We start from the raw sequence: 144179 nt of genomic DNA, 5'->3' as shown, positions 1-144179 counted from the left end.
GCCCACCTCGGACCAACTTGAGGCGACATACGTAAATTACTGATAATAGACCTTATAAGGTCGTCCATAGTCATTTGGAAGCATTCCGACTCCGTTTGGGACAATTGCATACAAAAGTTCACTTTAGAGACAAGTTATAAGAAAAGTGATTCAATCTTACTGAAGGAATTGGAGCGGATTTCCATCTCGAATTCCGAGGAACGGAGTCATATTTAAGGCTCGCGGCCGAGCCTATTACGTTTAGAACATGCCTAAGAATGAAGGGGTAGGCTTTACATACCTCAGTTGCACCTTATGCTCGCTTAGCTTCAATCCCAATTTCGTCCAGAATCTACAAATGGTCATGTTTACCAATTGTCAAATTCAAGCCTTTAAGATTCCAAATTTCATTGCATACTTGCCTACCGAAATTTCGGCAGCATTTCCCCTATATATATAACATCCCCGAGACTTAGCTCGGCTTAATATATCAACACAACACCCAACAACAACATCAATAACAACAGCAAGTATTACAAAATATGCAATACGGCATTACTAGCCATCTTTCCGACATAGTACAATATCTTTCATTCCGACCTTACACTTCCAAACCAATCTTACCATTTTCATATTCATCACTTAACAAGGTCATTACAACATACTTCGGAGGCATATCATACCATTTTCACAAAATATTCATAAGGTATACACAATATACAAGTTTCCTACCAAGGGCATAATTCACCCACAACTTCCAATCTTTTAGCAAACATGTTCATGACATATTCATATCTTCCAACTTCATCAATGACAATCATAATTTGCCTCTTACTACCTTCATTTCCATATTTACATAAGTTACGATAAACTTGCATGTTTTCCTACAACAACTTAACAACCATATTTCCATAACAACAAGAACCATTATTCTTTTATTCACTTCACCATAACACACTTAACATACTAACGGAATTTAATTCACATTCCATCCTACACATAGCACCACACGACCATACATTATAATTTCCAACTTTCACTAATTCATTCAACTTTCACTTCCAATACAATTTCTACTATAACTACAACTAGATTCCAACATGAATTCAAGTCATCATAGACATGCAATATATACATACATACGGCCAACATGCATACAATCCCAACACACAAAATTTTCATGCTTTTCATTCATTTCCACTTACTACATCATACATACACCTCCCATAACATAACAAAAGCATAAAATTCTTACCTTTCCTTCAAGTTCTTCACTTTCCACCAAGTCACTTTCTTGCCATGATACTTATATCACTTTGTAGAGAACCTTGCACTTAGTAATAATCCCACAAGAAATGGATTTTTAAACCAAAGATTAAGCCCCAAGAATTTTTCTTTCTTTTCTTTCTTTTCTTTCTCTCTAGCCGAATTGCTTTTTTTCTTTTGCTCTTATTTTGTTCTTGCTTTCTCTTGAAGATTCTATGGATAAAGATGACCATATATAATATCACATGGAAATTAATTAATTTCATGGATTTGGGCCATAAGTGGCCGGTTGGGCCTCCCTTTGTTGGGCCTTTTTTTTTTTAGTCCAATTGGTGGCTAAATGTTATAATTCATGAAGCAAGTTTCTAAAATTCCAATTTTGCCCTTGGCCTCCTTTCGTAATTCCACACCAACGTATTCATAGCCAACACATTCATACCAAGTAAGGTCCAAATATGGCCTTATTCCTTACAAGCCAAGTTATCTCGAATTTTTCGAATATGCAAAAATACCGGATGTAACACCTTTATTGGTAGAGGGTTTACAGGTGCAAGTCCCTCTTTTACCTACTGCTTTTGTACATCATTCTTCTGCTGTAAAATATCACCCTGAATAGCCCCCAAACCAACTGCTGGGCTCACCTTCTCTAAAACAAGAATCCTCTTCTCAAGCCATCGATCCGAGAATGAATCTAGCGATGAGACTCCTTCCATAACTGGTTCTAAGGGTCTTAGGCCTTCTTGATATGCTTCTCCACAAACCCTTGCAACTCGCTCATCAAACTGACAAACGTTTGATCTGCTCTATCGGCTCTCACATAAGTATTATGAAAGTTCTAGGCAGTGAAAAAAATCATAGAACCTTCGGGAAGAACTGTGGGTGCAGAAGGAATAGGGACAGCAAGGGTGGTTGTGGTGGTGGATAGACTGGAGGATGAGGCCGGAACCTCATAAGTAGAATGTGCTGCTGGATCTGCATCACCTCAAATATCGTGCGAAGTCTCGGGCATGCCCCCTGCTGAGCATGTGTCTCTGAAAGAGGTTGTGCCACCATTGCTGGCTGCACATCAGTAAGCTCTAGAGCATGAAGGTCCCCCTCTTTTCTCTTACACAAATCGTACACACTTTTGGCCTGGAGCCGATGATCTCAGTGGGGGGAATTTTGAATTCCCTCCTATAGTCACAACCCAGTAGTGAGACATGGGTATTCCAATGATTACTCCTTCATCAAAGATCGATTGAAGAATTCTTCAGCAATCAGTTTGCCAACATCAATAAGGTATTTAGACATGATGGAAGCTACTAAAATGGCCCTATCAACCGTCTACTGATTATCAGACTGAGTGGGGTAAAGCCTGTGGATAAGGATGCTCCACCAGAATTTCCCTTCAACCGAAAAATCCACCTTTTTTTATCAAAACTGAGGTGTTGGTACTCCAGGCGGGGGACCCCTTAGAAATAACCGATGCGACCCATGGTAACTCTGGAAACTAATCTTTCATGTTTCCACTCAACCTATACGCAAGCTCATTAGTGTTTGGTGGTGGCACATAATCAATTTCGAAATAGAAGCGGTTGATTGTCTAGCTTGAGATATCAACTTTTACAGCCCGAACAGTAACCTCTATCAGCGGCTCCGGTTTTTTCTTTTTGATCTGGACTGGCTTGTAGGTATTCTTAATCTGAGCAACATATGAGGCATAGAACTCCCGTACCAGAGATAGGATATAGTCTCCAGGAGGATGGGTAAGGAACTCCCATTGATAGTACTCGATTAGGGAGAGTGTTGACACCTAATTTTTGACCTCCCATAATTTATTTTAATCACTCAGGGTCCTTGGATGATAAATAAAATGAGTGATGCACCTTAAGGGGTTTAAATGATTGTCATGTAAATTGTTCAAGTTGATGTTTTACTATTTTAAATTGGTAAAAAGATTTTTTATGACATCACAAATTATTTAGAAATTAATTGGTACCTTTTATGACATTTATGAGATACTTATTAGATTTAATCAAATAAAAAAGGGTATTTTGTTTAAAAATAATAATCATTTATTTAATTATGTAAATTGTCCAAAATAAAAATTAGCAAATACTTTATTCCCTTCAATTCAAGGAGTTTGAGTAATTAATTAACCATTTCACCCCTTAATCTTTAATTTTGTATAATTGCATAATTTGTCAAAATTATTTATAATTGTCTATAAATGTTCTTGTTACACCTCAAAAATTTCGCGTTGTGTGCGTTGTGAGTAAACTAACGTAAGCTCGAAGAGGTCATGGAACCCTTATAAGGTTAATGAATACTCTTAAAAAGTGTTAAAGAAGTGTCTAAAGGTTTCGGGATCAAGCAAATCGAAGAAAATAAGTTTGTCGAAAATTTGGGGAAATTTGGCAAATTTTTGGATGGAAATTTGGAAAAATTACTTCAGAGAGGTATATCTTCGGGTATATCAGGATTTTTGAGGTGTTTCAAGAGCCTAAAATTAAGTTCGTCGAGTTAAGTTTCCAACGCAATAAACCGTTCATCGATACGACATTGGAGTAGGGAGTTATGGGCATTTTAAAATAGACTGCCAGAAGCCCGCGAACCTACGCGGAACTTCTAGAAACCTCTTAAAAAGTCCACTAATTTTGGCCCACCAGCCCAACCCGAAATGGACTACTATATATGCCCATTTAAGTCATCTAAATCACCTAATTTCTCACCATTTCTCATCTCCACTGTTACACCCCGTACTTCTGGAGAAACATTCATTAAATTTTAACGCAAGTATGTTGAGTTATGGCTAAGTAAAACAACTTTGGGATATAAGGAGCGGAGTATTATTGCGTGTATTCTAGGTGTAAAAGATGCACATAAGGAATATCAGGAGGTCCTATAAGGAAATGAGTTGAAGAAGTTGAGTTAGTATGACTTTGGAAAACGATCAGTGCTACTTTGAACGACAAAGTATGAACCAACTTGGGGAGAGAATATATTCTAGCCTATGAAGAGTTTGGAAGTGAAACCAAAACCTAAATTGAAGTTCCTGATGTCTAGTTTCCAACGCAGCAAACCGCGCGTCGATCCGACATTGGAATCAAACGTTATGAGCATTTTAAGACAGACTACCAGAGCAGGGAAATAACCCTGCGTGAATGCACCTGGTGGTAGCACGAACGCGGAGAGGGGGCACTGAACGACTCTGCGCGAACGCTCAGAGCAATTTTTAAGTCCGTGACAACCGACTTCAACCCACTATATAAGGACCAAAATCCCCATGTTTCTTCTAAATAATTTCCCAAAAGCTCAGCAAACATAGAGAGACATATATGAGCCATATAATTAAGGGATTTGAGTAATTCCAAGTGTCGGAGTACTAATGAAGGCTCGGGTAACGTATAGTTGTGATTATAGTATCGTTTGTGGTCGATTTTAGCTTGGATTCAAAGTAGATATTGTTGTTCTAGTAAGAACAAGGTATGGATCTCTCATTATTGATATTGATTTAGGTTTATTTACAAAGATAAAGTTATTAAATCATCGTGTAGTTGATTTGTTGGATGACAAATTGGGTAAACATCGTTGTTACGACCCGTTTAGTCGTTATAGTGTTTTAACCCATTTATCCTTGTTGACCCTTTCCTCGAGTCCCTTTAGTACATCTTATGACTTAGTCAAGCCCTTAGCTTGGGTCCCAAAGTGTTCAGGGATGCTTTGAGTCTTGAGTGAAGGCTTAATTTCATAAGTGTTGAGGTTGACTTGGTCAACACCGAGTTAAAATAATCTATTTTGGGAATTACGAGGTCACGGTTGCGTCCGTAGCGTGGTTTATAATCAAAACACATATATGGTTTGTGTTCGGGAGGTTTCGAATGAGTTTCGGGGGCCAAAACGAAGTTTTGATCAAATTAGAGAAAGGGGCACCCGCTATTGCGGAGGGCAGCGGGTGCACTGGGCAGAATCGCTTTTTAAGTTGTTTTTGTTTTTCAAGTTTTCCCTTCATAAACCCAAAAACACTTCCTTAGAATGTGAGAGGTTATTTTCCTAGGGCTAGGGTGAAGTTCCTCCTTAAAGGTAAGTGCAAACTCTTATGTGGTTCATTATTTTTCCTTCCTCAAATCCCATGACAAGCTTAAGCTCCTTTAATGGTGGGTGCTAGATTAGAACCCAAGAATTGATGAAACCTTCAATAGTTAGAGGGTTGGGGAGAGAGCAATGGAAAATCATTCACAAGCACTTTGAGGTAAGATTCTAAGCTATTGTTCATTATTTATTTGTCGATTATCATCATCTCATAGTCATCCTGCACACTAATTGTGAAGAACTAATGGGTTAGGAAGCCTAGGGCTAAAAATAGAAAAGATGGATTTGAATATCTTGAGATGAATAGAATTCCATGAAATTAAGATTGAATGTTAACTAGATGATGGGTAACATAATTATGCACTAAGTTTCCCGTTTTACCCTCATGAACCCGGTTTCACATTGTAGGGGTATGTTAGGTATCTTTCTAAAAGTATAGCAATATGGGTATCGTTGGATTCGTTTAGATCGTAGAGTACTACTTTGACTATATTGTATCGGAATTTTTAATAAAATTACAGTTTTGCCCTTGTGGCTTAGGTTTGGCTATTTTTGGTCCATTTTTGGGTTTTGGTAAAACTATGGCAATATGGATATACTTAGATTTGTATTCTGACATAGAATTCATATTTGATAGACGTTAATCATTTGAGGTTCTCTAAAGAGGAAGGCAAGGCTAAGGTTTGGCCATTCGAGACTGTTGCTCGGCATTCCAGGTAGGTTATAGCTTACTTTAGTTAGATTTCGATTAGCGAAACGTATGTATTATGTAGAATTGATGGTGGTTGGATATTAGCTAGGTTGGTATGACTTCTAATTGTGTGGGCTCGTCGCCATTACTTTATGTACTGAAATATGAGGTGTAGTTGTATTCATATTGTAGTGATTCGGGATGGATTTTTATTAGGTTGACTGTTGTTGATGGTGGCTTGTTGCCCTGTTATTGTGATTGGACTTATTGCCTAAATTGTTGTGTTGTACTCAGTTCTCTCTTATTGTGACATATATTATCGGAGAAAGGAAGGATAATGAGTTTAGGCTTGAATTGTGATATATAAACTTATGACAGTACATAGATTTTTTTTAAGCAAAACCAATCATCCTGATGCTGTTAGATTTTATTAAAAATAAACAAAGATATTTACAGAACAAAATGAAAGAAAGATGAAAAAAGCTATACTACTCTATCCTAGGAAATGAAAGTAAAGTCTAAGCCTTGTTTGAACAGCCAAGTGTAACAATGAAGAAGCTGCAAACAAGAACACTCCTTCTTTGGATTGATGCCATTATCAGTCACCTCAAGCTCTCACCAGGTGCTATGGTATCTAATCTCACTGAAAATCTTTCAAGAAGAAGTGTGGTATGAAGCTCCTCATGGTTGCTATCCTTTGCTGTCGAATATCCCTGATCAATCTTACACATGAGGCTATGTTGAATGTTTGTAGCTGGATTAGGTAACTAAGGAAATCCTGTTAGTGGGATGGACATTTCTGTTAATACCACATACTAACAAGGATAACCTTAGTCATCCAACCGGGACTACAACAATTAGATGAAGCTGTTATCATGAACCTTTATTTCCTTGTGAAACTGAATCTTGTGTCATCACTTGTTGGCATGTATACAAAAATCAGATGCATATGATCAATTTGGTTCTCTATTTCTGTAGATCTTGCTTCTGAAATTAGGCATCATCATCTTATCACTATTGAGAATCTTCTTTGCACCTGTTGGCAACTCAGCAAAATGAATGAAAATGAACTGTACCTGCAAAATCAAAAACCAGGTTAGTTAAAAAAATCAGCAAGTGCATTGCTTTCCCTAAGGATATGAGCAAACTGCACTTGTCCCTTGTTCCTCAAAAAGTTGATCTTACTAACTTCCATACTGATCTTCCATGGAATTTCCCATATTCATTGAATAATGTTTATCATGGACAGAGAATCTGATTCAATCATTACAGGCACCAGATCATTTTTAATACAGAACTCAATTTCATCCAATATAGCTACAGATTATGCTGTGATGTTAGTTGTATCAGCTATTCTTCTTGCCCCAGCATATATCAGGTTTCCAACCTCATCTCTAATGCAGAAAGCAGCTGAAATCAAACCTGGATTACCCCTAAAGGCCCCATCTGTATTGCCCTTGAACCAGCCAGCATCAGGAAACTTCCATTGCACCATCTTATATCCCATTCTAGGCCTGTAATCCTCCAAATATTTCACCAAGTGAGGCCAATCATGTGGAATACTTCTCAGCCAAGGATATAATGTCTTCACCAGTTGTTGTAGATTATAATTGATCCCGTTTATCACCTTTATTTTATTCATCTTACCCCATACATGATAGTATTTCTTCTCTTCCATAATTGCTAGCATATGAATGCTGGTGTAGCCTGCATAACTGACTTGAGTTTTGTAGGACCTTGCATATACCACCATTGCACTATTGTCTGATGAATCTGAATCCTTGGAACAATTATCCCCACAGCAGCATTGTAATATTGCCAAATTTCTGCTGCAAATTCACCTGTTAGGAATAGATGCTGAACTGTCTCCTGATGAAAGTTCAGACAGCATCTACATCTAGATACAATGCTGATATTCATTCTCTTTAGTACATCATCCACTGGTATTTTGAACTTCCACAATCTCCAAAGGAAGAATGATATTTTGAATGGAACTCCTTTGAACCACAATTTTGAAAAGTGAGCTGATGTTTGAGCCTTTTTCCTGAGAAAATTCCAAGCACTCCCTACAGTGAAATCTCCTATAGTACTAGCCATCCACCAGGCTTTATCTTTCTCATCTGAATGCTCCACTATACTCAACTCTTCTAGGATATGATCACACACATTACTTGGCAGTTTGTTATGCAATTTCTGTACATCCTAGCCTTCTGCATTCATAAAGTGTGATACTTCTTCAATGCTGGTGTCAATCTGAAAATCTGGTGGTATTACCTATTTGAGTGAACAAAGTTTAGTCCAATTATGTTCCCATACATCACATGCTCCATTTCTAGGTTCCCACCATATTTGTTGATCCACCCGATCCCTTGCTACTATCACTCTTTTCCATACTTGTGATCCACCTTTCCACTGCACTTCTGTAGGCTTCCTCTTCTTGCAATATTTATTCCACATGAAGGCTGACCATAATGTATTTGATGTTCTAAATCTCCACCATAATTTGGCAAAAAAGGCCTTAGACACATCATCTAGAGATCTGAATCCTAATCCGCCTTCTTCTTTTGGTAAACAAACCTTGTCCCAAGAGGACCAATGCCTGCTTTTACCTTCTTCCTTAGTACTCCATTAAAACCTTGCAATGATTTTATGAAGCTCATTAATGGTATATTTTGTGGGAACAACAGCTGACAGCATGTATATTGGAATGCTATGAAGCACACTATTGATAAGAACTGCTTTTCCACCAAAATAGAGCAATTTTACTTTCCAATTTTGCAGCTTGTTTTTCACCTTCTTGATAAGGTTATTATTGTCACACCCTAACCTCGCTAGGGTGTGATGGGCACCCGACCCTTACTTAGGGCCGAGCGAACCCGCTGACTCTTACTACACACATATTCGCTTGGGATTCTTAAGTCAAACAAAAATGAAATACATAATAAGGGCTTTCAGAAATATTCTTTTCGTCGTTCTCAAGTCAAGTAAAATTTGTAATCATATGGAATTTGTAACAATATGCATAATGGTACGTCGTCTTATAGAATCGATTACAAGACTGACTTTCTATACCCACGACTCTGTCTGCAAAGTCTCTAACATCAATCAGGAATCATAACATATATACACTCGGCAACACTCCGGAAGGAAATGGAGCTCGCCAATCCCGCTGGAACATCTTCTATCAATGTCTTCTACTCATCTGTGTGTACCTCCGTGGCATGAAACGCAGCCCCCGAAGAAAAGGGGTCAGTACGGAATATGTACTGAGTATGTAAAACATGAAATACAGTAAAGAGGACCATAACAAAAAAACGGAGATTTACCAGAAACAAGTATGACTTTTAAAAACGTCAATGCACTTGCCTTTTGAAATGAAAATCATGCATGTCCTCATTATATATCATATATACATATAACGTGCCCCGGCCCTCTAGTAAGGGACGCGGTGACTAAAATCATGTATGTCAATATCATGTATCATATATGCATGTAACGTGCCGCGGCGCTCTAGTGAGGGACGCGGTGAATAGAGTCATCATATGCCATCCTGGCCGCCACCCCGTCATCATATCATCATATCATATCATATATATATATATATATATATATATATATATATAACGTGCCCCGGCCCTCTAGTGAGGGACGCGGTGAACAATGCAGTGGAGTACGCACGAGAACATGCCTTGGCTCGGGACGCAGTGAAGGACATATTGAGGCATGCACGAGCAGAGTAGTGAGAAACTATATGCATATAAAACAATTTTTAAGACTCGATCGGTAAGTACACAAATCGACACTTGCGGATCATAAACACGTTTCGACTCAATCCGAGTTAGTATGAGAAAGTTATGGACGTTGTCCCTTACAAAACCTCTTTGAACGTTTCAGAAGCTATCTTTGGAAAATCAAAGCAATAGTCACACCAAATACCTTTCGAATATCACTATGGATCAAATCAAGATAGAACTTTTGGAACCATACACACGTATCAAGACATAGCAAAACAGTTTTCGGAAGCCAAGAACATTAGCCATCCTAGTGGCTCTAAGAATAGGTTTTTCTTTGAAATCATACATATACATTGTCTGTTTGTTTCACAAGGATCATGCCAAAAGAAAGAAAGGGTAAGCCTTATATACCAGTTCCACCTCCTATTGGCTATGCTTATGTGTCCGAGCTCGTAAGTCTACATTTAAGATGATTCACACTAATGTTAGCCTTTTCATCGTACATTTGTACCATACTTCAAATTATACTATTTTATATTCTGCCAAAAATCGGGCAGCACCTCCCCTGTTTATGTGCCTAGCCCGAATTCTCAATTCAGCAACCAACAACAACAACACAATACCAACATCAATCATAATGTTTCCAACTCCAAAATGTCTCATAAAACAGCCCACACGCGGTTTTCCAACTTTCATAACTAATTAACTCAGTATACAATCATTTAATCACGCTTTCTTCGTAAATAATCTTATATTAACACAAGTAGAAAGAGATTCATACCTTTCTCCCTTTAATATTGTTGTATATTCACTTTTTCACCTTAGTTTTATGCCACAACGCACCGCCATATGATTCTGCACCAATAACTATACGCTACTCGGACTGGAATTTGGAAATTATACCTGGTTTTAGGCTAAAAAGTTGGCTTGGGTGTTGGGGAGGCTCTCCAGATTTTTGGGAGTATTTAGGGGTGTTTTGATCTGAAAATAAGGGGTTAAGCCCCTATATATAACGTTTTAGAAGCTGCCAGAACCGACTGGAAAAGTGTTCAGCGCGTTCGCGTTGCCTTCTGGCGCGTTCGCGCTGGCCCTTTTTTTCTGCCTGGACCTTCGTTCAGTAAAACAGTCATAACTATTGATCCCGATATCTTGTGAGGGCCCACGACCTATGGTTGGAAATATCTTTCAATTATCTACAACTTTTATTTGGGAGTTTTCCCAAATTCCAAACTTATAATTCCGTTTTTCCCCTCGAAGTCAGATCATCCGAAAATGTTTCCTTAAATCTCCCTTTTGGAGGGCTTATGCCCATTTTTGGCTTAAGAGTCCTTCTTAGGACTTGCTCAACTTTCCATATACTATTCATATGTCTCATCATATGTCCTTTATGAAGCTCTGGTATGTGGGCCCCACTTAGCTTGCCACAGCAAGGGCTTTTCGTCAAATAACATATGAACTAATTTACACCATATGGTCTCCAAATGTCATATATATATATGTTATTATTACCTTCTTATAACACCACCTTCATTCCGAACTTGATTTTCAATTTTTTGTGCAGCGTGTTCGCGCCACGTGGGGGCGCGTTCGCGTTGTATTGGCCCTTTGGCCTTCTGCGCGTTCACGCAGACACTTTCCTGGCTTGCCCATCCAACTTGTAATGTCCGTATCTCCTTATCCCGATGTCCGATTGAGCAGCCGCTTGTTCCGTTGGAAACTAGACTTCCCGAACTTCACTTTAAGATTTTGTTTTACTTCAAAACCCTCAATATACTAGAACATATCATTTCCTCCATTTAGACCAAAAAGTTTCGTATCAGACCTTGCCTAACTTTCTTTCAAAGCCTCGGAAGCTTAACCTCCTTAATCCTAGCATAACCTTACTCTTCCTTTGGCCCATACTAAGTCGTCTAAAGTTTTGGTAACGCGAAATTTTTCCGGGGTGTAACATCCTTCCCCCCTTAGGAACATTCGTCCTCGAATGTTCAAACTAGTCTTGTAGTCTGTCCATAATCCTATTCTCGGGTATATCCCGTTATCAGATCATTCTTCCTTTCATGCGGTTGTACCATAATAAGCATGTTTGTTACTTCAATATCTTGTTAACATTTGCCCCCCTTCATCGGAATATCGCTCAATTCTTTTATTCCTCACAAATTATTTTTAGTCCGATCATAAAAATACCCTTCAATCACTCTATCCCTTTGCTGACTAACCCCTGGATGTCATTGAACTCGTTTCTATAGAAATTCTCGCTTCGGACTACATCTATTTGTCATATCTGAGTGCGTTTAGAATCTTTGCGCTCTATTCACTTGCTTTGTCCTTATGAGTCTTATCTTACGGTGCCTTCAAGACAAATCCACACTTCAATCTTCAATCCTTACTTTCAATTTTTAGCTTAATACGTTCCTTTCATCGATTCCCTTAATGTCCATACTGAAATGTATAACGATAACGGCTGTATCATTTCCGTATAAATTTCACTTTTGTTTTAGGGCCTATACTTGTCACATCTCGGAATTCATCGTTTCAATCTCTTCACTTACGCTTTCCTTACTTGCTTCCCCCCTTTTAGGTTCTCACTTATATCATTCATAAATCCATTGCCTGACCTCCAATCTTGAATTCATGCACCCCTCGTACGTCATAATCTTTTATTCTTATGTTGTACTCAACATTGATTTCAACGACAATCATAATCATATCTTTACTTGTGATTGATGATATCCTTACTTTATTGCCTTATTGTCATGTGGGGAACTCGCAACTCATAGCCACATGTTTCCTCCCAGCTTATTCCTTTAGGTACTTTATCTGTCCTTTCTTAGTATAGGGTATCCATAGGAGACGCATCCCCCTTTTCCCATAATACGACTACTCCTTAAGCTTGTGTACTTCACATATTTCCTTTTCTTTCTATACCCATACTTACTCCATTTTATAATTAATCCTTTATTCTTCGCACAAGGGATCTTATTCTTAACTCCGTACTGCTTTGTCCTTCAAAATATACTACTTCTATACAATCCATTCTTCGCTCCCCACACTCATCCTACTCATTCCCTCTCATCCTTATTATGTTGATCCTTTCCCTAACAAGGTCTCATAAACTTTCCTATCTACTGCTTCATGGCTCGCTTATTGGTTTCACACTTGCATCCACTCTCTATTCATATGGGACATGTCACCTCTTTAGTCATCTCCTCGCTATACTTTATTTACCTTGCATTATACTTCTTGCTACGTTCTCACCACATCCCACTCATAATCAATTCTATAAAGTACCACCTTTTTGCTCTCATTTGTAACAGTGCCTATAAGATAGAATAAACCTTATAGAGTAAGCATACTTAACCTGTAATTCTTTCTGACTGACCCTATTACACTTACCACATAAGTTGTCATACCCAGTTATTCACATCTGTCTCTACTTTTTTTTGATACCTTCCTAATATACCGATAGGTTTCGAACTCTGGCCCCTAGCTAATAAATTTCCCTTCTGGAGCTTGAGAGCATCATAATTATTTTCAAGTTCAATATGTTCTTCCCCCCTTATTAAGGAGGTCCTAATACATAAATAGCCTCCAAACGTCCATCGTCTTCGGCAATTATCTACCGACCTTCACTATCTTCTTAAGGCCGGGGTTCCGTCATCGTATGTTCTGCCTTATTTATCCTCTTGCTAGTTACAGTCTTGTATCCATTCAGAATACTTATATGGGTTAGATCCAATTTCGATGCCTTCAATATACCACTACGCCGGTTGCTGGGGTACTCATACCCGTTGATACCATCACATATGGGATATCATACGCATTTATATATATATATATATATATATATATATATATATATATATATATATATATATATATATATATATAATTACTACCATCTCGCTTACAAAATATTTCCCAAGTACTATTCAAACTCACCCTAATTCTAGAGCTATATGCATCTTCTTTTTCTTCACCGGTCTAGTATGCCTCGTCCTACGCGACCTCTTCGGGTTTCCAACCACTCCGCATACTCTAACTTCCTTTAGGTTACTCTAGCTTCTCATTTGTCTCTTATGTCTGAATTTATAGAACTTTTTGTACACTTCCCAGGGGGTCACCCATCCTAATATTTCTCTCACCCTAGCAAGCTTAACCTCGAAACTTTGATGAAATCTGGTGCGTTAATGATAGTATAATCGTATCCACCTCACCGCATGGCCTTCATCACATAATCTAAGGCAAGTTGAAATCTTAACAATTTCCAAAACATTCTCGTAACGTGGTTCCCTCCGAATTAGAAAGGGTCTTTTAAATTAGAAAGGGGTCTTTTACTCTTCTGACCATGCAATTACTAGTTTAGCCTTTTCAATCCTCAATATTCACCTTTCATCAGTATGTATGACTAGTTTCAGTCCTAGACTTCCAGATTCTCGATGGTAGCGAACACACCTTCGACGCCGTTACTTGTAAATACTCGGTTATCAGCCTCTTTGGATTTCCGCTCGCCACTCTTATATAATAATGTACAGCAGAACTTGTTTGTCGACTTTCCCTGAATCCCCCAATAGACCTTGTGCCTACTAAGCCTCGAATGTAACCCATTTTAATCATTCAGACCACTAATCGTCTTTCTCACAGTCATTCTTCATGCATCCCACTTATTGTCTATTTACGATATTTCCTTTCCACGCTTCCTCCTGTTAGGTGTACCTAACTATATGACCTGATTTTAAAAAAAAAATCTGGCAGAGTCTCCCTTTCAATTCTTACTATCCAAAAGATGCATGCAGCAAATACCAACAGTGCCTCACAGGGCATATATACGGATACGACATATTCTAGCCACCCAGGGCCCCTAATTTCCGGTAAAAGAACAAAAATATCAAGACTTACCTCTGTGACTTCCCATATCATCGCTCACTTTCTCCCGTCGATACGGTGCTTCTGCCGGGATCAAAGGTTAGTACAAGGAATCTCCTTTCCTATGACTTGGCTCTATCGCACGGTCTAAGACAGAAAGAAGGTCAACAATCCATAAATGCCCTGCAGCCTCCTGTTTATAAATGTGGCCGGCTTCACATCCATAAACAGGACTCTACTGGACACGACTTTGCAGACAACCTCTAGGACGAACTGCTCTGATACCACTTTGTCACACCCTAACCTCGCTAGGGTGTGATGGGCACCCGACCCTTACTTAGGGCTGAGCGAACCCGCTGACTCTTACTACACACATATTCTCTAGGGATTCTTAAGTCAAACAAAAATGAAATACATAATAAGGGCATTCAGAAACATTCTTTTCGTCGTTCTCAAGTCAAGTAAAATCTGTAATCATATAGAATTTGTAACAATATGCATAATGGTACGTCAGCTTACAGAACTGATTAGAAGACTGACTTTCTATACCCACGACTCTGTCTGCAAAGTCTCTAACATCAATCAGGAATCATAACACATACACTCTGACTCGGCAACACTCCGGAAGGAAATGGAGCTCGCCAATTCCGCTGGAACATCTTCTATCAATGTCTTCTACTCATCTGTGTGTACCTGCGTGGCATGAAACGCAGCCCCCGAAGAAAAGGGGTCAGTACGGAATATGTACTAAGTATGTAAAGCATGAAATACAGTAAAGAGGACCATAACAAAAAAACGGAGATTTACCAGAAACAAGTATGACTTTTAAAAACGTCAATGCACTTGCCTTTTGAAATGAAAATCATGCATGTCCTCATTATATATCATATATACATATAACGTGCCCCGGCCCTCTAGTAAGGGACGCGGTGACTAAAATCATGTATGTCAATATCATGTATCATATATGCATGTAACGTGCCCCGGCCCTCTAGTGAGGGACTCGGTGAATAGAGTCATCATATGCCATCCTGGCCGCCACCCCGTCATCATATCATCATATCATATCATATATATATATATATATATATATATAACGTGCCCCGGCCCTCTAGTGAGGGACGCGGTGAACAATGCAATGGAGTACGCACGAGAACATGCCCTAGCCCGGGACGCAGTGAAGGACATATTGAGGCATGCACGAGCAGAGTAGTGAGAAACTATATGCATATAAAACAATTTTTAAGACTCGATCGGTAAGTACACAAATAGACACTTGCGGATCATAAACACGTTTCGACTCAATCCGAGTTAGTATGAGAAAGTTATGGACGTTGTCCCTTACAAAACCTCTTTGAACGTTTCAGAAGCTATCTTTGGAAAATCAAAGCAATAGTCACACCAAATACCTTTCGAATATCACTATGGATCAAATCAACATAGAACCTTTGGAACCATACACACGTATCAAGACATAGCAAAACAGTTTTCGGAAGCCAAGAACATTATCCATCCTAGTGGCTCTAAGAATAGGAGTTTCTTTGAAATCATACATATACATTGTCTGTTTGTTTCACAAGGAGCATGCCAAAAGAAAGAAAGGGTAAGCCTTACACCTGGTTTGGAAATTATACCTAGTTTTGGGCTAAAAAGTTGGCTTGGGTGTTGGGGAGGCTCTCCAAATTTTTGGGAGTAATTAGGGGTGTTTTGATCTGAAAATAAGGGGTTAAGCCCCTTTATATAACGTTTTAGAAGCTGCCAGAACCGACTGGAAATGTGTTCAGCGCGTTCGCGCTGGCCCTTTTTTTCTGCCTGGACCTTCGTTCAGTAAAACGGTCATAACTATTGATCCCGATATCGTGTGAGGGCCCACGACCTATGGTTGGAAAGCTCTTTCAATTATCTACAACTTTTATATCTGGGAGTTTTCCCAAATTCCAAACTTATAATTTCGTCTTTTCCCCTCGAAGTCAGATCATCCGAAAATGTTTCCTTAAATCGCCCTTTTGGAGGGCTTATGCCCATTTTTTCCTTAAATGGTTTGATGATTATGTGGGGTATGAGAAAATATATTATGAAGGCATTTGAATCAGTAATGTGAAAAATTACCCCATAATGTTGGTAAAGAAGCCATGCCGGAAAGTCAGTAAAGGAAGACTATAAAGAGAACCCTCCCGAAGTAGTATGACGCCCCATAAGGTCAATTTAACATTCGAGGACGAATGTTTTTAAAGGGGGGGAGGATGTTACATCCGACGTTTTTGCTTATTCGAAAATTCAAGATAAATTGACTTGTAATGAATAAGGCCACAATTGGACATTTCTTGGTGTGAATGTGTCGGGTTATAAATACGTTGGTGTGGAATTACGGAAGGAGGCCAAGGGCAAAATTGGAATTTTGGAAACTTGCTTCATGAATTACAAAATAAAGCCAATTGGACTCAAAAAAAAAAATAAGAAAGTGAGGCCCAAATTTAAGGTCCCAACCGGCCACACCATTGATCCAAGACCATGGATTAATTAAATTCCATGTGACCTTATATAATCATCCTAATCTATAGAACATTCAAGAATAAACAAGAAAACCCAAGAACAAGAAAAGAAAGAAGCCAATTCGGCTAGAGAGAAAAATAAAGAAAGAAAAAAGAAAAAAAATCTTGGAGCTTCAATCTTGATTCAAGAATTCTAATTTTGTTGCAATCTTGCCAAGTGCAAGATTCTCTACAACTTGGTATAATTATCTTGCCAAGAGGACAACTTTAGTGGCAAGTGAAGAACTTGAAGGAAAGGTAAGAATTTTGTGCTTTTGTTATGTTGTGAGAGGTGTATGTATGATGTAGTGAGTGTAAATGAATGAAAAGCATGAAAATTTTGTGTGTTGGAATTGGATGTGTGTTGGCCGAATATATGCATACTTATTACATAATTATGGTGACTTGAATTCATGTTGAAATCTAGTTGTGATTAAGGTAGGACTTGTATTAGAAATGAAAGTTGAATGAATTAGGGAAAGTTGGAAAAAAATAGTATGTGGCCGTGAGATGCAAGGAGTGAAATGGAAGTGAATTAAATTTTGTTAGTATGTTAATTGTGTTAATTGAGAAATGAATGAAGGAGTAATGGTTTTTGTTGTTATGGAAGAATGGTTATTAAGTTGTTGAAGGAAATTATTTAACTTTGTTATGGTTTATGTAAAAATGGAAATGAAAGTATCAAGAGGTAAATTATGATTATTGTTGACGAATTTGGAAGATGGAAATGTATAATTAACTTGTATGTTGAAAGTTAGGAAAAATTGGACAAGTAGTGGCTTAATGGAAAGTTGGTATGTTTTGCATATCTTGTGTATATTGTGTGGAAATGGTATGATATGCCTCCGACGTATGTTGTAATGATTTTGATGGATGATGAATATGAGAATAATAAGTTTAGGTTGGAAATGTAAGGTTGAAACGCAAAATGTTTCGTTATGTCGAAAGGATGGCTAGTGATGCCATATCGTATGTTTAATGCATATTGTTGTTATTGATGCTATTTCTGGGTTGTTGTGATGATGAATTGGGCCGAGCTAAGTCTCGGGGATGTCTTATATACAGAGGAAATGCTGCCGAAATTCGGTAGGCAAGTCTGTGTTAAGTTGAATTATTGAAAAGTTTGAAACTAACAAATGGTAAACTTGACCATTTCTAGATTTTGGACGAAATTGAAGTCGACGCCAAGCGAGCGTAAGGCGCAATCGAGGTATGTGAAGCATTTCCCTTTGTTCCTAGGCATGTTCTGTATGTGATAGGCTCGGCCGCGAGCCTTAAGTACGACTCCGTTCCCCGGAATTGGAGACGGAAAACCGCTCCAATTCCTTCAATTCAATTGAAGCTATTTTCTTACAAATTGCCTTTAAAGTGAGTTTTTGTACAAAACTTCCCTAAACGGAGTCGGAACACTTCCAAATGATTATGGATGACCTCATAAGGTCTATTAGCGATAATTTACATATGTTGCCTCGAGTTGGTCCGAGGCGGGCCCGCAAGGCCCGATATCTTCTGTAATACTTTAAATACTTTCGTTTTGTCCGATTTTCTCAGAAACCATCTGAACTATTGTTTTGATTATGATACAACTATTTTTATGAAATTCTTACAAAATGATTTCTGAACATCTGAGAATCTGATTCTGATAATAATCTGTCGTGCCTTCCCAAGTAGGATATAGGCGCGTACTATGCATACTATCCGGATACTCTGATTTTGACTCGCCGTTTGGCACCCTTCAGTTTGATTGAGTCTGTATGTTGAGTCTGTATGTAAGTAGTTTCTCATTTATCGGTTCGTGTCTGTCTCAATGCATTCCTTCACTGCGTCCCGGGCCAGGTTCTGTTATCGTGCATATTTCTCTGCATTGTTCACCGCGTCCCTCGGCGTGCGGGCCGGGATCTGTATGTCTGTATGATATTATGATCTGTGTATGGGGATGGCGGCCAGGATGGCATATGATCTGATCTGATTCTGTCTGTCCACCGCGTCCCGTACTAAGAGGGCCGGGTTCTGTTACCGCGCCCCCAGACAGGGCCGGGATCTGTATGAATGTATGCGTGTGCCATCTGTATTTATTTAAGCACATGCCTCTGTATGATTCTGTATGACTCTGTACTACTCTGCATGCATAATTCTGTCCGACATACTTCTGTCTGTCCGACTGAATTACGACTATGTCTGTATGTCCGTATGGATTCTGATTCTGTATGTCCGTAGGGATTCTGATTCTGTATGTCCGTATGGATTTTTATTCGGTATGCCCGTATGGACTCCGATTCTGTACGTCTGTATGGATACTGATTCTGCTCGTCTGTCCGTATTATGATTCTGTCTGTCTGTCCGAACCATGATTCTGTTTATCTATATGAACCACGACTCTGTATGTCTGTCTGGATCATGACTCTGTCCGTCCGTCTGATTTATGGGTCTGTCCGTTATATTTCTGTGACTCCGGTTCGGACTATGTTTATATCTGCTATGTTTCTGCTTTACATACTCGGTACATTTTTCGTACTGACCCCCGCTCTTCGGGGGCTGCGCTACATGCCCGCAGGTACAGACGCACCAGGTGATACGCCGCCAGCGTAGGTTTCTGACTCTGCTGTTTGAAGAGCTCCTTCGATCCGGAGCATATACTTTTGGTATATATCTTCTGTTCTTCCGTATGTTCTGTATGTATGGAAATTCTGGGTACGGCGGGGCCCTGTCCCGTCATATGATTCTGTATGTCTGTAGAGGCCTGTAGATAGATGTGTGGGTTACGGGTTTCGTCGGTATGTTAGCCTTATCGACTTATATGTAAATGTCTGTATGTATATATATGTATGTTTGCGCGCGTGCCGTATTTGTATCGAGCTACTTCTGTAACTTCTGTTAAAAAAAAAAAAATCCGTATGATTCAAAAGTCGGTCGGGTAGGTATGTACGGGTACCCAGTTAGGGTACCAGTCGCGGCCCACGGGGTTGGGTCGTGACACTTTCCATATACTATTCATATGTCTCATCATATGTCCTTTATGAAGCTCCGGTATGTGGGCCCCACTTAGCTTGCCGCAGCAAGGGCTTTTCGTCAAATAGCATATGAACTAATTTACACCATATGGTCTCCAAATGTCATATATATATGTTATTATTACCTTCTTATAACACCACCTTCATTCCGAACTTGATTTTCAATTTTTTGTGCAGCGCGTTCGCGCCACGTGGGGGCGTGTTGTATTGGCCCTTTGGCCTTCTGCGCGTTCGCGCCACTCCCTGGCGCGTTTGCGCAGACACTTTCCTGGCTTGCCCATCCAACTTTTAATGTCCGTATCTCCTTATCCCGATGTCCGATTGAGCAACCGCTTGTTCCGTTGGAAACTAGACTTCCCGAACTTCACTTTAAGCTTTTGTTTTACTTCAAAACCCTCAATATACTAGAACATATCATTTCCTCCATTTAGACCAAAATTTTCGTATCAGACCTTGCCTAACTTTCTTTCAAAGCCTCGGAAGCTTAACCTCCTTAATCCTAGCATAACCTTACTCTTCCTTTGGCCCATACTAAGTCGTCTACAGTTTTGGTAACGCGAAATTTTTCCGGGGTGTAGCAATTGTAATAGACCTTTTTCCTCCTTGAATGAAATATAGGGCATCCCAAATATTTTAATGGAAATTGATCCCTTTTAAAGCCTGTAATCTGCTCCACCTGCTGAGACCGTGAACCAGAAATCTTGTGATGCATATAAAAGGCACTCTTGCCTTTATTTATCAGCTGACCTGAAATTGCCTCATAATCCTGCAATATCTTCATAATCCTCTTCAATGACTCCCCTTCTCCAGATGCAAATATTATAGTATCATCTGCATAAGCCAGATGATTGATATTTTGACTCCATTTAGGCATGCCATAGCCCACATACTAAGCATTGTCAAATTCTGCATTTAGAGCTCTTGATAACACCTCTGCTGATAAGATGAACAGTGCAGGTAAAAATGGATCACCTTGTTTGACACCCCTGGTAGAATGGAAAAATCCTTTGGCCTGACCATTGAAAAGGATGGAATACCAGTTATTTGCAATCAACCTCCAAATCATGTCAATGAATTGACTAGAAAATCCCATTCTGCTGAGTACCTTTATCAAATATGACCAAGATACTCTATCATAGGCTTTTGCCATGTCCAATTTGATCACTACATTTGCTGGTTTGCCCCTTTTTCTGATGTCTGTCACTATTTCTTGTGCCAATAGCACATTCTCAATAATGCTTCTCCCTTGTACAAAACCTGCTTGATTAATAGATATCAACTGAGGTAGCACAACTTCCAATCTATCATGAACCACTCTTGACATCACTTTGTTGATAAAATTACTAAAACTTATAGGCCTTAAGTCTGAGTAACCTTTAACCAACTCCTTCTTTGGTAGTAGAACGAGATTTGTGTGAGTAACTGACTTTGGAAGAGTATGACCCTGAAAGAAATCCACCACCATCTTGTATACATCCAAGCTAATAATGTCCCAACATGTCTGATAGAAAATTCCAGGAAAACCATCAGGTCCACTAGCACTTGATCCACTATGGTTGAAAACAGCTTTTTTGACTTCATCAACACTAGGCATTTTACACAACAGATCATTTCTATTTCGATCAAACAGAACAGGAATGAGTGACAACAAATTTTCATCTCCAATTAACTCTTCTTGTGAAAATTGTTGAGAGTAAAAGTGCACAACCTCATCTGCCGTTTGGTCATCATCCTCAATCCATGAACCATATGAATTTTGAATTCTTTTGATCTGCAGTTTCTTTCTTCTTCCCTTTACTAGATTATGAAAAAATCTAGTATTTTTGTCTCCTTCTACAAACCAATCCAGGCCTGATTTTTGTCTCCATTACTCTTCTTCATAATGCAAATATCTCTTAGTCTCATCTTGAGCTTTCTGCAAAACCATTCAATTTACTTGGCTTGGATTTTCTTCAAACAACTGTTCCTTTAATCTCACTATTTCCTCCCTTATGATCAGTTGCTTGAATATATCACCAAACACTTCCCTGGTCCATTTGGATAACACTCCTTTCAGCTTTTTCATATTGCTTTTGAAGTTTATGAAAGGATCATCCTGCTCCCAGGTGGACCAATTCAGCTTGACTGTATCCAGGAAAGATGTATGTTCTATCCAAAATGATAGAAATATAAAAGGTCTGACCTGATTCTGATGCTTATCACCATAGGTACATAGAAGTGGAGCATGATCTGATCCAGTTCTTGCAAGATGTTCCACTTCAATATTTCCAAAGTTGTCCAGAAGCAGTGAATTCACCAACATCCTATCCAATCTCTCAAAAATACATGCTTCATCTGCTCTTCCATTCCACCAAGTGAAAGGACTACCCTTAAAGTTTACCTCTTCAAGATCACAGGAGTTTATGCAAAAAGAAAAGTCTTCTATATCCTGAGGTTGAATAGGATTACCCCTATCTTTTCTTCATCATTCAAAACCACATTGAAGTCTCCTCCTATTAACCAGGAACAAGATAAGGTATTGGAAAGGTGATAGATATCCTCCCACAACTCTATCCTTTCAAAAGCACTACATTTAGCATATACTAAAGTAGTAATAAGATGCTGATTCAAATCTGGTAAAAGCAGCTTCAAAGTAATCTGCTGAGGGGAATCCATCAGAACTTCTACATCTATATTATCAGCCACAAAGTACCAGATTTTACCATTACAAATGGCATTAGCTAAGAACATGCCAAACCTCCTCCTATAATGGTTTATTGTCCTGATATGTTGAAATGGTTCCATGAGAGCAGTCAAAAAGAATTTGTGATGTCTGTTTAACATTTGTAACCTATGAAAGGCTTTTTGTGTCTTTACTGACCTAATGTTCCAATTGAATGACATTAACATCATTTAACATTAGATTTAGTAGCATTCCTCTTTGGTACCACCCTGAATGGAATTTGCTTGTCAATAGCATTCTTCTTGCCTTTCTTCTGACCCTTATTGTTAAACTTGCTATTAGGAGATATATCAGCCTGTTTAAGAATGTTTTCCTTAGTTTGCTTAATATTCTCCTCCTTGTCTTCTTTATGGAGTTCTCTGACATCCTCCTCTACTTCCAAGACATCTATATTATGAGAGATCAGGTCATGTAGTTCTTTGACTGGGGAAGACTTTCTACAAAATGTCACCTGTTGATGCTTAGTATGTGAAATCACCATTTCCTTTTCTAAGGAAGAATGCTCTGGTGGATCTGCATCTTGCTCCACATACATCTACTTCTTCATCTTGTCACTTGTGGTATCTACTACTACTGCTTCTATTGATTGCACATTTTCCTTCTCTTTGCACAGGATTATGAATTATCACTAAGGGAGAACCCTCTGTAGCCTCTTTTACTCCATATAATCCTGTATCATCAACAGCCACATGTTCATCCTGATCTGGATGAACATCTTGTTTTTGCACCTCCTCTCTGTCTGGAATCTCTACTTGCCTCAAACTTGTTCCCTTTTATACTGTATTGGTGCCACCATGATATGATTCTTCCACACTGTCATTTTTACTAGAGTCTCCATCAGTATTACCTTGTTCTCCATCTTCTTGTTGCCTTTCTCCTGTATTCAATTCCTTTTCCTCCACCTTATTAGCCCATGAGCTATGAATTTCTTTTTACTGAGTAATGCCTGGCATAACTTCCTGATCAATTTGCTGGCCTTGTGTGGAAACTTGAGTAGTGTTATCCACATTTTTTTGTTCCATATCTGCATTATTCAGCCTAGTCTCCACCTGATTAATTTGACCATCCTTGTTTCCATTTGCATTAGAATTCTCCCCCTCAGTTGTGGATGTACTTGTACTTGGTATCTCACCTTCCTCCACATTTTTTAAAACATCAAATTTGTTTTGCACCATCACTTGTACTTCTGAATCAGCATTATTCTTCGCATCAGCATTCTCAACTTTGCTTTCATTCACCTTATCAGAAGTGTTAGTTTTTGGGACAAACTTCACCGTATGATAATTTATGCCATGATACCATCTACGTGCCTCATGCTTGCCTTTATCCTGAACAGTTTGTGCCTCTTGATTTCTTGTATCGTTCACCCCTTTATCTGAGCATGTAACCTCAACATCTGCTGTTTTCTTCAATTCAGGATGAATGATTCTACACTCATCTCTAGAATGGCCTTGAATCTTACATTCAGTACAATATTTTGGTAAGAAATCATATTGAATTTTGACTTTCATCTTCCTGATGTCCTTTGTATCCTCATCCTCTATTTCCAACATCAGAAGCTGAAGTAATTCAGCAAGAAGATCAACTTGGACCTTGACTCTAGCACAACTAGGTCGAGTCTTGTTTATGGTTGCCAAGTCCAACTGTAAAGGCTTTCCAACAGCAGAAGCCATAGTAAACAAAGATTCTTTGACGAAGAAAGTAGGTAATAAGTTTGGAAAAGAAATCCACGCCATTGCCTGAGATGTTTCTTCATCCACTTTGAACTTAGAATCATAAATAAGGGGCCTCATCTGATAAGTAAAACCATCTTTAGCATTCAAATAATATGCTCCTTTGGACGTAAGATTGATAAAATATTCCATCAGTGAGCATCTGATCAATACATGTCTTGGCCTAAATAAACCAACCTTACAGTCACCTTTTAAACCATAGTGCGATGGTATAATGTTGCGTAGTTCTTCCAACTCAGGCCATCTATGAGCAAATTTGCCTATTACTGCATGTTGAAGGTCTTCCAATATCTCCATTCTTTTGATTTCAGCCTCGGTCCACTTCACCATTGGAATACCATCAATATACGTTATATTCTTCCTAGGTATAGGCTCACATTGCTACTTTATTGCTGTACAGACTTCCTCTCTACCCAATAATGTATTGGCAAAGCTTTTTGAAGAAGTAGGGTATTTAGAAGGGTTTATGTTAGGGTTTGAAGAATTAGGGTTTGGATGAGATGAAGATGAAGGGGTTAGGTTGGATTGAGGTAGAGGTGGAAATATGATTGAGGAGGTTAGAGAGAGCGGCTGATCAGCCACCGACGACGGCTGACCAGTGGCCGGAATGGCCATGTTACGGCTAAGTTAGGGTTTGTAGAATTAGGGTTTGCATCATGACAGTTGTTATATCCCATATTTTTATACATTGGGACGTTTTAAACTAAACGCGACAAGTTAAAGACAAGACTATTTTAAGATACGAAGTAGAGACTTTAACTTCCGGTTTCGTTTCAAGTCACAAGATACCTACAAATTTCGGTTGGCATAGAAGCATTAATGGAAAATTGGGATTAAATTAACCATGATTAGATTATTAAGTGGGATTAAAAAAAACCAAATCAGTCCATTAAATAAGCCATAGTGGCCGTGTAAGTTATAGTGGAATGGTCAAAGATAATTGACCCAAATATTGAATGGGACACTTGTCAAACCCATGCAACTCATATATATGTAAGAATTCTAATTCATTATCAACTAAACAAGTCATTTGCATCTTTACAAAGTAGAAAAAAATAAGAGATAGAGAGACAGGCTCTCGGCTACAAGTTGGCCGAGAATAACCTTCTCCAAATTGATCCAAAAATCGGTTTCTTAAGCAATTCAACTCCCTTGAAGGTGTGTATTAACGTGTAGCATTCATTGGAATAGCAAGAACAAGTGTTAAAATTCAAGAAGTGAAAGTGAAAGCTAGCCGATTGAAGTGTTTAGTTACAAGGTAAGAATTGATCCCTTCTTATGTGTTTTGTGGTGAATTGAATGTATATGGTTGTGCAAGTTGGTATCTGACTGTTTTTCTTGAAGTTGAAGTGAGCCGTGCACATTGACTTATGTGAAATGATGCTTAATCACCTTGTACATGTATTGGGAATGAATTGAATGTGTTGTAGTATGGATAAATGGATGAAAATCATAAAGTTGTTGTAGTTGTGTTGAAGCCGTGTAGGGGGCTGGTTTGGAGGAAGTAGTGGACTGTTTTGTGTCATGTTTTAATTGTTGTTGTTATGGACATTGTGGTGTATCGTATGCATTATGAATATATGAGTTGAGGTGTAAAAGAAATGAATTATGTTGAAGTAGGAAAACAGTCCCAAACCGTGGACTATTTTAATGATAGGAGTGGATTAGTGCGTTTTGAATGTTGATTGTTGTTATGAACGTATAGTGAAAGTGAAGCTTAATGATTCAAGTTGAAATTGAAATGGTTTGTGGGCTGTTGTAAGAATAAATATGATGCTAAAACAGTTCCAATAATCGTATAAGTAATGTTGTAAACGTGTTGTTGTCGTTGTAGTTGAAGTTGGAAAACTGCGAATTGAAAATGGTAATGTTGTGCGTTCTGTTTGGCCGTGAATAGGGGACTATTTTGAATGATGTACAGACTGTCCAAAGTTCCCTTAAGTAATGTTTAACCAAGTTCGGATTGATACTTGAAAGTATGATTAGCAATATTAGTTTGTAGTACTAGTTGGTTTGAATACGAACGAAACGTCGTCTAAATGTTAGAATGGGATTGTTAACGTTAAAATACATATTGAATTCCCTCGTAGACTAATCGTAGCTCTTGATATCTTGATATAGGATAAGTACCATTGGGAAGCAAGTACAAGTTATAATACGACTAAACGCTAAAGGTATGTAAAGCCTATTCCTTCTTTTTCTTGGCATGTCCTAGACGTAAGTAAGAAATGATATGAACCTTGAGGTAAATTCTACTCTCTAGTTCCAAGCATAACTTATGATTCTATTCATTCCTTAATGTTATTGTCACGAGCCTACTATATGATTGACCAATAAATGATGTATAGAAGTTCCTACTCTGAAAGAATTGCATAATTAGAGGCATACTTGGCTTTCAAAAGCTACACCATGTTAAATTGATACATGTACATGAAATCTAAAACGTTCTTTGTTATATTTTGTAGTGAATTTAGAAAGAACTTAATATGATCATTATCCTGATACTTGAGAGCTGATTAGTTTACTTATTTATTGAGTCTCAAAAGATGATTTGTATGTATGTGGTTGCTTATTACTCTGCTCGTGCTTACCGTTACATCCTTCACTGAGTCCCGGGCCAGGACACGTTTTCTTGCGCATATTTATTACCTTATTCACCGAGTCCCTCACTAGAGGGCCGGTACACGTTATATATATATGATGATATGATGACATGATGATATGGGGATGGCGGCCAGGAGGGCATATGTTCATTATTCACTGAGTCCCTCACTAAAGGGCCGGGACACGTATATGTACATGTTTATGATGCCATGATTTTAATTACCGAGCCCATCACTAGAGGGCCGGGACACGTTATATATGTTATATACAGAATGATTATTCAGCTTTGATTACAAAACTCTATATTGATATTGATATGAGAACGATACAGATGAATTATGTTCAAAGGTAAGTTTTATGAATTTCTGTTTGTTGCATTAGATCCTACACTCCTTGTCTCAGTATGAGTCTATTACTATATTTCATGCTTTACATGCTCAGTACATATTTCGTACTGACCCCCTTTCTTCGGGGGGCTGCGTTCATGCCCGCAGGTACAGACGCTCGTTTCGGAGATCCGCCAGCCTAGGATATCTATTCAGCTACTTTGGAGTGCTCCTTTGTTCCGTAGCCTAGCTTGTGGTATAACTCCCTTTTGTTGTATATGTATGTGTTTATTCGGGGTACGGCTGGGCCCTGTCCCGTCATATGATACTGTCATTACTCTTAGAGGTCTGTGGACATTTGTGTGGGTCTGTATATAGTTGTTGTTGCGTTGTATGAACACCATTTAAGTTTGGGGCGTACCCATTCGTAATGGCAGCCTTGTCGGCTTGCATATATATATATGTTTGGGATGTTGCGTGTAGTGGCAGCCTTGTCGGCTTGCGTAGATATATATATGTTGTTGTTGAAGATCGTAACTCCTCAGGAGACAGGTGCCTACGACATACAGAATTGTGACAGCTTTAAATTAACGTCCTGCCTTTTTATACAAATAAGTTCATAATATGCTGGTTATAAAAGATTATAGTTTATAGGGGATATGAGTGTCCAACTTGGGCACTAGTTACGGCCTACGGGGATGGGTCGTGACAACAGTACATTGATGAAAACTTGATGTATGATTTATTGTTGATGATAATATATAGAAAAGTGTAGCATCTTAGTGATACAAGGTTTAGTTGTGAGGCATACTCATTATCTGTGGAAGTAAAGAGGGACATAGACTCTTATGTTGGTGTGACGGTTTGTATGATTCATTTCATGGTTGAGTTGATCCAAGTCTTAATATGACTTGTAGCTTTGTGACTTGTACCTTCACTATTGCTTTATTTGTTTCCATTGATTTACCATGTTTACAGTAGTTTATGCATTCATACACTCATACATGATGGAAATGGTTCGGAAGAGTTATGGCATGATGCCTTGTGTTTGATATTGACATTACCAATTGTTCATAGTCCATACATACTAATGAACTGGAATACGCTGAGACATACATTGTGATATGAAATTTGTGAAGAAGTTAATATAATCTTCTTGTTCAACATGTGATACTATTTCATACATGGTACTTGATGATTTGAGCATGGATAATAAGAGGGCAGGAAATACCGTTACGTACAGATATATGAAAAGGCACATATGTGACCTAGATTATGGCTCGTGGTCTGAGGTTCGTTCCGAAAATGAGGGATATATTGATATGGTCTGCGACCGAGGTTCTTTCCCGGGTGGAGGATTTGTGACTCGAGTCCGAGGAGTGGATCTGGAACGAGTGGTACACGGACACCATGGGTCCCCTGCAGGTCATGACTACTGAGTTATGACATAAGTAACATGTGTGTACAGTGTGTATTTGGCCAGGGCATTGCATTGCACATCATCATATTTTGCATTGCACATAATTACATTTTATTCTGCATTATTATATGGCTCGTTGTTTCTGATTTTTGTATGTTTGGAAAAATGGCTGTTGTGGTATTGATATGATCATTGACTGAGTTAAATTATGGATAAGTGACTCTACCTAGGGAAGGATCTTGGACTTGTGATTATCAGGTGAGATTATTGAAACTTGACAGACTTATGGGTTAGAAGCTTTATATTAGGTTGTGACTCTATTGTAGGATATTCTGTGACTTGGATTTGAGTATTAAGTGTCTACCTGTTTATCTTGTTGATTTTATGCTTATATACGTGAACTAATCTTAGTCGGCCTGTGATGCTTACCGGTACATAGTGTTTGTACTGATACTACCTTGTTGCACCCTTTTTAAGTGCCGATTGTGTTCTAGATATTTCATCCAGACTACATCTCTAGCTTGAAGCTAGTTTTCTCGATCAGATCCGAGGGTGAGCTTCAATCCATGCCATGCCACCTGAAGATCTCTTTGTCCATATGTCTATTTTTATTCCAAGCATTCTCTGTTATTATATTTGAGATATACTTCATTCTTTAGACATTGCTAGTTAGAGTCCTTGTACGATGACTTTAAGATTTTGGAGGTGTAATAGTTAAGACTTCCACACTTATATTATCTATTAATTATAAATTTATTTATTTATTTATTCATTCATATGATCATTGATTGCTTAGTATAAAGGATTAAAGACGTTAAAATTGGCTAATGATTAATGGGTTAATGGGTAAGGGTTCGCCTACTCATCATAATAAGGTAGGTGCCCGCATGATCGGTAATTAGGATCGTGACAGTTGGTATCAGATCCTAAGTTCATGAATCTCATTGTACAAGGACGTGTGTAGTAGAGTCTTGCGGATCGATACGAAGAGCTCTGTGCTTATCTGTGAGAGGCTATGGGACATTTAGGAAACTTCCACTTCTTTAATTCTTTCATGCTACTTCATTCAAATATGTATCCAGACAATTCCAATTGGTATCTGTACTTCCTTACCTTATTCTTCCACGAATGGTTGAAACCTCTAAACTCTTATATAAGCGGTTTGTATTATGGCATGGCCTGGTATGGTACTAAATGTGTCTTCCTGATTCGGACGCATGATCCAAGTTTAGTTTCCAGTTATGACTTGAAATTTGGTTGTATTGAGTCCACTTGGGGGGGGGGGGGGGGGGGGACGTAGGAAATTAGACCTCTGTTGGGGATTCCGCGGCCACGGGTGAGTCTGTATGGTGTTTTTACATTAATATGCATGTTTTGTTTTTGTGTGTGAGGCCTCGGATGAAATGTAGGGTGATAGAGTGGAAAGCTGGGGAAATATTCGGGCTTACTGCCCAAATAGGACCGCTGTGGCGGGGTTTCTACGGCTACGGCTGTACCGCTACGACGGTACTGCTACGGCGTAGCGGTACCACTACAGCGGTGAGCCCCTCGCCACCAGCGGTAAGCCATGGTCCATGTGTCCGCCGTGGCGGGCCATGTCCCGCTATGGAGGTATCGTTATAGCGGAATATGGGCCGCCACAGCGATGGTCGGGAATCCTTTGATCCTCTATAGCGGGCACTTGGCCGCTATAGCGAGACCGCTGCAGCGGTGGTTTGACCGCCGCAGCGGTCGACGAAAAACAGTAAGCAGTGTTTTTTTTTACTTGAATTTGTTTCTTCTGGGGGTGAGTTCCTTTGCCTTATCTTATGATGATATATACTCTTAGGCTTGAATTAATGATGCAAATGTATGGGGACTAGTTGGAGAAGATGAGTTTCTACCTTAGCATTGAGAATTGAATAATAGGCTTTAAATATTAGTTTAATTGGTGAGTCTTGCCTATAGTAAGATGGGATTTCATGAAATAGTTAATCATAAGCTTGAATCTCTAATCTAGACTAAGATTGATTAAGGATATAAAGGGGGATTAGTTCGAAATAAAAGCTAATAATTTGAGAGTTACGTTGAGGTTGTACAATGTGAAGTTGCCTCGAGGGTTATCTATGAATTGGTAAGTTCTAGTATGTCATAGGCTATAGGGGACATTGGTTGGATAATAGAAATGAAGACTTTGGTGGAGATTGTGTTACTTATGGCTGGTGAGAGATGATATTATTTATTGTATTATATCTTTGTAATTACCTATATGGTTATTGAGCTTACTTATATGTTTGTTTGTTGTTGTTGTTGAGTTGCACGACATCTTGCTAAGATAAGGCTTATTTCCACGGTCTCTAAGTTAAATTCCGTCGTATTAAAGTAATTATGATCTTAGTTAAATTAGTTGTCTAATTTGGAAAAGGGTTAAGTATGAACTTAGTGAAGCAGGTGTATTAGTCCTGGTTTGTTGAGATAGATATGAGGAATAAGTAATAAAATGATGGTAGTTGAGATTTGTCTAAGAGTTGATGTATTGTTGTTACTTCTTGATAAATAGTAAATTTTTCATAATGTGAGAAATATAGGGATATTAAACAGTTTTTGTCACACCCTAATTCCGCTAGGGTGTGATGGGCACCCGACCCTTACCTAGGGCCGAGCGAACCCTCAGACTCTTGCTGCACATAAAATCATGTCAAACTTTTCAAATCAAATGAGATGAAATACATCGTAAATTTTTTTTTTCCAGAAATATTCTTTCACGTAGCTTCCAAGCATAACGAATCAATAATCATGCAAAATTCAGTACATAACACAGACCGACATTTTGGCTGACGGAGCCGCTTACAGACTGACAACCAATACCCACGACGCTGTCTGCAAAGTCTCTAACGTAATCCAGAAAGCATAACATACCAACTCTGACTCGGCAGCACTCCGGGAACAAATGGAGCTTGCCATCTGCACTGGAACATCTTCTATACTGTCTTCAACTCACCTGGGAGTACCTGCGCGGCATGAAACGCAACCCCCCGAAAAGAGGGGGTCAGTATGAAATATGTACTGAGTATGTAAAGCATACAACACAGAAAGCAAAGTCACAACTGAAATACGATATATAGAAAGCGAGCACAATAGCCAGCATACTAAGGAGTCGTATCCGGCGTACAACAGGCAAAAGAAGTTCCGGAGAAATCAACACGGCAATCGGGATGACAAAATGTTTGCTTTCTTTTGGAAAACATCTTTGTTTCACACACATAGAAGAATCAACGCACAATTTCCGCGGCCATAAGTCCAGCGGTCACAATCACACATACCGCGGTCAAGTATCCAGCGGTTTTCTATCACAAGTTCGACATACCGCGGTCAAGGGTCGAGCGGTCTATGTCGGCATAATCACAAGTGCGGCAGACGCGGTCAAGGGTCCAGCAGTCAATGTCGGGCACGCCGCGGTCGAGGGTCCAGCGGCCAATATCACATATGCGCATATTCACATAACCGGCCCGGGACTCGGTAACACAGAAGATAACTAGACAAAATGCCAAATTATCACTTTCCAAACATAATCACACATGCCAGGATCATGCATCACACAGGACTCAGGTATACCAAAATCGTATATCGGAAAATAAAAAAAATAAGTAGTTTGTCCAGAATCTCAGGGTAAGATTTTTAAAAACGCTTTAGATGTCAAAAATATTTTATAATGCTCATGAAGGTGGTCATAAAACCTATCATATAGTGAACAGCATAATAACCAGGAGTTACCTGCGAACTCCGGACAAGAGTACATTGGCTAAAGCCGTACATCACATGTCAGGGTTTCGGTCCCCACAATTGGGTCAATAATCATTAAACTCCGTCTCGGGATAGATAAAATATCTCCCGTTTAGTAGTCGGAACAATAACCATGAGTTCCCTTGACTTACCGTACGGGAATAAGACAAACAGAACAATAAGAGAGGCATCGGGGATAGCGGGCCCACCTCGGGCCAAGTCGAGGTGGCGGACGAGAATCACGCCCATTAGACTCTACGGAGTCATCCAAGAAAGTTTTAGAACGATCGGGTTACATTTGCAAACGTTTTGGAAGTCCAACCACTTTTCTAGTAAAATGCACCTTTTATAATTCAATTCTATTGAATGAATAGTAACGAAAACTAATCTCGGGTTACGATGAGCAGGATGGTCCCCGAGGCCGAAATCTCAACCTAGTAGACCTAGGGCATGCCAAAGAAGGAAAGGATAAGCTTTACATACCTTTCGCGCTACTCACGCTTGTCCAAACTCAATCTCCGTTTCGCCCAAAACCTACAAATGGTCATTTTTACCAATTGTTAACTATAAGGCTTTTGGTATTCAATCTTTAACTCATCACTTGTCTACAAACATTTGGGCAGCATTTCCCCTATAAACTCGTCTATCCGAATTTCCAATTGCTCTCCTGTTGACACAAAAATACCAACAATAACATATGGACACAACCATATCTTCAATTCTTTTATTTCAACAAGAACAACAACATATCAAAACAGCCCCCAACTGTAACATAACGATGCCCGAAATTCTAACGAACACTTGCAATACACCAAGCAGCCCATATGCACTTCTTATACCTTATTTCATGCAATATTTTCAGAAAATTTAAGGGAAATACAACAGCAGCCACTCGACACCACATCATCTACTCATGTGCAATAAAACCACATTATTATCTCTATAATCCTTACAACAACCCACAACAATTTAACTCCAACTCTAACCATTAAATTCCTTCACTCTCCTCACATATCCATGATTACAACAACCAAAATATTAATTCAAATCAGTCCATCAATTTCAATTAAAACATCCCCTCACCCATAAATTTCAACAAAACAACAAAGAGTTTATAATGTTGTTTTCTCCGTTCTAATTCGTTAAAACTCTAAATAAACACTTTAATAACATAAAAGGAATTTTATAAATACCTTATCAGAAGCTCCACCACGAAAATTTCATCCCCCAAGACCAATATTTATCTCAAATTGAAGGCAACGCAACGTACAACGTTTTTCTCTTCATGAGCTTCGGGATTCGGAGCTCGGATTTTGATCAAAATGACTTCCTTAGCCTAGGATCTCTCTCTCTATATATATAATGTTTTTGGAGGATATTAGCTGAAAATGATCAGCCCTCAAGTGAATTTGCCATATATATTAACGTTAATGGGCCTCATGGGCCGAAACATTAGTGTTTGGGTCGGGTCCAAATTGCATCGTCCATATTTCCTTATCCAAATATCATTTTGACGAGCGGTTTGTTGCGTTGGAAACTAGACTCGATGAAATTCATTTTAGGCTTTTGAAACACCTTAAAACTTTTCATATACCAGGAGATATGCCCCCAACAATATGGGCTAAAAATCTGGTCCGAGATTTTACTGAAGTTGTTCCGATTCATTTTGTTTAGATTCGTTTATCTTCTAATCCTCTTCCAACTCTCATGTAACCTCTTATACATACATATACATACCCATATACATACATAACAATCCATACACGTCTCGAAGGGTCCGGAGAATCACCATAACCTTAAACGTAACTGGAGAACTTACGAAGCTTCGACGAAACTCCAATCGCAAAAATATATTCATATCTTTTATCCATCTTCTATATCATTACTAATAATCTCAAATACTTTAAAAGGGCACTCACATTACCTCATATACGCTCATAACGCGATTTCAAATCCTTTAGGTTACGATGTCACCTCGGGATACTTAAGGCAACCATATATATAACGATATTCTTACTAACTCGATTAACTTTCCTTGAACTTTCTTAACTCATTCTTTCTTGTCTTAATTAAAATAGCACAGACTCTTACGGGGTGTAACAATTTTGATAGGACGAGATGTTATGAAAAGTGTGCTAATGAATTAGTCTCGAGGAAAAAGGGTAACTTAGTTGGTGGAATGGATAGGGCTGTTGGATTTCATGTGGTCCTTTTGTAGTATTAAGTAAGTGATAGAAATAGAGAGGTTCGGGTAAGTCCGTGATAAACTGTTATTTGGCTTGAATGGTTGATAGGTAAAATGTTTACATAGTTAGTACTAAACAGAGCGTGTCAAGATATGAAATCTTTGTTTACTGATCTAAGAATGATTTGCTGATCGCATTGGTGATTATAAGGGTCTAGAGAGGTTGTATTCATTAGAGGAATAAGTTGGGATTAATATGATCAATTTCGATATATTAGATGACGCACATGTGTTATAGCAATTCCTGTGGTAGGTTCGAGTACATAAATATGGAAATTGGGTCTTTGAGCTAAAGTTAGAAATAAGCGTTGACTGATAAAATGAATGGATAGTGGTTAGGGCGGACTTGGTGCCGTGGAGGCTTCCATGTGGTTATAATGCATGTCCTTGGGCTATCGTCAACCTTCATACTCCCCTTCTTCGTTCGAGGACGAACGATGGTTAAATTGGTGTTGGTCCCAAAGAGTTCGGGGATGTTTTGAGTCTCGAGTGAAGGCTTAATTTCATAGGTGTTGGGGTTGATTTGGTCAACACCGAGTTAAAATAATCTCTTTTGGGAATTCCGAGGTCACGGTTGCATCCGTAGCGTGGTTTCCAATCAAAATGCATATACGGTTTGTGTTCGGGAGGTTCCGGATGAGCTTCGGGGGATAAAACGATGTTTTGAACAAATCAGAAAAAGGGGCACTCGTTATAGCGGATGGGACACCTGCTATAGCGGGTGGACTGGGCAGAATCCGTTTTTAAGTTTTTTTTTTTTAATGGTTTTTCCTCATAAACCCAAAAACACTTCCTTAGAATGTGATAGGCTATTTTCCTAGGGCTAGGGTGAAGTTCCTCCTTAAAGGTAAGTGCAAACTCTTATGTCGTTCATTATTTTTCCTTCCTCAAATCCCAGGACAAGCTTAAGCTCCTTTAATGGTGGGTGCTAGATTAGAACCCAAGAATTGATGAAACCTTCAATAGTTGGAGGGTTGGGGAGAGAGCAATGGAAAATCATTCACAAGCACTTTGGAGTAAGATTCTAAGCTATTGTTCAATATTTATTTGTCGATTATCATCATCTCATAGTCATCCTGCACACTAATTGTGAAGAACTAATGGGTTAAGAACCCTAGGGCTAAAAATAGAAAAGATGGATTTGAATATCTTATGATGAATAGAATTCGATGAAATTAAGATTGAAGGTTAACTAGATGATGGATAATATAATTGTGCACTAAGTTTCCCGTTTTACCCCCATGAACCCGATTTCACATTGTAGGGGTATTTTGGGTATTTTTCTAAAAGTAAAGCAACATGGGTATCGTTGGACTCGTTTAGACTCGTAGAGTACTATTTTTACTATATTGTATCTAAATTTTTAATAAAATTACAGTTTTGCCCTTATGGCTTAGGTTTGGTTATTTTGGGTCTATTTTTAGGTTTTGGTAAAACTATAGCAATATGGATATCCTTAGATTCATATTCTGACATAGAATTCATATTTGATAGACGTTATTCATTTGAGGTTCTCTAAAGAGGAAGGCAAGGCTAAGGTTTGGCCATTCGAGACTGTTGCTCGGCATTCCAGGTAGGTTATGGCTTACTTTAGTTAGACTTCGATTAGTGAAACGTATGTATTTTGTAGAATTTACAGTGGTCGGATATTAGCTAGGTTGGTATGACTTCTGATCATGTGGGCTCGTCGCCATTACGTTATGTATTGAAATATGAGGTATAGTTGTATTCATATTGTGGTGATTCGGGATGAATTTCTATTAGGTTGATTGTTGTTGATGGTGGCTTGTTGCCTGTTATTCTGATTGGATTTATTGCCTAAATTGTCGTGTTGTTCTCATTTCTCTCTTATTGTGACATATATTATCAGAGAAAGGAAAGATAATGAGTTTAGGCTTAAATTGTGATATAAACTTATGACAGTACGTAGATGGAAACTAGCTTGAAGCTAGTTTGCTCGATCAGATCCGAGGGTGAGCTTCTGTCCATGCCATGCCACTTGAAGATCTCTCTTTCGTGATGTCTATTTTTATTCCAGACATTCTCTGTTATTATATTTGAGATATACTTCATTCTTTAGACATTGCTAGTTAGAGTCCTTGTACGATGACTTTCAGATTTTGGGAGTGTAATAGTTAAGAGTTCCACACTTATATTATTTATTATCTATTAATGATGAATTGTTTTATTTATTTATTCATTCACATGATTGTTGATTGCTTAGTATAAAGGATTAAAGACATTAAAATTGTCTAATGATTAATGGGTTAATGGGTAAGGGTTCGCCTACTTGTGACAATAAGCTAGGTGCCCGCATGATCGGTTATTAGGGTAGTGAAAATCGTGTGGGATGTTTATGGAATATTTTGTTATTGATTATGATGTTGTTAATGTTAGCGTTGTGGTTGTTGTGGTTTGTTGTTGATATCAGGCTCGGGATATAAGCAGAGGAGATGCTGCCCGAATTTCGACAGATTCTAAGAGGATTTTAATTTTAAGGCTTAAGACAAGCATATGACGATAAGCCTAACAATATTTTGAATGGTTTTATATGTAGATTGCAAGACCGAAAGTAGGTTGGAAAGTCAAGAAGTGAACTTCCAGGTATGTTAAGGCTAGTCCCTTTCTTTCTAAAGGCATGATTCTTTTCTTATGAACCCATACATGTTTTCCATAATACCGTTATTCTCAAAAAGCTAGAAGTTCAAGATTCTCAAAGTTCTTATGACAATTGTTCATTCTTTTCTTCGCATGATTCCATATAAGGTAAGAGCGTAATAATCTTGCGACCAGAAAGTGTCTAAGTAGAGCTTGACATATTGTTGTATGATTTTGCAGTGTTTTGTTATTCTTTATGAGGGACTATATCCCTTTCTTATGTCCTTGAGTTTATAGAGAGACAGAAGAGACATGTTTATTATTTTGCACATACATGATAAACATATATTTTATTTAGCCAGGCCACTTGGTCAGTGAGAATTTTATTTAGCCTGGCCATTTGGTTAGTGAGACAGAATGCCTGACCGACGGGTCAGTGAGATAGAATTGATTGGCCGACGGGTCAGTGAGGCTTTTATTTTGCCTGGACACTTGGTCAGTGAGACATATGATATCACGGTATTGCATTTCATTTGATACAGATCAAAGGGACATTCTGAGAACTCTTTGGCCTCCAGATTGTATTATTTTCAGTTCAGTTTCAGTTATCGTTTGCCTTACATACTCGGTACATTATTTCGTACTGATGTCCTTTTTGTTGGGGGTGCTGCGTTCATATCCGCAGGTTCAGGTAGCCAGACAGGTGATCCAGCTCAGTAGGTTTTGCACTCAGCTGCAGACAGTAAGCTCCACTTGGCTCGGAGCTGCAGTCCCTTTTTGGTATGCTATTTTGACATGTATATATAGGTATGGCGGGGTCTTGTCCTGTACTTTCTACAGTTCGTGTTCCATAGAGGTCTGTAGACAGTTGTATGTAGTGGGGAAGTTATGTAGCCTGGTCGGCTCTCATTTTTGTTGTACAACATACATAGCAGCCTCGTTGTCTTGCTCAGTTGTGTGTATATATTTTGGGTGTGTGGGTGCCCAATTCAGACGAGATAGTTAGCATTTATATATATATATATATATTACGGCCTTGCCGGATTTTTGGTATTGTTTGTGTGTTGGTAGGCTGTGTGTAGGTAGGTCTTATCAGATTTTTAGATTTAGAGTGGTTCGCTCGAGCCTAGTTTGGCACCGAGTGCCGGTCACGCCGCTTCAGATTTGGGGCATGACAAACTTGGTATCAGAGCCGTTTTATCCTAGGGCTGTCTGCAGACCGTGTCCAGTAGGGTCTTGTTTATTGGTGTGAAGCGTGCCACACTTATAAACAGGAGGCTGCAGGGCATTTAGGATGGTTTCCCTTCTTTGTATTCTAGACCGTGCCATAGAGCTGAGTCATAGGGTGTAAATCTTCAACCCTGATTTATGTTGTTTTACTGTTTGATGATGACTCCTTCAGAAAGGACTACGGGTGATTCGAAGATTGCAATGATGACCGGGGAAATGAAAAGGAGTAATAATAAAGAAAAATTTAGAGTGAAATATGTCGTTAGACGATGGGTTAAAATCGTGAATATGTCAATAGCAATATGTTGTGGTAATAAGGCAAAGGTATGATTAATCAGGATGGGCATATGTGGGGAATATAGTTCGATGAAGAGACTATATAGATAGAATTACAAATGATAGGTATCAAGAGGAATTCGTACGATCCGAATAACCTGTAAATAAGAGGAGATAGTACAGTATGAGGAGATGAGTGATAACGCCAGGAACATTTATTGTGGTAACATTACTTATACACCCTTGGGATGGTATTGATCTATCACCTGCGATTTTGTTAAGATAATTTCTGAATTACCTCCGATAAGACCTAAAAAGAAGAGAAGTTGATGGGATTTTTGGTTGGGCGATAGCGAATGACTATTTTATACTGTGAGTTGTTACAACCTTAGAAGTGTTTTATCAAGGAGATATCAATATGAACAGATGGGAGCTTTAACTTTCCCCTCGAGATAACATGTGGAAAGGATACGTATGTGTTTAAATATAACCATTGAGTATAAATATGTCAACGATTTACGAGTAGAAAAAGATAAAGCAGGAATTTGGAAACAAAGAGTATCAGTTATAAAGAATGATGATGCTTAATGTCAAAAGGGGATATGATATGGAATGCAAGATTCGCCAAGGATGGTTATTGTTTTGAATGTCTAAAAAAGAATATGAGTGGTAAGAAAAGATAAAAGAACGATGTACGATACTCAATGAGCTAGATATTGAAAAGGGCCTTCTTATTGCATAGATTATATTAGCAAAGATGTTATACAAAGGTATAAGGATGTAGGAATCATGAGATGATTTGTAGGAATATGTAAGACGAAGGCAGGGCTAAGGTACGGAAATTTCCTCTAGGAACTTTATTATCACACAATTATTGAGTTAGTAGTACAAGGCTGAATAACTATTGAAATGAGTGAGAAATACTCGAAATAATTATCTTTATGATGGGAAATGAAGAGGTTGAGGTTGCAAATTGGTATAAGATACACCTCTCTTGATAAGGTAAATTTTTAGTCTGAAAAAGACCTGCCAGAAGGTCGAACATGTATGTAATAAAGAAGAGGAGGAACGTTAGCAATTAGGGCGAATTTTTGAGAAAAGAATCTTGTGCTAGATACCATTACAAGGGCGAAATGGGAAAGCGAGTGAGAGGAGAGAGCTGATTTTTAGAAGTAAGATAAGAAAAAATCTGAAGATCCCTTAGATGAATGATTAGGCCACCCAGGGTCAATACGTCTATGGTAGTATGTAACCCTTCATATGTGTATGCAACTGACCATATAGACTCAAAAGATAAACAATTATAGTTAAGATTATTCGCGAAAATTATTGTGAGTAAGTACTTGCGAGACAAAGGAGAGTTAAATGGGATGTCAAATATGGAAAATTGGGTTACCACCTTACGGGGGGAAGAAAACATGACAAGTATGGAATTAGAAGTATACCTTCTTGGAAGATGGAAAGATAACAACAAAGGAATAGGGAATCTCCTCAAAGGGGCATTATGCTATGAGGCTGATAATGTGTCGAGGGATTTCTGACTCATAAGGCACATCCGAAAGGACAAATAAGAAGCTATATTGACACTGTTATATCCCGCATTTTTGTACAATCGGATAATTCAAGGTGATTGCGGGAAGATGACAAGCCAGGCCTTATTTGTATTGTTAAGCATATAAGTTGTTTATGAAGATTTTGAAGTGGGAATATTAAGAAAGGTCAAGGGTATAAAGGGAAAGGTCGTAATATGACTCGTGGAAATATGGAGGAAGACGAAGGGGAAATTTGGAAATTTGAAAAATAGCTTTCATGAATTATAAGAACTAGCCAAGAAATAATTGGGCTTGAAAACAAAAAAAAAAAAAGTGGGTTTAGGTGTTGGGCCAAGGGAGGCCGTCCAACACACTTGGGCCAAGCCCATGTGGAATTAAAATCCATGGGATTAAAAGAAGACCAAGTCTTCTACTTGTCCACATAACTCTCTAGAATTTTCAAGAAATTGAAGGAAAAGAAAAGAAGGAGATAAACTCCAAGGGCCATTCGGCCAAGCTTCCACAAGAAAGAACCTTGGGAAATTCTCATCCAAAGATTATCCTCTTCTAGCCAAACAATCCCTTGAAGGGCCCTTAGCAAGGTGGAGTATTCATTGGAGCAAGAAAAACATATATTCATAAGTTGGAAATTCAAGCAAGTTGGAGAATAAAAGAAGGAGGTAAGAATTCATTCTCTTTACATGATATGGATATTTTTGCATGTTGTTGTATGCAAAAATGAGTGAAATTCATGAGATATATGGAAGTGGGGGTGGTGGTCGTGTATGTGTATATGTGTGTGTAGAAATCATGTGCTAATTATTTTATTTAGTGTTTGGTTGTTATTGTTGTGAATGTTATGTTAATAATGGAAGTTGAATGATTTTGGAGGGATTGTAGTTGTGTGTGCTTGATGTTGGCCGTGTAGTTGTAGTGTGATGTGGAGGAAAATGAGTTAATTTTATTTAGTATAGTGGTTGTTGTTGTGTGGATTCCATATCGCTAATAAAGGTTTAATAATCTTAGTGAAATGGTAGAAGTTGGAGACTTGTGGTTGAAGTTATGTAAATTGAGTATTATGTTCTTACATGTATGGAAGACAATGATATTAGTATGGTGTTGTTGGAATATATGTTGTAAGGTTGTTATTGTTTTTATTGGAGTTGGAAGGTTTTGAAGGAAGTAGCATATTGATTGAGTGGTTATAATGTATCTTGGATTGAATATTGAAATTGTTAGTATGGTTGTTGACATTATGTTGATAGTTTGGCCGGGTCGAATTCCCGGATTGTTGTTGATTGAAAATTGGCTAAGTTGAACTTTTGGGAATGGTGTATTTACAGGGGAAGTGCTGCCGAAATTTCGGTAGCCAAGTATTATCTTAAGATTCCAATTCTAAATGCTCTAACCAAAGTTTGGTAAATATGAACAATTTGTAGATTGTGGCGGATTTGCTACTTGAATTTGGAATAGCATAAGGAGCGGAAAGAGGTATGTAAGGTTTTACTCTTTCTTTCTTGGCATGTCTTAGCCATACTAGGTTGGATATGAACCTCGGGGACAACTCTATTCCCCGGAATCCGCACCTAAAGTTTCCCCTTTTTCATTCAGTAGGATTGAACTAGAAATTGTGTGAAATGTTGGAAAAACTTCCTAAACATCTAGAACTTGCATAAATAGTTCCCGACTACCCTAAAACCCTCACAAGTGACGTCATGAAATGTAATGCACGTAAACTTGGTACGCCGCCTCATTTGACCCGAGGTGGGCCCATTGTTCCCGGATTTTCCTTATTGTTCCGTTCGACTTATTTTGAAGCAAAATCCAAAGGAAACTTTTGATCCTTGTTCCGATTATCAAACGATAAGTACTGTACCATTCTAATGGAAATATGTCTATGATGACCATGATAACGATGATGCTAAGGAAGAGAATACGTCTATGATAAGTATGACAAGAATGATTCCATAACTAAGAGTCTTAAGCTTAGGATTCAGTATGAGTATGAAAGTGTCCAACTAGTTCTTGATCTTTAATTCTATTCCTGGGTCATGACACTATTTTCTAAAGATTTCAAAACATGAATTGATGTCTATGATGCCCCTGGTTTCATACTATGTTTTCTTCTAGCGCTATTCTTCGTTGGTAGTCTCGCCTTAAAATACTCGTTCCCTCAAGGTGAGACAAAGTGACCACGATTGTTCCATAATGTAATGTTATATCCCGTGTTTTCACACGTTTGGAAAAAACTTGAAATATATTGGATTTTTGAGATGTAAGGTCAAATTTGATATTTTGTTGAACATAGGAGTTATGCATGAAAGAATAGAGTCATGGAAGTGTGGTACAAGGCTAAGGGCAATTTTGGAATTTCGGAAATTAGTTTCGGGAATTACAAACGGGATCTATAAGTCATTGGGCCAAAATAATTGAATGAAGAATTAAAGCCCAACATTAAGGGGTGGCCGGCCAAGTAGGCCCAAACCCACCTAGTTAATGAATAACTCCCATGTGTTGGAATTAATATATGAGTCATACTCTTGGGAATATTCAAGAAGCTTAGAAGAGAAAGAACAAAACAAAGCAAAGCAAGAGCAAAAAAATAAGGGGTTTCGGGTTTGGCCATAGAAATTGACCACCAAAAATCTTGCTCCAAAATTTTTTCTCTTGTTGAATTCCTACTAATTCAAGGTCCCTTCTCAACTTGTTGTAGTTGTCTTGGAGGAAGGAGCCCTTGGTTCATCAACTTGATCATATAGTCAAGTGAAGAAGATTGAGTAAGAAGGTAAGGATTCATCCCTTATTATTGTGTTATGGAGTCTTGTTTGTGTTGTAGTATGTAGAAATGTGTTGATTGTATGGAGAAATGGAAGTTTGCAAAGTGGGTGTGTGTTATTAGTGTATGGCCGTGTGTATGTATATGTTGTATAGCCATAATGTGTTGAATTCATGTTATATTCTAGTTGTGATTGTGATGAAATGCATATGGGAATTGAGAGTTGGATGAATTTAATTGAGATTGATAAAATAGGCATATGGCCGTAGGGTGTGTTTGGCTTGGGATAGAAATAAATTAAGTTGTTTAGTGTGTAATTGTGATGATCATTGATGAGTTTAGAAGTTGGAAGCATGTTATGAAGTTGTATGCCAAAGGTTTGATGTTTTGCACAAGTTATGACTTTGACGGAAAGTTGTATATTATGTATAACGAGTGTATAACTTAAGGAAAGCGATATGAAATGTTTCTAAAACTATATTGTGATGATCTTGATTGTTAATGAATGTGAAATCATGGATATTAGTTTGAAAGTTTGGGTTGGAATGAAGGTTATGGCAATTGTCGGCAAGTAGAACTAGTTGTGCCATATTGTGTTTCTAATGTTTGTTGTTGGTGTTGATGTTGTTGTTTGGGTTGTTGTTGGTGATTTTGAGCCGAGTTGAATTCTCGGGGGTGCTATATGTATAGGGGAGGTGCTGCCGGAATTTCGGTAGACATATATGAGTTAAGTTGAATTCGTAGAATCTATAACTCACAATTGGTAAACTTGACCATTTGCAGATTTTTGACGAAACGGGAAGTGAGCTTGGAGAGGCGTGCAAAGCTCAAAAGGTATGTAAAGCTACCCGATCCTTCTTTTGGCATGCCTAAGTGTATTAGAACCGGATTCGGGCCTCGAAAGACTTTCTGCCCATCGGAATCCGCAATTGAAAGTCTCGCTTTTTCCTTCAGTAAGATTGAGCCCTTTTGGTTTGTATTCTTGAAAATCATGCAAACTTTCCCTAAACTACTTGGAAAGCCCTAGAACGTCCGTAGAACCTTTGTAAGTGACCCCATATGTTTAAAATATGTAATTTGAGCCCACCGCCTTGCTTGTCCCAAGGTGGGCCCACTATTCCCGGTTTTGCCCTTAATGTACTTAAGTCTTCTTTTCGAGCAGTTCTTAAAAGAAACGTTTTGACTACTATTCTAATTACCTAACAAATATTGTTTTAAATATTCCATTGAGTCCGATAAATTGTTTTGACACTCGGAACGATTTCAGAAAGGTTATACTTCTGTAATTCATTATGATATCCGAAGCTCGTTTATTATGTTCCCGTTCGACTTCATCGGATCGATTTGTCTTTGATATGCCTCATCGAGTCTATTAAAACAATTATGATATTTTAATTGCATTAGTCTCTCACTACTCCACTCGTGGATGTCCCAATGTTTCCCACACTGAGCCCGGGCCAGGATATGTTGTCAATCGTGATCCTTTGCATTGTTCGCCGTGCCTCGACGTGAGGGGGTAGGTATACGCGTACATGGGTTTGTGGAGTATGCTGTGCCATGTACGCTTGTTCTGATATGATTTACTATGGCCATCAGATATGACATATTATGTTACGGGGTTATGCCCCTATTCTGATTCTTCTGTGTTGTGGCACCAGCGTCGGGAGGGTGGCCAAGTTCTGTCTGCCGAATCCCTTGGCAGGGGCCGGATTTGATATGACATATGTTTCTGTACACACTCCGCATGTTTTAAAAATATATATCTGATACTTTGTATTTTCTGTTTACTTTCTGTACGTTCTATACCAGTTAGGATTTTGTTTCTGCAACTCAGGCTTTACATATTCAGTACATATTTCGTACTGAACCCCTTTCCTCGGGGGCTGCGTTTTCATGCCGCGCAGGTACCGATGACAGGTTTGCTGATCCGTCCGCTTAGGATCTCATTCTGCTATTTTTGGAGCGCTCTTTTATTCAGAGCCATCTTTTGGTATAGCCTGTCACTTCTATATGTGTATATTCTCGTTCGTGGGTACGGCGGGGCCCTGTCCCGTCATATGATTCTGTCGGTCTGTTAGAGGTCTGTGGACATGTTTGTGGGTTGGGATCTTTCTGTACAGCTGTGTGTATATGTTGTGTTTGGGCGATCCCATTCGCCGCGGCGGCCGGTCCGCATATATTTAAATGTTACTCTGTTGGCCCTGTGTGGCCTTTGTTGGTATTTTCTGCGTGCAGGGTATATGGGATAGTCCGTAAAACAAAGGAAACTCTGCCGAAATTTTTCTAAAAATTATCTAAATTGGAAATAAAGCCTTGACGGCTTCTGCTATATACTAGAATGTGTTTGAGTGCCCAGATCGGGCACTAGTCACGGCCTACGGGGTTGAGTCATGACATGTAATCGGAGGTCACCGACCTTACGTCACTCCGATGGACACATGATTTTCCTTGGGCTCTCCTGCATGCTTATATGATATACATACGGGATATGTATATGTACATGGGGAAATGGGAAGGGAAACATGTTTCACTGCCACCTGGTCAGCTGGCTTATCATCCCAGACGCGGGATGCCCGGACGCGGGATATATGGGCGAGCCGATGTATTTCGGCGCAATGTGGGCGAGCCGACATTGTTCGGTGCTATGATATTACATGATATACTATGATATGCTATGACATGATACGATGTGAAATAAGCTCTACTTTCTATGAATATGAAAAAGAAATGCTTTCAAAAGACGGACAAGTATGCATGGTATCCGGCCTGAAAAGGGTATTCCTATGTACAGGTTACTTTCTTGTATCACTATATGTCCTATGATCCCATGATATTGTTAATCATACCTTATGTTTCTGTTTGTATTATCTTCCATGCTTTACATACTCGGTACACTATTCGTACTGACGTCCCTTCTTGTGGACGCTGCTTTCCATGCCGCGCAGGTCAGCAGGTAGACAGACTTGACTCCTAGGAGCTTCATCAGCAGTATTGTAGCAGCGCTCCAGTTGTTCCGGAGCCTCAGTTTCTTGGTACTATTTTGTGTATATATGTTCGAGCACGGCAGTACTCGGCCCTTCCTATGTATATGTGTACTATGTTTAGAGGCTCGTAGATAGATATGTACAGTTAGATGTTTGTACTTTTGATGGTCCTCGTCGCTGTGTAATTGTTACATCCGACATTTTCGCTTATTCGAAAATTCAAGGTAAATTGACTTGTGATGGATAAGGCCACAATTGGACCATACTTGGTATGAATGTGTAGGTTATGAATTCAATGGTGTGGAATTACGAAAGGTGGCCAAGGGCAAAAATTGGAATTTTGGAAACTTGCCCCGTGAACTACAATATGTAACCAACAATTTTGGGCTCTAAAAGAAATAAGAAAAACAAGGCCCATTAAGGGATGGCCCAACCGGCCATGTAGGCCTTGGCCCATGAAATATTAAATTTTTCATGTGATAAATCCATATATGGATAAGTTTAAAAGAAGGATCTAGATGAATCAAGAAAAACAAAACAAAAGAAATCAAGAACAAAGAGAGAGAGAGAGTTCGGGTGAAAGAAAGAAAAAGAAAGAAAAGAAGAAAAAATTATTGGAGCCAAATCTTGGTTCAAAAAAATTCTTTTGTTGTGAGGATAGTACCAAGTGCAAAACCCTCTACAAGTTGATATAAGTGTTGGGGCAAGAAAACAATTTTTATCTCCAAGTGAAGAACTTGAAGAAAGGTGAGGATTTTATGCTTTTGTTATGTTATGAATGGTATATGTATGTTGTAGTATGTGTGAATGAATGAAAAACATGGAAATTTTGTGTGTTGGAACTAAGGGTGTGTTGGCCGAATATATACATGTATATTGCATGATTTTGATGGCTTGAATTCATGTTGTAATTTAGTTGTAGCATGAGGGAAATTGTGTTAGAAATGAAAGTGGAATGGATTAGTGAAAATTGGAAAATATAGGAGGTGGCCGTGTGGTGCTATGTTGAGTATGGAATATGAATTTGATCTTGTTTTCATGCTAAGTGTGTTATGGTGAAGTGAATAGAAAGATGACAATCTTTATTATCTTGGAAAAAAAATGGTTATTAAGTTGTTGTAGGAGAATATGCAACTTTGTTAGGATTTATGTAAAATGGAAATGAAAGTATCAAGAGGCAAATTATGATCATTGTTGATGAATTTGGAAGATGGAATTGTATAATGAACTTGTATGTGGAAGGTTAGGAAAAATTGGAAAAGTAGTGACTTAACGGAAAGTTTGAATGTTTGCGTATCTTATGAATATTGTGTGAAAATGGTATGGATGCCTCCGATGTATGTCGTGATGATTTTTATGGATAATGAATATGAAAATAATAAGTTTGGTTTGGAAATGTAAGTTTGAAACGAAAGATGTTTCGTTATGTCGAAATATGGCTAGTGATGCCATAGTGTATGTCTTAATGTTTATTGTTGTTTTAATGTCATTTCAGGGTTGTTGTGTTGATGAATTGAGTCGAGCTAAGTCTCGGGGATATCGTGTATACAGAGGAAATGCTGCTGAAATTTCGGTAGGCAAGCATGTGTTAAGTTGGAATATTGAAAGTTTGAAACTAACAAATGGTAAACTTGACCATTTCCAGATTTTGGACGAAATTTGGATTGACGCCAAGCGAGCGTAAGGTGCTACCAAGGTATGTGAAGCATTTCCCTTTGTTCCTAGGCATGTTCCGGATGTGATAGGCTCGGCCGCGAGCCTTAAGTACGACTCCGTCCCCCGGAATTCGAGACGGAAAACCGCTCCAATTCCTTCAATCCAATTGAAGCTATTTTCTTACAAATTGCCTTTAAAGTGAATTTTTGTACAAAACTTCCCTAAACGGAGTCGGAACACTTCCAGATGATTATGGATGACCTTATATGGTCTACTATCGGTAATTTACCTATGTCGCCTCGAGTTTATCCGTGGCGGGCCCACGAGGCCCGATACCTTCTGTATGATCTTAATTACTTTAGTTTTGCCCGATTTTCTCAGAAAACACCTGGACTACTATTCTGATCACGATACGACTGTTTTTATACAAATCTTACAAAATAGTTTTTGACATTTGGAAATCTGGTTCTGGTTATAATCTGTCGTGCCTCCCCAAGTGACGTGTAGGCACGTACCTTAAAAACTATCCGAATACGTGGTTCGATCGGCCAGTTGGCCTACTTCTGTTCTGTTGAGTCTGTATGACGATCTGTATGTATGTGGTTCCTCATTAATCAGTTCATGCACATGCTATGATTCCTTTCACCGGATCCCGGGCCGGTACGTATATCGTGCGGTGGGCCGCCGAGCCCCATATGTGAATTCTGAAGTATGATGTGTCCGGTTCCGGGGTACTGTGTTACATGTCCGTCCCCGGTTACCGAGGATATATTACGAAGTATGATGAGTCCGGGCTCGGGGTGCTGTGTTATCTGTCCGCCCCCGGGTACCGTGGTTATGTTATGATGTGTGACGGAGATCGGGGAAAAATTTCTGATATCTGACGTGTTGTGGTGCCAATGGCAGGAGTGGCGACCACGTTCCTGCACCCTATGTGTGATTCTTTCTGTCTGTATGACTTATGCTTCTGTATGTCCGTCTGGATTATCTGACCGACGGGTTATGCTTCTGTATGTCCGTCCGGATTATCTGTCCGACTGGTTATGCTTCTGTATGTCCGTCCGAATTATCTGTCCAACCGGTTACGATTCCGTCTGTCCGTCTGGATTATCTGGCCGACGGGTTCCGATTCTGTACGTCCGTATGAATTCTGATTCGGTCTGTTGGACTATGATTCTGTCTGTTTGTCGGGACTATGACTCTGTCCATCCGGCTTATGAGCCTGTCTATTATATTTCTGTGCTTCCAGTCCAGATCATGATTATGTTTGATATATTTCTGCTTTACATACTCGGTACATTTTTCGTACTGACCCCCAGTTCTTCGGGGGCTGCGTTACATGCCCGCAGGTACAGGCGCACTTGGTGATACGCCGCCAGTCTAGGGCTCGGATTCTGCTATTCTGAAGAGCTCCTTCGATCCGGAGCAAATACTTTTGGTATATATCTTCTGTTATCTGTAGACTCTGTATGTATGGTATTTCGGGGTACGGCGGGGCCCTGTCCCGTCATCTGATTCTGTATGTCTGTAGAGGCCTGTAGATAGATGTGTGGGTTATGGGTTTCATCTGTTTGGTAGGTACGAACGATTTTGTGACTCCGTCTGTATGTTAGCCTCATCGGCTTATCTGTAAATTTCTGTATGTTCAGGTATGTATATGTTCGCGCGCGTGCAGTATCTGTATCGGCCTGATTTTGTAAACATTTGTTTGAAAGAAAAAAAAATTTGTATGGTATGAAGTTCTGTCAGGTAGGTATGTACAGGTACCCAGTTAAGGTACCAGTCGCAGCCACGGGGTTGGGTCGTGACAGTAATGTGCTAGCAAAGTTTGCTAGCCTATGTTTATAATTATGCTACTAATGTTAATGTTAAAAAAAATACGGTGATGTTCATACGACCCACTTAGTAATAAGAATACGATACGAGATAAGAGGTGCTCGGTACAAGTATCGGGTACCCGTCACGGCCCTAGTTGGGTCGTGACAAAAGTGGTATCAGAGCAGGCGGTCCTAGGGGTTTGTCTACGAGCCGTGTCCAGTAGAGTCCTGTTTATGGGTGTGTAGCGCGCCACACTTATAGACAGGAGGCTGTAGGGCATTTACGAAATCTGACCTACTATGTATTCTAGATCGTGCGATAGAGCTATGCTATCAGGTTTCCATATTCTCTTCCTAATCCTATGTTATGGTTTCAGTAATGCCGATGAAGAGAGCAACTTCAGATAGTGGGGGCACTAAGAAGGCCCCTAGAGTATCTCCAGAGCCGAGTAAGGGGAGCCTCGGCTATTCGATTGAGACTGATCCGTCGGAGGACCCAGCAGCAATTCCTCCAGAGTTCCTGACCCCCAGACCAGAGGATCCCACGGAGGACAGCTATGATACAGATCCGTCGGAGGACCCAGCAACAATTCCTCCAGAGTTTCTGACCCCTAGAGTAGAGGATCCCGCGGAGGGTAGCTATGATACGGATCCCTCGGAGGATCCGGCGACGATTCCTCCAGAGTTTCTTACCTCCAGGGAGGAGGATTGTTATGACACAGACCCATCAGAGCATTCTTCTGGGACACCGGAGGAGGAGACTACCAGGGATACGCCAGCTGCTCCTGTGATGGAGCACTATGTCAGACAGGCCTCCCCGGAAAGTGCTACGGATTACTCCTGTCCTTTGTCCTGGTCATCAGTGAACCAGGAATCGCCTGGTTATCTATACTCCTCCGATTCGGATGCGGGAAATGACGGGAGTCAAACTAGTGGAGAGCAGACAGATGAGGATGAGGAGCACACTTCACATGGCAGCTCCCTGGACCAGGCCCGAGATTGATCGGCTACAGGTATATGAGATTTTCTTTGAAACTTTCTATGTATACGTAATCTTTGCAAAATGCTAATTAGTGATGGCAGACAGTAATTCAAAAGGGGCCAAAGACTTCGCGGTTGTGAGTAATGGCGATTGAGATGTCTCCGCCACCAGTGCGAATTTAGAAACCCTGGATAAAAGATAATCATATGTATGGATGGGAGTAAATAGTGAAGATTTAAATAGAGGCAATATGGTAATTGTATGGTCAGGAAAGTGAAGATAGGAGTGGGACCCCGACTTACCTTAAATTATGTGACAAAGGTCGTGCGGGGCAGTCGATATACCTATACCAGCATTCACGCATTTAAATGCACCAAAGTTTCGAGGTTAAGCGTGCTAAGGTGGGAGGATGGGTGACCCCCTGGGAAATATGCTGAAAATTTCATAAATGTGGGAACAAGAGACGAATGTGAAATTAAGTAGCCTAAAGTAAATTAGAGTGTGTGAAGTGGTTAGAAACCCTACAAAAGTCGTGTAGGCTGAGACGGACTAGACTTGCAGAAGGGAAGAAAGCATGACAGAGCTTCAGGACTAAAGAAAGTTTGATTAGCTTTTGGAAGTGTTTGTCAGTAAAATAGTGGTGGAAATGTATATATGTACATGACATCTTATCTGTGACTGTAGAACACTAACAAACAGTGTCGCGATACATAGAATATGCTAGCTGAATGAAATTCAAAAGACTTGATGAAGGATATAAGTACGGATGTCACAGGGTAAGACAGATGCCGAACCCACACTAGTTAAGGCTAGAAAGCCCTAATGCGGTGATATAAGGGAACATATCTAGCAAGGGAATAGACGCACAAACTCCGCGAACAAGGAATTACAATTGCAAAGGATCGCGGAAGGCGACGATTATTTAAAGGGCATAGGCGTGTGTAGACCCTCTTAATAAAGGGGGGGAGAACATGTTAGACCTAAAATGGACTATGACGATTCAAGATCCAATAAAGGGGACTTATTAACGCAGGGCCATCGTTCGGAGCTAACTCAATTGACCTACGGCATAAAGGCAACCTAAGCTCCTAAAAGGGATATGTTAAGCGGCAGGTGAGGCATCTACGAAGGAGACCTCCCCGAAGTATCATAATACACTATGAGGCCGGTTTAACATTCGAGGACGAATGTTCTAAAGGGGAGGAGGATGTTATATCCCGCATTTTTGTACAATCGGATAATTCAAGGTGATTGCGGGAAGATGACAAGCCAGGCCTTATTTTTATTGTTAAGCATATAAGTTGTTTATGAAGATTTTGAAGTGGGAATATTAAGAAAGGTCAAGGGTATAAAGGGAAAGGTCGTAATATGACTCGTGAAAATATGGAGGAAGACGAAGGGCAAATTTGGAAATTTGAAAAATAGCTTTCATGAATTATAAGAACTAGCCAAGAAATAATTGGGCTTGAAAACAAAAAAAAAGTGGGCTTAGGTGTTGGGCCAAGGGAGGCCGTCCAACACACTTGGGCCAAGCCCATGTGGAATTAAAATCCATGGGATTAAAAGAAGACCAAGTCTTCTACTTGTCCACATAACTCTCTAGAATTTTCAAGAAATTGAAGGAAAAGAAAAGAAGGAGATAAACTCCAAGGGCCATTCGGCCAAGCTTCCACAAGAAAGAACCTTGGGAAATTCTCATCCAAAAATTATCCTCTTCTAGCCAAACAATCCCTTGAAGGGCCCTTAGCAAGGTGGAGTATTCATTGGAGCAAGAAAAACATATATTCATAAGTTGGAAATTCAAGCAAGTTGGAGAATCAAAGAAGGAGGTAAGAATTCATTCTCTTTACATGATATGGATATTTTTGCATGTTGTTGTATGCAAAAATGAGTGAAATTCATGAGATATATGGAAGTGGGGGTGGTTGCCGTGTATGTGTATATGTGTGTGTAGAAATCATGTGCTAATTATTTTATTTAGTGTTTGGTTGTTATTGTTGTGAATGTTATGTTAATAATGGAAGTTGAATGATTTTGGAGGGATTGTAGTTGTGTGTGCTTGATGTTGGCCGTGTAGTTGTAGTCTGATGTGGAGGAAAATGAGTTAATTTATTTAGTATAGTGGTTGTTGTTGTGTGGATTCCATATCTGTTACATCCCGTATTTTTGAACGTCGGATTAATTGTAAGTTGAGCTGGGGCCCACACGTCAAGATTTTTTTTTGGGACATGTGACAAATTATATGAATCACATATGTGAAGTTAAACACAACTCAAGAAGGGCCCTTGGGCCAAATCAAAGTGGAAGTCCTCCAAACGAATATTTTGAAGAAAACGTTTTCGGGTGACCTGACTTTGGGGGGCAAACACGGTATTATAAGTTTGGAATTTGGAAAACTACCAAGCAATAGAAGTTGTAGATAATTGAATTAGCTTTCCAACCATAGGTCGTGGGTTCCCAGGTGACGTCGGTACAAGGAGATATGGACGTTTTACGGTCGAAAGGTCAGTGGGCTAGGCCCAACTCGGGACCAACCGGGTTGGCCCAAAAAAAATGAAAAAGACAAATCAGGCCCAATAAAGAAGGGGGTGGCCGGCCACATGGCCAAGCCCACCCAACAATTTTAATATTTTCCATGTGCTAGAATTATATAAGAGGTCATTATCCTTTAGAGTCTTCAAGAAACAAAGAAAGAGAAGAACAACAAAAACAAGAGCAAAAAAAAAAAAGCATTCGGGTTTGGCCATAGAAAATTAACCCTAAAAAATCTTTCCTCCAAAATTATTTTCTTGTTGAATTCCTACTAATTCAAGGTCCCTCTACAACTTGGTGTAGTTGTTTTGGAAGGAGGAGCTCTTGATTCATCAAATTGATCATATACTCAAGTGAAGAAGACTAGAGGAAAAGGTAAGAATTCATCCCTAATTATTGTGTTATAAAGTATTGTTTGTGTTGTAGTATGTGGGAATGAGTGGATTGTATGGAAAAATGGAAGATTTCAAAGTGGGTATGGAATGTAGTGTTTGGCCGTGTACCATGTAAGGTGGAGAAGGAGTGGATTCAAGTTTATTTAGATTGCTTAGATGTGTTGTGATGATCTCTTGTGATGCAAATAAAGGTTTAATGAATTGAAATGGCATTGAAGTTGCTTGTATGTAATTATGGGAAATTATGTGAATTTTATATGATTTTTGTGTAAGTGTGGAAGCAAGATTCTAAATGTAAATTATGGTTGTTAATGAGTTTGGAAGGAAAACAATGTGATTTGGAAAGTTTTGTTGCATTCGTAGAAGTTTTGGATAGAATATGGAAAGTGGCGGACTACTCAAATTCATGTATATCGCTTGGAAAATTATTGGAAGGTGTTTGAATAACCTTGAATGAGAACGAATCAATTTTGTTTAACATGTTAGTAGTGTTGTTGTGATGCTTGCAATGTATACAAAGGTACAAGGATATAAGTTTGCATTGAAATGGAATGTAGAAGCTTATGTCGTTTTAGTACGATTTTACGACATTATGAAAATGAAGTTGTTAGGTTGCAAGTTTTGATGATTATTGATAAATTTAGAAGGTGGAAACATGTTATGAATAGGTATGCCAAAGGATAGAAGTTTTGAATGAATTATGACTTTGGTGGAAAGTTTGTATATTTTGTATATCTTGTGAATATTTTGTGGAAATGATATGAAATGCTTCCAAATTATATTGTGATGATCTAGATTAATGATGAATATGAAAACATTGAGTTTGGTTTGGAAATGGGAAGTCGGAATGGAAGTTATTACATTATGTTGGAAAGAAGACTAGTTGTGTTATATTGTGTTTTATAGTGATTATTGTTGTTGTTGGGTTGTTGTTGATTGTTTTGGCCGAGTTAAATTCTCGGGGAGGCTATATGTATAGGGGAGATGCTGCCCAAATTTTTATAGACAAGAATTGGTTAAGGTTGAAATTTTAAGTCTTATGAATAGTAAATTGGTAAATGTGACCATTTGTAGGTTTTGGACGAAACGGGATTTGAGTTTTGGCAAGCGTAAAGGGCAAGAAAGGTATGTAAAGCTATCCCTACCCTTCTTTTGGCATGTCCTAGATGTACTAGGATCGGATTTGAATCTCGGAAAGTATTCCATTCATAGAAATCCGTGTTTGAAAATGTCCCCTTTTCATTCAATAGAATTGAATTCTAGAAGTATGTTTTGTTGAAAGGATTATGCAAACTTTCCCAAATTGCCTAGAAAGTTATGGAACGTCCCTACGACCTTTATAGGTGACTCTATAGGCGTAATATACGTAATCTGAGCCCACCGCTTCGGTTTTCCCGAGGTGGGCCCACTATTCCAGATTTGCCTCTTAATGTACTATTGTCTTATTTTCGAGCAATATAAAATGAAACGTTTTAACTGTCCTTATAACTACTATATAATAATTATAATTTTAAATATTCCCTTGAGTCCTATAAGCTAGTTTGGAACTTGGGAACGATCCCAGAAAGATTATTTCTCCGTAGTTCGTTATGACATCCGAAATACACTTACTATGATTCTGTTCGATTGCATTATTTTGATTTGTCATCCGATATGTCTTATTGAGTCTCTGGAAGCCTATGGTATTTTTATTGCATTTAGTTTCTCACTACTCCATTCGTGGATGCCTCAATGTTTCTCCCACTGAGCCCGGGCCAGGATATGTTCTCAAGCGTCTTCCACTGCATTGTTCGCCATGCCTCGATGTGAGGGGGCAGGTATACATGTACATGGGTTGTGGAGTATGCTGTGCCATGTACACTATTCTGATATGATATGATATGATCTGATATGGCCATCTGATGTGATATGCTATGTTACGGGGTTATTCCCCTTTTCTGATCCTTATGTGTTGTGGCACCAGCGTCGGGGGGTGACCACGTTCTGTCTGCCGAGTCCCTTGGCAGGGGCCGGATACGATATGGCATATGTTTCTGTACACACTCTTTATGTTTTGAAAATATGCATTTGATACTCTGGATATCACACTCACTTTTCTGTACGTTTTGTTTCGATTATGATTTTGTTCCGTAATGGGACCAGGTATGACCTACATTTTCTGCAAATACTATTTATGCGTTATGATCAGTATTTTGGTATTCTGGATATTCCATTCGTCTTCTGTATCTTCTGCTTCGATTATGACTTTGTTTACTACGTTCTGTGCTTTACATACTCAGTACATATTTCGTACTGACCGCCTTTCTTCGGGGGGCTGCGTTTTCATGCCGCGCAGGTACTGATGACAGATTCGCTGACCCGCCTGCCTAGGACATCTATTGTGCTATTTTGGAGCGCTCTTTTGTCCAGAGCCTATACCTTGGTACAGTCTGCTGCTGTTGTATATATATATGCTATTCAGGGGTACGACGGGGCCCTGTCCCGTCTTATGATTCTGTTGTGTTCTGTAGAGGTCGGTAGACATGCATGTGGGTTCTGTATATGTTTTGGGTTGTTATGATCTGTGATGGCCTTATCGGCTTCCACGTACAAAATCTGTTCATCTGTGATATTTAGTAGCACCAACTAACTTTCATATTGATACCTACTGCTAATATGCTGGTTTGGGATATTGGGTACGTTTGGGTGTCCAGCTCGGACACTAGTCGCGGCCTACGGGGTTGGGTCGTGACAATATCGCTAATAAAGGCTTAATAATCTTAGTGAAATGGTAGAAGTTGGAGACTTGTGGTTGAAGTTATGTAAATTGAGTATTATGTTCTTACATGTATGGAAGACAATGATATTAGTATGGTGTTGTTGGAATATATGTTGTAAGGTTTTTATTGTTTTTATTGGAGTTGGAAGGTTTTGAAGGAAGTAGCATATTGATTGAGTGGTTATAATGTATCTTGGATTGAATATTGAAATTGTTAGTATGGTGTGTTGACATTATGTTGATAGTTTGGCCGGGTTGAATTCCCGGATTGTTGTTGATTGAAAATTGGCTAAGTTGAACTTTTGGGAATGGTGTATTTATAGGGGAAGTGCTGCCGAAATTTCGGTAGCCAAGTATTATCTTAAGATTCCAATTCTAAATGCTCTAACCAAAGTTTGGTAAATATGACCAATTTGTAGATTGTGGCGGATTTGCAACTTGAATTTGGAATAGCATAAGGAGCGGAAAGAGGTATGTAAGATTTTACTCTTTCTTTCTTGGCATGTCTTAGCCATACTAGGTTGGATATGAACCTCGGGGACAACTCTATTCCCCGGAATCCGCACCTAAAGTTTCCCCTTTTTCATTCAGTTGGATTGAACTAGAAATTGTGTGAAATGTTGGAAAAACTTCCTAAACATCTAGAACTTGCATAAATAGGACCCGACTACCCTAAAACCCTCACAAGTGACGTCATGAAATGTAATGCACGTAAACTTGGTACGCCGCCTCATTTGACCCGAGGTGGGCCCATTGTTCCCAGATTTTCCTTATTGTTCCGTTCGACTTATTTTGAAGCAAAATCCTAAGGAAACTTTTGACCCTTGTTCCGATTATCAAACGATAAGTACTGTACCATTCTAATGGAAATATGTCTATGATGACCATGATAACGATGATGCTAAGGAAGAGAATACGTCTATGATAAGTATGACAAGAATGATTCCATAACTAAGAGTCTTAAGCTAAGGATTCAGTATGAGTATGAAAGTGTCCAACTAGTTCTTGATCTTTAATTCTATTCCTGGGTCATGACACTATTTTCTAAAACATGAATTGATGTCTATGATGCCCCTGGTTTCATACTATGTTTTCTTCTAGCGCTATTCTTCGTTGGTAGTCTCGCCTTAAAATACTCGTTCCCTCAAGGTGAGACAAAGCGACCACGATTGTTCCATAATGTAATCGGAGGTCACCGACCTTACGTCACTCTGATGGACACATGATTTTCCTTGGGCTCTCCTTCATGCTTATATGATATATATATGGGATATGTATATGTACATGGGGAAATGGGAAGGGAAACATGTTTCACTGCCACCTGGTCAGCTGGCTTATCATCCCGGTCGCCGGATACCCGGACGCGGGATATATGGGCGAGCCGATGTATTTCGGCGCAATGTGGGCGAGCCGACATTGTTCGGTGCTATGATATTACATGATATACTATGATATTCTATGACATGATACGATGTGAAATAAGCTCTAATTTCTATGAATATGAAAAAGAAATGCTTTTGAAAAGACGGACAAGTATGCATGGTATCCGGCCTGAAAAGGGTATTCCTATGTACAGGTTACTTTCTTGTATCACGATATGTCCTATGATCCCATGATATTGTTAATCATGCCTTATGTTTCTGTTTGTATTATCTTCCATGCTTTACATACTCGGTACACTATTCGTACTGACGTCCCTTCTTGTGGACGCTGCGTTCCATGCCGCGCAGGTCAGCAGGTAGACAGACTTGACTCCTAGGAGCTTCATCAGCAGTATTGTAGCAGCGCTCCAGTTGTTCCGGAGCCTCAGTTTCTTGGTACTATTTTGTGTATATATGTTCGGGCACGGCAGTACTCGGCCCTTCCTATGTATATGTGTACTATGTTTAGAGGCTCGTAGATAGATATGTACAGTTAGATGTTTGTACTTTTGATGGTCTTCGTCGCTGTGTAATGTGCTAGCAAAGTTTGCTAGCCTATGTTTATAATTATGCTACTAATGTTAATGTTAAAAAAAAATACGGTGATGTTCATACGACCCACTTAGTAATAAGAATACGATACGAGATAAGAGGTGCTCGGTACAAGTATCGGGTACCCGTCACGACCCTAGTTGGGTCGTGACAAACACATTCACCTAGCTATATTAGGTAAACATCGTGTGGGATGTTTATGGAATATTTTGGTATTGATGATGATGTTGTTGATATTAGCGTTGTGGTTGGTTATTGATATTGGGATAGGGATATAAGCAGAGGAGATGTTGTTCGAATTTCGGCAGATTCTAAGAGGATTTAATTTGAAGGCTTAAGACAAGCATATGATGATAAGCCTAACAATAGTATGAATGGTTTTATATGTACATTGCGAGATTGGAAGTAGGTTGGAAAGTCGAGAAGTGAACTTCCAGGTATGTTAAGGCTAGTCTCTTTCTTTCTAAAGGGATGATTCTTTTCTTATGAACCCATGCATGTTTTCCATAATACCCTTATTCTCAAAAAGTTAGAAGTTCATGATTCTCAAAGTTCTTATGACAATTGTTCCTTTTTTTTTCCGCATGATTCCATATAAGGTAACAGCGTAATAATCTTGCGACCAGAATGTGTCCAAATAGAGCTTGACATATTATTGCATGATTTTTGAGTGTTTTGTTATTCATTCTGAGGGACTATATCCCCATCTTATGTCCTTGAGTTTATAGAGAGACAGAAGACACATGTTTCAGTATCGGTATTATTTTGCACATACATGATATACATATATTTTATTTAGCCTGGCCACTTGGTCAGTGAGACTTTTATTTAGCCTAGCCACTTGGCCACTGAGACATATAATATCATGGTATTGCATTTCATTTGAGACAGATCAGAGGGACATTCTGATAATTCTTTGGCCTCCAGATTGTATTGTTTTCAGTTCAGTTTCAATTATCATTTTCCTTACATACTCGGCACATTATTTTGTACTGACGTCCCTTTTACCGGGGCGCTGCATTCATACTCCCAGGTTCAGGTAGCCAGACAGGCGATCCATCTCAGTAGGTTTTCCACTTAGCTGCAGACAGTGCGCTCCACTTGGCTCGGAGCTGCAGTCCCTTTTTGGTATGCTATTTTGACATGTATATATGGGCATGATGGGGTCTTGTCCTATCCTTTCTGCAGCTCGTGTTCCCTAGAGGTCTGTAGACAGTGGTATGTAGTTGGGATGTTATGTAGCCTGGTCGGCGTTCATTTTTGTTGTACAGCATACATAGCAGCCTCGTTGTCTTGCTCAGTTGTGTATATATATTTTGGGTGTGTGGTTGCCCAGTTCAGACAAGATATTCAACATTTATATATATATATATATACACCTAGATTTTGGCCTTGCCGGCTTGTTAGTATTGTCTGTGTGCAAGTAGGCCTTATCAGAGTTTCAGATTTAGAGTGGTTCGCTCGGGCCTAGTTTAGCACGGAATGCCGGTCACGCCGCTCTAGATTGGGGCGTGACATCCACACTTCTCTAGAGCCTTCCTCACTTATCTCCCCATTATAAGAGAGTTATTAAGAATTTTTGAAGGTTCTACAACATTCCACACCCTTCCATACCATTGAAAGAGAAGATCAAACATCAAAACCTTAAGATAATCTATGGAAGATGATTATATTTGCTTCTCTTCAGTGTTGGGATGAACTTGAACTTGGGAGAAGTTGAGTGAGGTGATGTTCTTCCATTATAAGGCATGTTCTCCATCTTATCTAAATGATTGAGTTGGTTTAATGGTTTAATAACTCTTGAAAAGGAAAAGAATCAAAGTGGAGAAGTCACAAAGTATTGAATTGAAGATGATGACTATTGGATGAATTTGAAAGGAGATTTTGAATTAATTTGAGATTAAATTGAATAATTCTTTGATTATGTTATTGTGGATATTATTATGGTTGGTTGAGAAATTGGGAAAAACATGATGTGGAATGTTTTATGGAGTATATTGGTGTTGATGATGATGTTGTTGATATTAGGGTTGCTATTGTTATTGTTTTGTTGGTATTGTGATTTCGGGCTAGGGATATAAATAGGGGAGATGCTGCCCGAATTTCGGCCGCTTTTAAAAGGAATTTATTTGAGGCCTTTGGACAAGCATATGACGATAAGCTTAACAATAGTATAAATTTTCTTGAATGTACATTTACGAGCTTGGGAGGACAAGCGTTAAGTAGTTAAAATTAAAGTGACTGAAAAGGTATGTTAAGGCTATCCTTTCTTTCGTTTTGGCATGATCCTATGATATGAACGAACAAACGAGCATATGAGCTTCCCTATTACCCTACTCTTAGAAGCGCTAGGAGTACTTCAGTCTTTGATGATCCTATACCCTGTTATGATAGTCCTTCTGTTCATGGGTCTTGAAATGTTTTAGTGATGTTAGCTTAGTAACTGTCCACCAGAGGTAAAATGACATCATATTATTCCAAGAGTCCTATTATTTCATTTTACTTATGCAATGCACTCATTCTCATTCTTCATGTATATATAAGGCACATTTGACAGGGGGTGACGATGTGGCCTATATTGTGGCGTTTATGTATACATATATAAGGCACATTTGACAGAGGCTGACGATGTGGCCTATGTTGTGGCGTTCATTTACATATATAAGGCACATTTGACAGGGGTGGTGATGTGGCCTATGTTGTGGCGTTCCTATGTATATATATATATGTTTCCTGATATATAGTCATAGGGATTCATCCAGATTCACATACTCACTGGCATGTCTCAGATGTTTTTCCATGATTTTATGTACATGTTGATCTTATGCCTTCCATACATGGTACATTATCCGGGGGGGGGGGGGGGGGGGGGGACTGCGTTCATGCCCGCAGGTTCAGAAAAACAGAGAGGCGGTCCAGCTCAGTAGGTCTTCCACCTAGCATTAGTCAGTGCGCTCCACTTGGTTCGGGGCTGCAGTTCATTTTGGTATGCTACTTTGACTTGTGTATATGGGAATGACGGGCGCCCTGTCCCGTCCTCTCTACAGCTTGTACTCCATTAGAAGTTTGTTGATAATTGTACATAGTTGGAATGTTATATAGCCATGGCGGCTCTTCTTTTGTTGCACCGCATGTGTAGCGACCTAGTCAACTTGCACTGTTATTTTTAGCATATGTATACAGATGGTTGCGAGTTCTTGATACAGAGTCACGATGTCCTTCTTTCAAGTCAGTATAGTTCAGTTATAAGTCATATATGGGCGACCCTATTATTCAGTAAGCCCCAGGTACGAGTAGTTGGGTGCTTGGTCATTTGAGGTCAGGCACTCGCCACGACTCATCGATTTGGGTCGTGACAGAAGTGGTATCAAAGCAATTTCGTCCTAGGGTTGTCTACAGAATGTGTCTAGTAGAGTCTTGTTTATGGGTGTGTCGTGCACCACACTTATAAACGGAAGGCTATAGGACATTTAGGAAATTGTCATTCTTTCTCTCTTAGATCGTTTGATAAAGCCGTGTGTTAAGTGTTTGCCTTCTAATAATTTGTTATGATTTTGCGATGCCTCGCAAGAAGGCTACGCTGTCATATATTACTCCTGATGTTGTTAACTTTGTTGAGGTGAAAATCTGTGCCAATCAAACGGGATACAAAAGGGGAATACTGAACAGAATATCAAAATTTGTACTGAAAACATATATACATAATGCAATAAAATCATGCAAAAGCTCAGGAACGTGGTCACCACTCCGACGCTGGTGCCACACACAGCATAACGCCAGAAGGTTCAAATCTCCGTACATCCCCAAACACACATATCATCATAACATATCACCAGCCATATCACAGCATAACTCCAAACGGAACCCGGCCCTATGGCGAGGTCTCGGGAACCGTAACACAGCATACAGTCGAATTTATCATAGCGCGCACAAACCATAACCTGCCCGGGAACCGGTGAACGAAGTCATAATAAGGGCACGAGCAGAGTCGTGAGCAAATAATGCAATTTATATATTAAAACACCTTTTGAAACTTGATAAAATCATATGTTAACCCAATAATCAATAAGGGGTTCATTTCACAATAATACTTCCAAAATGGTATTTATAGTTCAAAATATAATTTAGAATATCGTGGCAATCAAAACATTATTTTTCGATAGCCAAATTCATAAACAAAAGTCCTTGCCAACATTATACAAAAATTAGCCTAATAGAGCAATTAAAGGAGCCTTGGGGTTAACGGGCCCACCTCGGGTCAAGTCGAGGTGGCGGACATGAATCACGGACATTTGGGGTCTATGGAATCACACATAGGAGTTTCGAAGTGATTCGATTACATTTACAAAAGTTTCGGACATTTGGTCACTTATCAACAAAATATGAGTTTTATAGTTCAATTTAATTGAATGAATAGTACTCGATTTCAAATTCGAATTTCCATGAACAGAATTGCCCTCGGGGCTCCAATATCGACCTAGTATACCTAAGACATGCCAAAAGAAGGAGTGGGTAGCCTTACATACCTTAGAAGCATCTTACGCCCGTCAAAACTCAAATCCCGTTTCGCTCAGAATCTACAAATGGTCAAAGTTACCAATTAGGAATTTCAAGACTTCAAGAATTCATTTAACTTTATATTTGTCTACCGAAATTTCGGCAGCACTTCCCCTATACATATAACATCCCTGAGGCTTAGCTCGGCTCAATATCTCAACAACAACAACCCAACAATACCAAATGAATCAAGAATCACAGCAAAATAGGTTCTAGCATCAATATTCTTCCTTTCTACATAAGGCGACAACTTCCATTCAAACTCCACAATATCTAACTAATATCAACATTATCATATTCATTTACTCATTCAAGGTTATTCAAACGTATTTCAATAGCGTTCCAAGCAATATACATGGATTCAAGTATGCCGCCAATTTCCATATTCTATCCAAAACTTCAACAAATGCGACAAACCTACCGACTCGCATTGTTTTCATCCAAATTCATTAGCAACAATATAAATTTTCACTTTAGACCTTTACTTGCAAGATTACATAATACTTTATTAAAACACATAATTTCCCGTAACGACATACATGCAACTTCAACGTCGACTTAGGTCGTTAAACCTTAATTTACGTCACAATCGCCACAACGACGCAACTAACGAACTACATAGAATTTAATCCATTACTCTTTCACCACAACATGGCTCACGGCCACACACCCACTCACACACACACACGGCCATGCTCAAACACAACACAATTCCATAATCTTCATGCCACTCTAATCACTATAGCATATATATCCATTCCATAACATAAAAACATAGGAATCTTACCTTTTTCTTAAAATTTCAATCCGCCACAAACGTCGCTCTTGTGCCAAACCAATTATATCACGTCGGAGAGCGTCTCACATACACTACGAATACTAGAAGAACAAGATTTTGTTTGATTGTAAACAAGGCTAGGAAAATTATTTTTTGTTGGTTAAGGGGGGTTGGGCCGAGAGGTGTTTTTTTTTAGCTCCCAAAGGTTTGTGATTTTTTTTCTTGAACATTCTAAAGATATACATGAATATATAATATTGCCCCCTTAATATTTTATCACATGATCATCACATGACTACTTAATCCAAGGCTTGGGCTAGCCATGGATCATGGCCGGCCACCTTTGTGGTTTGGGCCTCAATTTTTTTTTCTAATTTTGTTGAGCCCAATTAGTTAAAACTCTCGTTTTGTAATTCCCGAAACTAATTTCCGAAATTCCAATTTCGCCCTTGGACTTCCTCCATATTCCCACACCAATATTTTTCATAAACAACCTAGACATATTAACTAAAATCAAAATATTGCCTTACAACATACAAGTCTTAATTATTTTCAAGATTTCCAATTATGCGAAAACACGGGACATAACATTCTCCCCTCCCCTTTAGAACATTCGTCCCCGAATGTTAAATTAGTCTTATAAGGTCTTATAAGCATAACGGGGGAGTCTCTTTTCATGGATAGCACACATAATTCATTCGTCAATCAATATAACAATCTTAAAAGTTTAGATTACCTGTGGGCGTAGGAAACAAATGGGGATATTTCTTCTTCATCTCATCCTCCACCTCCCAGGTCATTTCTTCTCGGTTGTTGTTGCGCCACAGGACTTTAACAGAAGGCACTTCCTTGGTGCGCAGTCTCCTTACCTGTCGATCCAGAATAGTTATAGGCTGCTCTTCATAAGACAGATCCTCCGTTACCTGAATATCATCCACTGGGAATATTCTGGAAGGATCACCAATACATTTTCGCAGCATGGACACATGAAATACCGGGTGTACTGCCTCCAAATCGGATGGTATGTCTAGCTCATAGGCGACCTCGCTTATCTTCCGAATCATCTGATATGGACCGATATACCGCGGGCATAACTTACCCTTTTTACCGAATCTCATAACACCCTTCATAGGCGACACCTTCAGAAATACCCAGTCGCCAATCTGGAACTCTAATGGCCGACGTCGTCTGTCTGCATATGCTTTATGTCGACTCTCTGCAGCCAATAATCGCTCCCGAATAAGTTTCACTTTATCTACTGCTTCCTGGATCACATCTGGCCCAATTAATTTAGTTTCGCCCACGTCGAACCAACCAATTGGAGATCTGCATTTTCTGCCATAAAGTGCTTCGTACGGTGCCATCTGAATGCTGGAGTGATAACTGTTATTATAAGCAAATTCAATTAGCGACAAATGATCATCCCAGCTGCCTCTGAAATCAATAACGCAGGCCCGCAACATATCTTCCAGCGTCTGAATAGTGCGCTCGGCCTGCCCGTCGGACTGAGGATGAAATGCTGTACTAAGGCTCAACTGGGCACCTCGGTCAGTAATAATAGATACAGGGACCCCATGAAGTCTGACTATCTCTCTGATGTATAATCTAGCGTAGTCCTCAGCCGAATAAGTAGTCCAGACTGGGAGAAAATGGGCTCATTTCGTCAATCTATCAACGATAACCCAAATAGAATCATACCTGCGTGGAGTGCGCGGTAACCCAACAACGAAATCCATATTAATCATCTCCCATTTCCAGGCTGGAATTTCCATCTCCTGTAATAATCCACCGGGCTTCTGATGTTCAATTTTAACTTGTTGACAATTCGGGCACTGGCCAACGAACTCAGCAATATCTTTCTTCATACCGTCCCACCAATACAAACACCTAAGATCATGATACATTTTAGTGGAACCAGGATGAACAGAATATCGTGCATTATGCGCCTCGCCCATGATTTGTCGCCGTAGGCCTGCAATATCCAGTACGCAAAATCTGCCTTCATATAATAATACCCCTTCAGGCGAAATTTCAAACGGAGTCTTTTCTTTATTAAGGGTCACATTTCGGTACTGAACCAGAATAGGATCTTCGAACTAACGCTGCTTTATCTCTTCTATAATTGATGATTCAGCAACCGCCCGAACAGAAATCGCAGTATCTCCAGAATCTGTCAAACGAACTCTAAGGCTGGCTAACTGATGAATTTCACGAACCAAGTCCTTCTTACCAGATTGTACATTAGCCAAACTGCCCATGGACTTGCGGCTAAGTGCATCCGCTACCACATTGGCTTTCCCAGGATGATACAGAATATCAACGTCATAATCTTTTAGTAATTCAAGCCATCTTCTCTGCCGCAAATTTAGTTCTTTCTGTTTAAAAATATACTAGAGACTCTTATGGTCCGTATAAATATCAACGTGGACCCCATACAAGTAATGCCGCCAAATCTTCAAAGCATGAATCACCGCGGCTAACTCAAGATCATGAGTGCGATAATTCTTCTCGTGCGGTCTGAGCTGCCGGGAAGCATAGGCTATAACTCGACCGTGCTGCATCAACACGCAACCTATCCCAATACCAGAGGCATCACAATAGACAACATACCCGTCTGATCCTTCTGGGAGAGCTAAAACTGGAGCTGTAATTAATTTTTCTTTCAATGTCTGGAAGCTGCGCTCGCAGGCGTCAGTCCACTGAAATTTCGCTGCTTTCTGAGTAAGCTTCGTCAGTGGTGCTGCTATACAAGAAACATTCTCCACGAACCTTCGATAATATCCGGCTAGCCCCAGAAAACTGCGTACCTCTGTCGGTGTAGTAGTCCTGGGCCAATTCTGTACAGCTTCAATCTTCTGCGTATCGACCCGAATACCATCTGCTCCGACAATATGCCCCAAGAATGCCACAGACGTTAACCAGAATTCACATTTGGAAAACTTAGCATATAATTTTTGTTGCCGAAGAATGCCAAGTACTGTTTTCAAATGATCCGAATGCTCCTCTGCTGATCGTGAATAAATCAAAATATCATCGATAAACACAATCACGAACATATCCAGAAAAGGCCGAAATACCCGATTCATCAGATCCATGAATACCGCTGGAGCATTAGTCAACCCGAAAGACATCACTCTGAATTCATAATGCCCGTACCGGGTCCTGAAAGCAGTCTTCGGGATATCTGATTCTCGCACTCGCACCTGATGATAACCCGAGCGCAAATCTATCTTTGAAAAATATTTGGAACCCTGCAACTGATCAAACAAATCATCAATCCGGGGGAGGGGATACTTATTCTTTATAGTCACCTTATTTAATTGCCGATAATCAATACACATTCGCAGTGACCCATCTTTCTTTCTTACAAATAATACCGGCGCTCCCCAGGGTGATGTGCTGGGTCTGATAAAGCCTTTATCCAACAGATCTTTCAGCTGCTCTTTCAATTCCTTCAATTCAGCCGGTGCCATTCTGTACGGAGGAATAGATATAGGCTGCGTATCCGGCAACAACTCTATAGTGAAATCTATCTCCCGTTCAGGTGGAAGAGTCGGAAGCTCATCTGGAAACACATCTGGGAATTCATTAACAACCGGAACAGACTGAAGAGTAGGTGTCTCGGCTGTAGTATCGTGCACACGAACCAAATGGTAGATATAACCTTTCTGAATCATCTTCTTAGCCTTGAGGTACGAAATAAACTTACCCCTCGGCGATGCTGTAGACCCGAACCACTCTATAACTGGTTCCCCTGGAAACTGAAAACGGACTACCTTTTTCTGGCAGTCAACATTAGCATAACAGGAAGCTAACCAGTCCATGCCCATAATGACATCGAATTCCAGCATATCTAACTCTACCAAATCAGCTTTAGTGTAGCGATCATATATAGTCACAGAACAATCCCTATATACCTGCCTCGCTATAATACAGTCCCCAACCGGTGTAGCCACTTCAAATGTCTCTATAGGCTCAGACACTATCCCAATTTTACTAGCAACGAGCGGGGAAATATATGATAAAGTAGAACCAGGATCAATCAGTGCATATACAGATCGGGAGAAAACCAGTAATGTACCTGTGACGACATTCGGCAAAGCCTCCTGATCCTTGCGGCTGGCTAATGCGTATATGCGGTTCGAGGGACCGCTAGAACCTGAAGCGTTGCCACGGCCTCGACCGCGTCCCGCCGGTGCCGGCATACCTCGCCCCGCAGGGCGCGCAACTGATGGAGCAGATGATGAACCAGCGGCTGATCCCGTCGGCTGAGCTACACTACCCGAACCACTCGCCAACGGACAATCTCGCATGATATGGCCCTGACCGCCGCATGAAAAACAGGCTCCAGTAACTCGATAGCACTCCCCTGGATGTGATTTCCCGCAATGAGAACAACGGGGCCTGGGTGGTCTTGGCTGGCTGGGCCCTCTGGCTACCTATGAACCTGACGCTCTGGAACTCTGACCGGCCCCAGACTGTCCTGCACTGTCAAATCTCCTGCCGGCTGACTAAGTACCCCGGCCTGACGGAGGAAGATGTCTGCCTGACTGCTGCTGCTGAGGCTGTCCGCCTCGAGAATCTCCAGAATAGCCTGCGGATCTGGCCCTTTTGGGCGGCCTCCTGTCCCGATCTCTACTGGAATAATCGGCCCTGTGTCGGTCCTCCATACCCAGAGGATAGGCCTGTAGTCAGGCGATATCCATGTCCGTCTGTAATGCCACTGCCATGCAGCCATCAATCAAGTAGCGGTCTAACCCCATCACATATCTGTGCATCCGATCGGTCATATCTGCTACTATGGCAGGTGCGTACCGGGCCAGAGAATCAAACTCCATATTATACTCACGAACACTCCGACCCCTCTGTTGTAAATGCAGAAATCGATAAACCCGCGCCCGCCATAACTCTGGGGGCAAAAAGTGGCGGGTAAAAGCAGCCACGAACTCGTCCCAAGTAGCTGGGGAAGCACCCTCACCCCTGGATAGCTCCCAGGACTCGTACCAGTTAGCAGCAACATCCCGCAATCTGTGCGCGGCCAACTCGACAGACTCGGTCTCTGAAGCCCTGACCAAATCTAATGAGCGCCGCATCCCCCGAATAAAGTCGTGGGGGTCCTCTTCGGGCTTAGACCCGAAAAACTCTGGGGGGCCACATAATAGAAACTCTCGAACCCTCAGGATGTCACGCTGTCATCATCAGCATCATCTCTCCGCCCGCGTCTGCAAGCCTGCCCCGCTACCAACGTAGTCAACAACTGCACGGCCTCTCGCAGCGTCTTGTCCTCCGCCCCTGGCTGAGGAGCTGGAGGCTCGGGTGCAGGTACTCGGGCCCCTGGAGCTACTGATGGACCTGCTCTGGGCTCCGCCGGTGGTGGTGTAGCGGATCCCTCTGAATGGGGCACAACCTCGGGCAAATCATAAACACAAGCCCGGGTAACTCGCTGTGTCTGACTGGCCCCTGCTATCCCTGCCTTGCCCTTCTGGGCCGCCGTTGCCTTCTTCGGAGGCATCACTGCAAACATAATAACGAATCAGATCAGAATCATCCTAATAGCACAGCTCTATCGCACGATCTAAGATTTCAAAGAAAGGTAACACCCTAAATGCCCTGTAGCCTCCTGTTTATAGGTGTGGTGCACAACACACCAATAAACAAGACTCTACGAGACACGGCCTGTAGACATTCCGAGGACAAACCGCTCTGATACCACTTTTGTCACGACCCAGCCCCGTGGGCCGCGACTGGCACCCTACTTGGGCACCCAGACCGATTCACATATCCAGTTATCAAACCCAAACTTATCTCAAATTTCATAATAGCCGTTTTAAACATAGTTTAAATCAAAACTTGTCTTAAGCGGTCACGTGTACCACAATATCATATCATAACAGAAGGGAGCGGCGAAATGCACATCGCCGGTCATATGTACAAATATAAACATAAGGGCCATCTTGGCCACCATAACAGACGGACCGCATTAAGACACAGATCATAGCCAAAACAGACACATATAGGACCCTCGACCCACATATATGACTACAGGCCTCTATACATCAAAACAAAGACATATGTCGGGACAGGGCCCCGCCGTACCCCAAATAGTCAGATATACGGAAGTGTATGTACAGCAAAAGACATATATACCAAAATGTGGACTCCGGAGGAAAGGGAGCACTCAGAAATAGCAGAAAGTGGAGCCTACAGTGGTGGATCACCGGTGTCTGTACCTGCGGGCATGAAACGCAGCCCCCGAAGAAAGGGGGTCAGTACGAAAGATGTACTGAGTATGTAAAGCATAGAGTACAGAAACGTAAACCACAACTGAAACAAACGGGATACAAAAGGGGAATACTGAACAGAATATCAAAATCTGTACTGAAAACATATATACATAATGCAATAAAATCATGCAAAAGCTCAGGAACGTGGTCACCACTCCGACGCTGGTGCCACACACAGCATAACGCCAGAAGGTTCAAATCTCCGTACATCCCCAAACACACATATCATCATAACATATCACCAGCCATATCACAGCATAACTCCAAACGGAACCCGGCCCTATGGCGAGGTCTCGGGAACCGTAACACAGCATACGGCCGAATTTATCATAGCGCGCACAAACCATAACCTGCCCGGGAACCGGTGAACGAAGTCATAATAAGGGCACGAGCAGAGTCGTGAGCAAATAATGCAATTTATATATTAAAACACCTTTTGAAACTTGATAAAATCATATGTTAACCCAATAATCAATAAGGGGTTCATTTCACAATAATACTTCCAAAATGGTATTTATAGTTCAAAATATAATTTAGAATATCGTGGCAATCAAAACATTATTTTTCGATAGCCAAATTCATAAACAAAAGTCCTTGCCAACATTATACAAAAATGAGCCTAATAGAGCAATTAAAGAAGCCTTGGGGTTAGCGGGCCCACCTCGGGTCAAGTCGAGGTGGCGGACATGAATCACGGACATTTGGGGTCTATGGAATCACACATAGGAGTTTCGAAGTGATCCGATTATATTTACAAAAGTTTCGGACATTTGGTCACTTTTCAACAAAATATGAGTTTTATAGTTCAATTCAATTGAATGAATAGTACTCGATTTCAAATTCGAATTTCCATGAACAGAATTTCCCTCGGGGCTCCAATATCGACCTAGTATACCTAAGACATGCCAAAAGATGGAGTGGGTAGCCTTACATACCTTATAAGCGTCTTACGCTCGTCAAAACTCAAATCCCGTTTCGCTCAGAATCTACAAATGGTCAAAGTTACCAATTAGGAATTTCAAGACTTCAAGAATTCATTTAACTTTATATTTGTCTACCGAAATTTCGGCAGCACTTCCCCTATACATATAACATCCCCGAGGCTTAGCTCGGCTCAATATCTCAACAACAACAACCCAACAATACCAAATGAATCAAGAATCACAGCAAAATAAGTTCTAGCATCAATATTCTTCCTTTCTACATAAGGCGACAACTTCCATTCAAACTCCACAACATCTAACTAATATCAACATTATCATATTCATTTACTCATTCAAGGTTATTCAAACGTATTTCAATAGCGTTCCAAGCAATATACATGGATTCAAGTATGCCGCCAATTTCCATATTCTATCCAAAACTTCAACAAATGCGACAAACCTACCGACTCGCATTGTTTTCATCCAAATTCATTAGCAACAATATAAATTCTCACTTTAGACCTTTACTTGCAAGATTACATAATACTTTATTAAAACACATAATTTCCCGTAACGACATACATGCAACTTCAACGTCGACTTAGGTCGTTAAACCTTAATCTACGTCACTATCGCCACGACGACGCAACTAACGAACTAGATAGAATTTAATCCATTACTCCTTCACCACAACATGGCTCACGGCCACACACCCACTCACACACACACACGGCCATGCTCAAACACAACACAATTCCATAATCTTCATGCCATTCTAATCACTATAGCATGTATATCCATTCCATAACATAAAAAGATAGGAATCTTACCTTTTTCTTAAAATTTCAATCCGCCGCAAACGTCGCTCTTGTGCCAAACCAATTATATTACGTCAGAGAGCATCTCGCATACACTACGAATACAAGAAGAACAAGATTTTGTTTGATTGGAAACAAGGCTAGGAAAATTATTTTTTGTTGGTTAAGGGGGGTTGGGCCGAGAGGTGTTTTTTTTTTAGCTCCCAAAGGTTTGTGATTTTTTTTCTTGAACATTCTAAAGATATACATGAATATATAATATTGCCCCCTTAATATTTTATCACATGATCATCACATGACTACTTAATCCAAGGCTTGGGCTAGCCATGGATCATGGTCGGCCACCTTTGTGGTTTGGGCCTCAATTTTGTTTTCTAATTTTGTTGAGCCCAATTAGTTAAAACTCTCGTTTTGTAATTCCCGAAACTAATTTGCGAAATTCCAATTTCACCCTTGGACTTCCTCCATATTACCACACCAATATTTTTCAAAAACAACCTAGACATAGTAACTAAAATCAAAATATTGCCTTACAACATACAAGTCTTAATTATTTTCAAGATTTCCAATTATGCCAAAACACGGGACATAACAGTTTAAACCAATTCCAATATCTCGTCAATCTTTTCCCCCTTCATTGGAATATCGTTCAATTCCTTTTATTCTTCACGAATTATTTTCAGTCCAATCTTAAAAGACACCCTTCAATCACTCTATTCCTTTCATCGATTCACTTGATGTCCGTACTGAAATGTATACTGATAACACAGCTATATCATTTTCCTATAACTCCCACTTTTGTCTTAGGGTCTGTACGTGTCATATCTTGGGACTTGTCATTTCGATCTCTACACTTATGCTTTCCTTACTTGCTTCCCCCCTTTTTGGGTCTTACTTATATCCTTCGCAAATCCATTGCCTTACCTCCAATCTTGAATTCATGTATCCCTTTCCTCGATTTTTTTTTTTGCATCACATTCATTCCATTTCCCATTTTTACTGCATCATATTCATTCCATTTCCCAAAATTTGTAGTTGCAGTTATTCACGTACGACGTCTTAACATACTCATCTTACAGTAGCGTAGCTCAGCAGTACCGCCAATGTAGCAATCCAAAAGAGGCTGTATTTTGCTTAGCTCAACCGTTTACTATGAATCAATGTTTACCTTCGCTCCAATTATCAACTTCATCCCATAGGGATGCTCAAAATAATGGTATATCTAACCGTCTGTACCATTCATGTAGTGTCACTTATGCCATCTTCAATAGTCAGCATTCACTGGTAGCGTCACCTTCCCCTTTTCTTTCCATCTCAAGTTATTTCTCTCTTTCCTGTAATTGACTCACAGTAACCGTAAATGCATTTCCCTTAAACCTCCATCTGTCTTATCAAGGAACTATGTCTCATGCTCAACTAATACCCCTTGTACGTCATACTCTTTTATTCTTGTATTGTACTCGGCATTGATTTCAAAGACAGTCATAATCATACCTTTTACTTGTTATTGGTGATAGCCTTACTTTATCGCTTTATCGTCATGTGGTAAACTCGTAACTCATAGCCACATTTTTCTTCCCAGCTTATTCCTTTATGTACTTTATCTGTCCTGTCATAGTATAGGGTGTCCATAGGAGACGCATCCTCCTCTTTCCATAATATGACTACTCCTTAAGCTTATGTACTTCACATATTTCCTTTTCTTTCTATACCCATACTTAATCCATTTTATAATTAATCCTTTATTCTTCGCACAAGGGATCTTATTCTTAACTCCGTACTGCTTTGTCTTTCAAAATATATTACTTCTATACAATCCATTCTTCGCTTCCTACACTCATCCTACTCATTCCCTCTCATCTTTATTAAACTGATCCTTTCCTAACAAGGTCTCATAAACTTTCCTATCCACTGCTTCATGGCTCGCTTATTGGTTTCACACTTGCATTCACTCTCCATTCATGTAGGACATGTCACCTATTTACTCGTGTCCTCGCTATACTTTATTTACTTTGCATTATAGTTCTTGCTATGTTCTCACCACATCCCAATCATAATCAATTCTATACAGTACCACTTCTTGCCCTCATTTGTAACAGTACTTATAAGACAGAATAAACCTTGTGGAGTATGCATACTTAACCTGTAATTCTTTTTGACTGACCCTATTGCACTTACCACATAAGTTTCCTTACTAAGTTATTCACATTCGGTTCTGCTTCTTTCTGATATCTTTCTGGTATGCCGATTTGTTTCGAACTCCGGCCCCGAACTAATAAATTTCCCTTCTGGAGCTTGAGAGCATCATAATTCCTTTCAAGTTCAATACGTTCTTCCCCCTTTTTAAGGAGGTCCTAGTACATCAATAGCTTTCCCATATCTGAGGCAACCATACCAATATGGCCACACATTTATTCCTTTGTATCCCTCTCGAGAGCTAAGTCTCTTAACATCCTTGCACAGTGAAACCATTCCTTCTCTTACTTCTCACTCCTCGTCATAGTCACTATCCTCTTAATCCCACTCATTGAAATTCGTTTCTAACCCCACACCTTCCTCTTTGTGTTCCATACTACCAGACTTTAATCCTTTTTACACGCCTACCTTTAAATTTTTACCTGAGTGGCCCCGTGTCTCGTGCTCTGCCTGTCGTCTCTCTTGGAGGCCTTACTCACTCCTGTTTCCTACCCTTTTCACTTTTTCCGACATTTTGATCTCCTTACCTTCTATTTATTCCCTTTCTTTCTTTTCCTGGATATCATCGTATTGGGACTTTCCAATCTTACTATGTAATAAAAATATTATCAGCTTCCTTTATAACTCTTGTACCATTTATTTTTTGTTTTGTCCCTTGAACTTCGTTACCCTGTTCGATTAATGCCTTCCATACATCACAACGCCGGTTGCCGAGATGCACCTACCCATTAATACAGCCGTATAAGAAATATTATACGCATTCATATATATACTTTCTAACGCCTCGCTTGCAAGATACTTCCAAACACTACTCAACTTTATCCTAGTTCTAGAGCCGTGATGCCCCCCCCCCCCCCTTTTTTTCCACCGGTCTAGCTCGTCTCGTGCTACGCGATCTCTTTAAGGTTTCTAACAACTCCGCATACTCTAATTTCCTTTAGGTTACTCTAGCTTCTCATTTGTCTCTTACGTCTGGATTTCCCAAGGGGTCACCCATCCTAAGATTTCTCTCACCTCAGCATGCTTAACCTTGGAACTCTGATGAAATTCGGTGCGTTAATGCGGGTGTAATCGTATCCATCTTACTGCATGGCCCTTGTTAAATAATTTGAATCAAATTGAAGCCTTGACAGACTCCAAAATGTTCTCGTAACGCGTCTCCCTGCGTATTGGAAAGGGTCTCTTACTTTTCCGACCACATAATTACTATTTTGACCCTTTTAATCCTTAATATTCACCTTTCATCTGTATATATGACTACCTTTCATTTTAGATTTCCAGATTCCCGATGGTAGCGAACACACCTTCGTCGCCATTACTTATAAGTGCTAGGGTATCAGTCGATTGGGTTTCCACTCGCCACTCTTATATAATAATCCACAGCTAAACTCATTTGTCAACTTTCCCAGGATCCCCTAATAGACCTTACTCCTGCTAAACCTCGAATGTAACCCGTTTTAATCCTTTGGACTACTAATCATCTTTCTCGTAATTATTCTTCATGTCATGCCAAATCCATAGCTCCTCTAAAGCAATGCATCCCACTTATTGTCTACTTACGATATTTTCTTTCCACGCTTCTTCCTGTTAAGTGTACCTAACTAAATGACCTGATTTTGAAAAAAAACATTCTGGAAGAGTCTCCTTTACAATTCTTACTATCCACAACCTGCATGCAGCAAATACCAACAATGCCTCACAGGGCATATATACATACGACATATTCCATCCACCCAGGGCTTCCAATTTCAGGTAACAGAATAGAAATATCAAAACTTACCCCTGTGACTTTCCATATCATCACTCACCTTCTCCCATCGATACTGTGCTTCTGCTAAGATCAAAGGTTAGTGCAAGGAATCTCATTTCCTATGACTTGGCTCTATCGCACGATCTAGGACAGAAAGAAGGTCAACGATGCCTAAATGCCCTGCAGCCTCATGTGTATAAGTGTGGCCGGCTTCACACCATAAACAGGACTCTACTGGACACGACTTTGCAGACAACCCCCCTAGGACGAACTGCTCTGATACCAATTTGTCACACCCTAATCTTTTTAGGGCATGATGGGCACTCGACCCTTATTTAGGGCCGAGCGAACCCGCTGACTCTTATTCCAAGTATAATCTCTTTGGACTCTTAAATCAAATAAAAATGAAATACATAATAAAGTCTTTCAGAAACATTCTTTTCGTCGTTCTCAAGTCAAGTAGAATCGGTAATCATATGAAATTTATAACATAAAGCATAATGCTACGTCGGCTTACAGAGCCGCTTACAAGACTGACTTTCTATACCCACGACTCTGTCTGCAAATTCTCTAACACCAATCAAGAAAAATCATAACATGTATACTCTCACTCGACAACACTCCGGAAGAAAGTGGAGCTCGCCAATCCCGCTGGAACGTCTCTAACAATGTCTTCCACTCATCTGTGTGTACCTGCGTGGCATGAAACGCAGCCCCCGAAGAAAAGGGGGTCAGTACGGAATATGTACTGAGTATGTAAGGCATGAAATACAGAAAACAGAACCATAATCGAAACAAGCAGTACAAAAAGTAAGTTCATTATCCATAATACCAAAATGCTTATTTTCCCAAACACAAATCATGTACGCCGATGTTACATGTCAGAAGAAGTGCAGAAAGTAAGTAAATCTTCCAGAATACCAAAATGCTTACTTTTAAAACGCAAATCATGCATGTCATATCCGGCCCATTATGGGACTCGGTGAACAAAACTTGGTCGCCACCCCTTCACTGGCGCCATAACACATCATACTTCAGAACACATCATACTCCAGAATGTATATACCACATCATACTGAAGAATGTATATACTCATAAATCATGAAGTACTGGAAACAGAATCATAATCGGAACAAGAAGTACAGAAACTATGCACGATATGCAGAATATCAATATGCTTACTTGAAACACAAATAATGCATGTCAGAAACGGAGTCTGGTCCCTTGCGAGACCCAGGGAATGTCGTCGCCACCCCGTCTTTGGCGCCACACACATCATACACCAGAAGATTGCTCGGTAATCTCCGTAACACATCATAACATCAGAATACACATATATATGGTACCCGGCCCTCTAGCAAGGGGCTCGGTGAACCATGAACACATCATAACACCATAACACATCATAACTCCGGAATATATATATGGAGCCGGCCCTCAAGCAAGGGACTCGGGGAACCATACGCACGATACATACCGGCCCGGGACTCGGCGAAAGATGTAATAGCCATATGCACGAGCAGAGTAGTGAGAAACTAAATGCAATTTTAATCAATTTTTAAGACTCGATAGATAAGTACACTAATCGACACTTGAGGATCATAAACACGTTTCAAATCAATCCGGTTTAGTATGAGAAAGTTTTGGACACTTTTACTACAAAACTTCTACGAACATTAATACTTACATAAACCTTTTAGGGACACAAACTCTTTATGCTTTGCTCAAGGTGTGATCATACTACGAGTTCAACAATGCTAAGTACACTCATATCAAGAAGTGAATAAGGATCGTAAACAAGTCCGAAATTACAGAATAGAGTTACCCCAAGATACATATCGTCTCTTACTTACATCTAGGACATGCCAAAAGAAAGAAAGGGTAAGCCTTACATACCTTTCCCACTTCCTAAGCTAATCCGAACTTACGTCTTTGGCTTTCGCAAGATCTATAACAATATTCATAGATACCAACATTAGCTATAGATACTTAGAAGTCCAATCCTAAACTAGCACTTCATTTACAGAAATTTCGGCAGCATTTCCCCTGTAAATACAACCAACCCCGAGAATCCAACTCGGCCAAATTATCAACAACAATCCGAGAATTCAACTCGGCCAAATTATCAACAACAATACGAACAACCACACTAACAACTTCAACAATTAATTCAAAATGCATTCTAACGTTAGTAACTCCTTTTACATAATCCGACGACATTTCATTTACATTCAATTTAGTCACATACAATCCCAAGTTTCAATTTAAACTCTTTTATATTCTAACGAAAATCGGGCAGAATCTCCCTTGTTTATATGCCTAGCTCGAGATTCCAACTCAACAACCAACAACATCAACAACAATACCAATAATATCAACATCATTTCCAATACCGACGTATGCCATAAAATAGCCCGCACACTGTTTTCTAAATTTTCTCAACCAACCAAATTTGCGATATAGCTATTTCATAATTTTATTTCCGCAAAGACGTCGAAGTTAATACCAATAAAATCAAAACTTGCCCCTGTGACTTTCCATATCATCACTCACCTTCTCCCATCGATACTGTGCTTCTGCTAAGATCAAAGGTTAGTGCAAGGAATCTCATTTCCTATGACTTGGCTCTATCGCACGATCTAGGACAGAAAGAAGGTCAACGATGCCTAAATGCCCTGCAGCCTCCTGTTTATAAGTGTGGCCGGCTTCACACCATAAACAGGACTCTACTGGACACGACTATGCAGACAACCCCCCTAGGACGAACTGCTCTGATACCAATTTGTCACACCCTAATCTTGTTAGGGCATGATGGGCACTCGACCCTTATTTAGGGCCGAGCGAACCCGCTGACTCTTATTCCATGTATAATCTCTTTGGACTCTTAAATCAAATAAAAATGAAATACATAATAAAGTCTTTCAGAAACATTCTTTTCGTCGTTCTCAAGTCAAGTAGAATCGGTAATCATATGAAATTTAAAACATAAAGCATAATGCTACGTCGGCTTATAGAGCCGCTTACAAGACTGACTTTCTATACCCACGACTCTGTCTGCAAAGTCTCTAACACCAATCAAGAAAAATCATAACATGTATACTCTAACTCGACAACACTCCGGAAGAAAGTGGAGCTCGCCAATCTCGCTGGAACGTCTCTAACAATGTCTTCCACTTATCTGTGTGTACCTGCATGGCATGAAACGCAGCCCCCGAAGAAAAGGGGGTCGGTACGGAATATGTACTGAGTATGTATGGCATGAAATACAGAAAACAGAACCATAATCAAAACAAGCAGTACAAAAAGTAAGTTCATTATCGTTAATACCAAAATGCTTATTTTCCCAAACACAAATCATGTATGCCGATGTCACATGTCAGAAGAAGTGCAGAAAGTAAGTAAATCTTCCAGAATACCAAAATGCTTACTTTTAAAACGCAAATCATGCATGTCATATCCGGCCCATTATGGGACTCGGTGAACAAAACTTGGTCGCCACCCCTTCACTGGCGCCATAACACATCATACTTCAGAACACATCATACTCCAGAATGTATATACCACATCATACTTGTCACGACCCAGCCCCGTGGGCCGCGACTGGCACCCTACCTGGGTACCCAGACCAAATCGCATATTCATTTCCGAACTCAAATTTATTTCAGAATTTTACAAAAATTATATCAAACATAATTTATATCGAAAATATGTCTTAAGCGGTCATATCAAATCAAATTCACACAAAGCGGCGGAATAGGCATCGCCGGTCAAAATACAAATATATACATAAGGGCCATTTGGGGCCATCAGATCAAACAGACCGCTTTAAGACCCGAAAGCAAAATCATACAATATACACATAGGACCCTCGCCCCACAAAGATGACTACAGGCCTCTACGAATTCAAAACATAACATATGGCGAGACAGGGCCCCGCCGTACCCAAACTGTCAAATATCCAAAATATATACGGAGTAGAGGAGTCTGTACCAAGAGTGGACTCCGAATCGAATAAGAGTACTCCGAGAAAGCAAAAAGTGGAGCCTACTGCGGAGGATCACCAAGATCTGCACCTGCGGGCATAAAACGCAGCCCCCGGAGAGAGGGGGTCAGTACGGAATATGTACTGAGTATGTAAAGCACGGAGTACAGAAATATGAATCAAAATCGAAAGCAAATCAGATGTCAAAGTCTGTATCGAAATCATATACATATATATTATGCAAGTAAAATCATGCAAACGCTTAAGAACGTGGTCGCCACTCCGACGCTGGCGCCACACACAGCATAACACCAGAAGGTTTCAAATCTCCGTACATCCCTGAACATAATCATAATCATCGGTGAGCGTATCGCATCCCGAGCCATATCACAGCATAACTCCAAACGGAACCCGGCCCTATGGCGAAGCCTTGGGAACCGTAACACAGCATACGGCCGAATTTGTCATTAGGCGCACGAATCAAAACCGGCCCGGGAACCGGCGAACGAAGTCATAATAAGGCACGAACGGAGTCGTGAGCAAACAAATGCAAATCGTCTTTCAAAATAGTGTTTCAAAACAAAGTAAATTCATAAATCATATCATATTACAAAATAGTCGAATACTTAGTCGACATAAAGTTTCATTTCGCAAAACGTTTCCAAAATGGTCCATATAATTCAAAACATAGGTTAGCGTATCGAATTGCCCAAACCTACCCCGTAGGAGGATGTTCCAAAGATCCGAAGTAGTATGTACAAATTTATTATCAAAGGTGGCCCGAAGGGCAAATCGGGCATTTTGGGGTAGCGGGCCCACCTCGAGTCGAAGTGAGGTGGCGAACGTGTTTCTACGAGCATTTATATGCCAAAGGTCATACATTATCATTCCTAGGTTACCCGACCACATTTCGATAGGTTTCGGACGAATAGTGGCATTCTAGCCAAATTGGAGCCTTTAGGCTTCAATAGAATTGAATGAATAGTAACTTTTCTGTGGATCGGGTTTCGAGGAGCAGAAATGCTCCGAAAGGTCTCCTATTCGACTGACACACTAAGATATGCCAAATGAAAGAGTGGGAGGCTTTACATACCTCACAGACGTCGTAAGCTCTTCCAAATGTCTCGTCCCGTTTCGTCAAAAATCTGCAAATGGTCAAAGTTACCAAATGAGATCCTTAGGCTTAGAAATGCCTTTAACTTCACAATTGCCTACCGAAATTTCGGCAGCACTTCCCCTATAAATCTAACATCCCCGAGGCATAGCTCGGCTCAAATTAACCAACTACAACAGCCCACACATCAACAACCAAAACAAACAACAATAACACCATTCTAGTTTCAAAGTTTTTCATGACTTCTTAAGTTGGCAACTTTTCATTCAAACTTTCACAACTCCAATTCTATACCTACATAATTGTATGTATTCCCACATTCAAACTTATACAATCACATTCTAATTACAAACCATGCCATACACGAAATTGCATAAAAATCCATTATTTCCCAAATTCTTCAAAACATCTAAAATGCACTTACGAACATTCTAACTCACGTAGTTTCATTCCGAATTCATCAACATCGATATAGATTCACATTTAAAGTCCATAACACCCAAGATATACATTGATATACATAAAGATACCGAAGGTATACGCTTTCCGATAATATTCAAAATCATTTTTTTTAAAAGCCAATTTCATTCACCAATTAATCATTTACGATATAAGGGCCACAACAACACATTCTACCAACTTAAACAAGATCAATTCACACCAATTTTCCCATTTATGGCTCACGGCCAAACCTACTACAAACACACACCCACACGTTTCCATTTATGTCCAAATTACGGGATTCTCGTCTACTTCCAATCCTTAACCCATTCATAGCAATTCTATAACATTAGAGGGTAAGAATTCATACCTTTCTTGAAACCCCGACTTGTCGAAAACGTCGTCCTCGTGCCAAACTAATTATACCCCGTTGAAGAGGGCCTTGAGTACTTCACAAGTATGTAAAGAACAAGATTTTTAAGCCACAACACAAGCTAGGAAAATTTTTCTTTTCTTTTCCTCTATGGTTCGGCCGAACCCTCTCTCTCTTGGTGTTCTTGATTTTATGATCTTTTCCTTGAATAATACAAGTATTCCTCATATATATCCACTTAGGGGTCATGTGCTTAGCACATGCCCCTTTTAAAAATGGATTTGGGCCTCACCATGGCCGGCCCCCATTTGATCTTGGGCCTTAGTTTTGCATTGCATTTTTCTTGGCCCAATCCGAGGAAAGTCCCGTTTTGTAATTCCCGAAACTAATTTCCGAAATTCCAAATTTACCCTCGGCCTTCCCCGAGGTCTTGACATTAATAATTCCATATCCAACATAGTCATATTCTCAAAAATTAATTTATGTCCTTCTAACACCCGAGTCATAGTTATTTCTCGATTTCCAATTGTACGAACACACGGGGCCTAACATTCTCCCCCCCTTAGGAACATTCGTCCCCGAATGTTAAATAAATCTTATAAAGGCTCACAAGCATAACGGGAAAACCATTTTATATACAAATAGCACACATGGTCCATCCGTTCATTGGTACAACAAATACAAAAGTTTAGATTACAGGAGGCGTAGGGAATAAATGGGGAAATCTCTTCTTCATCTCATCCTCTGCCTCCCAAGTCATCTCTTCACGGTTGTTATTGCGCCACAGAACCTTGACCGAAGGCACCTCCTTAGTGCGCAATCTCCTCACCTGACGATCCAGAATAGATACCGGCTGCTCGTCATAAGATAGCTGCTCCGTCACCTGAAGATCATCTACTGGGAATATCCTTGAAGGGTCACCAATACACTTCCGCAGCATAGACACATGAAACACCGGGTGCACGGACTCCAAATCGGATGGCAAGTCTAGCTCGTAGGCGACTGCGCCAATCCTCCGAACAATCTGGTATGGCCCGATGTACCGCGGACTCAGCTTGCCCTTCCTGCCAAATCTCATAACGCCCTTCATAGGCGAAACCTTCAGGAATACCCAGTCACCACTCTGAAACTCCAACGGTCGACGCCGTTTATCAGCATAAGCTTTCTGTCGACTCTGGGCAGCTAACAGTCGCTCCCGAATAAGCTTCACCTTATCTACAGCCTCCTGGATCACATCTGGCCCAATCAGCTTAGTCTCGCCCACGTCAAACCAGCCAATAGGAGATCTGCATCTCCTGCCATAAAGGGCCTCATACGGGGCCATCTGAATGCTGGAGTGATAACTGTTATTGTAGGCAAACTCTATAAGCGGCAAATGATCATCCCAGCTGCCCCTGAAGTCAATAACACAGGCCCGTAACATATCCTCGAGCGTCTGAATAGTGCGCTCAGCCTGGCCGTCGGTCTGAGGATGAAATGCTGTACTGAGGGTCACCTGGGTCCCTAATCCCTCCTGAAATGACCTCCAAAAATTAGCTGTGAACTGAGCACCTCGGTCAGTGATAATAGATATAGGGACCCCGTGAAGTCTGACTATCTCTCTGATATATAATCTGGCATAGTCCTCAGCCGAAAATGTGGTCCGGACCGGAAGGAAATGGGCTGATTTCGTCAGCCTGTCCACAATAACCCAAATGGAGTCGTACCTGCGTAGAGTACGCGGCAACCCAACAATGAAGTCCATATTAATCATCTCCCATTTCCAGGCTGGAATCTCCATCTCCTGTAACAACCCATCGGGCTTCTGATGTTCAACCTTGACCTGCTGACAGTTCGGGCATTGACTAACAAATTCAGCAATGTCTTTCTTCATGCCGTCCCACCAATACAAACATCGAAGATCCCGATACATCTTAGTGGAACCAGGATGAACAGAATACCGGGCACAATGTGCCTCGCCCATAATCTGCCGTCGTAAGCCCGCAACGTCCGGTACACAGAACCTGCCGTCGTACAATAATACTCCCTCAGGTGAGATCTCAAACTGGGTCTTTGTCTTATTAAGGGCCGCCTCTCTGTACTGAATCAAAATAGGATCCTCAAACTGGCGCTGCTTTACCTCCTGAATAATAGATGACTCCGCAACCGGGCGAACAGAAACCCCAGAATCTCCAGAATCTATCAAACGGACTCCGAGGCTGGCCAGCTGATGAATATCACGAACCAGATCTCTCTTATCAGATGGGACATCCGCTAGGCTGCCTACGGACTTGCGGCTAAGCGCATCAGCTACCACGTTGGCTTTCCCTGGATGGTACAGAATATCAACATCGTAATCCTTTAGTAGCTCCAGCCACCTCCGCTGCCGCAAGTTTAGCTCCGTCTGCTTAAAAATATACTGAAGGCTCTTATGGTCCGTATAGATATCAACGTGGACCCCATATAAATAATGCCGCCAAATCTTCAAGGCATGAATCACCGCGGCCAACTCAAGATCATGAGTGGGATAGTTCTTCTCGTGCGGTCTGAGCTGCCGGGAAGCATAGGCTATAACTCGACCGTGCTGCATCAATACGCACCCTATCCCAATACCAGAGGCGTCACAATATACAACGTACCCATCAGATCCCTCTGGCAGAGCCAAAACTGGCGCTGTAATCAATCTCTCCTTCAGCATCTGAAAGCTGCGCTCGCAGGCATCTGACCACTGGAATTTTGCTGCTTTCTGGGTAAGCCTCGTCAGTGGTGCTGCAATAGAAGAGAAGTCCTCCACAAACCTGCGATAATACCCAGCCAATCCCAGAAAACTGCGCACCTCAGTCGGTGTAGTAGGCCTGGGCCAATTCTGCACAGCCTCAATCTTCTGCGTATCGACCCGAATACCGTCTGCGCCGACAATATGACCCAAGAATGCCACAGAAGTCAACCAGAACTCGCATTTAGAGAATTTAGCATATAACTTATGCTGACGGAGAATGCCAAGTACCGTCCGCAAATGATCTGAATGCTCCTCGGCTGATCGCGAGTAAATCAGGATATCATCAATAAATACTATAACAAACATATCCAGGAAAGGCCGAAATACCCGGTTCATCAGATCCATAAATACTGCAGGAGCATTAGTCAGCCCGAAAGACATAACTCTGAACTCATAGTGCCCGTACCGGGTCCTGAAAGCAGTCTTCGGGATATCAGACTCCCGTACTCGCACCTGGTGATAGCCTGAGCGCAGATCTATTTTTGAAAAATGCCTAGCACCCTGCAGCTGGTCAAACAAATCATCAATCCGGGGAAAGGGGTATTTATTCTTAATAGTCACCTTATTCAGCTGCCGGTAGTCAATACACATCCGCAGCGACCCATCCTTCTTTTTGACAAATAATACCGGCGCTCCCCAGGGTGACGTGCTGGGTCTGATAAAACCCTTATCCAGCAAATCTTTCAGCTGCTCCTTCAACTCCTTCAGCTCTGCTGGTGCCATCCTATACGGAGGAATAGATATAGGCTGCGTATCCGGCATCAACTCGATAGAAAAATCAATCTCCCGCTCAGGCGGAAGGCCAGGAAGCTCCTCAGGAAAAACATCTGGAAACTCACTGACGACCGGGACAGACTGAAGGGTAGGTACCTCTGCTGCAGTATCGTGCACACGGACCAAATGATAGATATAACCCTTCTGGATCATCTTCTTAGCCTTGAGGTATGAAATAAACTTACCCCTCGGCGATGCAGTCGATCCGAACCACTCTATAACTGGTTCCCCCGGAAACTGGAAACGGACTACCTTTTTCTGGCAGTCGACATTAGCATAACAGGAAGACAACCAGTCCATACCCATAATGACGTCAAACTCAAACATGTCTAGCTCTACCAAATCAGCCTTAGTGGTACGATCATAAATGGTCACAGAACAATCCCTATAGATCTGTCTCGCTACAATAAAATCCCCAACTGGCGTAGCTACCTCGAATGGCTCTATAGGCTCAGACACGATCCCAATCTTACTAGCAACGAGCGGGGAAATATATGATAAAGTAGAGCCAGGGTCAATCAATGCATATACAGATCTGGAGAAAACCAGTAATGTACCTGTGACAACGTTTGGCGAAGCCTCCTGATCCTGGCGGCTGGCCAAAGCATATATGCGGTTCGAGGGACCGCTAGATCCTGAAGCGCCTCCGCGGCCTCGACCGCGTCCTGCCGGTGCTGGAATACCCCGCCCTCCAGGGCGTGCAACAGATGGAACGGAAGAAGAACCGGCGGCTGACCCTGTCTGCTGAGCCGCATTACCCGAACCACTGGCCAATGGGCAGTCTCTCATAAAGTGGCCCTGACCGCCACAAGTAAAACAAGCTCCCGTCGCTCGGTAACACTCCCCGGGATGAGACTTCCCGCAATGTGGACAACGGGGTCTAGGTGGTCTGGCCTGACTGGGACCCCTGGATACCTGCGATCCTGCCACTCTGGAGCCCTGACCGGCCCCAGACGATCCCATACTGTCGAATCTCCGGCTACCTGACTGAGTACCCCGGCCGGAAGGAGGGAAATATCTATCAGACTGCTGCTGCTGCTGAGGCTGTCCGCCTCGAGAATCTGCTGAATAACCCGCGGATCTAGCCCTCTTGGGCGGCCTCCTGTCTCTATCTCTGCCAGCAGGATCAGATCTGCGACGGTCCTCCATACCCATCGCATAGGCCTGAAGCCGAGAAATATCCATGTCTGTCTGCAGTGACACGGCCATACAACTGTCTACCAAATACCGGTCCAATCCCATAACATAGCGGTGCATCCGATCGGACATATCTGCTACCACGGCCGGTGCATATCGGGCCAGAGAATCAAACTCAAGGCTATACTCGCGAACACTCCGACCCCTCTGCTGCAGACGTAAAAATCGATCAGCCCGTGCCCGCCGCAACTCTGGTGGCAAAAAGTGGCGGGTGAATGCTGTCACAAACTGATCCCAAGTGGCTGGAGGGGCACCCTCTCCCCTAGACAGCTCCCAAGTCTCATACCAGTGGGTAGCCACATCTCGAAGCCTGTGCGACGCCAGCTCAACCGACTCGGTCTCAGAAGCCCTGACTAGGTCCAGTGAGCGTCGCATCCCCCGAATAAAGTCATGGGGGTCCTCGTCGGGCTTAGACCCGAAGAACTCTGGAGGGCCACATAGCAGAAACTCCCGAACTCGCAGGCTGTCCCGCCTGTCATCATCATCATCATCCCTACGCCCGCGCCTGCGAGCCTGTCCTGCCACCAGCGTAGTCAGTAACTGCACAGCCTCCCTCAGGGTCCGATCCTCCGCCCCTGGCTGAGGAGCTGGAGCCTCAGGTGCGGGTACACGAACCTCTGGAGCTGCTGAAGGTCCTACTCCGGGCTGTACTGGTGGGGGTGTAGCAGACCCCTCAGACTGTGGCACATCCTCAGGCAAATCATAAACACGAGCCCGGGTAGCTCGCTGTGCCTGGCTAGCCTCTCCAATCCTCGCCTTGCCCTTCTGGGCCGCCGTTGCCTTCTTCGGAGGCATCACTGCAAACACGAAGGCGAGTCAGATCAACATCATCCTAATAGCACAGCTCTATCGCACGATCTAAGATTACAAAGAGAGTAACGTCCTAAATGCCCTGTAGCTTCCCGTTTATAGATGTGGTGCACAACACATCGATAAACAAGACTCTACGAGACACGGCCTGTAGACATTCCAAGGACAAACCGCTCTGATACCACTTTTGTCACGACCCAGCCCCGTGGGCCGCGACTGGCACCCTACCTGGGTACCCAGACCAAATCGCATATTCATTTCCGAACTCAAATTTATTTCAGAATTTTACAAAAATTATATCAAACATAATTTATATCGAAAATATGTCTTAAGCGGTCATATCAAATCAAATTCACACAAAGCGGCGGAATAGGCATCGCCGGTCAAAATACAAATATATACATAAGGGCCATTTGGGGCCATCAGATCAAACAGACCGCTTTAAGACCCGAAAGCAAAATCATACAATATACACATAGGACCCTCGCCCCACAAAGATGACTACAGGCCTCTACGAATTCAAAACATAACATATGGCGAGACAGGGCCCCGCCGTACCCAAACTGTCAAATATCCAAAATATATACGGAGTAGAGGAGTCTGTACCAAGAGTGGACTCCGAATCGAATAAGAGTACTCCGAGAAAGCAAAAAGTGGAGCCTACTGCGGAGGATCACCAAGATCTGCACCTGCGGGCATAAAACGCAGCCCCCGGAGAGAGGGGGTCAGTACGGAATATGTACTGAGTATGTAAAGCACGGAGTACAGAAATATGAATCAAAATCGAAAGCAAATCAGATGTCAAAGTCTGTATCGAAATCATATACATATATATTATGCAAGTAAAATCATGCAAACGCTTAAGAACGTGGTCGCCACTCCGACGCTGGCGCCACACACAGCATAACACCAGAAGGTTTCAAATCTCCGTACATCCCTGAACATAATCATAATCATCGGTGAGCGTATCGCATCCCGAGCCATATCACAGCATAACTCCAAACGGAACCCGGCCCTATGGCGAAGCCTTGGGAACCGTAACACAGCATACGGCCGAATTTGTCATTAGGCGCACGAATCAAAACCGGCCCGGGAACCGGCGAACGAAGTCATAATAAGGCACGAACGGAGTCGTGAGCAAACAAATGCAAATCGTCTTTCAAAATAGTGTTTCAAAACAAAGTAAATTCATAAATCATATCATATTACAAAATAGTCGAATACTTAGTCGACATAAAGTTTCATTTCGCAAAACGTTTCCAAAATGGTCCATATAATTCAAAACATAGGTTAGCGTATCGAATTGCCCAAACCTACCCCGTAGGAGGATGTTCCAAAGATCCGAAGTAGTATGTACAAATTTATTATCAAAGGTGGCCCGAAGGGCAAATCGGGCATTTTGGGGTAGCGGGCCCACCTCGAGTCGAAGTGAGGTGGCGAACGTGTTTCTACGAGCATTTATATGCCAAAGGTCATACATTATCATTCCTAGGTTACCCGACCACATTTCGATAGGTTTCGGACGAATAGTGGCATTCTAGCCAAATTGGAGCCTTTAGGCTTCAATAGAATTGAATGAATAGTAACTTTTCTGTGGATCGGGTTTCGAGGAGCAGAAATGCTCCGAAAGGTCTCCTATTCGACTGACACACTAAGATATGCCAAATGAAAGAGTGGGAGGCTTTACATACCTCACAGACGTCGTAAGCTCTTCCAAATGTCTCGTCCCGTTTCGTCAAAAATCTGCAAATGGTCAAAGTTACCAAATGAGATCCTTAGGCTTAGAAATGCCTTTAACTTCACAATTGCCTACCGAAATTTCGGCAGCACTTCCCCTATAAATCTAACATCCCCGAGGCATAGCTCGGCTCAAATTAACCAACTACAACAGCCCACACATCAACAACCAAAACAAACAACAATAACACCATTCTAGTTTCAAAGTTTTTCATGACTTCTTAAGTTGGCAACTTTTCATTCAAACTTTCACAACTCCAATTCTATACCTACATAATTGTATGTATTCCCACATTCAAACTTATACAATCACATTCTAATTACAAACCATGCCATACACGAAATTGCATAAAAATCCATTATTTCCCAAATTCTTCAAAACATCTAAAATGCACTTACGAACATTCTAACTCACGTAGTTTCATTCCGAATTCATCAACATCGATATAGATTCACATTTAAAGTCCATAACACCCAAGATATACATTGATATACATAAAGATACCGAAGGTATACGCTTTCCGATAATATTCAAAATCATTTTTTTTAAAAGCCAATTTCATTCACCAATTAATCATTTACGATATAAGGGCCACAACAACACATTCTACCAACTTAAACAAGATCAATTCACACCAATTTTCCCATTTATGGCTCACGGCCAAACCTACTACAAACACACACCCACACGTTTCCATTTATGTCCAAATTACGGGATTCTCGTCTACTTCCAATCCTTAACCCATTCATAGCAATTCTATAACATTAGAGGGTAAGAATTCATACCTTTCTTGAAACCCCGACTTGTCGAAAACGTCGTCCTCGTGCCAAACTAATTATACCCCGTTGAAGAGGGCCTTGAGTACTTCACAAGTATGTAAAGAACAAGATTTTTAAGCCACAACACAAGCTAGGAAAATTTTTCTTTTCTTTTCCTCTATGGTTCGGCCGAACCCTCTCTCTCTTGGTGTTCTTGATTTTATGATCTTTTCCTTGAATAATACAAGTATTCCTCATATATATCCACTTAGGGGTCATGTGCTTAGCACATGCCCCTTTTAAAAATGGATTTGGGCCTCACCATGGCCGGCCCCCATTTGATCTTGGGCCTTAGTTTTGCATTGCATTTTTCTTGGCCCAATCCGAGGAAAGTCCCGTTTTGTAATTCCCGAAACTAATTTCCGAAATTCCAAATTTACCCTCGGCCTTCCCCGAGGTCTTGACATTAATAATTCCATATCCAACATAGTCATATTCTCAAAAATTAATTTATGTCCTTCTAACACCCGAGTCATAGTTATTTCTCGATTTCCAATTGTACGAACACACGGGGCCTAACAATACTCCAGAATGTATATACATATAAATCATGAAGTACTAGAAACAGAATCATAACCGGAACAAGAAGTACAGAAACTATGCACGATATACAGAATATCAATATGCTTACTTGAAACACAAATCATGCATGTCAGAAACGGTGTCTGGTCCCTTGCAGGACCCGGGGAATGTGGTCGCCACCCCGTCTTTGGCGCCACACACATCATACACCAGAAGATTGCTCTGTAATCTCTGTAACACATCATAACATCAGAATACACATATATATGGTACCCGACCCTCTAGCAAGGGGCTCGGTGAACCATGAACACATCATAACACCATAACACATCATAACTCCGGAATATATATATGGAGCCCGCCCCTCAAGCAAGGGACTCGGGGAACCATACGCACGATACATACCGGCCCGGGACTTGGCGAAAGATGTAACAGCCATATGCACGAGCAGAGTAGTGAGAAACTAAATGCAATTTAAATCAATTTTTAAGACTCGTTAGATAAGTACACTAATCGACACTTGAGTATCATAAACACGTTTCAAGTTAATCTGGTTTAGTATGAGAAAGTTATGGACACTTCTACTACAGAACCTCTACGAACATTTCAAAGCAATCCGAGACTGTATACAAAAGTTAGAGACATTAATACTTACAGAACCCTTTTAGGGATACAAACTCTTTATGCTTTGCTCAAGGTGCGATCATACTACGAGTTCAACAATGCTAAGTACACTTATATCAAGAAGTGAATAAGGATCGTAAACAAGCCCGAAATTACAGAATAGAGTTATCCCAAGATACATATCGTCTCTTACTTACATCTAGGACATGCCAAAAGAAAGAAAGGGTAAGCCTTACATACCTTGCCCGCTTCCTAAGCTAATCCGAACTTAAGTCTTTGGCTTTCGCAAGATCTACAACAATATTAATAGATACCAACATTAGCTATAGTTACTTAGAAGTCCAATCCTAAACTAGCACTTCATTTACAGATATTTCGGCAGCATTTCCCCTGTAAATACAACCAACCCCGAGAATCCAACTCGGCCAAATTATCAACAACAATCTGAGAATTCAACTCGGCCAAATTATCAACAACAATACGAACAACCACACTAAAAACTTCAACAATTAATGCAAAATGCATTCTAACGTTAGTAACTCCTTTTACATAATCCGACGACATTTCATTTACATTCAATTTAGTCACATACAATCCCAAGTTTCAATTTAAACTCTTTTATATTCTAACGAAAATCGGGCAGCATCTCCCTTGTTTATATGCCTAGCCCGAGATTCCAACTCAACAACCAACAACATCAACAACAATACCAATAATATCAACATCATTTCCAATACCAACGTATGCCATAAAACAGCCCGCACACTGTTTTCTAAATTTTCTCAACCAACCAAATTTGCGATATAGCTATTTCATAATTTTATTTCCGTAAAGACGTCGAAGTTAATACCAATAACATCAATACTTACATCCTACAAGATAAATAAATAAATAAATAAATATACATTTTATCCAAAATTCTCCTGACGCCTCAAACCATAATCCAACAACACCGATAAACGAATTTATCACACTATTTTCTCCGTTCTAGTTCGTTAAAACTCTAAATAAACATTCTAGCAATGAAAAGGAACCTTAATCTTACCTCAAGTGTGCAGCCACCACGTCCAACCTCTTCTTTTTTGTTGATTTTTAGTTCAAATTGAAGACAAGGCGACGTACAACACTTTTCTCTTCATGAGCTTCGGGATTCGGGGCTCAGATTTCGATCAAAATTGGTTTTTCTTCTCCAAGACTCTTTTTCTCTCTCCCCCCCAGAATTTTCTGGGCGTTCCTGGTCTTAAAATGAGGAGGAAGGCCGAAATTTGCACTTATAAAGACATGGGTAATGGGCCTAACCCGGTTGGGCTCGAATTGGTCCTAGCCCACTGACCTTTCTGCCTTAAAACGTCTATTTCTTCTTATTGCGACGTCACCTGTGGACGCACGACCTATGGTTGGAAAGATAATTCAATTATCTACAACTTCTATTTCTTGGTATGTTTCCAAATTCCAAACATAGAATACCGTGTTTTCCCCTCGAATTCAGATCACCCGAAAACGTTACTTTAAAATATTTGTTTGGAGGACTTCCACTTTGATTCGGCTCAAGGGTCCTTCTTGAGTTGTGTTCAACTTCACATGTGTGCTTCATATAACTTGTCATGTATTCCTAAAAAATTCTCGATGTGTGGGCCCACCTCCGCTTACGACAATCCGACGTGTAAAAATACGAATTATAATACTATCGACGTGAGTTTAAATTATGCTGTAACAACGTGATTGTCAATGTCTGAGGAAGCACATGTCACGCTTAGGCTCTGAAAATGCTGGGTATAACAAAAACTCCTTATATAGTAAAAGATATTTTTCCCCAAGTTGGCTCATACTTTGTTGTTCAAAATAACATTCATGTTTTCCCAAGGTCATACTAGCTCAACTCCTTCCACTCAATTCCTTGTAGGACCTTCCAGAATTCCTCATATGCATCCTTTACTCATAAAACGTACTTAATATGCTTCGTCCCTTATACTCCAAAGTTGTTTTACCTAGCCATAGTTCAACATACTTAAACTCAAATTTGAAAAGTGCTTCTCTGCAAGTACGAGGTGTAACATCCTTCCTCCCTTTAAAACATTCATCATCGAATATTGTAACTTGTGAGCTTACAATGTTATCATATATTTCTTGAAATGGTTGTCCTCCTTTTGACCCTTATCTTCATACTCTTACAATATAAGCTCATCAGTCTTCTTTCATGTTCCCCTAACTCTCTGTCGAACTCATCCATTAGTTTCATATCCTCATGCCCTTCTATATCTTACCAGTGGCCACTTGATATTCAATTATCGTCCTATTCCCATTAAGCTGATCTTGGTTCATAATCGCTACGGCTCTCCGCCGATCTTACGAGTATTCTTAATTGTTGTACCCTTTTACTTGCTCTTTATTTCTTTACTGGTAAAAAAATCTCTTGTTCAGATATGACATCTTTCTATGCCTGCTTCTCTGGTGCTATTTTAGATTATCCCTCTTTGTACTAATTGACCTTATATACATACCATATCATCTCCTTTTAATTCCTTGGTCGGACTCCTTAATTCCTTACAATATGATCATATTCATATGTAAACTTTTCCTCCAATTTCCTCTCCTCAATCTTAACATAATTACCAAATAAACTCATAAACATGGAACTAAGATAAAATCCTACTTAATCATAATTTCCTTTCAATGCGAGTATGTTTTCTTCTTAAGTCCTTGGCTCTCTTATACTGGTGACTAATTGAGACTTAAACTAACCTTCATTCTTCTTTGGCTCCTTATCATCGTCTTTGCACCATTCTGTCGGCTATTTCATCATGGCGATTGTTTATAAGGTTCTGTGTCATATACTTTCACAATTGATATAACTGGTGACTTGGAATTTTATGACTTACGAGGTACTCCTACTGCTACCTTGCTATCCATAGGTACACTATCTTCCTTTCCTTTGAAGATTATTGAGCTTCCTATAATTATTCATCTTTTAAAGCTTTCATCTCTTCTAGTGCTACAAATTCATTTTAGTAGTCCCAATTGTCCCTTATACTTATCCCTGGTCACATGCAGCCTTTCTTACTCCTTCTGCTACCCCTTGGAGTACTTTACTGTATATCTAAATATACCTAATATTTGTTCGGCGCGAGTGATTCGAGTCATAGTCCGGAATACAACGTATCGCATTGGCGAAACTTATTTTCCTTTCCATATTTGTCTCATGATATACTTGCATTTAATCCATTCTCACTTTTCTTTAGAACATTCTTGACATATCGGTTCATCTCGAATTTTGGGTCGTTCAATCCAATATATTTCCCTCTTTTGGGCTTGGGAATATTATAGTTCATCTTAGAACCGAATTTGTTCTTCCCCCCTTTTAAAAGATGTTCTCATATACCAGTAACCTTCGAGTATTAACCGTCTTTAATAGTCCTCTGGCCGACCTTAGCGATCCTTCAACTCCTCTATTCCATATAATGCCAGAGTTCTTTTAATCGCATGGTTGAACTTATTATTGTTTTTTTTTTGCTATTTGAGTTCTTGCATCAAATCAAAATGCTTATACACATCGGATAAGATTTAGATACCTTTTTTATTGACTTTTCACTTCTACCTTTCGTGACTAGTAGTCCCCTAGGCTAATGAAATAAGGGGGACATCGGAATTCATTAGGCCCCTTATGGAGTGTCCGACTTGTCATGACCCAAACCGATGAGTCGTGACGAGTGTCTGACCTCTAGCGACCAAACACCCCTATACTCATATCTGAATCTTACTGAACATCAAGGGCCTACAAGTGACTTAAACTGATCTCATAAATAGGTGACATTGAGAACTCTGTACAACCTGTATATACATAAACATGCTGAAGAACAGTACAAGCCGGCTAGGCTACTACATATACTGTACACAAAAGAATAGAAGCCGACAAGTCTACATCATCTGACTAATACATACAACTGTTTACAGACCTCTACTGGAATAAAAGTTGTAGAAAGGACGGGACAGGGCCCCGTCATACCCATATGCATATACATCTCAAAAGGCTAGCATACCAAAGTATACTGCAACTCCGGATCAATGGAGGGCATCGACCATTGCTGGATAGAAGTCTTATTAAGCTGGACCACCTGTCAGTCTACCTGAACCTGCGGGCATAAACGCAGCCCCCTGAGCAACGAGGAGTCAGTACGGATAATGTACTGAGTATGAAAGGCATAAGAACAACATGTATACATATAAAAGAATCATGAATAAAATTTGAAATCATAAGCTGAAATGACTATTGCCATGTACTTGTATGAACTAGTATTTGTGTGTATCTGCATAAATTCTATGTACCTGACAATGCCACTGTGGGCGGATAAATATGCATGCTCATGCCTATCAATGAAGGTCATACATCTATATATATGTGCGTGTATAACGCCTGTCAAGCCTCTATGGCATCCCATCATATCATATCGGCCTCTCTGCAGCCATCATCATATACATTGCTGCGGTACGTGCAGCCCGATCCCTATATCATCATCATGGTGCACCAGCTGATCAGGTGGTAATGCGTGTATAATGCCTATCCTTCTTCTCATACCCCACATATATCTAATATTCACGTATATAACGCCTTCTGTTCACGGGTCAATGAACATAGATATATAATGAATGTCATGCATGAATAAACTGTATACATAGAACTGGATACATAAAATTGGACCCATGAACAGAAGGAATAATCATAAACGAGATACATGAACATCAAAGACTGAAGTACTCCTACTGCTTCTAAGAGTAGAGTAATATGGACGCTCACTTACTCGCTTCTTGGCTCATATCATAGGATCATGCCAAAGGAATGAAAAGATAGCCTTAACATACCTCGAACTATATCCAATCATCCAACTTCTAATCCTCGAGCTCGTAAGTCTACAATTAAGATAACGTAGGCCTTAATTAGACTATTTACCTCGCTTACAAATCATTTTAAATACGAATAGAGCTTAACAAATTATGGGCAACATTTCTCTTATAAGCTTAACAATCCTTCAATGTCCCATTCAATCCAACATCAACCACAACAACAATAACAACACTTATATATAAAAAAAATATACTCAAATCTATTCCCAATCATCTCTTAAAATAGGCCCAAATCACTATATTAACCTTCATCAACTTACCACTTCCACAAATACCCTCTCTTTGCTTAAAACCACTAAAATCCTTGATAAATAACTTAAATACAAGGGTAGGAATCATTTGCATACCTTGAAGGGCCTATGATTCCAAGGATCAACTTCAACTCTAACTTTGTAAACTTTTCAACTTGAAGAAACCCTAGAAACAACCTTCTTCTTGGCAAGCACGGGTTCACGGGGCTCGGATCTTACCAAATCTCCACTAATCATGATGGAAAATGGTGGGAGAGAAAATACTAGGTTTCTCTTATTTGGAATGGAGAGAAAGTCGTGGATCATATATTTATAATTGGAAGTTAAAAGGCTACAGCGGTGCGGTTCGACGAGCGAGTCGACGACCCGTAGACGTGTCGACGGTCCGTCGACGAACTCCGTCGACCTGCGCCTGCAGATTCCGGGCTGCGAAAACATAAGGCTGCCACATAATGACGGTCCGTCGACCATGTCAACGAACTGTCGACAATGACTGGTGTCTACAGATTTCCAAATTTCAGCTCTGATCGCGTCGATTCGATTCGTTCAACTTCTAATCCTTTAAATTACCAGGAATACCTGCTGGTACCTTTCTACACGGGGTAAGACACTTTCTACCTCCAAAATTTAGGCTCGGGTCTCTATTCCGAAGGCCCCCCCCCCCCCCCCCCCCCCCCAAGGAACATTCGTCCTCGAATGTTAAAACAATCATGGGCTATAAAAGTTTTGGCAGAGTTTCCCATAGAAGTAAACAATCCAACCTTCACACAGCAACCCAAAATACTGCCACACAGGGCCACATACTGCAACATACAATACTATGGCCTCACACGACCAATCAAGATAACTGAAAATGAAATAATACCTGGGGGAGGTGATGCCTCAAACTGAACCTCCTATACTGCTGGAAACAAATGAGTGTACTTAATCTTCATTGCCTCTTCCGCTTCCCAAGTCACTTCCTCAACATTCTTATTCCTCCACAAAACTTTAACTGATGCTACTTCCTTGGTTCGCAATCGACGAATCTGTCTGTCCAATATAGCAGCTGGAAACTCTTCATATAACAACTGATCAGTCACCTAGATATCATCTGTCGGTACAACTCTTGAAGGATCTCCTATGCATTTACGAAGCATAGACACATGAAACACCAGATGCACAAACTCCAACTCAGAAGGTAATTCTAGCTCATATGCCAGCTTACCCACGGTACGAATGATCATATACAGCCCAATCTATCGAGAGCTCAATTTACCCTTCTTACCAAACCTCATCACTCCTTTAATAGGTGAAACTTTTAGGAAAATCCAATCACCTACCTTAAACTCTAGCTTGCGCCGCCGATTGGTTACACCCCGGATATTTTTCATTAACGTAGAGGGAGTAGACTAACGAAGGGCACGATGTATACGATATTTTAATAAGCAAGAAATGAAATTTAATGATTCTAAATGAGATTTCAAAGACATGGGAGGTAGGAGACGAAAGTTGTTCAGGAAAGCAATATATATGTTGTGTTCCGGGCAGAATTGATCTCCATAAGGATTTGAGATCAAACGAAGTGATGAGAACAAAAATCGGAGAAGGAACAGATTATACGACCAATTATACGGTCCGTATAATGTTATACGGCCCGTATAATGGCCCGTAGAACCATCACAGTGAAGGTCCCTCACTGATGGGATTATATAGTCACTTATACGGACTGTATAATGTGTCGTATAATGGTCACATAATGAGGTGTTGATGGGGTGATTTCACGGTCACTTATACGGACCGTATAATGTGCCATATAATTGACACAGAAAGGGATGGTTGCTGAACCAATTTCACGGTCACTTATACGGACCGTATAAATTTATACGGACCGTATAAGTGTCCGTATAATGATGTCGGGACAGATTTTTAATTTATAAAAAGAGCACCCCAAGTTCATTATTTTCATTTCATTTTCATTCTCCACAACTCAAGAATTCTCTAGAACCGTCCACACACTCCATATACAAGAACTCATGATAAATTGAAGATCAACTTCTTCAAATCAACAAAACTAAGTGTGAGAAACACATCAAAGTTCATCCAAGTCAAGAAATTCCATGTAAAGTGGAACTAGGGTTTTGCTCAAGTGAAGTATTTCCACTTAAAGCTCATTCCCACACTATCACAGGTAAGTTTTATGGTATTTACATGTTATTTAAGGTGTTGAAAAGTTGAAACACTTGGATTGTGGAAGGGTATAGGAAATGGGTCAAGAAAGTGAGAATAGTGTAAATTTGGAGTAGTAGTTTTGAATGAATCATGAATGTTGATATGTTGTGATTGTAATTACGTTATGAACAATTTTAAGAGCATGATAGAAATGTTAGATGAGAACGAACGTAAAGTTGTATTGTGATCATGATTATGGAGACCTTGAGAGGAAATTATGGGGATTGGATGATGATATTATGAATGTTGTTATTGACGTTTGGGAGTTGATATATGATATGGAGAAAGTAGTATATATAAAGGAGACGCTACTCAATTTTCTATAGCTTTAGTTCAAACACGCTTATGTTATGGATCATCTAATATGAGTATAAACTCTCTTGAAGGTAGAAACGTGAATATTGGAGAGGAACGTTCAAGCGATAGAGTAGCTAAACGAAAAGGTATGTAAGGCTAGTCCCTTCTTTCTAAGGCATGAATCTATGGTATAATATTTCCTCCTCCTCCATGAATTTCCTACATTCCGGATAAACTAAGAGTCTATGCTCATGAATAGTCATATGAGTTAACAATAAGAGATATTATGAACATGATAATGATGAGTCTAAGTCTAAAGAGTCTAAGGCCCATGACACTATGTTTCTACAAAGCTAGTGATTCTTATTATGATCCATTGATGTTGTTCATTGTATACACTCACCTTACATGATAATTCCTTCAAGGTGAGGCAGAATGCTTATGAATGCTCCATAACGGAATCGGGGGTTCACGACCTTATGTCACTGTTATACCCCGTATATTTATACGTCGAATTATTCGTAAGCAAATCGACTCAAGTTAAATACAGGATCATTTTCGGACACGAAATAAAAACCTTTAATTTTCAATTTTAAATTAGAACATAAATTATTTATAAATTTTAATTGGTGTAAAATATTATTGTAGATTAGGAATTAATTAATTGTGATTAGATTATTAAGTAAGGGTTAAGGATTTATTAAATTAATTAATTTAATTATATAAAAAGTGGGCCACACCCGAATAAAAAATAATAATAAAATAAAAACTTGGATGAGTCACTAGGAGAGGACATGTGTCCTATAGCTAAGAAACATATAAATGTTCACAATTGTGAACAATACTTGGCCGTACACTTCATTGAAGTGTAATTCATGAAAACTTTGATGAAATCAAAAACAAAGAGAGAAGCATAGCCATGGCAGCTGCTCACGGCAGCCATGGACAAGAAAAAAATATATTTTTGTTTACTTTGGTTTAATTCCAAAGTGATTTACAAGTTCAAGGAGGTGATAGCAACATTGGATATTGAATCGAGGAAGAAGAAATTGCGAAATTGGAGCAATTAAGCGTAGAAATTCCTCCGGGAAAAATTTGGTAAGATTTTCTTATTTTGTGGTGTAATTGTGTTAATAGTATTGTAATGGAATTATTAGAATTGGATTGGACGAAATTGGAATTAAGAAAATGCATGAAATCGATGTTATAGGAAATTGTGGGTTGAAATGGCTTAAGAGAAATCGTTGGGTTGTTAGGATTGCTATGGGCTGAATTGTGAGAATTTATTATGTATATCTCTGTTGTTGGTATTTCTATGTTAACAGGAGAATAATTGAAAAGTGGGGTTAGGCGAATATATAGGGGAAATGCTGCCCGATTTTCGTTAAGTCCTTAAATAAGGAAAAACCCTAAACGAGAATATATAAGCTGAAATATAGGTTCTATAAGAAATGGGCTATAGATTGGTGAACTAGAAAATATAGTTACTAACGATAACGTTACTCTTATATAAATAGGCTAAAAGAGCAACAAGGCGAAAGGATTCACGAATAGTCGCTAACAGGTATGTAAAGTTATCCCTTTTATTCTTTTGGCATGTCCTAGACGTAAGTGATGAATGACATGAGCTTTGGGGTAATTCTGTTCATAAGTTCCGAATATGATTCATGATTCTTATTCACTTCTTGATGTTAGAGCTTTTAAAGTAGTTAAGCTACTGCCCTCGAACCTTCTATATGTTGGATAGTATAATCGTATGTGTAAGTTTCTATTCCTAAAGGCTCTATAATGACTAATGTCCTTAACTTTCATAAGCTGTCTCGTATTGATTTGATACCTGTCTATGATCCCTGAGACTTTATTTGATATAGTCCATAATGGTATTCAAAGAGCACTGAATATGACTATCATCCTGATACACGAGCGTTGATTAGTCTACTTATCTATTGAGTCTCAAAAGATGATTTATATGCATATGGTTACTCACTACTCTACTCGTGCATACTGTTTTTACAGCATTCACCGAGCCCCGGGCCGGGTATGTTATCGTGCATAGTGTCACTACATTATTCACTGAGTGCCTTACTAAAGGGCCGGGTACGGTATATGATGACATGATGATATGATGATATGATGATATGATATATGATTATGACACCAAGTCCCATGATGGGCCGGGTACGGTATACGTGTACACGACTTTATTCACCGAGTCCCTTACTAGAGGGCCGGGTACGGTATATGTATATGATGATATGACTATGGCACCGAGTCCCATAATGGGCCGGGTACGGTATATGATAATGATATGCATGATTTTGTTTCATAAGGCACAGGTACAGTGACTTCTTGATTATTATACTTATCTCCTGGAATCTCTACTTCAGTTGTGATATTTCTTATTGTATTTCATGCTTTATATACTCAGTACATATCTCGTACTGACCTCCCCTTTTTTCGGGGGGCTGTGTTTCATGCCCGCAGGTACAGACGCTCGCTTTGGTGACCCGCCAACTTAGGATCCTTATTCAGCTATCTTGGAGTGCTCCCTTGTTCCGGAGCCCAGATTTTTGGTACAGAACCTTTGTTGTATATATGTGTTTGATCCAGGGGTACGGCGGGGCCCTATCCCGTCATATGCTACTGTTGTAACTCTTAGAGGTCTGTAGACATGTGTGTGGGTTATATGTATAAATGTTGTCCAGCTGTGTTAGTATGACTTATATTTTGGGACGTTCCCACTCGTAGTGGCAGCCTCGTCGGCTTGCGTATATATATATATATGTTTTGGGATGTTGTGTGTAGTGGCAGCCTCGCCGGCTTGCGTATATATATAGTTGGAACGTTCCCACATGCTATGACAGACTTGTCGGCTTATGTACTATGTTATATGTTGATAGTTGTGACTCCTTAGGAGACAGGTTGCTTAACATATATATATATATATATATATATATATGCGACAGTTCTATGACTATGTGTTGGTCCTATGGGTTCCATATTATGTTTGGGTGTGGATTGATCATATAGCTAACAGGGGTGTGTACGAGTGTCCAGCTCGGGCACTAGTCATAGCCTACGGGGTTGGATGTGACAAAAGTGGTAACAGAGCAGTTAGTCCTCGGAGTGTCTACAGATCGTGTCTAGTAGAATCCCTATTCAGCTATCTTGGAGTGCTCCCTTGTTCCGGAGCCCAGCTTTTTGGTACAGAACCTTTATTGTATATATGTGTTTGATCCAGGGGGTATGGCGGGGCCCTGTCCCGTCATATGCTACTGTTTTAACTCTTAGAGGTCTGTAGACATGTGTGTGGGTTATATGTATATATGTTGTCCAGCTGTGTTAGTATGACTTATATTTTGGGACGTTCCCACTCGTAGTGGCAGCATCGTCGGCTTGCGTATATATATATGTTTTGAGATGTTGTATGTAGTGGCAGCCTTGCCGACTTGCGTATATATATAGTTGGAACGTTCCCACATGCTATGACAGCCTTGTCGGCTTATGTACTGTGTTATCTGTTGATAGTTGTGACTCCTCAGGTTACAGGTTGCTTAACATATATATATATATATTTATGCGACAGTTCTGTGACTATGTGTTGGTCCTATGGGTTCCATATTATGTTTGGGTGTGGATTGTTTATATAGCTAACAGGGGTGTGTACGAGTGTCCAGCTCGGGCACTAGTCACGGCCTACGGGGTTGGGTCATGACAAAAGTGGTATCAGAGCAGTTCGTCCTCGGAGTGTCTACAGACCGTGTCTAGTAGAATCTTGTTTATCGGTGTGTTGTGCACCACATCTATAAACAGGAAGCTACAGGACATTTAGGATGTTACCTTTCTTTCATATCTCAGATCGTGCGATAGAGCCCACCATAGGAAATGAAATTCCTTATACTAACCTTTGATTTTAGCTGAAGGATAACATCGACAGAAAAAAGCGACCGATGATATTGGCAATTACAGGGTACACAGGTAAGTTACTGTTACACCTCGAAAAATTTTCGTGAGCCTACAATGAATAGACCAATGAAGGGTATGAGTGTGCGATGTTTTACTAAGTAGGGAATGACTAATTATGAATTTTTGGAATTTAGAAAGTTGTAGAATTTCAATTCAGCCAATGGTCGTAAAGTAGAATACGGCCCGTAAAGTGATTTACGGACCGTATACTGCCATCGTCCTCCAGCCTTTCAAAAATTTCAACTTTTTGTCCAATGTTAAAATGGTTAAATACGACTTGGTATACAGCCCGTAAACTGGTTTACGGACCGTAAACCTCGATCGTAAACTGCCATGATCCTCAGCCAACCTTTCTGTTTTGATATGCTTAAATACAACCACACTATGTGGTCTGTAAACTGGTATACGGCCCGTAAAGTGTGGTTTACGACGACTGTTCACCCCGACGACTGTTCATTAAAAATCAGATTTTGAGTTGTTAAAAAGGGACCATAAGCTCATATTATTTCATTTTCTCATCTATACCACTCAAGAAGTCTCTAGAACTCTCCAAACACTTCATCCATGGGAATTCAAGAGGATCAAGGAAATCAATGATCATCAACACCAAATCAAGGAAGCAAAGCTTATGAAACTCAAGTAGATGTTGTCTCCTTCAAGAAATACCAAAGGAGAGGAGGTAGGGTTTTGGTGCTAAGGTAGAAACTCAACTCAAGGCTTGTTCCACCATCAACCAAGGTATGTTTTATGACCATTCCATGTTGTTTAAAGTATTGGGAAGCTGAGACACTTGAAACATAGAAGAACATAGAAAATGGGTCTTGAATGAGTGAATAGTGTCACAATTGGAAGATGGTTGAATGGAATCATGAAAGTTGATATGCTATGATTATGAATACGTTGTAAATGATGTTTAGGTCATGAAATAAGTATTATATACAACGAAATCGGATAACGAGCTATAACCATAAATGAGAAGGAAATTGGAGAGAAATGGTGGATTTTGCTTAAGGCATATAAATGACGATTGTTGCTTGCAATATTATGAGTGTTGTTGTAAATGTTTGGGAGTTGAAATAAAACGGGGGAAAAGTAGTAGAAACAAAGGAAATGCCGCCTAATTTTCTCTATAGATAACGACGCATTTTTAAAGTAGATTAACTAATGTTATTACGATTCTCTCGTGAAGGTAACGACGTGACCTCGAAGGAAGACGAGTGATCGATAGTTTAGCTAAGAGACAAGGTATGTGAGGCTAGTCCTTTCTTCCTAATAGCATGTATCCTATAGCATGAATTCCTTTCCTCTTCATGAATTCCTATATTCCGGAAAGCTAAAAGCCTATATCCATAAATGCCCATATAAGATAAAGAGATATGTTATGATGATGCCATGTTTTTAATGATGTTACTTATTGCTCACACTCACCTTATGTATCATTTCCTTCAAGGTGAGGCAGAATGCTTATATATGTTCATAATGGAATTGAGGGTTCACGACCTTACGTCACCTCGATAGAATGCAGTCGTGCTAGAGTCTTTATACATGTATGATGACAAGTGTATTTTGATAAGCATATTATTATAAGTATTTTATGATAAGTATGTCATGATTGCATCACACCGGGCCTAGTTGGCCGGGCAGTCACCGCCATGGCGGGCAGCTATACGGATACACCATGACCTTTTGGCATAGGCAGACACCACTAGTGGGCGGCATGAGATGGTACCTCGGTCACGGGAGGCCTGGGTGCAGGCTATGTTATTGATTATCACACCGTTCCAATATGGACGGGCAGCTTACATATTATGCATATATGATATGGTGATGAGTATGAGTAAGACATCATGCATCACTTCTCTTATAATTGTCATTCAGATCCAGATGTTTAGTACTGATATTCTCATTATGTTATTGTTGTCTTTCTTCATTGTGTATGCCTCTCATACTCAGTACAATATTCGTACTGACGTCCATTTTCTTTGGATGTTGTGTTCATGCCCACAGGTAGGCAGGGAGGTGAGCTAGATCCAGATCCATAGTAGCTGTCAGCTGATTGAGAGTACTCCATTGTCCGGAGGTGCTTATGCTCATTCTTTTGGTATATATGCATATTTTGGGCACGACGGAGTCTTGTTCCGTCTATGTGTATTCAGTCTGTCAGTAGAGGCTCGTAGATACGCAGTGTGGGTTAGATGGTCACACAAGAAGTTGTTATATGTATATATTATTTTGATGGCCGAGAGGCAAGGGTATAAAAAGCATTTATGTTTTCATATAAAATATAATTTTTCTACAATGTGTGTACAAAGTTAATAAAAAGGCAGTAAATGAGTAAGATCAGTAGTAGACCAAGCAGTGCTCGGTGGCTACCTCAGGGTACCCGTCGTGGCCCCTAGCTGGGTCGTGACAAAAGTGGTATCAGAGCAGTTCGTCCTAGGAAGTGTCTGCGAGCCGTGTCTAGTAGAGTCTTGTTTATGGTGTGTTGCGCGCCACGCTAATAAACAAGAGGCTACAGGGCATTTAGGAAAATAACCATATTTGTTCTTATTATATCGTGCGATAGAGCCATACATAAGATTTCATTTTTCCTAAAAGGGTGTTGTGCTTTCAGAATGCCGCCAAAGGGAAAAGCTACAGCCGCCTAGAAGGGCAAAGCTACGACAAAAAGGCGGGCAGAACGAGAGCTTCCGATGAATGTAGGAGAGGGTGAATCACAAAATGAGGCCCCGCCTAATGTAGAAGAGCAAGGAGGAGCCTCAGCTCCGATCCCTCCACCGGGTGTTTCAGGTCAGCAAGTGACCGAGGCCATACACTTAGTGACACAATTGGTTGCCGCCCAGGCACAAAGACAGAATGCGGGCCCGAGTGATCGTTCAGCTAGTATGAGAGCCCGTGATTTCATGACCTTATGTTATAGCCCGTACTTTGTACGCTCGGATACTCCAAGGTAGTTGTGGTAAGTTAAGGCAATGACCATCCTCCAAAACTATTTTAATGTACAAGTGGGTCATGAACATTATTTATGAATATTATTAGTATGAAAATATTGAGAAAGGTTAAGGGTAAAAAGGGAAATTCACAAAATGGCTCATGGTAATATTGCGGAAGTCTAGGGGCAAAATGGGAATTTCACAAAATTCAAGAAGGTTCTTGAGAGTGGCCATGTTGGCCGTGTGACATATAGGTATATGTCCACATTTTATTTAATGTGGATATGGACCAAAGTGTATATAATAAGACAAGTGGCCACATTTGGTTATTATAAAAAAATTGGTCTTCTTTGAGTTATTTAAGAAATTTCAAGAAAAGAGGAAGAAAACTCTAGAAAACAAAAAAGGGGAGGCATGTGGCCATTTCATATTTAAAGGGGGGCAAGTATATATATGGAGAAAGATGACTAATTCATCATTTTAAATCAAGAAGCTTGTAGAAAAAAAAAAAGAGAAGAAGAGAGGAGAGAAAGGGCCATATTCGGCCAAGGCAAGAAAAAATAGAGCCTTCAACTTTGATTCCAAAAATATTTTCTCCAAGTATCCCCACTAATTTGAAGGTCCTCTATAACGTGGTGTAGTTGTTGGAGCAAGAAAATCATTCATCCTTGCAATTACAAGTCTAGCCGAAAAGAAGATGAGTGGAAAGGAAGGTATGTGTTCAATCCGCTTTTACATATGTTATAGATGATTTATGTATGTTGAAGTATATATAAATGGATGGAATTCATGGCATATATGTGTGTTGGTGTTGTAGCCGAATGGAATGGTGTTGTGTAGAAAGAATGAATTAATTTTACTTAGTCTTTTGGTTGTTGTTGTAATATATAGAAATGGACAAAAATGCATGAAAACATGTATGATGTTATTGTGGCCGAATAGGGGTTGGTTTGGCAAGTTATGGTGAATTGATTCTATGTGATATTTTAGTTGTTGTTGTAGTGGAGTCCATAAGAAAATGAAGGTTTAATGACTTGGAAATGAAGTTGTAATCGTTATAGGATTGTTGAAGAAAGTTAATGCGACAATAGCTTGGATTCTTACATTGTATGAATGATGTTGTTAATGCATGGTTGTTGATATGGTTTATGAATCTAGAATGAGAAAAATGTGTGGTTAATACTTTTGTTGAAGTTGGAGGATTCGGGTAGCATAGGATCATTATGAATATTGTAGTATTGTTAGAATAATTGTTGGTATTGTTATTGATAATGTGGCCGAGTTCCATTCTCGGGTTTGTTGTTGAATTGGCCGAGTTAGATTCTCAGGGATGGTGTATTTACAGGGGAGGTGCTGCCGAAATTTCGGCAGATCATAAGTGAATTTATTTGAAGAATTAAGACAGGTATATGGTGATGAATCTAATGATTATGTTAACCTTCTTGAATGTAAAATAGCGGTAGCGAGCTTGGATAATTAAGCGCAGCTAATAGGGCGCGGAACAGGTATGTTAAGGTTTGTCCCTTTCTTTCAAAGGCATGATCCCGATGTTATGATTTCATAAGTATTTCCATATTTTCCTTGTTTTCAAAAGTTAGATGTTTACGACTCTAATGCATGATTCTCTTCCGATAACCCATAAACGTTTTCCAAAATGTCTATACTTTCCAAAACAAAGGTTGATGATTTTGTAAACTTTTATCACTACAACGACGGACATGTTTTTGTAATGAAAACGATGTTGTCAAAGATGAGAATATGTCTATGATGATTATGATAAGGATGGGTTTCATGTTTGAAAGTCTCAAGTTATGGATTCAATATGAATATGAGAACATCGAGCTAGTTCTTGATCCTCAATTCTATTCCTTGATTATGACTCTATTTTCTAAAGACTCCATAGTATATGAATTGACGTCTTATGAGGTTTATGATCTTATTCTATGTTTTCTCTTAATGCTATCCTTCGTTGATAGTCTCGCCTTATAATTATCGTTCCTTCATGGTGAGACAGAGCGACCCTAGTTATTCCATAATGTAATCGGAGGTTATCGACCTTACGTCACTCCGATAGACACATGATTTTCTTTGGGCTCTCATGCATGCTGTTATATGTATATGTATATGGGGAATATGGGGAAAAGGGATATATATATATATGTATATGGCGGGGGGGGGGGGGGGGGGAGGGAGATATGTTGCGCTATAAGACGCATTGCCACCTGGTCAGCTGGCGTATTCATCACGGACGCGGGATGCCCGGACGCGGGATATATGGGCGAGCCGATGTATTTCGGCGCTATGTGGGCGAGCCGTCGTTGTTCGGCGCTATGACATGTTCTATTTTCTATACATGGAAAAGAAATGTTTTCAAAGGAAAGATAAGCATGCATGGCATCCGCCCTAAGGGGCACTCATATGTACAGGTTACTCTTTTACCTCATGATATGTTCTATATTTCCATCCTGTTATTATTCATATTTATATTCCTTACTATGTTACTATTCATGCCTTACATACTCAGTACATTGCTCGTACTGACCCCTTTTCTTTGGGGGCTGCGTTTCATGCCGCGGAGGTACACCCAGATGAGCAAAAGCTATTATAGAAGATGTTCCAGCGAAGTTGGCGAGCTCCATTTGGCCCTGGCATGTAGCCGAGTCAGCGTACTATGCTATGATGTCTTGTTCGAAGTTAGAGACTTTGCAGACAGAGTTGTGGTTATTGGTTGTCAGTTCAGTAAGCGGCTCCACCAGCCGATGTGTCATTCGTGTTATAATATAAGTTTCATATGATTACAGGTTTTGTTTGAATTGAGTACAAAGAAAAGAAAAATTCTGAAAGCTTTACTATGTTTTCCACTTCTTATTGATGTAAGAGTTTAAAGAGGATAAGTGTAAGAGTCAGCGGGTTCGCTCGGCTCCGAATATAGGGTCGGGTGCCCATCACGCCCTAGTAAGGTCGGGATGTGACACCTTAAATCCTCTGAAATTCTTTGGGTCAAAGCAGGATGAAGATTCGCAAAACTTTATTGATGAAAATTTGAGGACCTTAAGATTATTTATGCCTCTGAGACCGAATCCGTGGAGTTGGATTTTTATACACTCCGCGTTATGGCGGTATTGTGGTACAACAATTGGATGGCATCAAGAGGAGAGAATGTGCCCCCTCCGGTGTGGAAAGAATTTGTGGATGCCTTTATTCGCCATTATTTGCCACCCGAGGTCCGCCGAGCTAGAGCGGACAGGTTCTTGAATCTAAAGCAAGGAAGCATGAGTGCCCGAGAGTATAGTATGAAGTTCAATTCTTTGGCTAGATATGCTCCAACTATGGTAGTTGATATGGGAGACCGGGTCCATAGATTCGTGAGTGGTTTGGGGCCACACTTATTTAGAGATGGCTTGATGGCCTCTCTGCAAGACGGGATGGATATTTCCCGAATACAGGCCCATGCTCAGAATCTTGAGAAACGACAACAGCCGCAAAGAAGTGATCGTGATAATGATTGAAGACAAGGTAAGAGGGATAGATCTATGGGAGCGAGCAGTGAATATAGAGGGGGACCGAGACAGATGCATTCTAGGCACTCAGGTCAGTCAGCAACCAGTGCGCCGCCTAGATTCTCGGACAGGAGTTCTTTTCAGTCAGGACAGGGCTAGGGTTCGAGGGCCTTGGATTTTCAATCCAGAGGGGATTTTAGTCAGAGGGGACCCCCAGTACCGCAGTGCAGCCAGTGCGGTAGACTACATTCCAGGCAGTGCCATCAGGGTTCGGATGCGTGTTATGCCTGTGGGAAAGTTGGCCATATGACGAGAGATTGTCCTTCGGCGAGAGGTAGAGTTGGGACTCAGCCTACAGGATCAGCAGCGGGTTCTTTCTCAGTACGCCCGACAGCACAGACTTCTTAGACTACAGCAGGTAGAGGAAAAGGTAGAGGGGGAGCATCTACTTCAAGTGTTGTTCAGCCCCGTGTATATGCTTTAGCTGGGCGACAGGATCTTAAGTTGTTATACCCCGCATTTTGGGCGCTCGGACAATTCAAGGTAATTGCGGGAAAATGGCAAGCGAGGCTTTATTTTTATTTTGTTAAGCACATGAGTTGGTTATGAAAATTTTGAAGTGGGAATATTAAGAAAGGTCAAGGGCATAAAGGGAAATTCGCAATATGATTCGTGGAAACTATGAAGGAAGACGAAGGGCAAATTTGCAATTTGGAAAATAATTTTTCATGAATTGTAGAACTCAAAAAAAAAGGGGTGGGCTTGGTGTTAGGCCATTTTTGGCCGTCCACCCTTCTTGATGGGCCAAGCCCATGTTGGATTAAAATCCATGGGATTAAAAGAAGACTAAGTCTTCTAAGTAGTCCCACAACCTTCTAGACATTTCAAGAGAAAAGAAAGAAAAATAAAAAAAGGAGAGGCTTCAAGGGCCATTCGGCCAGAGCAAGAGCAATAAGAACTTGGGATTATTTTTTTTTCAAATATCATTCTCTTCCACTCAAACATTCCATTGGAGGGTCCTTAACAAAGTAGAGTTGTTATTGAAGCAAGAAAAACACATACTCAGAAGTTGGAAATTCAAGCAAGTTGGAGAATCAAAGAAGGAGGTAAGAATTCATTCTCTTTACATGTTATGGATAATTTTGCATGTTGTAGTGTATACAAATGAGTGAAATTCATGAAGAATATGAAAGTGGGGGTGTGGCGGTGAGGTGTAATATATGTGTGTGTGTGTGGAAATCATGTTTTAATTATTTTATCTAGTGGATAGTTGTGGTTGTAATGAATGCTATGTTAATAATGAAAGTTGGATGATTTTAGTGAAGTTGTAGCCATGTATGCATGATGTTGGCCGTGAGTTGTATATCACATGTATAGCCGTGTATATTTGGTGAATCATGAAGGAGTGGTGAGCAAGTTTTATTTAGTATGTTGGTTGTTGTATTGTGGATTTTATATTGCAAATAAAAGCCTAATGAGTTTAGTGAAGTATTAGTAGTTGGAGGCTAGTCTTGGAAGATTATGTAAATTAAACATGATGTTCTTACATGTATGGAAGACAATGATATTAGTATGGTGTTGTTGGAGTATAAATTATAAGGTTGTTATTGGAGTTGGAAGGTTTTGAAGGAAGTAGTATATTGACTGAGTTGTTATAATGTATCTTGGATTGAATGTGGAAATTGTTAATATGGTTGTTGACAATATGTTGATAATTTGGCCGGGTTGAATTCCCGGATTGTTTTTGATTAAAAATTGGCTAAGTTGAATTTTGGGAATGGTGTATTTACAGGGGAAGTGCTGCCGAAATTTCGGTAGACAAGTGTTATCTTAAGATTCAACTTCTAAATGCTCTAATCAATGTTTGGTAAATGTGACCAAATTGTAGATTTTGGCGGATTTGCAACTTGAATTTGGAGTAGCACAAGGAGCGGAAAAAGGTATGTAAGGCTTTACTCTTTATTCTTTGGCATGTCTTAGGCATACTAGGTTGGATACGAGCCTCGGGGACAACTCCATTCTCCGGAATCCGCACCTAAAGATACCCCTTTTTCATTCAGTGGAATTGAATTAAAGTTGTATGAAATGTTGGAAAAACTTCCTAAGCATCTGGAACTTGCACAAATATGACCCGACTACCTTAAAAACCCTCACAAGTGACGCCATGAAATGTAACATATGCAAATTGTGTACGCTACCTCACTCGGCCGAGGTGGGCCCATTGTTCCCGGATTTTCCTTATTATTCCGTTTGACTTATTTTGGAGCAGAATCCAAAGGAAACTTTTTTTCCTTGTTCCGTTTATCAAATGACAAGTACTGTAACTATCCTAATGAGAATACTTCTATGATGATAATGATAACGATGATGTAAGGAAGAGACTATGCCTATGATAAGTATGACAAGAATGATTCCAGGACTAAGAGTCTTAAGCTAAGGATTCAAAATGAGTATGAAAGTGTCAAACTAGTTCTTGAATTTTTATTCTATTTCTTGGTTACGACTCTATCTTTCTAAAAGACTCTAAAGTATATGAATGAATGTTCTATGAGGCTCGTGATCTTATTCTACGTTTTCTCTTAAAGCTATTCCTTATTGATAGTCTCGCCTCGCCTTATAATGCTAGTCCCTTCAAGGTGAGACAAAGTCATGGCGGTTATTCCATAATGTAATCGGAGGTCACCGACCTTACGTCACTCCGATGGATACATGATTTTCTTTGGACTCTCCTGCATGCTTATATGACATATGTATATAAGATATGTATATGTACATGGGGGATGGGAAGGGAAACATGTTTCATTGCCACCTGGTCAGCTGGCGTTATCATCCCGGACGCGAGACATAGGGGCGAGCCGACGTATTTCGGCGCTATGTGGGCGAGCCAACATCGTTCGGTGCTATGCTATGACATGATTTGATATGACTTGATATAATATGATATGAATTGATATGACATGAGATGATACGACATGATACGATACGGCATGATATGATACGATACGATATGAAAAAGAAGAGACATGATATGGTATAATCTCTATTTTCTATGACTATGAAAAAGAAATGTTTTTTTTATATAAGGGAAAGACAAGCATGCATGGTATCCGGCCTGAAAGGGCATTCCTATGTACAGGTTACTTTCTTATCTCATTACATGTCCTATGATTCCATGATATCGTTATTCATACTTTATGTTTCTGTTTGTATTATTTTCCATGCCTTACATACTCGGTACATTACTCGTACTGACGTCCCTTCTTGTGGACGCTGCGTTTCATGCCGCGCAGGTCAGCAGATAGACGGATTTAATCCCTAGGAGCTCCACCAGCTGTTCATTGAGAGTGCTCCAGTTGATCCGCAGCTTCAGTCTATTGGTACTACTTTTGTGTATATATTCAGGCACGGCAGAACCCGACCCTTCTTGTAGGGATATGTGTGTTATGTTTAGAGGCTCGTAGACAGATATGTACAGTCCAATGCTTTGTACTTTTGTTCGTTTTGGGGTTGTATAACATGCTAGCAGATTTTATTAACACCTGATTATGGTTATGCTATTAATGATAAGAGTAAGTAAAGAAACAACGGTATTACCAATCTGGCCCACTTAGTAATAAGAATGAGATACGAGTTAGGGGGTGCTCGGTACACGTATCGGGTATCCGTCGCAGCCCCTAGTTGGGTCGTGACAGAAGTGGTATCAGAGCAGTTCAGTCCTAGGGGTTTGTCTACGAGCCGTGTCCAGTAGAGTCCTGTTTATGGGTGTGTAGCGCGCCACACTTATAGACAGGAGGATGCAGGGTATTTAGGAAATCTGACCTTCTTTGTATTATAGATCGTGCGATAGAGCTATGCTATCAGGTTTCCATATTCTCTTCCTAATCCTATGTTATGGTTCCAGTAATGCCGATGAAGAGAGCAGCTTCAGATAGTGGGGGCACTAAGAAGGCCCCTAGAGTATCTCCAGAGCCGAGTAAGGGGAGCCTCGGCTATTCGATTGAGACTGATCCGTCGGAGGACCCAGCAACAATTCCTCTAGAGTTCCTGACCCCCAGAGCAGAGGATCCCATGGAGGACAGCTATGATACAGATCCGTCGGAGGACCCAGCAACAATTCCTCCAGAGTTTCTGACCCCTAGAGTAGAGGATCTCGCGGAGGGTAGCTATGATACGGATCCCTCGGAGGATCCGGCGACGATTCCTCCAGAGTTTCTTACCTCCAGGGAGGAGGATAGTCATGACACAGACCCATCGGAGCATTCTTCAGGGACACCGGAGGAGGAGATTTCCGGGGACATAGCAGCTGCTCCTGTGATGGAGCACTATGTCAGACAGGCCTCCCCGGAAAGTGCTACGGATTACTCCTGTCCTTTGTCCTGGTCATCAGTGAACCAGGAATCGCCTGGTTATCTATACTCCTCCGATTCGGATGCGGGAAATGACGGGAGTCAAACTAGTGGAGAGCAGACAGATGAGGATGAGGAGCACACTTCACATGGCAGCTCCCTGGACCAGGTCCGAGATTGATCGGCTACAGGTATATGAGATTTTCTTTGAAACTTTCTATGTATACGTAATCTTTGCAAAATACTAATTAGTGACGGCAGATATAAATTCAAAAAGGGGCCAAAGACTTAGCGGTTGTGAATAATGGCGATTGAGATGTCTCCGCCGTCGGTGCGAATTTAGAAACCCCGGATAAAAGATAATCATATGTGTGGATGGGAGTAAATAGTGAAGATTTAAATCGAGGCAATATGGTAATTGTATGGTCAGGAAAGCGAAGATAGGAGTGGGACCCGCTGTGAGGACGTTTTGGATGTTGTTAGAACCCCGACTTACCTTAAATTATGTGACAAAGGTCGTGCGGGGCAGTCGATATAATTATACCAGCATTCACGCATTTAAATGCACCAAAGTTTCGAGGTTAAGCGTTCTAAGGTGGGAGGATGGGTGACCCCCTGGGAAATATGCTGAAAATTTCGTAAATGTGGGGACAAGAGACGAATGTGAAATGAGGTAGCCTAAAGTAAATTAGAGTGTGTGAAGTGGTTAGAAACCTTGTAGAAGTCATGCAGGCTGAGACGGACTAGACTAGCAGAAGGGGAGAAAGCATGATAGAGCTTCAGGACTAGAGAAGGTTTGATTAGTGTTTGAAAGTGTTTGTAAGTAAAATAGTGGTGGAAATGTATATATGTACATGACATCTTATCTGTGACTGTAGAACCCTAACAAACAGTGTCGCGATACATAGAATATGCTAGCTGGATGAAATTCAAAAGACACGATGAAGGGTATACGTACGAATGTCACAGGGTAAGACCGATGCCGAACCCACACTAGTTAAGGCTAGAAAGCCCTAATGCGGTGATATACGGGAACATATCTAGCAAGGGAATAGACGCACAAACTCCACGAAGAAGGAATTACAATTTTAAAAGATCGCGGAAGGCGACGATTATTTAAAAGGCATAGGCATGTGCAGACCCTCTTAATGAAGGAAGGGAGAATGTGCTAGACCTAAAACGAACTACGACGATTTAGGCTTCATAAAAAGGGACCTATTAACGCAGGACTAGAGTTTGAAGTATGTTGGTGTATTGTGAAGGTTACGAAAGGACGCAAAAATAAGTTGACAGCGGGTGTAATGTGGGCTACAAGAGATACCTGGAAAGGTCGCCGAATATAAGCGACAACTGAGACGGCACTAGGTGAGGATTGGTATAGTAGGATGTGTGAGTCATTAATCGATTGGGTTGGTATTAGCGGAGCTAAGTCACTTGGCCGACAGGCAGCCTAAGCTTCTAAAACGAATATACCGAGTAATCGTACGTGACGACTATAAAGGAGACCTCCCGGAAGTATTATGATACATTATGAGACCAGTCTAACATTCGAGGACGAATGTTCTAAAGGGGGGGAGGATGTTATACCCCGCATTTTGGGCGCTCGGACAATTCAAGGTAATTGCGGAAAATGACAAGCGAGGCTTTATTTTTATTTTATTAAGCACATGAGTTGGTTATGAAAATTTTGAAGTGGGAATATTAAGAAAGGTCAAGGGCATAAAGGGAAATTCGCAATATGATTCGTGGAAAATACGAAGGAAGACGAAGGGCAAATTTGGAATTTGGAAAATAATTTTTCATGAATTGTAGAACTCAAAAAAAAAAGGGGTGGGCTTGGTGTTGGGCCATTTTTGGCCGTCCACCCTTCTTGATGGGCCAAGCCCATGTTGGATTAAAATCCATGGGATTAAAAGAAGACTAAGTCTTCTAAGTAGTCCCACAACCTTCTAGACATTTCAAGAGAAAAGAAAGGAAAAAAAAAGGGAGAGGCTTCAAGGGCCATTCGGCCATAGCAAGAGCAATAAGAACTTGGGAATTATTTTTTCAAAAATCATTCTCTTCCACTCAAACATTCCATTGGAGGGTCCTTAACAAAGTAGATTTGTTATTGAAGCAAGAAAAACACATACTCATAAGTTGGAAATTCAAGCAAGTTGGAGAATCAAAGAAGGAGGTAAGAATTCATTCTCTTTACATGTTATGGATAAATTTGCATGTTGTAGTGTATACAAATGAGTGAAATTCTTGAAGAATATGAAAGTGGGGGTGTGGCCGTGAGGTGTAATATATGCGTGTGTGTGTGGAAATCATGTTTTAATTATTTTATCTAGTGAATAGTTGTGGTTGTAATGAATGCTATGTTAATAATGGAAGTTGAATGATTTTAGTGAAGTTGTAGCCATGTATGCATGATGTTGGCCGTGAGTTGTATATCACATGTATAGCCGTGTATATTTGGTGAATCATGAAGGAGTGGTGAGCAAGTTTTATTTAGTATGTTGGTTGTTGTATTGTGGATTTTATATTGCAAATAAAAGCCTAATGAGTTTAGTGAAGTATTAGTAGTTGGAGGCTTGTCTTGGAAAATTATGTAAATTAAACATGATGTTCTTACATGTATGGAAGACAATGATATTAGTATGGTGTTGTTGGAATATAAATTATAAGGTTGTTATTGGAGTTGGAAGGTTTTGAAGGAAGTAGTATATTGATTGAGTTGTTATAATGTATCTTGGATTGAATGTGGAAATTGTTAATATGGTTGTTGACAATATGTTGATAATTTGACCGGGTTGAATTCCCGGATTGTTGTTCATTAAAAATTGGCTAAGTTGAATTTTGGGAATGGTGTATTTACAGGGGAAGTGCTGCCGAAATTTCCATAGACAAGTGTTATCTTAAGATTCAACTTCTAAATGCTCTAATCAATGTTTGGTAAATGTGACCAAATTGTAGATTTTGGCGGATTTGCAACTTGAATTTGGAGTAGCATAAGGAGCGGAAAAAGGTATGTAAGGCTTTACTCTTTATTCTTTGGCATGTCTTAGGCATACTAGGTTGGATACGAGCCTCGGGGTCAACTCCATTCTCCGGAATCCGCACCTAAAGATACCCCTTTTTCATTCAGTGGAATTGAATTAAAGTTGTATGAAATGTTGGAAAAACTTCCTAAGCATCTGAAACTTGCACCAATAGGACCCAACTACCTTAAAAACCCTCACAAGTGACGCCATGAAATGTAACATATGCAAATTGTGTACGCTACCTCACTCGGCCGAGGTGGGACAATTGTTCCCGCATTTTCCTTATTGTTCCGTTTGACTTATTTTGGAGCAGAATCCAAAGAAAACTTTTGATCCGTGTTCCGTTTATCAAATGACAAGTACTGTAACTATTCTAATGAGAATACTTCTATGATGATAATGATAACGATGATGTAAGGAAGAGAATATGCCTATGATAAGTATGACAAGTATGATTCCAGGACTAAGAGTCTTAAGCTAAGGATTCAAAATGAGTATGAAAGTGTCAAACTAGTTCTTGAATTTTTATTCTATTTCTTGGTTACGACTCTATCTTTCTAAAAGACTCTAAAGTATATGAATGAATGTTCTATGAGGCTCGTGATCTTATTCTACGTTTTCTCTTAAAGCTATTCCTTATTGATAGTCTCGCCTCGCCTTATAATGCTAGTCCCTTCAAGGTGAGACAAAGTCATGGCAGTTATTCCATAATGTAATCGGAGGTCACCGACCTTACGTCACTCCGATGGATACATGATTTTCTTTAGGCTCTCCTGCATGCTTATATGACATATGTATATAAGATATGTATATGTACATAGGGGATGGGAAGGGAAACATGTTTCATTGCCACCTTGTCAGCTGGCGTTATCATCCCGGACGCGGGATATATGGGCGAGCCGACGTATTTCGGCGCTATGTAGGCGAGCCAACGTCGTTCGTTGCTATGCTATGACATGATATGATATGACTTGATATAATATGATATGAATTGATATGACATGATATGATACGACATGATACGATACGGCATGATATGATATGATAAAGAAGAGACATGATATGGGATAAACTCTATTTTCTATGACTATGAAAAAGAAATGTTTTTTTTATATAAGGGAAAGACAAGCATGCATGTTATCCGGCCTGAAAGGGCATTCCTATGTACAGGTTACTTTCTTATCTCATTACATGTCCTATGATTCCATGATATCGTTATTCATACTTTATGTTTCTGTTTGTATTATTTTTCATGCCTTACATACTCGGTACATTACTCGTACTGACGTCCCTTCTTGTGGACGCTGCGTTTCATGCCGCACAGGTCAGCAGCTAGATGGATTTAATCCCTAGGAGCTCCACCAGCTGTTCATTGAGAGTGCTCCAGTTGATCCGGAGCTTCAGTCTATTGGTACTACTTTTGTGTATATATTCGGGCACGACAGAACCCGGCCCATCTTGTAGGGATATGTGTGCTATGTTTAGAGGCTCGTAGACAAATATATACAGTCAGATGCTTTGTACTTTTGTTCGTTTTGGGGTTGTATAACATGCTAGCAGATTTTATTAACACCTGATTATGGTTATGCTATTAATGATAAGAGTAAGTAAAGAAACAACGGTATTACCAATCTGGCCCACTTAGTAATAAGAATGAGATACGAGTTAGGGGGTGCTCGGTACACGTATCGGGTATCCGTCGCGGCCCCTAGTTGGGTCGTGACAGAAGTGGTATCAGATGTGGTTACAAGTACATTGACTATATTCTCCCGTGATGTATATGCTCTGATCAATCCGGGTTCTACTTTCTCATATATTACTCCGTATGTTGCTAATTGTATTGGGGTGAGACCCGAGCCAATTAGACCTTTCGAGGTATTTACTCGGGTTGATGATCCCGTAATAGCAAGACAAGTATATAAGAATTTTGTAGTTATTATATCTGATCGTCAGACAAAAGCTGATTTGATTGAACTGGAAATGATAGATTTTGATGTAATCATGGGGATGGATTGGTTGGCCTCGTGCTATGCCAATGTTGATTTCCGGACGAAGATTGTTCGATTTCAATTTCCGGGAGAGCCCGTGCTTGAATGGAAGGGTAATACGGCGTCTCCAAAGGGTAGGTTTATTTCTTACCTTAAGGCGAGAAAACTGATAGCTAAAGGTTATATTTATCGTCTAGTTCGGGTTCATGACACAGAAGCAAGGGTGCCAAATTTCCAGTCTATTCCGGTAGTGAATGAATTCCCAAATGTATTTCTAGACGAACTTCCAGGTCTTCCTCCGGAAAGAGAAATTGACTTTGCTATTGATGTGTTACCTGACGCTAAGCCTATTTCTATTCCTCCTAATCGAATGGCTCCAACAGAATTGAAAGAGTTGAAGGCACAGTTGAAGGACTTGCTTGAAAAGGGGTTTATAAGCCCCTGTTCATCGCCGTGGGGAGCACCGGTCTTGTTCGTAAGAAAGAAGGACTGATCTCTACGGATGTGCATCGATTACAGAAAGTTGAACAAGGTAACAATAAAGAACATGTATCCCCTCCCCAAAATTGACGATTTGTTTGATCAATTACAGGGCGCTAAGTGGTTCTCCAAGATAGATTTGAGATCTGGTTATAATCAAGTGAGAATTAAAGAAGGAGATATTCCCAAGACAGCCTTCACAACGAGATATGGCCACTACGAATTTCGAGTGATGTCGTTTGGGTTGACTAATGCTCCGGCAGTGTTCATGAATTTAATGAATAATGTATTCAGGCCATTTTTGGATCTCTTCGTGATAGTGTTTATTGATGATATTTTGGTGTATTCTCGCACAGAATCAGAACATGCAGATCATTTAAGAATTGTTCTTGGCATTCTTCGAGCGCGGGAATTATATGCAAAATTTTCAAAGTGCGAGTTCTGGCTAAATTCTGTGGCATTCCTAGGTCATGTTATTTCAGATGATGACATCCGAGTGGACACTCAGAAAATAGAAGCTGTGAAGACTTGGCCAAGGTCTACAACGCCTACGGAAGTTCGTAGTTTCCTGGGGTTGGCGGGATATTATAGAAGATTTGTGGAGGGCTTCTCGTCTATTTCAGCTCCATTAATGAAGCTAACATAGAAGTCGGTGAAATTTCAGTGGAACGATGCTTGTGAGCGTAGTTTCAAAGAGTTGAAAGACAGATTGACTTCAGCCCCAGTGTTAACACTTCCAGAAGGGCCAGATGGCTATGTGGTATATTGTGACGCTTCCGGTGTCGGGTTAGGATGCGTATTGATGCAACATGGGAAAGTTATTGCATATGCTTCGAGAAAGTTGCGGAAACATGAACAGAATTATCCAACTCATGATCTCGAATTGGCCGCGGTTATTCATGCGTTGATGGTATGGAGACATTATTTGTATGGGGTGCACGTTGATATCTCTACAGATCACAAAATTCTTCAATATATTTTCAAGCAAAAGGAGTTAAACCTGCGGCAAAGGCGGTGGTTAGAATTGTTAAAAGATTATGATGCGAATATTTTATACCACCCCGGAAAGGCAAAGGTAGTAGCCGACGCGCTTAGCCGCCAATCAATGGGTAGTTTATGTAAAGTCTACCCGGAAAAGAAAGAGATGGCTCGTGAGCTCCACCAACTAGCTAATCTTGGAGTACGTGTAATGGATTCGGGTGATGCAGGGATTTACATTAATGATCCCCCAGTTTCATCTCTGAACGCAGAAGTGAAAGAACGGCATTATGAAGACCCTCAATTGCGTCATTATAGAGACATGTCTCATGAAAAAGAGAAGTCTTCATTTGAAGTTGCTATGGATGGGGTTCTTAGGTACCGAAGCAGATTATGTGTGCCGGATGTGGCGGAATTGCCGTCGAATATTAGAGGAAGCCCATTATTCCCGGTATTCTATTCATCTAGGTGCAACCAAGATGTATCATGATCTCAAATTGTTATATTGGTGGGATGGCATGAAGAGAGACATAGCAGAATTTGCAGCACAGTGTCCGAACTGCCAGCAAGTAAAGGCCGAACATCAAAAGCCAGGAGGCTTATTGCAAGCAATGGAAATTCCTACGTGGAAATGGGAAATCATTAATATGGATTTTATTGTGGGATTACCCCGTTCACGAGGGAAGTATGATTCTATATGGGTAATCGTGGACAGATTGACAAAAGTAGCCCATTTTCTCCTAGTTAGGACTACCTACTCAGCCGAAGATTATGCCAGGTTATATGTCACGACCCGACTCGGGGCCGCGACGAGCACCCGGTGCTAACCCACCCGAGCACCCTCTTAGCTTACTCTTATACTTACATATAGGTGATCCACATAATCATATATGCATTTCCATTCATTCGTCAACTAGTCCCATATGGACAACCGCACATTTATATCATCATAGGCATTCATGCCACATCAATATACGTGGGCCAACGTGGCCGACAAAATGATATACAAAACATAGGCCGACAAGGCCAAACACATCTACCCACACACACACATGTCTACGAGCCTCTAAGAGTATAACATATCACATTAGCGGGACAGGACCACGCTATGCCCATAATTATATACACAAAAGAATGAGTACCCAAAAGATATGGCTCCGAAGTAAATGGAGCTCTCTATGAAATCTCCGAATAGGCGGATAAGGATCAAATCTGTCTCCCTGCGCACCTGCGGGCATGACGCAGCGTCCACAAACAAAAGGACGTCTGTACGAAGAATGTACTAAGTATATAAAGCTTGATCAACATCAATATAGAAGCATAATAGATATCATATGAAGATAGCATAGGAGGGGAGACAGTAATATCATCATCATGTCGCTTACTAGCATACATCGTCGTTCGTATCCCATAGTAATACTCGTACCATACTTGTGCTCATATTCGTATATATGTCCTTATCCGTATTCCTATACATAGTCTTTTCACATTCATATTCATATTATATACATAGTCATTTCATATACATAGCATACCCGACCTCATGGGATCGGTGTCTTATACATACTTGGCCAACCAAGGCTCAAGGTCATACATACCTGGCCCTACCAAGGCATCAGGGTTATCCGTACCCTCTGCAGAGGTGTGCGCGCGTTACGTAATCATATACATACTTTATACATAATCATATACATATATATATATATATCCTACCCAGCGTTATAAGCTCGGGGTATCATTATAGCCCTTCATAGGCACATATACATACATCATAGCTCGTAAGCATCTTTAATCTCATTTTACTCTCATCATCATTTCTATCCTCATCACTATCGTTACATCTACATTATGGACTTACTCTTCAAGCGAGGAACATAGTAAAATCATAGTACATATCAAGGGTCGTGAGCTTATGAGCTCGGAATGCCAACCATGCGGAGACAACATACTCATATAGTGGAATTTAGGAATTTGGCCAAGAACCATGCCTTATGAAAGAAGGGTTAGCCTTACATACCTTTCCGTCGAACTATTCTACACTTGCACGTTCCCTTCGAATGCTAGCGTTTATACCTTCATTAATGTCATAACAATGGCCATTAGTCATTCATATTAACCACATTATCTAGATTCCTCAATTTGCCTCTAATTCACCCACATTCATGATTATAACACCCATCTTCGTCCATTCATCTAAAGTGTTTAGTTCATGATCTTAATACCATTTATAACACATTCATATCACAACACAACAACATTCATAACTCAATTCAAACTATTTCTCAAAATGTCACTATTCATCATTCATGACCTAGTTGACCACATTTTCTACAATCCATGTATTTTAATTCTTCAATACCTTAAACATCTTGTAAAAATCATGAATCTTACCTTAGAAGTTGTAGGAACAAGCTTTGGTTGATAATACTCTTCTTTGAGCAAAACCCTAGTTTTTCTCCATTTGGATTTCTTGACTTGGATGATCCTTGATGACTCCCTTATCCTTGATTCACTTGTCTTAATGTTATTGATGACTTATAATCCTTGGAAACTCATATAATAAATGTAGAGAGAAGTGGTGTAATATTGTAAATGAAATAAGACAAGTCTTGATCCTCATATTTAATGAATTGAAAAATCTGTGCTGGGTGAACAGTGGTCGTCCATGGAGGTTTACGGTCCGTATTTCAGTTTACGGACCGTCCCTCGTGGTCGTGTTTAAGCTTAAGCAGAACCAGAAACTTTGGCCTGCATGCATGGTGATTTACGACCATGGTTTACGGGTCGTAAATCACTTTACGGTCAGTCCACCAGGTCGTATTTTAGCCATTTCCTCAGCTGGCAGAAAGTTGAAGTTGGACATGCCAGTTTACGACGTCAAGTTTACAGACCGTATACCAGTTTACGGTCCGTATTTGCACTTTACGACCACTGGCAGAAAGCTGAAGCTTTTGCATGGCAGTTTACGACTGCCAGTTACGGATCGTATTGCACTTTACGGTCCGTATTTTGCAATATACGACCACTGAGCAGTTTTTCCAACTTTCAATTTTTCTCATTTCTCGACTTTTCATTCTAATCATCCACATCCCCTTACATACATTTCCCATGAAACATTATACACTCGCACTCCTCGCACACCTCATTAGTTCATTTACTTGCGTACCAATCGGGAAATTTTCTGAGGTGTAACATTCTACCCTCCTTAGGAACATTTGTCCTCGAATGTTAAAGGCTTGGGGAATTCTATAAAAATTTCGCCAGAGTTTCCTCTGTAATGTGGCACTACCGCCCTTTCACAACAACCCACAATAACAATGCTTCACAGGGCAATAATACAACAGCACTAGAAATTTGGCCACACACGACCTGAATGTATAAAAGGAAAACATGCATACCTTATGATTTTGACGTCTCATCCTGGACTTCTTCCAAGGGCTGAAATAAATGTGGGTATTTGGATCGCATATTCTCTTCTGCTTCCCATGTCATTTCCTCTCGATTGTTATTTCTCCACAGAACTTTAATTGAGGCCACGTCTTTGTTTCTAAGCCTCCGTACTTGCCTATCTAATATGGCAATGGGTATTTCATCATAAGTTAACTTTTCTGTCACTTAAATATCATTCACTGGGACGATCCTCGTAGGATCTCCAACACACTTCCGAAGCATCGAGACATGAAATACTGGATGGACTGACTCCAAATCTGGAGGTAGATCTTGTTCAAAGGCCACTTTGCCTATTTTGCGCACAATTTCGTATGGCCCAATATACCGGGGACTGAGCTTCCCCTTTTTGCCAAATCTCATCATGCCCTTCATTGGCGACACTTTCAAGAATACCCAATCTTTCACTTCGAACTCTAAGTCTCTTCGACGATTATCCGCATAGGACTTCTGACGACTTTGATCCGCTAGCAACCGATTTTGTATGAGCTTAACTTTCTCTATTGCTTGCTGGACCAAGTCTGGCCCTATCAACTTAGCTTCTCCGGTTTCAAACCACCCAATTGGGGATCTACACTTTCGCCCATATAGAGCTTCATACGGTGCCATTTGAATGCTAGAATGGTAACTGTTATTGTAAGCCAACTCAATGAGTGGCAAATGGTCATCCCAATTTCCTCCAAAATCTATCATACATGCCCGTAACATATCTTCAAGAGTCTGAATAGTACGTTCAGCTTGCCCATCGGTCTGTGGGTGAAATACCGTGCTTAGGCGCACTTGGGTCCCTAAACCTTCTTGGAAAGACCCCCAAAACTTGGCTGTAAACTGAGTCCCTCTATCGGAGATAATAGATACCGGAACGCCATGGAGTCTCACTATCTCTTTAAGATAAAGCTTGGCATAATCTTCTGCCATATAGGTCGTTCTGACCGGTAAGAAATGCGCTGACTTTGTGAGCCTATCCACGATCACCCATATAGAATCATATTTACGTCGAGAACGGGGTAACCCTGTAATGAAATCCATATTAATCACTTCCCACTTCCAAGTTGGGATTTCTATAGCTTGCAATAAGCCACCCGGCTTTTGGTGTTCTATCTTCACTTGTTGGCAATTAGGACACTGAGCTACGAATTCCGCTACGTCTTTCTTCATCCCATTCCACCAATATATAGTCTTAAGATCACGATACATTTTTTTCGCTCCAGGGTGAACGGAGTAACGGGAACAATGAGCTTCTCTCAAAATCTGATGGCGTAGACCTGCCACATCGGGAACACATAACCTGCCTCGACATCGGAGAACTCCGTCTTCCGAAATTTCAAATGATGACTCCTCCTTCTGAGGGAGTGTATCTCTATACTGCATTAGCATGGGATCCTCATATTGTCGCTCTTCTACTTCCGCTACTAACGATGAAACTGCTGAATTCTGAATAATAGCTCCACTGCTACCGGAGTCCACCACTCGGACTCCTGGGCTAGCTAACTGCTGAAGATCACGGGCCATCTCTTTCTTTTCTGGTCGTACATCACTTAGACTTCCCATCGACCTACGGCTAAGAGCATTAGCCACAACATTTGCCTTTCCGGGGTGGTATAGGATTTCGACGTCATAGTCTTTTAGCAACTCTAGCCGTCGTCGTTGCCGCAAATTCAACTCTTTCTGCTTGAAGATGTACTGGAGACTCTTATGATCTGTATAAATATCCACGTGGACACCATATAAGTAATGTCTCCATATCTTTAAAGCATGGACCACCGCGGCCAATTCTAAGTCATGGGTAGGATAATTCTGCTCATGTTTCCGTAATTGTCTAGAAGCATACGCAATCACCTTGCCATTTTGCATCAATACACAGCCTAGCCCGACGCCTGAAGCATCACAATAAATAACATATCCTTCCAATCCCTCTGGAAGTGTCAAGACTGGGGCTGAAGTCAGTCGGTCTTTCAACTCTTGGAAACTACGCTCGCAAGCATCTGTCCATTGAAACTTAGTTGACTTCTGAGTCAAGTTGGTGAGCGGTGCAGAAATAGAAGAGAAACCCTCAACAAATCTTCTGTAATAACCGGCTAAGCCCAAAAAGCTACGAACCTCCGTAGGGGTCGTGGGCCTTGTCCAAGTCTTCACTGCCTCAATCTTTTGGCTATCCACTCGAATACCGTCAACTGCAACAATGTGGCCCAGAAATGCCACTGAGTTCAACCAAAACTCGCATTTGGAAAACTTCGCGAATAACTCTCGAGTTCGAAGAAATCCAAGGACAACACGCAAGTGATCCGCATGTTCTGCCTCGGATCTAGAATACACTAGGATATCATCGATGAATACAATCACGAATAAATCCAGAAAAGGCCTGAATACATTGTTCATTAAGTCCATAAACACTGCTGGTGCATTAGTTAGCCCAAACGACATTACTCGAAACTCGAAATGGCCATATCTTGTTCTGAAAGCTGTCTTAGGGATATCTTTCTCCCTAACTCTTACTTGGTGATACCCGGACCTCAAATAAATCTTTGAAAACCATTTGGCACCTTGCAATTGATCAAATAAATCATCAATCCTCGGGAGGGGATACTTGTTCTTAATTATCACTTTATTCAATTGCCGATAATCAATGCACATTCTCAAGGAGCCATCCTTCTTCCGGACGAACAATACGGGTGCTCCCCACGGGGATGAACTAGGCCGAATGAAGCCTTTTTCAAGCAAGTCTTTCAATTGCTCCTTCAACTCTTTCAACTCTGTGGGTTCCATCCTATAGGGAGGAATAGCTATGGGATTAGTGTCTGCCAACACATCAATCGCAAAATCTATCTCTCGCTCGGGAGGAAGGCCTGGAAGCTCTTCCGGGAACACATCCGGAAATTCGTTCACTACCGAAACTGACTGAAGAGTCGGCGACTCAGCTTCTACATCTTGAACTAGCACTAGGTGATAAATACACCCTTTCGTGATCATCTTCCTTGCCTTTAGATAGGAAATAAACCTACCTTTTGGTGATGCCGCATTCCCTTTCCATTCTAAGACTGGTTCTCCCGGAAACTGGAAACGAACCACCTTCATTTGGCAATCAACATTGGCGTAACAAGAAGCCAACCAATCCATGCCCATAATAACGTCAAAATCTACCATTTCTAGCTCATGCAAATCAATCATGGTACGACGATCACAAATTGCAATCACACAATTCCTATATACTCGGCTAGCTATTACCGAGTCACCCACGGGTGTAGACACCTCGAAAGGTTTGATAGACTCCGGCTCAATTATAAATCGACCCGTAATATATGGAGTAACATATGATAATGTGGAGCCCGGATCAATCAAAGCATATACATCATGAGAGAATACCGATAATATACCTGTGACCACATCAGGAGAAGACTCAAGATCTTGGCGTCCAGCCAAAGCATAAATACGGTGCTGAGGACCGCTAGTACTGGGAGCTCTGCCCCTACCCCTACCATGGCCAACCGGTGCATGTGAACCTGGCCCCGTAGGGCGTACAGATGCCGAAGATCCGGCTACCGACCCTGATGGCTGGGTCCTACCTCTACCCTGCACTGAAGGGCAATCACGCATAATATGGCCTGGCCGACCACATGAATAGCAAGCGTCTGAACCTGATCGGCACTGACCCCAATGCAAATTTCCACACTGAGAACATCGTGGTACGGGTGGCCTTGGCTGGCCTGAATCACCACTAAACTGAGACCCCGAATAACCCTGACTCGGCTCGGAATGAGTAGATCTGTCAAATCTCTGCCCCCTGAACTGTGGAGGTGTACTGGTCATAGAATAGCCTGAATGGCTGGGAAACTGCTGTCTGTGTCCGCCCCTGGACTCGCTCCTCGAACCCGAAGGTCTGGCCCTCTTGTTATGGCCCCTATCCTGCTCACGTTCATTTCTCCGCTGCTGTAGGTGTTCCTCTAATTCCTGAGCATGTGCCTGAATGCATGCAATATCCATGCCATCCTGAAGGGACGCAGTCAAATATTTATCCATCAAGTGTGGCCCTAGGCCTTTCACAAACCGGTGCACCCGATCGCCCATATCCGCTACTATGGCCGAAGCATACCTAGCCAAGGAATTGAAGCGGAGACTATACTCTGTAGCACTCATGCTACCTTGCCTCAGATTCAGGAATTTATCAGCCCTAGCTCACCGAACTTCTGGAGGCATGTAGTGACGGAGAAAAGCATCGACAAACTCCTGCCATACCGGCGGAGGTGCATTGGCTCCCCGCGAAGCCATCCAAACCATGTACCACTGGATTGAGACATCCCTCAATCTGTATGACGCTAGCTCCACCGATTCGGTGTCTGAAGCATGTATCAACTGGAGCGTCCTTAGCATACCATCAATAAAGTCCTGGGGATCCAGTTTCGACCCAAAGAATTCCGGGAGTTTCAAAGCAATGAAGTCACGGACCCTTGCACTAACAGTCCTGTCACCTTGCCCTGTGTTTGGCCTCTGAGTCTGGGCCGCAACCAACTGAGTCAACAAATTAATGGCCTCTCTTACGTCTTGGCCCGAAGCATTCGGTGGAGGAGCTGGAGCTGGGGCTGAGGCTCCCACGTGCTCCTCAGTAATAGGCACTGTCTGGGAGGACTGAGATTGAGCCGCACTCTGGGACTCATCTTCCTCTACTACCGGTGGCGGTGCTCTTTCAGCCCGCTTTTCTGCCACCGTCTTGCCCTTTTGGGCTGCTGTAGCCTTTTTCTTTTTAGGCATCTCTGAAATACACAACACACGATATAAGAACAAGAATTTCTTACATCATAGCTCTATCGCACGATTCTTATGAAGAAAGAAGGTCATATATTCCTAAGATGTCCGCAGCTTCTCGTCTATAAGTGTGGCGCGCAACACACCCATAACCAAGACTCTACTAGACACGGCTCGTAGACACATCCTAGGACTGAACTGCTCTGATACCACTTTTGTCACGACCCGACTCGGGGCCGCGACGAGCACCCGGTGCTAACCCACCCGAGCACCCTCTTAGTTTACTCTTATACTTACATCTAAGTGATCCACATAATCATACATGCATTTCCATTCATTCGTCAACTAGTCCCATATGGACAACCGCACATTTATATCATCATAGGCATTCATGCCACATCAATATACATGGGCCAACGTGGCCGACAAAATGATATACAAAACATAGGCCGACAAGGCCAAACACATCTACCCACACACACACATGTCTACGAGCCTCTAAGAGTATAACATATCACATTAGCGGGACAGGACCCCGCTATGCCCATAATTATATACACAAAAGAATAAGTACCCAAAAGATATGGCTCCGACGGAAATGGAGCTCTCTATGAAATCTCCGAATAGGCGGCTAAGGATCAAATCTGTCTCCCTGCGCACCTGCGGGCATGACGCAGCGTCCACAAACAAAAGGACGTCAGTACGAAGAATGTACTGAGTATGTAAATCATGATGAACATCAATATAGAAGCATAATAGATATCATATGAAGATAGCATAGGAGGGGAGACAGTAATATCATCATCATGTCGCTTACTTGCATACATCGTCGTTCGTATCCCATAGTAATACTCGTACCATACTTGTGCTCATATTCGTATACATGTCCTTATCCGTATTCCTATACATAGTCTTTTCACATTCATATTCATATTATATACATAGTCATTTCATATACATAGCATTTACATAGCATACCTGACCTCATGGGATCAATGTCTTATACATACTTAGCCAACCAAGGCTCAAGGTCATACATACCTGGCCCTACCAAGGCATCAGGGTTATCCGTACCCTCTGCAGAGGTGTGCGCGTGTTACGTAATCGTATACATACTTTATACATAATCATATACATATATATATATATATATATCCTACCCGGCGTTATAAGCTCGGGGTATCATTATAGCCCTTCATAGGCACATATACATACATCATAGCTCGTAAGCATCTTTAATCTCATTTTACTCTCATCATCATTTTTATCCTCATCACTATCGTTACATCTACATTTTGGACTTACTCGTCAAGCGAGGAACATAGTAAAATCATAGTACATATCAAGGGTCGTGAGCTTATGAGCTCGGAATGCCAACCATGCGGAGATAACATACTCATATAGAGGAATTTAGGAATTTGGCCAAGAACCATGCCTTATGAAAGAAGGGTTAGCCTTACATACCTTTCCGTCAAAGTATTCTACACTTGCATGTTCCCTTCCAATGCTAGCGTTTATACCTTCATTAATGTCATAACAATGGCCATTAGTCATTCATATTAACCACATTATCTAGATTCCTCAATTTGCCTCTAATTCACACACATTCATTATTATAACACCCATCTTCGTCCATTCGTCTAAAGTGTTTAGTTCATGATCTTAATACCATTTATAACACATTCATATCACAACACAACAACATTCATAACTCAATTCAAACTATTTCTCAAAATGTCACTATTCATCATTCATGACCTAGTTGACCACATTTTCTACAATCCATGTATTTTAATTCTTCAATACCTTAAACATCTTGTAAAAATCATGAATCTTACCTTAGAAGTTGTAGGAACAAGCTTTGGTTGATAATACTCTTCTTTGAGCAAAACCCTAGTTTTTCTCCATTTGGATTTCTTGACTTGGATGATCCTTGATGACTTCCTTATCCTTGATTCACTTGTCTTAATGTTATGGATGACTTATAATCCTTGGAAACTCATATAATAAATGTAGAGAGAAGTTCTAGAGAGAAGTGGTGTAATATTGTAAATGAAATAAGACAAGTCTTGATCCTCATATTTAATGAATTGAAAAATCTGTGCTGGGTGAACAGTGGTCGTCCATGGAGGTTTACGGTCCGTATTTCAGTTTACGGACCGTCCCTCGTGGTCGTTTTTAAGCTTAAGCAGAACCAGAAACTTTGGCCTGCATGCATGGTGATTTACGACCATGGTTTACGGGCCGTAAATCACTTTACGGTCCATCCACCAGGTCATATTTTAGCTATTTCCTCAGCTGGCAGAAAGTTGAAGTTGGACATGCCAGTTTACGACGTCAAGTTTACGGACCGTATACCAGTTTACGGTCCGTATTTGCACTTTACGACCATTGGCAGAAAGCTGGAGCTTTTACATGGCAGTTTACGACTGCCAGTTTACGGACCGTATTGCACTTTACGGTCCGTATTTTGCAATATACGACCACTGGGCAGTTTTGCCAACTTTCAATTTTTCTCATTTCTTGACTTTTCATTCTAATCATCCACATCCCTTTACATACATTTCCCATGAAACATTATACACTCGCACTCCTCGCACACCTCATTAGTTCATTTACTTGCGTACCAATCGGGAAATTTTCCGAGGTGTAACATTATATCTCAAGGAAATTATGCGACTTCATGGTATTCCATTGTCTATTGTTACTGATAGAGGAGCACAATTCACAGCTAAGTTCTGGAAGTTCTTTTAGGAGGGTTTAGGCACTCAAGTGAAACTTAGCACGGCATTCCATCCACAGACTGATGGACAAGCAGAGTGCACTATTCAGACCCTGGAAGATATGCTACGAGCATGTGTGCTGGATTTTGGTGGTAGTTGGGATGAGCATTTGCCCCTTATTGAATTTGCTTACAACAATAGCTACCATTCCGGTATTCAAATGGCTCCATAAGAAGCTTTATATGGAAGGAAGTGTAGATCTCCAATTGGATGGTTTGAAATAGGAGAAGCACAATTGATAGGCCCCGAATTGATTCAACAAGCAGTGGAAAAAGTTAAGGTGATCCGAGATCTATTGTTAATGGCCTAAAGCCACCAAAAGTCTTATGCAGACGATCGCCGACGAGACTTGGAATTTCAAGTTGGCGATTGGGTGTTTCTGAAGGTATCACCGATGAAAGGAGTGATGATATTTGGCAAGAAAGGGAAGCTAAGCCCTAGATACATCGGACCCTATGAAATCATTAGTAAGGTGGGTCAGGTAGCTTATGAACTGAATTTGCCTTCGGAGTTTGAATCAGTCCATCCAGTGTTCCATGTTTCAATGCTCCGTAAGTGTATCGGAGATCCCACAAAGATTGCCCCGATAGGGGATGTGCAAGTGACAGAGAAGCTAACATACGAAGAAGTGCCTATTGCTATTCTAGAGAGGCAGGTGCGAAGACTTCAGAATAAAGAGGTAGCATCAGTCAAAGTTCTATGGCGAAACAACAACAGGGAAGAAATGACTTGGGAAGCGGAAGAGGATATGAAAGACAAATATCCACACTTATACCAGCCCCCAGAGGAGGTCCTAGCTGAGATGTCAACGATATAAGGTATGTATGCTTTGTTTTACTCTTTTGGTCGTGTGTGGCCATAAATATACTAATATTGTGATGCAGTCCTGTGAAGCGATGATATTATGGGTTGTTGTGGCAGGTTGGCAATGCCAAATTACAGAGGAAACTCTGGCGAAATTTTTGTAGAATCCCGAGTGTTTAACATTCGAGGATGAATGTTCCAAAGGGGGGAAGAATGTTACACCTCAAAAATTTTCCGTGAGCTTACAATAAATAGACCAATGAAGTGTATGATTGTGCGATGTTTTACTAAGTAGGGAATGACTAATTATGAATTTTTGGAATTTAGAAAGTTGTAGAATTTCAATTCAGCCAGTGGTCGTAAAGCAGAATACGGCCCGTAAAGTGATTTACGGACCATATACTGCCATCGTCCTCCAGCCTTTCAAAAATTTCAACTTTCTATCCAATGTTAAAATGGTTAAATACGACTTGGTATACGGCCCGTAAACCTCGATCGTAAACTGCCATGATCCTCAGCCAACCTTTTTGTTTTGACATGCTTAAATACAACCACACTATACGGTCCGTAAACTGGTATACGACCCGTAAAGTGTGGTTTACGACCACTGTTCATCCCGACGGCTATGATTATGAATGCGTTGTAAATGATGGTTAGGTCATGAAATAAGTATTATATACAAGGAAATGGGATAACGAGCTATAACCATAAATGAGAAGGAAATTGGAGAGAAATGTTGGATTTTGCTTAAGGCATATAAATGACGATTGTTGCTTGCAATATTATGAGTGTTGTTGTAAATGTTTGGGAGTTGAAATAAAATGGGGGAAAAGTAGTAGAAACAAAGGAAATGCCGCCTAATTTTCTCTATAGATAACGACGCATTTTTAAAGTTGATTAACTAATGTTAATACGATTCTCTCGTGAAGGTAACGATGCGACCTCCAAGGAAGACGAGTGATCGATAGTGTAGCTAAGCGACAAGATATGCGAGGCTAGTCCTTTCTTCCTAATGGCATGAATCATATAGCATGAATTCTTTTCCTCTTCATGAATTCCTATATTCCGGAAAGCTAAAAGCCTATATCCATAAGTGTCCATATAAGATAAAGATATATGTTATGATGATGCCATGTTGTTAATGATGTTACTTATTGCTCACACTCACCTTATGTATCATTTCCTTCAAGGTGAGGCATAATGCTTGTATATGTTCATAATGGAATCGAGGGTTCACGACCTTACGTCACCTCGATAGAATGCAGTCGTGCTAGAGTCTTTATGCATGTATGATGACAAGTGTATTTTGATAAGCTAATTATTATAAGTATTTTATGATAAACATGTCATGATTGCATCACACCGGGCCTAGTTGGCCGGGCAGTCACTGCCAAGGCGGGCAGCTATACGGATACACCATGACCTTTTGGCATGGGCAGACACCACTAGTGGGTGGCATGAGATGGTACCCCGGACACGGGAGGCCTGGACGCGGGCTATGTTATTGATTATCACACCGTTCCGATATGGACGGGCAGCTTACATATTATGCATATATGATATGGTGATGAGTATGATTAAGACAGCATGCATCACTTCTCTTATGATTGTCATTCAGATCCAGATGTTTCGTACTGATATTCTCATTATGTTATTGTTGTCTTTCTTCATTGTGTATGCCTCTCATACTCAGTACAATATTCGTACTGACGTCCGTTTCTTTGGACGCTGTGTTCATGCCCACAGGTAGGCAGGGAGGTGAGCTAGATCCAGATTCATAGTAGCTGTCAGCTGATTGAGAGTACTCCATTGTCCGGAGGTGCTTATGCTCATTCTTTTGGTATATATGCATATTTTGGGCACGACGGAGTCTTGTTCCGTCTATGTGTATTCAGTCTGTCAGTAGAGGCTCGTAGATACGCAGTGTGGGTTAGATGGTCTCACAAAATGTTGTTATATATATATATTATTTTGATGGCCGAGGGGCAAGTGTATAAAAGCATTTATGTTTTCATATAAAATATAATTTTTCTACAATATGTGTACAAAGTTAATAAAAAGGCAGTAAATGAGTAAGATGAGTAGTAGACCAAGCGGTGCTCGGTGGCTAGCTCCGGGTACCCGTCGCGGCCCCTAGCTGGGTCGTGACAGTTACGGCGCGAAAGAGGCATGTTGGATAAGGTAAGAATATTGAAACATGATTGAAATATAAAGTTGGAGGGTGAAAGAGAAGGCGGATAGGAAAGTATAACAGAACAGATCGTTAAGGGATCAGGTACGTCTCGAGGTGCGATATGTGAGGTAAGTCCCGACACCTTTATACTTTTTCTTGAAATTGGGAGCCCTTTGTGGCTATGATACGATATAATATATGCGTATATATGTTGGCCCTGTGAGGCATTGTTGGTATTTCCTGTGTGCAAGTTCTGAGATAGTAAGAAGTACATAGGAAACTCTGCCCAAATTTTCCCAGAAATAGGAAAAAGAAGAGAATGAGATATAAGTTCATACTATGTTTTGGAAGCTGATACCGATAGGGTAAATTTATTATGTTGGACTAAAGCTTTAAGAGATACCCTCCATGTCATCCGTGAGGGGCACCATTCTTACTTGGGAAATTTTATTTCGAAAAAGTCTATATGAGCAGCAAAGCTTAGAATTCATTTGGACGGACCAAGATACTTTCCAGCCGCATTTTTTCCTTAGGAGAAGCTTATGTTGAAGGGCAAAAACGTCCGGTAATTACGTTTCACTCTATTGGAAGAGTACAAAGCATGCAGCAAGTGGTTTGTGAACTAAATGGTTCGCTCACGACCCAAGAACAAATATGGAGGTAAACTATGTGAATCAAGCACTAAGAAGTCCTGTGGTGCTTGTCGGATTCTAGTTTTCGTTTGGTGGTGGTGGGAGAATGCTTCATGGTGACATTTTATTGGTTCTTAATCAACCAATTGGAGATGGAATTTGTGGAAGGAAAACTTGTACTTGTGGGCTGTCTAGGACTATGTATTTCATAGGTTGTTGGTGAATGGCTAGGATGATTCGGAAGGACTTGTGATACTAAAAGATGATTTAGAAAAAGGTGGCAACTCGTAACAGAACATTTTATTGAGGTATCGAGTGAATCGATAAGTGGGGATAGATTACGGCGAGTTTACAGTTAAAAAGAGTAGTAGTATGATTGAGATAAAAGTACGGAGGAGAAAGGATTATGACGAATCATGAAGGCATTGATAAGACAGCTTGTGAGATATTAAGGATAAGATTGATCAGAAAGGGTGAAGGGTTAAGTACGCCTAGTTCATAGAGTGTAATTAGAGCATAGCAAGAATTGTGATTAAGGTTAAGAAGTGTTACGTTATAGGATTGATTACGAACAGGATGTAATGTGAATACCATAAGGATGGCTATAGAAATGAGTAAAGCCTAGCAAGGAAGTAACGAAAAAAAATATACGATGTGATTAGTGTGAAATGGAAAAGCAAAAGTAGAACGAATGAGAAAGACTTACAAAGTCCTATAAGGAATGTTCAGGATAGAGATTAAGTGGTAACAAAAGTGAAAGCGAGCACAGGAAGAGAAGGAGTTAATAGAAAGAGGAAGATAAGAAGAAAACGAGTGGGATTACAATATAGCGATGTGTTATGACATGCATAGCTTGGAAAACGAGTAATACAGGTGACAGAATTGTGAAAGAATAACCTAAAGGAAGGTGAGCAATGAGACAGAATAAATGCCAGAAGTAACTGGTATGATAAGAATAAATAGGGATGAACGGGATATACTTCGAAAAGGAGAAAGAAGTTATGTAGAAGTAGTGTTTTCTGAAGGATACAGGAGTAACATGAGATTCCTCGTGCACAAAATAAAAGAAGGACACAGACTGGAGAAGTGAAAGGAATACTAAAGGAAGCACTCAAGACAGACGTAATTAATTGAGTATGAGTATAGGATGAAAGGGAAATATATAACCACGAACTTAGGGTGTAGTACGACGAGAAGATGATAAGATAAGATTGATATTAAGACGACTTTGATATGATTTTGAGTAAGTTAGAAGTTAACGTTGGGTATACAACAAGAATGAAAGAGCATGAGGCATAAAGGAGTACTACGTGTGTGTTATTTCACCTCGGAGATGGTGAAATCCTTAAAGGGCAAGGATTGCGGATTCGCGAAACAACTGATGTATGGTAAATTTATTAGAAGAAACAGATGATATCCGTTGGGGTAAAAATGGTATTATAGAAAGCTTGGGACACTTATCATCAGAATATAAGTGCTACCGAATAGAGAATTTGAAACAACTATAAGCACTAGCTAATCACTGATCGGAATAAATGGAATGTGGCTTTGGATAAATTGCTACATTAATTACATTACTCGAGTACCAATCATTAGATAAGATTTTGTACTATAAATCGAAAGTTCTGATCGCCTCGTGATTGTGTTAAGGTTTCGTACATGGGTAATCTAAGTTACAGATGGTATAAAGGAAGACATTGATATGGCACAGTATACCAGGTGTATGGAAAAAGATCATAGGAATTTGAAAATTGGAAATGGAGGCATAGAGTAGAATATAAACAGATAATGATGTAGGTATACCCAAAAGGGGGGAAGCGGATGAGAGAAATGCATGTATAAGATGAAAACAACTGACACTGTAACACATTGAATGTGAATACTTAAACTCTAAGTAATATCCCTTGCTGAAACAAGTTAGTAAGATTTGAAAGCCAACAATAAATGGATAGAAGCCAAGATGGTATTTGAGACGGTGCTGAGAATTAGTAGTAAAGATCTTGGATAATATGACATCAGAAGGTGGATGCTTACAAAAAGGAAGAATACGACACGAAAATGGTAACAAGTAACTGAAAGGATATTATAAGGGGTAGCAAGGCTATACTGGATTAGAAGTTAAGATGTTGACAACGGAATTATGGCTAATGATATTGTGACACATAGGTAGCAAAGGAGAAAGGATAAGGAATCTCTACTGTAGTAGGATATCAGAAAACCAAATGGTAAATAGAGGAAGGGGAAAGAGTATGGCGAAATAGACAGCAAGTGAGTTTTAATACTATAAGATATGTATAGCAGAATACACCAAGGGAAGGAAAGACTATGACTAAGATTGGATATACTTTGTACGAATTGTACAGGAATAGTTATGCAACCTACGAGTACTTGTATACTAAGAACGAGGCCAAGTGAGTACTTGATAAGAAGAGTAAGAATTCAGTAACAACAATGTGGTTGCAACATTTTGGATACATCAACGAAAGGTATAAGATGGTTTGAGGCAAAACTACCGAGATATAATTAGTACTGAGGGCAAAAGCCGTAGTTGAGCCTTGACATCAATTGAAAGGTACGAGAGAAGAATGCAAGGTAAAACATAACGACTAGTGAAACGACGCTAAGGTGTTTTCTGGGCTGATTTGAGCACCTACACATACTCTTATAAAAGATTACAATGGGATGTGTGATAGGAGAACTAAGAGCAAATTTGAATAAAGGGGCAATCGAAGAGTTTCAGTCAAATAGAGAGATGACACGAGATAATATGACTAAATTATTGACAGTTAGAGCAAAGGAAATTACGAAATGATTTAACCGATACAATCAGAACAAGCGGGTTACTGATTACAGGATAAAAGTAAAACTACAATATGAGGGAACTCTAGCGCTATTTGATAGCCAACCCTAAAGATCGAGATCAAGAACTACAAGCAAGTGACAGTTAAAAACCTTTAAAAGAAAGTCGGAAAGTAACACATGATGCTAAAGATTCCAGAATACAAACTGTAATAGCAGAGCAAAGCAAGGTTATCGGAGTAGAATAATATTACACTCTGGGAAATTTCGTTTTATCCGTAGAGTCTGTGAAGGGTCTACAAGTACCAGAGGTATGAAATACTCCAAGAATTGTAAATTCTAATAAATCGATAAGGGATGTCTGCACGTTACAAAGTCTTACTTAAAGATTAGAAGTAAAGTGAAGTGAACGATACATCGTCTTAAGGGAGTAATCGTAGAAGAAGAAAGAGTCGAGTTGTGGCTAAGTGCACTATGAATACAATTCCGAATCAATCAGTGACAGTACAACTGAACAGTATGCAGACAAGAGAAAGAGTAACACTTCAGCAGAAGAGCTCGAAATACAACTGACAACCGACTGTGAAGTAAAGAAGAGAGTAAAGGAAATGACGTGGAATTAGTACCTCGAGAAGCAATAGAAGGAGGAAGTATTACCGGGATGACTATGCAGAGGCCTGGAATGCGTTATAATGAATCATAGCGAATCGACCAATGGAAGAGGTATGTGAAGGGCGTAATTGAATAAGAGGACACTTGAGAAAGTATTGGGAACTCAGGATCAGTTTAACATTCGAGGACGAATGTTCTAAAGGGGGGAAGGATGTTATACCCCGTATATTTATACGTCGAATTATTCGTAAGAAAATCGACTTAAGTTAAAGACAGGATCATTTTCGGACACGAAATAAAAACCATTAATTTTCAATTTTAAATTAGAACATAAATTATTTATAAATTTTAATTGGTGTAAAATATTATTGGAGATTAAGAATTAATTAATTGTGATTAGATTATTAAGTAAGGGTTAAGGATTTATTAAATTAATTAATTTAATTATATAAAAAGTGGGCCCCACCCGAATAAAAAATAATAATAAAATAAAAACTTGGATGAGTCACTAGGAGAGGACTGTCACGACCCGACTAGGGGCCGTGACGAGTACCCGATACTTGTACCGAGCACCCCTTGCTTATCCATTTACTTTTTCCTCTTAGCAGGCCGTATGAACTGTGCCATATTTTGTTTTTTGAACATTAACATTAGCGGCGTCATTCTGAACATAGACTAATAAACTTCGTTATCACCTATACATCAACATTAGCATGCTAGAACACCATATATCTAACCGTACCTGACTGACTGTACATATCTGTCTACGAGCCTCTAGACATAGTACACTTATACATAGAAAGGGTCGAGTACTGTCGTGCCCGAAATTACATACACAAAATAGTACCACAAAAGTGGGGCTCCGGAACAACTGGAGCGCTGTCAACACTGCTGGTAAGGCTTCTAAGGATCAAATCCGCCTGTCTGCTGACCTGCGCGGCATGAAATGCCGCGTCCACAAGAAGGGACGTCAGTACGAATAGTGTACCGAGTATGTAAGGCATGAATAGTAACATACGGAAAGTATAAAACGGAAATAACGACATAAGAGAATAATAGCACTTGTCCTGACGTAGAAACATAACCTGTATATATATATATACCCTTGGCAGGTGCTATGCGTACTTAGCTTTCCTTTAAGAATCTTTCCTTGTTCATATACATATACATATAAAATAGGACATCTCATATTGCCGAGGCGTCGACAGCCGATCCATTTAACCATAAATATACACATCCCGCGTCCGGGCATCCTGCGTCCGGGACGATATCATATCATGGAATGCCAACTGATCAGGTGGATATGCGTTCATAACGCTCTGCCCTTACCTCCATTTTCCCCGTATACACATGCATATATCATGTACATATATCAGCGTCTATAGCGCTCTAGCTCTTTTATCATATACATATACGTGTGTCATGTGCATGTATCAGCGTCTATAGCGCTCTAGCTCTTTCGTCATGTGCATGTTTTAAAAATATATACACATATCTTACATACATTTACATGTCTTATATGCATTTACGTATCCTATCTACATATGTCTCATAGGCACGCAGGAAAGCCCAAAGAAGAATCATGTAGTCATCGGAGTGACGTAAGGTCGGTGACCTCCAATTATATTGTAGAACACTCGTGATCGCTTTGTCTCACCTTGAAGGAACGAGTATTTTAAGGTGAGACTACCAACGGGGAATAATATTAAAGTAAACGTAGAATGAAACCGGGGCATCATAGATGACAGTTCATAGACTTTGAAATCTTTTAGAAAATAAAGTCATAGCTAGGAAATATAAATAAGATTCAAAAATTAGTTTATCATTTTCATGTTTACATAAGATACTTATCTTAGTCATCTTAGTCATAGAGTCGTTCCGGTAGTACGTATCATAGGCATATTCTCTTATCTAACATCATTGTTATCGTTATCGTCATGGAAGTGCCCTCGTTAGAAGAGTCGTAGTATTTATCATTGGGTAACGAAATCGGGATCAAAGGTTCCCTTTGGATTCACTTCAAGTAAGTTGTTATATCCCGTGTTTTCACATCTTTGGAAAATTGGAAATAATTTGGACTTGTATGAAATAAGGTCATAATTGAATTTATGTAACCCTTGAGTTGTTATGAAAGAATATTAATATGGAAGTGTCGAGGAAGACTAAGGGCAAATTTAGAATTTTGGGAATTAGTTTCGGGAATTACAAAATTTGATTCACAAGTCATTGGGCTCAAAAGAATTAATGGAATTGAGGCCCACATTAAGGGACATAGCCGGCCAAGTTATGGCCCAAGTCCAACATGAATTAGTCATGTGCTTGGCCATGTGACTAATTAAGATAAAGGGAGATAAGTCTTCTTTTGCTTCAAGAAAATTCAAGAAAGAATTAAGCAAACAAAAGAGAGAGCAAAAACTAGAGGGTTTCGGCCCTAACCCCATAAAATTAGCCACCAAAAATCTTGCTCCTAAAAATTTTCTTTTGTGGTTTTCCTACTAAATTGAGTAGCCTTTTTAACTTGGTGTAGTTGGTTTGGAGAAAGGAGGCCTTATTTCATCAAAGTGACCATATATTCAAGTGAAGAAGAGTGAGTAAAAAGGTAAGAATCTATCCCTTATTCTTGTGTTATGGAGTCTTGTTTGTGTTGTAGTATGTAGAAATGTGTTGATTTTATGAAGGAATAGAAGTTTGCAAAGTGGGCGTATGGTATATATGTATGGCCGTGTGTATGCTTGCATGATATGCCAATGATGAATTGAAATTATGTTGTATTCTAATTGTGAATGTGATGGAATTCATATTGAGAATGAAAGTTGAAAAAAATTGGATGAATTGACAAAGAGGGTATTTGGCCGTGTGGTATGGAGTTGTATGGAATGAAATGGATCAAGTTTGTGTAATGTGTTAGTTGTGTTATTATGATTCTTGCAATGTAAATGAAAGTAAAACGATATGAGTTTGCTTTGAAATGGAATGTAGAAACTTATGTCGCTTAAGTATGATTTTACGACATTATGAAAATGAAGTTATTAGGTTGCAAATTATGATGGGTGTTGATGAATTTGGAAGATGGAAACATGTATTGAATATGTATGCCAAAGATTAGAAGTTTCGGACGAGTTAGGATTTTGGCGGAAAGTTTGTATATTATGTATATCGTGTGTATAATTTGAGGAAACGATATGAAACGCTTCTAAACTATGTTGTGATGATCTAGTTTGATAATGAATGTGAAATCATTGAGATTAGTTGGAAAGTTAAGATTAAAGTGAAGGTTATGACATTGTATTGAAAAGATGGCTAACTAAGTTATATTGCGTTTATAGTGATTGTTGTTGTTGTTGATGTTTGTTGTTGGGTTGTGGTTGATGGTTTTGAACCGAGTTGAATTCTCGGGGTGCTATATGTATAGGGGAAGTGCTGCCGAAATTTCGGTAGACATATATGAGTTAAGTTGAATTCGTGGCATCAATAACTCAAAATTGGTAAATGTGACCATTTGCAGATTTTTGACGAAACGGGGAGTGAGCTTGGATAGGCGTGCAAAGGTCAAAAAGGTATGTAAAGCTACCCGATCCTTCTTTTGGCATGCCTAAGGGTATTAGAATCGGATTCGGGCCTCGAAAGACTTTCTGCCCCTCGGAATCCGCAAGTGAAAATATCATTTTTTCTTTCAATAAGATTAAACACTTTTGGTACGCTTTCTTGGAAATTATGCAAACTTTCTCTAAACTACTTGGAAAGATATAGAGCGTCTGTAGGACCTTTGTAGGCGACCCCATAAGTTTAAAATATGTAGTTTGAGCCCACCGCCTTGCTTGTCCCGAGGTGGGCCCGCTATTCCCGGTTTTGCCCTTAATGTACTAAAGTCCCCTCTTTGAACAATTTTTGAAAGAAATGCTTCGACTACCCTTTTAATTACCTAACTAATATGGTTTTAAATATTCCATTAAGTCTGATAAATTGTTTTGATACTCGAAACTCATTTACTATGATTCCTTTCGACTTCATCGGATCGGTTTGTCTTTGATATGCCTCATCGAGTCTATGGAAACATTTATGATATTTTACTTGCATTAGTTTCTCACGACTCTATTCGTGGATACCCCAATGTTTCCCACACTGAGCCCGGGCCAGGATATGTTGTCAAGCGTAATCCCCTGCATTGTTCGCCGTGCCTCGATGTGAGGGGGCAGGTATATGCGTACATGGGTTTGTGGAGTATGCTGTGCCATGTACGTTTGTTCTGATATGATTTGCTATGGCCATCTGATATGACATATTATGTTACGGGGTTATGCCCCTATTCTAATTCTTCTGTGTTGTGGCACCAGCGTCGGGAGGGTGGCCACGTTCTGTCTGCCGAGTCCCTTGGCAGGGGCCGGATTTGACATGACATATGTTCTGTACACACTCTGCATGTTTTGGAAATATGTATCTGATACTTTGGATTTTCCGTTTACTTTCTGTATGTTCTGCACCACTTATGATTTTGCTTCTGCAACTCAGGCTTTACATATTCAGTACATATTTCGTACTGACCCCCTTTCTTCGGGGGCTGCGTTTTCATGCCGCGCAGGTACCGACGACAGGTTTGCTGATCCGTCCGCTTAGGATCTCATTCTGCTATTTTTGGGAGCGCTCTTTTATTCAGAGCCATCTTTTGGTATAGTCTGTCACTTTTATTTATGTATATTCTCGTTCATGGGTACGGCGGGGCCCTGTCCCGTCATATGATTCTGTCGGTCTGTTAGAGGTCTGTGGACATGTTGTGGGTTGGGATCTTTCTGTACAGTTGGGTGCTTATGTTGTGTTTGGGCGATCCCATTCGCCGCGGCAGCCGGTCCGCATATATTTAAATGTTGCGTTGTTGGCCCTGTGTGGTCTTTGTTGGTATTTTCTGCGTGCAGGATATATGGGATAGTCCGTAAAACAAAGGAAACTCTGCCGAAATTTTTCTAGAAATTAGCTAAATTTGAAATAAAGCCTTGTCGGCTTCTGCCATATACTAGAATGCGGTTGAGTGCCCAGATCGGGCACTAGTCATGGCCTACGGGGTAGGGTCGTGACAAAAGTGGTATCAGAGCGGTTTGTCCTCGGAATGTCTACAGACCGTGTCTAGTAGAGTCTTGTTTATCGGTGTGTTGTGCACCACACCTATAAACGGGAGGCTACAGGGCATTTAGGATACTACCCTTCTTTCTGTCTTAGATCGTGCGATAGAGCTGTGTTATCAGGATGATTCCTCCCTAACGAATTGTTACATTTGCAGTTATGCCTCCAAAAAAGGCGACAGCGGCCCAAAAGGCCAAGGCAACAGCTGTGGGAGAGACTAGTCGGACCCAGAGGGTTACCAGGGCCCATTCTCATATTGCTCCTGATATTTTGCCCCCGGCAGAGGGCTCTTCCACCCCACCACACGTAGAGGATATTGGAGCAGCAGCGGCTGCAGGTCGAGGGGCGGCTCCACCGCCAGCTCCCGAGATTCCAGTACCTGAGCCTCCAGCTCCACGGCCAGGGACTGAGGATCAGACTATGAGAGAGGCAGTCCAGCTATTGACCAGACTTGTGGCAGGACAGGTTCAGGGGCACGGACTGGGAGGTGACCGGGCTTACAGGCGTGACAGTTCGAGAGCCCGTGAGTTCTTGACTTGTGGCCCTCCAGAGTTCTTCGGGACAAAGCCCGAGGAGGATCCCGAGGAGTTCATCAGGAAGATGTGGCGCACCTTACAGTTTATTAATGCTTCCGAGACAGAGTCAGTTGCATTGGCTTCGTACCGGTTGTATGATGTAGCGGCAAATTGGTACGAGTCATGGGAGTTATCCAGAGGCGACGGCGCTCCCCCAGCAGTTTGGGATGATTATTCTCAGGCTTTTCTTAGCCACTTTCTGCCTCCGGAGCTACGACGAGCCAAGGCTGACAGATTCTTATTGCTGAGACAGAGGGGTCGCAGTGTTCGAGAGTACAGTATGGAGTTCGACTCATTGGCCCGATACGCACCTGCTGTGGTAGCTACTATGGCTGACAGGATGCACAGGTATATTATGGGGCTGGACCGTTATTTTGTCGACAGCTGTTTGGTATTGGCTGCTCAGCCCGGCATGGATATTGCCCGGATTCAGGCCCACGCCCAGGGCATGGAGGACCGGCATAGGGAGCGTCAGCCTGATAGGGGCCAGGATCGGAGACAGCCCAAGAGGGCCAGATCATCTGGGTATTTTGGAGATTTTCGGGGCAGGCAGCCTCAGCAGCCGCAGCAGCCTAGCAGACATCTATCCCAGCCGGCACAGAGCGCACCTCCACAGCCTACAGGTCGCAGATTTGATAGCCCAGGTTATTCAGGAGCAGGTCAGAGCTCCAGGGCTTCAGGTTCGCGGACAGACAGGGTT

Source organism: Lycium barbarum, chromosome 5, assembly GCF_019175385.1.
Source record: "Lycium barbarum isolate Lr01 chromosome 5, ASM1917538v2, whole genome shotgun sequence".
Taxonomy (NCBI): domain Eukaryota; kingdom Viridiplantae; phylum Streptophyta; class Magnoliopsida; order Solanales; family Solanaceae; genus Lycium; species Lycium barbarum.
This window is presented reverse-complemented; position numbering follows the sequence as displayed.